Genomic DNA, 144,179 nt, shown 5'->3' on the forward strand with positions numbered 1-144,179 from the left:
AAGGCTGAGGAGAGATGACTTACTTTGCATGATGATTTAGAAAAACAATACAAAATCTAATGAATCTGCACAAAAGAAATGTTAAATCTTAAGATAGTAATGAAAACAATTTATGTTGAAGTTAGTTACTTAGGGAGAGTATATCCCATTTTCATTTTATATAGAATAACTTTTGTCACACCATATGACAATTTTAGGCACGAATGCAACAAATTGGTGAATAAATCAAATTTCAAATACAAAATCTATAAGACCACATTGTGGGAAATGCAAGAGTCAGTATAACACAACTCAATATTTTTTAAAAAAAATAAAAACTTTTTTCAGGCTTATGTCTCCCACCCAGGTCCATAAAACGGACTCTGACTAATTGTGTCGTTACAGGATTCGTTCACAAGAGGTCGTAAGAGGCCATTATATTGTGACAACATTTCAGAGCAATTCTGGTTTTTCACGTCTCACGTTTCATAAGCTTTACTTGTCAGTGTTTGATGTTACAAAGATGTAGAGCCAGTCAGAAATGATGTTAATGAACTCTATTGTTAATAAAATCTCTTCCACTATCCATATGTGTTCCATCCATCCTAACCAGATGTATTCCCCTGCTCTGTTGCCACTCAGATTGAAGCTCATATGTCTTGATTTCACGCTGAATATCAGTAGTGACTCGGTGAGGCGTGTCTCTGCTGAATCACCGCGGTCACGAGGACAGGGCGCTGGCTGAGGAGCTCTGTAAACAAAACCGTTTGAAGGAAAAGACCCGAAAAGGTAATAAACTGGCAAGCTAGGTTTACTGTCAGCTGTAATACAATTAAATTAGGCATGAAACATAAGTTGATAGTATTTTCTTCCCTATTGTGACGTGTATACTTAGCGAACAAGTATAAATGTAGGGAGGGACCACTGATCGATCTCGTGTGAGTGACAGGTTGTCCCGCTCTCGTGCCAGGAGTTGCAAGAGGATTTTTTTTTTAAATACTGAAAAATAATAATAATAATAATAATTTGATATATATATATATAATAAAATGCATTAACAACAATTATCATGAGGGAGGGAAAGGGCCTTTTCACAGATTGTGATGACGCGTTTTAACGGTCATCAGCATCGTAAATCCTGCGAAGTTTCCTATATCTTAATAAAAAAAATAAAAAAATTTGTATGTACATTTATAACACTATAGTTTGTATTATTTTAAATAAAAAAAAACTAGTTAACGCTGCTGTGACTGTGTTAGCGGTTAGCGGCTGTGGGAGTGACATCTCTCTCTTCCGGCTGCCATTATCAATCTCTGTAGCCTATGTTTTTTTTTTTGTTTTTTTTTTTTTGCTCTTTTTGAAAGTTGTGAAAACACTATTGTGGAGTTTTATTTGGCTAATTAAGCAAATGGGAACACACAAAATAATATTTATTTAATGTAGTCTCTCATAGAAGTTTAACACAACTACGACGACTTCCGCTTCTGAGAACCCTGAAAACGTGAAAACAGGTCTATTTTGATTAAAGACAACGAGGACACATGAATTTAAAAAAAATAAAAATAAAAATAACGATGTGCACGGATAAAACATTTATATACTGCAATATTTATAAATATAAAAAAATACAAGAATCAACAGTTTTGATTTCATGGTGACTATAAATAGTAGCCTAGTCCAAGCATCATGTTACTGTTTTCAGTATTTAAATAATATATTACACACATTAACTAACTTTCTCATACACAACGTGCCTTCTAAACACCCATTCGTCCAATCAGAGAGTGTATCAATCCGCGCACATGGCTTTGTCCTACTGGACCGCATTCTAATAAGCGAGCCTACGCGGAGGGATATTAGAGGGACTACACCCAGAGTGCCGTACAGCCGGGACTCTTTACTGCTCAAACTCACATTAGAGAAGGGGGCGTGCAGGACAGGACGGGACTCTCTCTCTCACACAAATATACGGTAACCGCAAACTGAGACCGCACAAGACTGTCAGTCCCGTCTTTTCAGAGCAAGTGTCGTGTGGGAGCGTTTGAAACCAGAAGGCGAACATGTCGTGGCAGAGCTACGTGGATAACCTGATGTCGGATGGCAGCTGCCAGGACTCCGCCATTGTTGGGTGCAACTCAGACTCAAAATACGTGTGGGCAGCGCAGGAGGGGGGGACGTTCATAAACATCACGGTAAATAAGTGTTATTAACGCAACAGCTCTCTTTCTGCTGCATATGTAACGTTAAGTCATTGACTGAAAACTGTGGCTGTGTTTCAGTCTGCCTCCCCAGACAGGGCTCGCAACGTGCCTCTAAACTGCTGTTTAGCTGGAGTAACACGCATAATATAATATAATATAACACGCATCAGACGCGATTTATTTTACATCGCGTAGAATAACGTGCGATTTTAACGAGTTGGGTTAAAAACGCGCCGAAATAAACCGTGTAGGGCCTAGAGTGGGAATGAAAGCTAACACACTGGCTGGACAAACGCAAATTGAACACCAGATGTTTAATTTGGAGATAATTTTCCACTAAGTATGAGTTTTTTGTGTGCGTTTTATTAATTTTTTTAATTTAGGCTAAATCCTGTCACTATATCATCGAGGTTAAATGGATCTCTTCGTCGAAAAAACGCGAAATACAGGACAAAAACCGAGTGTCGCGCGTTAGAAGTTAAGGTTGAGGCGGTTTGAAGTTCAAAGAAATGCGTTTTGCAGTCATAAAGAGGGAGGTGGTGTTAGTGCAAACAGGCCGATCAGCTCCTAAGATCACCAGACTGCGTGTTCATGCACTTGTGTACGGGAACACACGGGTCATTCAGCGGCGGAATGTGCGTAAAGTCCTTCGTGAATCCGGGATCCTCGCAGTACCTGCCAGTCCAAGATGGCGCTCAATAAACGGGTGTTAATTCATCTAATAACAGGCTTATTTACACACCGTCCTATGCTTTCCCCAGCGTAATGGACCGCATTCAGTGGCTGCTTATAAGGTTAAAATATGTAAAGATTCGTTTTACATTGGTTAAAGGGATCGCCCAAAAATAAATAAATAAATCTTTTAAATCAATATCTTACTCTCATGCCGTTCCAGACATGTAAGGCTCGCTTTCTTCTGCACAATTCATTATAATATAGTTTGTTGAATGTTGGTAACCAAACAGTTTAGGTGGCCATTGACTTTCATTGAATGGATGCTACAGAAATGTATCAGAATAACATCTTTTATCCTCCACAGAAGAAAGCCAGTCATACAGGTTTGGAACAACATGGTGAATGATTGATGCCATGATTTTCACTTTGGGTTAACTATAGTATGCAATAACAGATAGATGTATGTGTGTGTGTATAGGCCTATATATATATTTCACTCACTCACTCACTCATTCAGATTCAGATCTTTTGCGGGCTTCATTAAATTTTAATAGAGCTGTTTTACTCCAGATGCCTTCAAATGAGCCACCAAAGATGATCATAACCGATGTCTATCGCATATTGAAATCTAAAAGTTTTATTTTTCTTCTTATCACTAATATTCGGATATTAATACCCTGATAGCACAAGTACATCTAGGAGATGTCTATTTGATGTCTGCATTTACATCTGCAAGATGTAGGCCTATTTTTTTTTTTTTTTTTTTTTTTTTTGAGTGTTTGCTCATCAGGAATGGGACATTTCCTATTGTAAGGTGTCTCATCATAGACATTTAGAATATGTCTTTAAGATGTTTAAGATTTGTAAGACATTTAACAGGTGTTTTTACAAAGCAGATGCTTTCCAGATTAACAGATCTTTATCAGACATCTTGCTGACGTACCTGTGCTATCTGGGTATGGAATGAAATGGCGATAATGAAAAGAACGAGCTAGGCTGGCTGATTACCTTAAAAGTCCATTTATATCGCCGTCATTTCCTAAGTAGCTGTTAACACGTTCTCTGGCAAGCGGATGCGACGAGACCTGTTTTCCCGTTTGTTCATGTGATGTTTGGCGTAAAGACTTTTGCAGGGTTCCTATGGTCATTGAATACCTGGAAATGTTAGTGAATTTTAAAACTGATTTGAAGGTTTGGATCATTTCAGAATCAGTTGTTTTCTTGTTAGGCTCGGTTCTGAAACATTTCTTCCTCTAGAAATTGCTCTTGGTGAGTAATTCTAACAAGAACTGTGAAGATGGCGAAAAAAACCTTCAAAGACTAGAAAAGTCATGGGAATTCAATGGTTAGCCTATAAGGTGAAGGAATCCTTATACTGACAGTTTTAATGGGTTTTCACTATGGAATGAGATTGGAAAAGTTGTTGAATGCTTAATTTTATCTTTCTTCCTTTGTAATAATTCAGTAAGGTGAAAGTTTGAGGCTCAAATGAATCAAGTTGTGGTTGTGAGGCGTCTCCATCCCAAAATTGAGTCACCTCATGTTGCTCCAAACCTGTATGACTTCTTCCGTTAGAGCTTGACGGCCTCAGGCTGTCACGCGGGTTGGGAATGGCATTCGGAGTGGATTTTGCTGCTTAGTTTCCTGTGTTGCTGGCCAAGTATGAGTTTAAAAAGGCTTCTTAAAGTTAAAGTTAGTCCAGACTGTGTCTACTGCCATACCAGCGCTTCCGAACCTACTGGAAATAACATCAGCTGGCTGATTCTCACCGAAGAGTTGCTGCTTTTAGTGGTTTGGCCTCGGGGGAAAAAGGCTCGGTAGATTCGTAGTGAGCCAGAACAAAAACAAAAGCTGCTTTGATGTGTGATGAACGAACGACAATGAAACCAATAAGAAAACTGCACGTTCAGACTTGATCTGTCAGCATTTGACAAATAAAACCAATGTTTAATGTGATTAATGCATTCCAGTTTGAGGGTTAGGCAGAATGCTTCCCAGATTTGTCGAGTAGAAGTTCCTTTTAAGGAACAAATAACCTCCGTTCAGCTGCGCTTTCATCACACTCCAGAAATATCCTTTTAAATGTTCAGAGAACTCTAGAAATAAACATCTATCCAAAATTAATGATCAAAATAGAGCATATGAGTAGTTTGTCATTTGTTGGACGACCAATAGTCAAAATTGACTAGCTGTTGGGTTAGTCTGCATGACTAGTTAAGCAAAGGTGCGGTCACGTAAACGGGTGTTCAGCAAGTTTTCAAGGTCAAAATCAAGTCATTTTAAAAGGAATCCACGTGATTGGGAATTTCGCCCTTGGGAAAAATATTTTCCCACGCAGATTTCGCAACTGCTTCAAGTTGGTCACGCAAATTCACTGTGCTTCATGCATCGCTACACCATTGACAATAGGGGTGGAATGGTACATGTATTCGCATTGAACCAAATCGGTACGGGCGTCACGGTTCGGTGCATGAATTTACACGGAGAATACACGGTATAAAAATAAATAAAACTCGCGTGCAAATTAATTAATGTAACGCGGAACTACTGTTAGATACACGGGTTCTTTAGGGACACCTAATATGTAGCTCCGCCTTAAGATAGGTTTGTTTATACTTTCGCCTGCCTCCGCAGCGCGAGCCTCCGCTGGCCGCGTGTGCGCCTCCCCAAATGGACGAGGCATTTATACTTCGCGCTCGCTGGTGTATATTCTTTGAAACGACAGGGTGCAACTCGGTGTAATTGTCCTCTAAACCAACAGCAATCAGCGGTGAGAAGTAAGGTACACTCATGAATGTTTATTTTAGTAAAACAACACTTTAGTACACCCAAAACCACACTACAAAAGAATTGTGTAAGCAGTAAACCAGATTATTCCTTGTGACATTAGAAAAAAAAATGGATATGAGAACATAACCTACAACTAAATTAACGTTATCTTGCATAATTTCTAAACATTTTTATTTAGTTTTGTGAACCTTTTTATAAAACATGGCCATTTATTTTTATTTAAAGGGCTTATGGCTGCTATTGTAGGCTCATTTTGTTAATGTAAGCAACTAATTTAGATGCAAGAACTGGGTGCCGGTGCTGTGAGATGTACATGCTCGGCCAGATTCGGCTCGAAGTCGTGCGTCTTCGGATGCGCAGCCGTGCGCGCTAAAAAGCCGTACACTGCCACGCGAAATGTGGCCTTGCGCACCCAACGCGCACGACCGCCCACACTGCAATGACGACATTTTTGCCGCGCACCCTCGTGCGTCCGCACATAAATAAGAGATGCTTTATTTCCAGTTTTATAGCTGATTGTCTTATTTTGTTTACATCTTACTTTTCACACTTCAGGGCAGGCTGTTGCAGCTAGCTCAGGGGAGAGACTGTATGACACTAGGTGGTACAGCCTGAGACATGCACAATAAAAAAAATTGCCTTCTGCATTTTTGTTTTGCTTTTCCCTCCATTGTACCGAACTCGTACCGAACCGTGATGTCTGAACCGAGGTATGAACCGAACCGTGACTTCTGTGTACCGTTCCACCCCTAATTGACAATGGGCCTTTTTGCCTGCAAAATTTTGGTAATGTGAACGCACCGTAACTCTTTCCCCGCCAGTGTTTTTGAGGAAAGTTGCCAGTCAGTGCCAGCATTTAAGCTTTTCACAATTTCATGGCCCCCAGAATATTTAGTTGTATGAATATCTGAACATGCGATATATAAAAAGAAAGAACAAAGCCTCTGCTTTTAAACAAAAAACCTTCATGCATTCCTTTCTTTCTTTTTTTTTAATCCACACTTGAATGTTGGTAAGTTTCATAAAGCAACATTTTGATCAGGAGATTCAGTGCTCTTTCAGAAGATGCGTAATAGCGCCACCTACAGTATAACAGGGAAAACACGGATCGCCGTAAAATTCCGTCAATGGCGGGGAAAGAGTTAATATGAGGTACATATTATTTTAAGAACAAATGATTGTTGCGACGGAAGCGAATCAATCAAAACTAACTTTAGCTGGAAAATAACTTTATTAAAGAACCGCTATAAAGCCAAAACAATCTCTGTTACCTTAAATTATAAGTTTATCTCTGTAAAGCTGCTTTGAAACAATCTACATTGTTAAAAGCACTATATAAATGAAGATGACTTGACATATTAGCCGTGACGTACGAAACAGTCGGTCATTCTTTAAAGAAGGCGCGGTGTGTTTGGACAGAAGACGAGACCGAGTTCTTCGTTAAACTCATAAAAGACAGAAGTACTATGGGAATGCTGGATTCAAAACAACGAAGAAATGCCATGGTTTATCAAGACCTTGAAGCAGATAAACAACCTCATGTGAGCCGCTCACAAGTATAAGGGGCTTAACTTGCCAATGATGCTTTGTATACACGCCTACGTCTCCTTCCATTAAAGATAATGGATAGTGCGGTGGCTGCGATATATACGTAAATCTACTAGCATCCGCTGCCTTGATTTTTGGAGTGACTTGTCGCGAGAGGAAAAAACATCGGTTAATAGAAACGCCGTCATTATGCAATAATTTTTTTAGCGACATTTAGAAAATATCGCAAAAGTTTTGCGCAAATCTGTACAATTTTGTGTAGGGCTCAACGATTAATCGCACTTTACATGTAATCGCACTTAAATCGAGATGGCTTATCGCAATTTTAAAATCGCAAAGGCTGCGATTCTTTTCTTTTTATGCGCAGCTAGTCATTGATGTACGGCTCTGTAAACGCTGCTCACTCTGAAAGCACTGTGAGTTTGAGTCACTTATAATGTGCATTTGAAAAAGCAACACGCGTCAAACATCTTTCCAAAACATGAGAAGCATTTATGAACCTCTTGTCCATCAACAGACAACATTTAAAGTGTAAGTTGCAGGTTAAATTTTTTACGAAGTAATGCAATGTGTTTATTAAACATAAAGATAAGAACCGCCCACCATTGTTTTTTATACCAAAAATGCTGATATAATATGAAAAGTTGGCACTTTTAACAGTGGATTTAACCGCTCCCGCTCCCTTCCACTAGATGGGGCGTGACGTCATAAGAGGAACTCACTAGTAGAGTTACCGTACGCTAGCAGCTATAGATGCCTCACATAACTACAGAAAAGTTGGTTGTATGTTTTATTTGATAAAAAAAATTATGGATAAAATAACTCCATTGTAAACATACTCGTGTGTGCTGACTTCAAGGGGACCGTGATCGTGCCTGAAATGATAATAAGCTATTCGCAAAACAAACGGGTTCAGGCACGTCAGATCAGCCGGTCGCAGGTCGAGCTGCTCCACTAAACTAAACGCGTTCACCTCACGGCAGCACATACTCTCCACTGCTGATAGCCCACACAAACACAGTGATGGGGACATCGATCTCTCTTTTTCTTTTCTGACAATAAACATCGCTAATTAAATCGTGAGAAATTGATAACGCGTGGATTGAGGAAGGGTATTACATGACGTTTGAGGCGTCGATGAGACTAGCGATTGATGCCTGTGCAGTGTGTGCATCTCTAACGTTACAGCTCTGATTTGGACTGACTTACTGTAAGTAAATAATGTCTTCAGTCGTTGTCCCTCCTTGCTATTCTACATGACGGCAATATTTTGAAAAGACTTGCTTGTTCCGTTATATTATCCGGGTTAAGTTTGCACCAGGCTAGACTAGCTCTAACGTAGCTAACGTTACTCACCGCGGCACCTGGCTAACCCTCCACTAATTCTCCTCACACCAAGCATTAATAACTCTTTGAGTGCCATGGCTCCCCTCTCTCACGCCTGACCGGTTAAAAATTGTAGGGCTGTGGTCCATAAAGAATTTGATGGTTTCCCACATCCTCAGTCGTTCTCCAAATAGCCATAATACAGTAAGAATCTAGCGGAGTATGGGTTGCGAGTTCCTCTTATGACGTCATCACCCAGTAACTGAAAAAACACGCTACCTTTGAAGAAACCCCAATAAATGTTATTTTAACGCATTTTAAGACAGAAATAATTAAATATATACATATAGAGCACTTTAATTTACACATTAATTGGCTGTTGTGGTTAACCTGCAACTTACACTTTAATAACATGCATTTACTCCAAACTCACTTCATAACGACAGTGGAGCTCCTCCTTCTTGTGAGACGATGTGCCTTCTTACACAGAATAAGGCAGTCGTGTATTTATAAGTCATGTTTAATCCAAGCGTTTCAATCTTCTGTTTATTCAGATACAGCGATAGGGATTTCCTGGAATGATGCTGGAATTTAAATGAGTATCTGTCAACGCGATCTGCGTTTCGTGTAGGGGTGTGACGGTTAGTATATAACCGTGAGACCGACGGTTATAGTTGAACACCGTCATTAGAACTCTATAACCGCCAAAACCGTGTTTATTAAAATATTTTTACAAACATTTTTTATCATAGAGAATGTTTAAATACTAATTAAAAACAAATGTTAACAGTCTGTGTCATTAATGGTCTACGTCGTTTCCAACTGTATTTGATTATTTGCCAAGTACCCCTTGACCGACCGCCAATCATTTGAGATAGAAATAAAAGCTATGATATAGCCTAGTGATGTGCCATCATTATGAGATTTATTAAACAAATGAAAAACATTTGCAATAATAAACATTAGCAATGAACATTTGCAATCGGGAGACATGGTTTTTACCACTTAATGAAGTTTTGTTTTGTAAATCGTCAGACATGATTTTTACCACTTCATTAAGTTTTGCTTTTTAGAAAGCCTTTCTTTAAAGCGAATTTCGTTTTGTACAAATTGTATCTTAATATTAATAAATGTTTCATCAACCAATAAATAAATTTATTTTAATAAATAAAAGCAAATATAGGAGACAATATAATAACCGTGACATCGAGGCTCCGGTGCGCCGCGTTCACTTGCATTGCATTGTGAAGTTGAACTAGAGCACATCTCATCGTAAATGAATGAAACTCAGCGTAGGCCTATGCCTCATACATTAGCATTAAATATCTTTGCTGCATCATTTCTAGAACAGACAAGGGCTTTCTTGCGGCTCATCAGCAGAGCATTGCATCGTCCATTGACCGCAAAACAAGCGGATGGCGGGCGGGTGCGGCTTTGAAATCTGGTCAAAAAACATTGGTGCGGATGATGAGTTTTGTGATGCGGTTGCGGATGAAATAATACCCCATCCGCGTATCTCTATTGATAACAACATTGAACACTACACAAATATTAATTTTATTCAAAATAAGTTGTCCTATAACAGACGAATGTCCCCCCCCCCCCCGGAACGACGGTTATGTTACGAACCGTCACATTTGACTCACGTCATAACCGTCATCACCAATTCTGAAACCGGCACACCCCTAGTTTCGTGTGAAGGCGATAAAAGGTTCCCCTCACATATTTCGTTCATTGGTCGCGCAAATTCACCACACTGACCAACAGAAAACGGCTTGTTTTAAAATGACTTTGGTGTGAGCGGTGCTTCATGCATTTCACAAATGTGACGCCTCATAAAATCTAAATTGAGTTGTCCGGCAGATGTCAACAATTGTGTCCCGGCCTGTTGCACAATAACAGCGAGTGTCATTAACTGACCAGCCCACCATACTGACTTACAGAGGCTTTAGTGTAAAACTGCATAATGAACTTCTGACACAGTCTGAATGATTCATTGATGTCAAGTGTAAAGTTGATTATCTGCATGGATCTTTCCAATATTCATCTACCTGCCTTCCTGCATTTGTTGATTTGCATTTGGCTGATCATTAATCCACAATAAAATGTGAAAAACCAGACAAGAAGATGCAGTTCTGCAATTAATATTGTGGTGTTTTCTTTCTAACATCAGCCAACAGAAATCGACGTCCTCGTAGGGAAAGACCGAGAAAGTTTCTTCACCCACGGCCTGACCTTAGGTTCAAAGAAGTGCTCGGTCATCCGAGACAGTCTCCATGTCGACAGCGACTGGACGATGGACATCAGGACGAAGAGTCAAGGAGGAGAGCCAACATACAACATTACTGTCGGTAAAGCTGCCAAAGGTACTAGTCCTTTCTTATATTCTTTCACAATTACCTTTCATAAAACATAAAACACAAAATTCATAAAACCTCTATGTATGTTTGTTTTCAATGGTAGATATAGATGTCAGCCTTTCCTCAATATGAAATCATGCATTTTAACTGTTGCAAATACTATATTTCATATGTAGGGGCTCTTTTAATAAGTGAAAATAAAGTTTTTAAATGGTTTGAAATAGTTTTAAGAGCTTAACGGGAGACAAAATGCCATTTAAAGTCTTTAGAATTTGGTGTTGCAAAGTAACGGCAGGAGTTTGGGGGAATAAAGCAAATCTAAAAGTAGCATTTCATTGACTAGCTAGTCATTTCACACGGTTGATCAGGAGACTTGAGCTCAAGTGTTGAGGAAGTGTCTGAGACCTGTTGAGGTACATTCCCTCTCGTTTGCATGCGTTTCTGCTAATCTCACACACCTCTTGGGTCTTTTGCACTTGAAAAATGTGAACGGATTTCCTGTTTTCTGAAAATAATAATGTTCCTTCATGAATCAGTCTTTCATATACCTCATGGCATGCATTGAGGACAGGAACTAAACCTGCTTTCCTGCCTTTGATTTCACATGCTTGCATTTAAGTGTTCAAATGAATAAGTTAAATGTTTGGTCATTACTGGACCGACAGGCCTAATCGAAATGGTAACACTATAATAGCTTTCATTACATCACAGTGCTGTGAAATGCTTGATTCACATTAATAAGGTGTTGAAGTTTCTTCACCACCAAAGGATAGTATAAAAATGGCCAAGATGTGCAAAAGTAGAAAGTGCTTATTGAAGTAGTTTCATTTAAGTGTTGTAAGGATGAAAAACATATGAGATAAAAACATGTAAATCTTAAGATGTGGAGATCGTGGTATAAGTGGGATAATTGATAATAAGTTAATGCCATATTACCACCTCGGAAGTACATTAATTTTTAATAATTGATCAAATTAATAAAATAATTGAATAATAACTTAGCGGCCCGTCGTCAATCATTACTTCAGTTACTCACACTCTCTCTCTCTCTCTCTCTCTCTCTCTCTCCTTTCTTTTTCTTTCTTTCTTTCTTTCTTTCTCTCTCTCTCTCTCTCTCTCTCTCTCTCTCTCTCTCACTCTCTCTCTCTTTCTCTCACTCTCTCTTTCTTTCTCTCTTTCTTACTCTCTCTTTCACTCTCTCTTTCTCACTCTCTTTCTCACTCTCTCTTTCTCACTCTCTTTCTCACTCTCTTTCTCTCTCTCTTTCTCACTCTCTCTTTCTCACTTTCTCTTTCTCACTCTCTTTCTCTCTCACTCTTTCTCTCTCTCACTCTTTCTCTCTTTCTCACTCTTTCTCTCACTCTTACTCTCTCACTCATACACTCACTCTTTCTCTCTCACTCTTACTCTCTCACTCTTACTCTCTCACTCTTACTCTCTCACTCTTACTCTCTCACTCTTACTCTCTCTCTTACTCTCTTACACTCACTCTCTCATTCTTTCTCTCTCACTCTTTCTCACTCTTTCTCTCTCACTCTTACTCTGTCTTACACTCACTCTCTTTCTCTCTCTCTCTCTTACTCTCTTACACTCATTCTTTCTCTTTCTCTCTCACTTTTTCTCTCTTTCTCTCTCTCACTCTTACTCACTCACTCTTACTCTCTCTTACTCTCACTCTTTTGTATCCTCGAACAAAGCTTTATTTTTCAAACGATCAGTGCCACAAACCTCGCTGAGTTTGGGAGATGTTAATGAGAGTTATTAAAAGGTGTTGCCAGTTGTATCTAAATAAAGGCATTTCCTCTAGCCTGCAATCTTTCACTCTGCATGCCTCCTGTTATCTTGATCTCTGCTTTTTATTCTGTCCTATCTCAGCTTGTTGATCTTGGTTTGGCTTTTTTTCTCCGGGGCTGGGATTTCCCTGTCCTCTTAACTTCCTTTCTCTGTCTTTCTCTTTCAGTCTTGGTTCTTGTAATGGGCAAAGAAGGGGTCCACGGAGGCGGCTTGAATAAGAAGGCATATTCAATGGCAAAATACTTGAGAGATTCAGGGTTTTAGCTTCTTTCTTTTTATTTCTTGATCAAGTAGTGAAATTTAGGGAGGGAAAAAAAAACAAGTCACCCACATTCCCAAAATAAGCTGTGAAGATTACCCCCCCCCCCCCCCCCCCCCCCTCATCATTGAAACGCATTTAAAGTTTTTGGACATCATAATGGCAAGGAAGGGTAATGAATCTTGTGTCAACAATTGCATCCCTTTTTTGAGTTGGGAAAGTTGTTTCTTTTTTTCCCCCCCGCCCCTCAAGTTTGTTGATTTTTGTTCTTGTTTTTTTTTTCCTGTGTACTCCAGCATTGGTTATAGTCATGGGCAAGGAAGGTACCCATGGAGGGCTGCTCAACAAGAAAGCGTATCAAATGGCTGAATACCTGAGGAAATCTGGATATTAAGACACCCGCCCACCTATAGCTGCTCATTCCTACCAACACTAACCTTTCTTTTCTAGGAGAGATTTGCTTAATCATTTATTTGTTTTCAACTCTAATTTCTTTTTGTTCTACCCAAACCCATCCTTTCCCCAATCACTTTATAACCCCATCCCATGTATTTCCATTTATTGTGTTCGTTCCCATTTTGGAACTACGTTCCATTGCTAAACATGATGCATTCAAGACAAAATGTAAGTGTCTCATTTCTGCTTATTCATGAAACAAAAACAAACATTTTGGGTGTTTAGTTTGTTACCAAGGGCTTGAGCTAAACTCAAATTCCCTTTCCTGGATCAAATCCGGGAAAGGTCGACTGTATGCATATCTTTGAATGGGCCTTAGTCAGGATGGGCGGCATTTTTAATTTGACACCAATTTTTTATTAGCGCCAAATTAAATGTGCCGTCTGCGCTAACAAATGTCCATTTCTTTAAGTTTTCCTCAACCCAAAGTTTGTCGTCATTGACGCCTCAACTCAACCTGTAGATGCGACACTTCCTGAATGACAGATTCATATTCTTTCCCTTTGTCGCACCAACATTCATGGAGTGGGAGGTCGAGCTCTTAAATAGTTGGTAGTGCAGTCATTTTTGGGCTTAAGTAGCATTTTCTCCCATCAAAACCCCATATTGAATGTTCATGGACATTCCGTCATTGCACTTGTTTTGCTAGCTTATGTAATATATATATTTTTTATTTTCAAGACGACTGCCATTTGAGACAGTGGGTATCCCGGTGTAAGCGCTTGGAGTATACAGTTTGAATTCTTTCATTTGGACCAATTTTCGTCATTGCTTGGGTTATTTACACCAACAAAACACTAGCGTCTGGTCACAAATAAGACTTCGGTCTTGTTTTGCCAGCTCTTTCAGCACTTGAATTGAATTTAACCCATGAATGAATTGTCATGACTGTGGGATAAATTGCCTTCGAGTCATGTCTGTCCAAATGTATAACACTCCAATCATAATGTGTATTCTGTGCCATAATGTAGAGCGAATCTGTTGCTATTGATTCAGACAGCTTCCCAAATGATTCTATCAGTTCTTGGTTCAGGGGTTTTTAGTATCTACAGAAGTTCTGGCCTTGTGGGATATTTGTACAGGTTCAAAACCTCTTGACTATTGTTCATTTCTTGTTTCCCTGTACTTTTTTCATACATCTTGGATACAGTCTGACATGTCTGATTTCATATGCATAAACCAAGAAATGCCATAAATTAATCTCACCACCTTGTTTACAGACAAATTAAATAAATCTATTCCAACCAAATTACTTGTCTGTTTCTTTTGCTTGCATGTTATTTTTAAAGGGGTCATTTTCATGTGGAATCTGTTTTTCTCAAAGTTATAGTAGATAAACTAAAATATGCTTTGTTTGTACAAAAATTGGAAAATGTTAATGGAAAACAAATTTGTTGTTTTATTGCACAAAAAAGTCTTATTTTTGCACAAAAATTGAAAAGTTGGGCTTTTTTTGTCTCATTTTCCCCCATTTTGTTGATTGTTGCATTAAAACAGAATTGGAAACTTTCTACTAGGCAATATTGAAGAAAAATGTATGGAAGCTTGTTTCCGCCACAGAGTGAAAAATAAAAAAGGTAATTGCGACTTTTTAATCTCACAATTCTGACTTTTTATCTCAGAATTACGTGATATAAAGTCGCAATTGCAGGTTATAAAGTCAGAATTGCGTGATATAAAGTCGCAATTGTGTCAAGTCAAAATTGCGTGATGGTCACAATTGCATGTTATCAAGTCAGAATTATGAGATATAAACTCGCAATTGCGAGAAATATAGCCTACTTGAAATTCTGACTTTATAATACGCAATTGGGAGATATAAAGTTAGAATTGCATGATATAAAGTCGCAATTGCGTGTTATAAAGTCAGAATTGTGAGATTAGAGAAAAGTCTATTTTTTTTCTTTAGAATTGGACTATATCTCAATTGTGAGTTTATATCTCAATTCTGAGAAAAGATGTCAGAATTGTGAGATATAAACTTGCAGTTATGTGTTATAAAGTCAGAATTGCGTGATATAAAGTCGCAATTGCGAGAAAGTCAATTTATAACTTTAAGACTTTATTTCACGCAATTCTGACTTTATAACTCGCAATTCTGAGAAATAGTCGCAATTATCTTTTAAAATGTTTTATTCTGTGGCGGAAACAAGCTTCCATGTAGCTTCAAATGTGATATTTGATATGCGATACAATAATGCTTTGAGTGTGTAAAGTAAATTTAAATTACATTCAAATATAACTAAAAACTGAAAATGATATTCTTTTTGTGAGAAAAAAGCTTCCCTATAACCTTTAAAAGTTTTACTGTAGCATTACATAAAGTGTCATTTTAACGTCTAGGGTTTCAGGTAGGCCTACATTAGCTTTATTTAACAACCGAAAATGTAGTAATCAAATGTAAAAACAAAACACTGCTTAGTCTTCACAGTATGAATTACATATACACTGATTCTTATCATAAAGCTGTAAGTTATCCAGTCAAGAGTAGTGAGTGATTTTGTTGTCTGATTAACATTAAGCACACGTACGGACTCAGGTTTCTTAGGCCGCTGTCACCTTACAATCGGCACAAATCCAAGATACTGTTACACGTGTGCTTTCTCTTTGTGAATACTCACCAAGATGGCCTTTTTGACATTGTGTGTGTGTGTATATGGATAAGCTGCGGAGCTGAGTTCAGGATCAAGCGCTGTCCGAGTGGTGACTTTCCGTGCTAATTGCATTTAATAACATTAAGCATAAGTCACACGTATGTAACGGTCTACTCTGTTGATCTAAAACTTGGACTTATGTAATCTTTAAAGTTTTAAAATCACTGTTATCGTAAGGCATGGCAATCTGTAGATTTGCAAAAATTTTATATATTGTGTAGCCATACTTTACCATACCTTCAGCCGTTGTTAAAAAAGTGTTAATAGGGCAACATTTCATTATTTATCTGGTATAAGAATTTGAGGAAATCTTTTTCCCCCTAAAGAAAAAGTGTAAATTACCAAACTCAGATTTTTCACACACACAAAAAGGAGATCATAAGCTAAAAGGCGATTAGGGTTTATTGCACACAAATGGAAAATATTCATGAGAAGTTTTATTGCACAAAACATTTCTCTGAGGACCTTTTTTTTTTTTTTTTTGCACACGAAAATATAAAACGGTTATAAAAAACCTAAACTATTTCCCCCTTATAGGTTCACTTATGTTTATATAGCTTTTTTTTTTTACTTAAAACCATGTGCCACTTTCCAAAATGATGGATGAGAAACTGAGACGAAAACAGCAAAAGGTGTAGTATTTTATTCATGAAGAGAAATGAATATAGACTACTTATAAACAAGGGTGAGCAGAAAGATATATTTACAGTAAAGCAACATTAAAAGGCAAACGGACATTGGTAACGGTTCAAAAAACGGTGATCAAAAACCTCCAACTCCTACTTACCCAACTTATTTCCTACGTACAGTACATAAATGATGTTAGACTACACTTCGAGTGACTGATATTTAGAGCGGCTCCACTGTTAATGATCGAACTAAAAGTGTGACATCAGTGTCAGTACAAGTTCAATAATAAAGTCTCATGGTGTCGTATAAAACATGCAGTTGTTCGCGGTCGGGTACACGTCTGAGATGAGTTTGGCGTTCGGTCAGCAAGCACAAATCACATTCCCAGAGGTGACGCTCATCTGCGGAGGTTGGCAAAAATGTGCGTGATAAATTTCGTAGGATCTTGTGTGTGGGGGGGGGGGGGGGGATCGTGATTTGTAGAAAATTTCGCTGTATAGTATCGCTGTATGTTAAACTCCGAACGATAAATTGTAAGTGATGGTGAAACGTATTGGAATCTCTATTAAGAGTCCGAGTCGTGATTGGCTAACGCTTAAGCGTCGGCCTCCATGTTGTCGGGACGCCCCTGTTGCAGCTGTACGACGACCGTTTCCACGGTGACCTCCTCGTCGCTGTCGGTGGTGTCGCTGTGCTCGTCGTAGTCCGACGACTCCACTTCGCGCTGGGATGGCGAGCCGGACATGGTGCCGAAGGAATGGGCGCTGGTGGAGGCCAGGGATCGCAGCAGGGGCGTGTTTTCCGAAGCTTCGTTCTCCTCGCCTCCGCTGTCCCCGGAGTCGGACTCGGACTCGGAGTCGCCGTCGGACGGCACCACTTTCTGCTTGCACACCGGACACGTCTTCTTGGTTTTGGTCAGCCACGGGTCAACACACTTGCAGTGATAGGCTGATAATTGGTGCAGAGAGAATTAATGCGAGAGATCCTGACAAACGTGATCTATATTATGTGTATCAACATTTGAAGCCTTCCAACAAAGTTATGAACAACACCCGTTCTCGTCTCAGGTCAACTTTGATGATCTTTTTTTGATCCACTTCAAATGTTGACTACTGTAATTTGAATTAAAATGAATCTTAAAGGGATAGTTCTCCCTAAAATGAAAATTAAGAATTTACTCACCCTGGTGTTGTTCTAATGCCGTATAATAACGTCCTTCTTTCTTTTTCGGACCACAAAAGGAGATTTTTATTAAAGATGTCCCGCTCGCACTCATAATGGCAGTGAATAGTGACCAGCATCAAGCTTTTTAAGAAAGACGCAGAAGTATCACCCAATGATCCCATGCAAGTGTTCTGGGGGTTTATGATAAGTATGCCATTATACCTCAAACAAATTAAAATGTAATCCATTATTTAATGAAAATCCTGACCCTGTGCTGAGACTTTATTAGCGCTCGAGTTCACTCCGACTCGCCCAGAAAAACACACGTTATGAGGAATCAATGCATCTTCTCTGAGGTGAATATATCCGTGGTGTTCGTCGTGACAAGAAGTTATCGCGTTCGCATCTGTCATCAGACAAACGTTCCAGTCCGGTGATATGTGACTCAGTGAAGGAACTACACGGGGGATTTCTAGGCATTGTATTTCACGTCACATATTTGTTAGTCTTGATTTCTCACAACTTGTGTGTTTTTCTGGACCAGCAACGAGAACGTTTCTGAGCCAAATGAAGAGAAAGATGTGTTCTGGTGACTGGCGTGTTTATTGAACCAATCAGATAAGAGTAAATTAAGAGCCAGCGAGAAGCTCATGTGATTGGCTACATGAAGAAGGTGGACCCGCCCTCCTCTTCGCGCTTGCAAAACTCAGTGAGTGAGAGAATCGTGACAAAACGTACACGCAACTGTACAAATCGGGTTATTTCGTGAACTTTGTTGCCCCATGCACACAACAAGCCATTTAGACATTTGCAACAGTTTATTTTTTTTTACACAAACGCAATTAAGTACGTTAATCGGTACGTCCCACGGTTTTGACGTCTCGGTTCGGTTCATTTAGGTGGGGTGGGGGGTTTAGAAAGCTAAAATTGCTTCTTTTCTTTTTTTTTAACAGTGCTTTAATTAACAAATTGTGTCCTTGTCTTTAAATTAATTTTAAGTAACAAGTAAACGATTCGCAAGGATAAAAAAAAATTATCTGCTAATGCTGTAAACTATATAGGAGCCCTTGCCTGCACATTACTATAACATTAAAGCTTAACAACAGAGCCTAGACTTTTAGCCTAAATTCAGTTGCTATTTATTTTTAGATATAATAATAATCAACACTCAAGTAACAAATTGTATGAAAACATGTAAACTGCACATAAAGCAGTTTCTACATTAACATATGTTTTTACTCTAATTTATTATTGAAATATAATCATTTACACAGTTGCTGTCATTTTCATGACAGATATTTTAAACATACATTAAATAATCAAGATGTCATTAACAGGTTAAGTAAAATATAATATATAGGCTAATATAGTGCATTTATTTAGTGAAAGAGTTCATTTCCTTAGCAAACCAACAAGCTGTGGACACTGAATGACTTGCCTGAGGTAAATAAAGCTATGTGAAAAACTAAGCGTTTTATTGACGTATTTCCGCTGTTGAAACACTGACTTAGCGATTACACGAGTTATGATGCCTTTCAGTAAGTATACTGTATCTTTCAACATACCTTCAGGTGTCCATTCATGTTTATTCTTTAACTGGGGAAGAGAATCGCGTTTACTCGCGCTCCGCGCTGCCGCTTGAAATGAGGAGCTATAGCCTACGGTGATCTGTCACGCCACATCAAAGAGCGCCAAAACGACATTTAATGTTTGAATTTCGTGATCAAATAGACAGAATTTGAAAGATTACACATTGCTTATTATCGAAAGTAACAAAACACTGAGCTTATTGCGATTAAATGTGGTTAATGGTGGTTAGGCAACAACGCTGTATTCGTTGTGTACACATAAGACATGAGGTCCAATGGGGGCGGGGCGGGCGTGTTCGGTACGCCATGAGAGTATCGCGATTCGTATCGTGGGTGGTGTATCGCGGTTTTTCGGTTCGGTTCGAATATCGTTACACCCCTAATGAATTACACTTACGAATAACAGTAAAATGTTGCAAAAAAATGTTTCTTACACTTGAAAGGCGATTTACACCTTTACAAATCTTCTCTTGCGCATGCAAATTTAATTTACGCTTGCAATCTTATGTACACTTTCACAAAACTTACCCTGCGCATGCAATTCCTTATGAAGCAAATGGATTGCTGCGATTCATCAAAACAATGAATGTGCACGTCCCGCAGAGAAGCCCAACGGCCAAGATCAGGAATTTCATTGAATAATACATTAAATTTCGGTTTGTTTTTCACCAAACCCTATCAATAAACCCCCTGAACACTTGGAATATAAGTGTCGCATGGCATCATTCTGTGATACTTTTGCGTCTTTATTAAAATGCTCGAAAATGCCATTATATGGGGCATTATTTAAAAATTCTCCTTTTATGGTCCGTAAAAGAAAGAACGACCCAATGCATTAGATTAGAACAACACCAGGGTGAGTAAATCATGACTGAATCTTCATTTTAGGGAGAACAATCTCTTTAAAACTGAATATAACCTACAGTGTACCGTAAGTGTGTGTATATAAACTTTGATTAAATTTCATTTATGAGTTTTTCTAATTATTATTCTGAACTTGAATGTCCTGAGTCACATTTTCAGCGAATGCTCTGTGGCAACTCCATCGATTTTACCACAAAAAAAATTACAAATAATTTAGTTAACTAATAATTTGGGTCATAGAAACAAACAAAAAGCAGACACTGTTGATCGAGCTGAACTTGCATTGAATCCAGAACATTCCTTTAGCTGATATTAGGCTGTGAAGTCCTTCCCAAACTGCATTATTAGCTGATCAAGCAGCTGAAACTCACCGTGTGAGCAGGGCAGGACCCGAAGCTTCTCGCCCTCTTCATACTCATCCAAACAAATGGCACAAACATCATAGGAGTCACCTAGAAGACATTAAGAGACAGCTAACTGTAGATATTCATCTTTTACATTTTTCTATAATAAAACACAACATAAAAATGTGCAATATTTTAGACTGTAATGCACATTTTCACACCGAATCTCCAAATTAATGTAGAAACAACAAAGATGGTATACATTAAATATTTGATACAAGTTCAGAGAACTGCTACTGATGTCTTTATTCTTCTCAGTTTCTAGTGATGAAATGAGTAATTATAGCCATTCAACTTTGTAGTATATTTGAATGCCACCATTTTATAGGCTTTTTAATTTAAGTTGACTAAAAATAAAAATCACAAACTCAAGTGCCACATTTATATACATAGTTATAGTATATAGTGATGAATGAGAGCTGTCAGTCACCAATTTTTTCACACATTTCACAACTACTATTTAAAACGTTTGGTATCAATATTATTATGAGGATCGATCCTCTAGATGCAAAAGTATCGCAAGTATTTACACTTTTCCCCGGCGTGCGGGACACAAACACGTCATTGACGGGATCAAAGTTAACGGCTTATTTTTGACAGCCGTAATTAATAAATTGCAATGATGTTTTACCTAATTTCACATCAATATCTCGACTAAATGGGTTTCTGATCTGCACGCTTGTGGTCGCAGCGTTTCCTTTCAGATCCTGTGTCCTGGATCAAGGAAAACATTCCAGTCTCAATAAGTCCAGGAATTTGTCCTGCCCTCCCTGTGAATTCCTCTGCCTTTTTTTCACTTTTCTTTCCACCAATGAAGGAGCCACTCTGCCGATGGCCGGTGTTTACAGAAGCAGTAAACGAACACATTTTCTCGCGGTCTCTCAGACCAGCATGTCTGTGTGTGACCGTATATGGATACGCTTATATCTGTCACTGCAGGCTTTATTTGTGCTCACTGCTCTGGGGTTTGCTGAAGAGTTTACAGTGAAAGCTGGAGTGTAGGAACAGGTTTGGATGCTACAGATATTCACAGTTTAAAACTGAAACATCTGAACACTTTGTGAGGCGAATGACCTTGCAGAGCACATTCTTCATTCGTTCACAGCTGAGGTTTGTGATTTAGGATAAAGCCTCCTACAACTGGGTTACCCAGAACAGTGTTCGAAAGCCATTTTATAATAGTTGATTGCTGGGCAACATATCCAATATTCATGATATACTGGCGCTGACTTGAAAATGAACCAACATTGATTTGAATTTGCATATTTATAAGACATATTCAATATTTGTGATGTATATTTGCACTAATCTGTCTCTAGTCCACTTTCAACCTCTTCTGTCCTGGTTTCTTTGATGGGCGGGTCTATGGGCGGGTAAATGTATGTGTTTTTTTCAGATCTTTCGATCTAATGAACGAAATAAGCTCAAGCAATTTGGTAACACACCGGAGACGAGGGAAAAACACACAGCAGTAGCTTTCGTTTCTGCTTTCTGAGATTAAGCCGAATGTGGTAAGTGTGTGTTAGAAATGATGTGATTGGTACATTTTTCATCTTAAAACCAAATTTGAAGACAAAGTTTAAACTTTAAAATGAAAATTATACCATGATTTACTCACCCTCAACCCATCCTAGGTGTATAACTATCTTCCAGACGAACAAAATCTGAGTTATTATTAAGTAATATCCTGGCTCTTCTCAGCTTTATGATGGGAGTGAATAGAGCCTGAGATTTTGAAGCTCAAAAAAGTGCATCCATCCATCATAAAAGTAAATCCATACGCCTCCAGAGGGTTAATAAAGGCCCTCTGAAGCACAGCCGTGCGTTTTTGTATGAAATATTTTGTATCCATGTTTTATAAGCTAAAATATCTGGCTTCCAGTAGACGGCCATACGCGAGTCTTGTTCCGGCGGAAGAGTGACCTCTGACCCGACGCATGACAAGTGACCTCTGACCCGACGCATGACGTAGGGTGTAGACTATACTCCTACACCATACTGCGTCGGCGTAGCTATTATAGCTATTTAAGTTAAAAATATGGATATTTTTCATACAAAAATGTTTACACGACAAAAGGAATCCGGTGAATGCGTTTCCAACTACCTCTGGAAGTGGTTGAAAGTGGAAAAGCTCAAAACGTTTTAGACCCTGTTTACACCTGTATTTAGTACTGTCCTCTTGTGATCCGATCAACCAAAACACATTTTAATAGCAGGTGTAAACAGGGCCTTTGTTACACTGGAATGGTGAGACAGCTACAGATTCTCAAGGTCTGAAATCCCCGAGCCGTCTTGATCGGCACGCTCTGCTGGTGGAGTGTGTTTTCCGAGAGTGTGTGTTTCCGGTGCCTGTTGGTGGAGTCTGTGGTCCAGCTGCACGGTCACACGACAGGACACACACACTGGGTCAATGAGGCGGAGACTGATGAATCAGCACTGCAGCGGATGAAGGAAACCAGCGCGTCAGCAGAGGAGGAGGAAACGAGGGTAAAACGTGCGTTTATCTGTGTGATGGGGGTAAGATGTGTCAGTGGGTTAATCTAGCTGACTGAAGGGATGTACCCATATATTTAGAGAGGACTCTAAATCCATATACATGATTTTGGGTAAGTTGCGCCAGTGGATCAACAAACGGCTTCTCATCTAAATGCTGAAATTGTTAATGTTTTGAATATTACATATTCTCCTGGCTGGTTTATGAAAATGTAAACAATGTGCTCATTTAGTACTGTGAACATTTTCTTTCTGCAGAAAATACCTATACATTCGAATACGTGTAATTCCCTACTATATATAGTAGGTAAAAGACAAGAGAGCAGTGCGTCCAAATTCACAGTATTGATAAAACAGAAGGAGAAAAGTACCCGGATGACCAACTTCATCCGGCGAGATTCTGAAGTGCGCATTCAATGGCCACTTTACTATCCCATCAGGCCACGGGGGAGGATTTATGAATGCGTAACTGATGCTGGTGGGTCACATGACAACAAGAACATCACGGCTTTCATTCATACTCTAGAACTTTAGTTGTGTCCCAATGACACACTATGCACTTATACACTATGAACTCGAGTCTGAAGCCCCTCCCCCTGTCCAACATTACACAACCTGTAAATATTGAGTAATTGGTTCAGCTTTCCTTAGGTCTCCAACTAGCGCCACAATGAATACGTTATATACTATGCTAATAAAATATGTTATAAGGACAAAACGCTTTTCTCAATTAAGGGGGTGTTGTAATATACGGGTATCGACGATAATTAGGATATTTAAAAAATGAAATGCCGATATCATGTTAATACACTCCAACATTGTTGGTGGCGCTATTGTGCTTTAATGCTGGTAGACAACCATCAAAAAACTTTAAAAAAACAACAACAGCGTGTGTAGCTATTACTGCCGCAAAACATCATGTCAGAAGAGATGAGACTACCTGTATCTGAAAAAATAGCTATAAACTAAAATTATAGTAATTAAATTATAGTAATTAAATCAAAATTTAGTTAGAAGAAGTTAGAAGAACAGCGAAGTCCATGGGCCCTGTTTTAACGATCTGAAACGCAAGTATCAAACGCGAAACGCAAGTAACTTTGTGGGCGGGTCTCGGGCGCTGTTGCTATTATACCGGCGGGATAAATGACTCTTGCGCCTGACGCAAATCTAAAATGGGTTAGTCTGAAGAAGCTTCATTACTCATAGGTGTGGTTTGGGCGTAACGTGAAATAAACCAATCAGAGCGACATCTCACATTCCCTTTAAGAGCAGGCGCGCTTGTTCCATGGCGGATTGCTATTATAACAGCGGATTTGCCAGGAGCGGTTCACAGCCGAGGAGACCGACGTTCTCGTCAGGGCCGTAAAAGAGAGAGAAGTGACATTGGGGATGGAGAAACACACCCAAATTAGCTTTAGTTAAACAGGCGTATAATAATTTGGGTAAATGTGTAAACTAGATTTATGCCTATTTTTTCACATCTTCATGGACACCACAATGATTTCCCTCGTGTGTTAATATTGTTCCTTGTAATAATGTATGATTTGCAAAAATGAAACCTGCTGCTTCTGTGTAGATGAGAGAATCAAGTGTATGTGCGTTGTGCACACGCTACATTGATTATGGCCAAGCATGCACCCTTAAAATAGCATGAATAACATGTGCAACGCGCCACTGACTTTAGACGAGGTTTCTCCTGGTCAGTGGCGGAATTGTTTTCTGAAACTGCAAAATAGCACCAGGGAACGTTTGCGCCAGAACACGCCTCCTCTTTGCACTGAACCGCCCCCGGGAGCGCAAGTTCATTCCCTAATTTACCGACGTGCGTCTGTGGAGGGAAAAGTCCGCTGTGCGCGGGTGCAAAATAGGAATGATACATGCGTCGGTGTACAAAGTCAATTGCGCTGGGTGAAAGTTAGGGCCTCATGTCACTGGCGAACATTACTTTTTTCAGAACGATTTTTTCCATCTGATTAATTATGAAAACATTGAGAACCAATAAGAATCCATCCAGAGTTTATAGAGCTTGAGCATTTAAAGCGACAGACGACAAAACTGCGGCACGTGCTTATAATAAACAGAATGATATCTTTTATTGGTGTGGACTCTAATCATTATAGTTATCGTTCTTGGTGTGAACAGGTCTTTAGTCCGCTCAGTCTGCAGAAAAGTTAAAAGTTATTTTGCAAGCTTTTGAACAGCTTTGGTTACAAACTCTCTCTCCGCCTCCTTACACTCGTAATGTGATTCATTGGCCAAAAAAGAGAGTAGTTGAAACATCTTTGTTTTAGACAAGTTGCCTCCCTCATATCCATATATTTTGCATAAAAAGAAAACAAAGCCTGACTAACTTTAAGCATGCGTCCAGTTGGCATGTACTCATTATGTGGTAGATAAATGATCCACATGACATCTGGTAAACAGATGAAATGGAAACAATTTCAAGTGACCTTCACACTGATATGACTCTCATTCGCTCTGAGTATCTGAAGCGTAAACGACTGGCTTCACGAAATCTCACACACACCTTTCATCTAAAGGAGGATCCTGTAACCTAGATCCCTTATACTCAACAGCAATCAGTGAAAGTGACGCCTGACACCTTCTCGAGGAGGAACGTCTGCAGAATGATACTGAACGCATTATGAGCGAGCTGAACAGGATGCTCATTCATCCAGACACACACACAGTCAATGGTCACGGTGTTGATGTGGTTGTAAAAAGGATTGATGATTCACTGAGGTGGGAGGGGAATGCCACACTTCACCCACATTCGTCACGTGCCACCAATGCCAGGCTGTCCGACCCGCACGGAAAATGCTGACGGGCCAGCAACATCAAAACACAGAGGCTAAAAGTTATATTTTGACAGTAAAGACATCATTAAAGTAATCCATGTGACTCCAGTGGTTAACCTCAGTTTTATAAAGGGACACGAGTGCTTTGTTAGCGCAAAGAAACAATTTAAGTTGTAAAATGCACATCAGAGATTAATATTTTGTAAATAAAGTGGTAAATTGTGTTTTTTTTTGCGCTAACAAAGCACTCGTGTCCCTTTTATAAAATTGAGGTTAACCACTGGAGTCACATGGATTACTTTAATGATGTCTCACTACCTTTCTAGGGTTTGAAAGTGGTAGTTGTGTAGACTGTCAATGGAGGGACAGAATTAAAATATCTTCTTTTGTGTTTTGAAGATGAACAAAGGTCTTACGGGTTTGGAACGACATGAGGGAGAGTAATTAAAGGAACACGCCGACTTTTTGGGACTTTAGCTTATTCACCGTATCCCTCAGAGTTAGATGAGTCCATACTTACCCTTCTCATCTCCGTGCGTGCCGTAACTCTGTCTGACGCACCCACCGCTAGCCTAGCTTAGCACAAAGACTGGAGGTAAATGGCTCCAGCTAGCATACTGCTCCCAATAAGTGACAAAATAACACCAACATTTTCCTATTTACATGTTGTGATTTGTATAGTCAGAGCGTGTACGAATAACAAGGTCACATGAGACACAACCATCTACTAACCGTATACATATCACTACGCAGAAGTAGCAGTGCTTCGCCTTCTGAGAATATAGTTCCCAGTATGTATACGGTTAGAAGATGGCTGTGTCTCATGTGACCTTGTTATTTGTACACGCTGTGACTATACAAATCACAACATGTAAATAGGAAAATGTTGGTGTTATTTTGTCACTTATTGTGAGCAGTATGCTAGCTGGAGCCATTTACCTCCAGTCTTTGTGCTAAGCTAGGCTAGCAGTGGGTGCGTCAGACAGAGTTACGCCACGCACGGAGATGAGAAGGGTGTGTATGGACTTATCTAACTCTGGGGGATACGGTGAATAAGCTAAAGTCCCAAAAAGTCAGAGTGTTCCTTTAATGACAGATCTTTCATTTTTGGGTGAACTAACCCTTTAATATACACAATAAGAACATAAAAACACTGCATTTTCCAACCAGACAGCCATTTTAAATCAACTTGATTGGGGTCTCTGACATTTAATAAAAGAAAAATGTATTATCTCAATATTTTTTTAAATAATATTTATTTTGGAATGTATGTCTTGGCTTTGAAATGACTTTGGAAGGGAATTTTTCAATATTTCCAGAGGAACTACAAATTAATTGTAGCTGAATTAATTTCAAAATGGACAGTTTAAAAGAACTGATTTACTGACATGTATTTCTTCAATGAAGTTTAAATCAGATTTCAGTCCTGTATTTTTGTACGAGACATTTTATGTATTTGACCTCTGAACCGCAGTGCATTCTCAGTGCTTGATCCTATTTAATACATGTCTTACCTTTCTTAAACTTGTGAATGGGGAGCTTCTTCAGCTGGTCCTTGCGTAAGCGACTTCTCCTGGCTCTATGTCTGTCCTGTACGAACTTTGTGATCTGAGATTAAAAGGACGTAAATATGTCAGTCAAAACTAATACATTCAGTTGTTTTTATTACACACAATCGCGACTCACCATGAAAACTACAATGAGGATGAGGCAGATTCCAACGATGATGAGGAAGGGGATCAGGTAGTACTCCAGAGGCAAACTGAAGTCCGGCATGAGAATCACATGACCACTGAAAACACAAAGCAAGACTGTGTGTGTGAGACATTGCTTTTAAACAAGAAGTTGATCCTGTATATATATATCTATCAACCTTTCAATTTTTTTTTCAGAGAATATGAGAAAATTTGATGTTAGTAATGCTAGTTTGGCAACTATTTTGTGAATATTTTATATTTGCAGACTGTTCCTCGTGTCATATGACTGGTGGAGTGCCACCGCAGCAGATGTTTCTGTTAAGTAAGCATCAGAACAGTGAAGTATTCAGTAGTGAAATCTGAGCCCTCACCCTTTCTCATAGATGTAATCCTCTTTGAGAGAGTTGGCCGCTTCTTCACCAATAAACACTGAAGGAATGTCGATCTGCTTCAGAATATCCACTGCAAAACAACATAAACATACAGATGTCCATTAAGACAGTAAACTCCACCAGATCTTATTCTGATTCAGTCTGATTCTTTAAACAAACCCTTGTAAACTTGGGAGTGTGTTTTAAAATTTTACAAGTCAATTTTGATTTGATCTCCACTTTAAAGGGACAGATCACTTCAAATAAATAAATGAACAAATGAGAATTTTCTTCGGCCCTCCTCCTCCTCCCCAGCACCACCTGTCTAGATCTGCTCAAGATCAATCCATGATTGAAATATGGTAATAATTCAGTAACATTATAAAGTTATGAATTATAATGTTCAGTAACATTATATACATTAGTGTTTGTTACATTATACATTAGTCACGATACTGCAATTTCTAATACGATAACTTGAAAAATGTCGATTTTCAATAACATGGGGAAAACTAAACTGCCATATAGATATTTTTATTATTATCTCATAATTTTTTGATAATTTAGGTAATTTTGTTGCAATAGCTTACACACAGCACATGGAGGCTTTAATATGAAACTTTACATTTACAACAAAAAAAAGCCAAGTAAACAGTCAATAATAAAAAATAGCAAATGATAACACAAATAAATACAATAGAATAAAGAGACAAATTAAATGAACATGGCTTTAGGTTTTTCAGGTGGGTCTAACAGTAGTATTCAGGTAAGAAATACAACAGAAAGTAATCAAATGCAAAACACTGGATAGTCTTCATTATAAAAAATTAAATACAGCGTAACGCCAGAGCCCGTCTACAGAGAGCCTGGCCACTCCCTATTAAGTGCTATTGTACCGAATTGTGGTTGTAGTTCCACCAGAGTTCCACTGGGGGCGATCACCCATGAGTGCAGACTGAATGGGAGTCTATGGCGCTAGACGGCTAAATGTGTCTCTTTCACCCGATTGCCGTCGAGAAATCTCAGGTTTGATTGTAGATTTTGCAAGTTCAACATGGGTTATAGATCGAAAGTTGAATGAACGAGTACTTATGTCCTTTCGATTTCTTACAGGTTGAGTTGTTGTTGCCCATAACACGCTAGCATTCTGCTAATGAACGCTGATTGGTCAGTGAAGGACTGATTACGACCAGAGATACCGCTTGATGGCATAGTGTGTGTGTGTGTGTGAGAGTGTGTGTGTGTATTTTCGACGTGGTCTTTTAAAACAACAAAACAAAAACTCTTCTAGTACGTGTATTTACCTGTGTCAGTGCGAAAGCACCAAAGTGACTGAAGGATTGCCATAAAGCAGTATCTCTGGTCGTACGATGTGTATGAACATTTTAAAAGACTTTTTAAAGCAAATAAGTGACTCTAAAAAATCTAACACCCAGCAATGTGTAATTTCTTTGCATCTCCTTTCGAATACAACATTCAAATTACTAGACAAAAAATTATATCCTGAGAAAAGTGGATTTTGAGGGGTATTTCGCCATAGACCTCCATTCATTCTGCACTCGTCCTGTGAGCGCCCCCATGTGGAGCCAGAGTGGAACTGCAACCCGTTCAGAAGCCGGAAGTTTACTGAGAGTGGAACTTCTCCCCTTATTAGACATTCTCCGGTAATGCTTACAATTAAAGTTACAAAAGTCAAGAGCACCAAGTGATTTTCTCTTTGTTTTGTTCTTTGATTAACATTAATGACAGACAGCAGCAAGTTTATTAGGCTGCCGTCACTTTAAGAGCTTATACACGGATCCAATATACTGTTACACAACATGCGTTTTCTTTATCAACTATTTCCTCTCCAAAACTGACTGTGTTTACCTGAACACTCATCAAGATGAGCATTTTAACATCATTTTGAGTCTATTTGATCGGTTAAGCCATGGAAATGAACTCAATGTGGTTCTCGCGAGCTGTTTGAGAGGCTTTATTTGAGCGCTACATATATCAGTGGTGCACGCACTTTTGGTGTGAGCGCAAAACCAACGGGAATGACTAACATTATGTGCAATAAGAGATTCAGGACCTGTAACACCAACGACTATTTAACCGGAGAGAATGAGACGAGCGAGTGAGAGGAGGCGGGTGCGTGTATTAGTATCACTAATTTACATATATAAAAATGAGATATTTTGCAGCTGTCTTAGTTGATATAATGAAAGTCAATGGGGTCCAAAGTTGTTTTGATACAACATTACGGCGAGTAAATGATGAAGGTGAACTATTCCTTCAAGAGCGCTGAAGGCCGGTTCCTCCAGTTTGGCCTTCATGGCTTCGTCCTGAACGGCATCTCGACTCGGTCAGAATTCATAAATACAGCAGCGGTTATTATCAGCACAGAGGCTGGGGTTTGTGAATCACAGCATTGTCCCGCAGCAGAACACACGAGCTGTGTCTCCGCTACATGTTTTATGCATTCGTGTGCAGGAACTTACGATCATTGGATCCCATGCTGATTAAGTCATCAGAGTCCACATTGTGGACAATCGCCGCCTTGTAGCCGGCCTTCTGCGCATGGAGGACCTGAAGGAGGACGGGGATGAAGACAGAAGCATTGTGTTCAGACAAGCACAGGCGTCACACGCACACACGGCTCTCGCATGACACATGTATGGCCTGGTTCAGTGAGCTTGACGGTCAGAGAAGATTGGTGCAGGAGAGATTAACAAACTTGCTTTTGTCAGAGACATTTCAGCTCTGCCTGATTTTCTCTTGTTTTTGGTATGATGAATTTTAACAGCCTTATTTTCCATCTAGGCTGTGCGAGCCTAAGCACAGTTAATGGTTTAGTTCACCCAACAGTGAAAAATTATCCCATAATTTACTCACCCTCAATCCTAGGTGTGTATGACTTTCTTCTTTCAGCCAAACATTATCGGAGGTATATTAAGTAATATCCTGTCTCTTCTAAGCTTTATAATGGGAGTGAATGGTACCTGAGATTTGAAGCCCAAAAAAGCGCATCCATCCATCATAAAAGTAATCCATACGCCTCCAGGGGGTTAATAAAGGCCTTCTGAAGCACAGCCATGCATTTTTGTAAGAAAAATATCCGTATTCATAACTTTATAAACTATAATCACTGGCTTCCGGTAACGCCCGTACGCGAGTCTAGTCCCGGTGGAAGAGTGACCTGACCCGACCAAGCGTGCCGCACAAGCCCTGAAAAGTGAAGCCAAAACGTCTCGATCGCCCCCCGGTGACTGGTCCTAGTATAGGTCATAAGCCCCGCCTCCCCGTGTTATTCAACGGGACGTGAGACCAACTAAACAATTAAATTACACTTCAAATATCTTTCTTCCAAAGGCAGACGCGCAGGTCTGGTCCCGAGATCGCTACTGCACAGACTTAAGTTCCAAGATGTCAGCGCCATAGAGCTGGTAAGTCCCGCCCCTTCCGCTAACCCCACTGGACCTCTAGGTTGAAAAATCGTCAATGCAAGTGAATGGGAGAAAATTATTACTTTCTGGTCCCGTTTGAATTGTGCCATGAATGTGAACATATGTTGTCTGTGAATTTTTAATATAATTTTTCATGTTACGAGTTTGACAGTATATGGTATGATTCTTCGGCTAGCAGTTGTGGAAAAGACATAACGAGAAAGACTACATGTCGCCTATGTGACGTCACCCCATAAAGTTGACTTACCCGTGGTTTTCACCAACTTCAACGATTTTGTCCTCTCCCTGAAAGAAGGCGGTGAAGTGCACCAAAGACACAGCCATGTTTAGCGGGATCCGTGAGCTAGTGTCCGTGTGCTAGTGGTGGTGACGTTTCAAACGCGTCGAGAGTTGTAGTCCACAAAGTGCTCTCACACAAAGTCTAACCGTATCAAACTTCTACACGCTAAATTGTATCATTCTTTACACGAAAAGTTATATAAAAAATTTACAGACAACATATGTTCACATTCATGGCACAATTCAAACGGGACCAGAAAGTAATTATTTTCTCCCATTCACTTGCATTGACGATTTTTCAACCTAGAGGTCCAGTGGGGTTAGCGGAAGGGGCGGGACTTACCAGCTCTATTACGGGACACTGGCGGCTTCAGTTCTCACCAATGGAAAAGAGCGAAGGGGCGTCGTCCATCTTTTTTTTACAGTCTATGGACCCGACGCATGACCTCTGACGCTACTCCTACATCTCCACTCCGTCATGCATTGGGTCAGAGGTCATCCGTCACGCGTCGGATCGTGTCGGAGGTCACGCGTCGGGTCAGGTCACTCGTCACGTCAGAGGTCACTCGTCACGCATCGGGTCAGAGGTCACTCATGCGTCGGGTCAGAGGTCACTCGTCGTGCGTCGGAGGTCACTCGTCACGTCAGAGGTCACTCGTCACGCATCGGGTCAGAGGTCACTCATGCGTGGGGTCAGAGGTCACTCGTCATGCGTCGGAGGTCACTCGTCATGCGTCGGAGGTCACTCGTCGGGTCAGAGGTCACTCGTCACGTCAGAGGTCACTCGTCACGTCAGAGGTCACTCGTCACTTCAGAGGTCACTCGTCACGCATCGGGTCAGAGGTCACTCGTCACGCGTCGGGTCAGAGGTCACTCGTCATGTGTCGGGTCAGAGGTCACTCGTCATGTGTTGGAGGTCACGCGTCGGGTCAGAGGTCACTCGTCGGGTCAGAGGTCACTCGTCATGTGTCGGGTCAGAGGTCACTCGTCATGTGTTGGAGGTCACGCGTCGGGTCAGAGGTCACTCGTCATGTGTTGGAGGTCACGCGTCGGGTCAGAGGTCACTCGTCATGTGTTGGAGGTCACGCGTCGGGTCAGAGGTCACTCGTCATGTGTTGGAGGTCACGCGTCGGGTCAGAGGTCACTCGTCATGTGTTGGAGGTCACGCGTCGGGTCAGAGGTCACTCGTCATGTGTCGGGTCAGAGGTCACTCGTCATGTGTTGGAGGTCACTCGTCACGCATCGGGTCAGAGGTCACTCGTCATGCGTCGGGTCAGATGTCACTCGTCGTGCGTCGGAGGTCACTCGTCACGTCAGAGGTCACTCGTCACGCATCGGGTCAGAGGTCACTCATGCGTGGGGTCAGAGGTCACTCGTCATGCGTCGGAGGTCACTCGTCATGCGTCGGAGGTCACTCGTCGGGTCGGAGGTCACTCGTCACGTCAGAGGTCACTCGTCACGTCAGAGGTCACTCGTCACTTCAGAGGTCACTCGTCACGCATCGGGTCAGAGGTCACTCGTCGGGTCAGAGGTCACTCGTCATGTGTCGGGTCAGAGGTCACTCGTCATGTGTTGGAGGTCACGCGTCGGGTCAGAGGTCACTCGTCATGTGTTGGAGGTCACGCGTCGGGTCAGAGGTCACTCGTCATGTGTCGGGTCAGAGGTCACTCGTCATGTGTTGGAGGTCACTCGTCACGCATCGGGTCAGAGGTCACTCGTCATGCGTCGGGTCAGATGTCACTCGTCGTGCGTCGGAGGTCACTCGTCACGTCAGAGGTCACTCGTCACGCATCGGGTCAGAGGTCACTCATGCGTGGGGTCAGAGGTCACTCGTCATGCGTCGGAGGTCACTCGTCATGCGTCGGAGGTCACTCGTCGGGTCGGAGGTCACTCGTCACGTCAGAGGTCACTCGTCACGTCAGAGGTCACTCGTCACTTCAGAGGTCACTCGTCACGCATCGGGTCAGAGGTCACTCGTCGGGTCAGAGGTCACTCGTCATGTGTCGGGTCAGAGGTCACTCGTCATGTGTTGGAGGTCACGCGTCGGGTCAGAGGTCACTCGTCATGTGTTGGAGGTCACGCGTCGGGTCAGAGGTCACTCGTCATGTGTCGGGTCAGAGGTCACTCGTCATGTGTTGGAGGTCACTCGTCACGCATCGGGTCAGAGGTCACTCGTCATGTGTCAGGTCAGAGGTCACTTGTCATGCGTCGGGTCAGAGGTCACTCGTCGTGCGTCGGAGGTCACTCGTCACGTCAGAGGTCACTCGTCACGCATCGGGTCAGAGGTCACTCGTCACGCATCGGGTCAGAGGTCACTCATGCGTGGGGTCAGAGGTCACTCGTCATGCGTCGGGTCATGATCAAAAACGCACGGCTGTGCTTCAGAAGGCCTGTATTATCCCTCTGGAGGCGTATGGATTACTTTTATGATGGATGGATGTGCTTTTTTGGGCTTCCAAATATCTTCTACCATTCACTCCCATTATAAAGCTTGGAAGAGCCAGGATATTACTTAATATATATACCTCCGATTGTGTTCGGCTGAAAGAAGAAAGTCATATACACCTAGGATTGAGGGTGAGTAAATCATGGGATCATTTTGATTTTGACTTGAACTATCCCTTTAACTGCCCGACAGCGGCCACTAATGGCAGAACTAAGAACTGCACGACTGGTCACTTTCAAAGGCAAAACAACCAATATTACAGCCTAAATCTCTGCAAAATATATGCCAGTGTAGTATAACTGTGTTTTATAAAGTCTGTGCTCTTCGCAGCGAGTCAGATTCTGGCAGCGCTGCATCAGTGATTAGTGAATGTTTGCGCAGACAGAGATAAGAGCATTCAAGACATTCCTCGGAAATGAAAATCTATCACACTCATGTCACGTGAAGGTCGGAGATATAATATCAGGAGCATCGAGTGGACAAACCATTTTAATGGACTGAATTAGAAAAATATTAAGATGTCAAACTTGAATGCTTTTTTACTTTTATTTTACCTCTCTCTCTCTCTCTGTCTCTGTCTCTCTCTCTGCACATTATAAAGCTAAACAAATTCCACAGCGCTGTATATGATTAACCTGTCCAACGGTTTACTGTGGTACTGGAGAAATAGTTTGAGCTATATGCAACAGGCGTAACGTTTGGAAGTTGTCCAAAGACCTGCAGGTGAACAGAAACTGTCGGCAGACCCTCTTGAAGTCTTTGCATATTATTTGCCAACAGCATGAAAAGTGTGCGCACTGAGGCACGTCTTGAAGAGCGGGGGAGGAGGATTTTGCATTTATGAGCGCATTTGCATACTTGGAATGTTTCTTTATTACCCTCATTTGTATTTTTAGCAGCAGTAGTACGACATTTGTAGTACAAGTTGTAAAAAACAAAAATTTGAAAAATCTTTTTTTTTTTAAATACACAAACATTTTATAATTTATAATAGTTTATAATGTATTTAAAACAAAAAGAAAAAAAAATATATATCATCATTTGAGACAATGATGTCAGCAATATATATAAAAATTATTAAAGAAATATAATTATAACAAACACAACATTTAAAATGTTTAATTCATGAAGATATAATTTATAAAATGTATTAAGAAATTAATATATACAATATATTATATATATATATTTATTTATTATTATTTTTAAATGTCACTATAAAAATGAAATGTTTAACTGTATAAAAAATAAACATTATAAATGTAAAAAAAATATATTTTAATTATAATTTATAAAAAAAATTATAATGACTGAAATAATGAATAATTTATAAAAAAAATATATATAACTTTAAACATCTGGCACACATTGTGTCAAATGATGAGCGATCAGTCAAAACTGGCACAATGCCACATTAGAATTAATAATATAAATATAAAATTTGTATTCATGTTGGTTTCGAAATATTTTCATACAATTTACAACAGAAAGATTTCATGTGAAAAATGTCATGTGGTGTAACCATTAAAAAGCAATAACACCTTTTCCTTACACTTTGAAAAGATGAGAGTGTAAAATTATTAAAACATCTTTCAATGTAAAACGTTTTTTTTTTAATTATATATAATATTTTTCATGATATATATATATAGACTGTTAGCATGAAATCAGCATTGTTATTCTTAACTAAAACCAAAACTATTAAAAATCATTTCAGTAATTGAAATATTAGATGAAAAACTTAGAAATAAGTTCTAATTGAAATAAGTTCAAGTACTAAAATGACAATCTAAAACTGAGATAAAAACAATTAAAGCTAAATAGAAATGTTTAAAAAAAATGACAAAAGCACAAATAAATAGCTAATTCAAAATATTAATTAATATGATAACACTTTACAATATGGTTCTATTAGCTAAACTAAAAATGAAAAGTACTTCTAAAGCATTTTATAATCTTAGTTTGTTCATTTCACCATGTACTAATACATAATTAACCTCAAAAGTTGTACCTGCTAATATTATATTACATTATATAATCATTATAATGTGTATTCCCTAATATTACACTTGCATAATTACATGCAACAAACCCTAAACCAAAGCCTATAATAAGTGGGTCAATGACGTGACGGGTCATTTTTTTTTGTCCAAAGGCCTTAATAATAATAAAAAACCAAATATATAACATCCAAAGTATGTAACTAGTACAACTTGATCTCTTTTACTGAACCCAAAAGGTTTTAATTATATTTTACTACATATAAAGGTATTTTAAAGATTTTGAAGTGTCATTCGGTAAAACCGATATAGTAAATATTTAAATGGAATAATATTGTTTTTAATAACTAAAGGAACTACAATAATACAAATATAAAGCAGATAAGGCTCTTTTTTTACATTTCCTCTTTTCTCCTTTCCCTGTGCAATGTTTTACTTGAATATGTTGGAGTGTTTAGAGTAGTCCAATAAATGATTACATTTATGAGATCAGTGATAATTCTGTGGTACACACTATATACTACCTCAACATCAGTGTCAAATCAGTTTTTAACTTTCAAATCAGTGGTTAGACCGAATGACTTTTTTGTAAAAAATCTTGTAAATGACAAAAAACAGTGTTAATTGTTTGTACAAATAACTAAGTAAACTAAAAAATGGTTTCAAATATAGTTATATCTCCATTCTATTTGTTTACACTTTTAAAAACCTTATTCGTCAATGACCCGAGTACATGTAGTTAATTATCATCACTCAGTCCAAAATAAAGTGTAAGTAAGATAAAGAAAAGCATGAAATGAAGTGGATGATGACTCAAGTAAGGAAGTTATAGTACAATGACTCTGTGAACGATTCCCAGGTTTTCAGAGAGAATTGTGGGGGAATTGTGTGTTATTATGGGTCTCCACAGCTCATACTGACGGTGATCCCGCACCTTGATGTCGAAGTTGCAGTCGAAGCGCCTGATGAGCACGATGAAGGCGCTGGAGAGGTTGTCCCTCAGGGGAGGAGGCTCGATCGGCACGCAGCCGTTCTCGGGACGGGCACCAATCAGGAAACCCTGCGGACCACATCAAACCAGACTGTGTCAGCTCAAGAACCACCACCGGATCCCCACAGCACCCTCTGCTGACACACACACACCACAGCACCAGCTCTGCAACATTACACTCTTATCAGTTCACACACTTCCAAACATGTTACATGACTCAGTTCTTGTTCGGCCAGCGGGACGCCTCCTGTTTCTGAGGAATGGGTTATTGGGCCATGAGGAGTGAGGCACATGACTGAGGACCAGGAGAAGTAGGCCACGAAAACACTCCACAACACAAGACGTCTCAACACATGAAAGACACCATTCACACATTACGCTCTCACTACACATCACAGGCTATCAGCTGATTTAATGATGTCACTTCCTTCATTTGGTCATGAACTGCTGTTGTCTAACAGGAAAAGAAGAAAAGAAAAGTACAGTCCTGCATGCACATACTACGCAATTATTACAGTAATTATAATAACTGGGTAATAACTATGTTATTAACCTTGAATCTAGCCCTAAACATAACCTTCTGCAGTTACCAGAGCTTTCTCGGAGTTCACGTACTGTAAAGTAAAGTGCAGACAATAATTTAATTACACTGATAAATGTTAAATCTTTAGCCATTTCTAATTTAAAATATCAACTTTTCAGATTGTACATTATAATTATGCCTAAATTCACTTAAAACAACTCATTTTAGGTTTTTTTTGTTTTGTTTATTTAGACAAAATATGGATTTTAATAATCAGCCATAATTATTATTAAATGATTATATTAAAAGAAAAAAGTCATATTTATTTTTCACAACTTATAATTTGTGATGTTTGATTGTTTGTTTAGACAATTTTAATAATTAGCCATAACATAATTATTATATTAAATATTTATTAATAAAATTAATTATATTAAATGATTAAAAATGAATATCTATTTTTCATGCTTTAATTTTATTGTTGTGATGCCTAAACTTGTTCAAAACATTTGATGTTAATATTTTATTTTTAACTTAATTAGACAAAATAGTATGGCATTTAAACAATCACTATAACAATTTTTATAATTAAATACGTATTAAATTAATTATATTAATTTTTAAAAAAGTATATACATTTTTCATACTTTATATTTCAATGTTGCGATGCCGAAATTCCCTCGTTTAAAACGTTTTCACTTTTTATTTTTTAGACAAAATAAAAGTTTGAATGATCTGCAATAAACAACTATATTATAATAAACAACTATATTAACTGCATATTAATTAAAACATTATATTAACTAATGAAAGATGAATATCAATTGTTCATGCTTTTAACTTTAAAATGATAATGTTTAAATTATTAGATTTTCCCCCTTCAAATGTCGAGAAAAAGTGAGAAAAACAATTTACGGTAAATGTTTATATATATATATATATATATATATATATATATATATATATATATATATATATATATATATATATATATATATATATATATATATATACTATAATATGGATTTTTTTTTAATTAGCCATAATGTAATTGTTTATATTAAATAATTACATGAAATACTTCATGAATTATAATAAATTGTAGTAATTTTAGGCTTCATTGTAAATGTATTTTAAATGTATTTATGAACAGACAAAATATCATTTTAATATCAGCCATTTATTGTTATCAACCAAAGGATAATTATGCCATAATTTAATTAGTATTTTAAAATAGTTATTTAATTATGTTCAATAATCATCAGCTGGAATTGTAAAATGAGTGCATTTCTAAAAAAATAAAATAAAACATGCTATGATAGATATATATATTTTATTTTATTTATTTTTTTTTGGGGGGGGGGGGGGGATGTCTAAGTTTTATAAATATTTATCATATTTACTTTTTATTTAAATTCAGGTATTTTGCAAATATTGAAGACAATTTTTCATCATTTTAGTTTTAGTAAACGATACCCAGCACATGTTCCACTGCAGAAAAGGCCCTAAAGCTGCAGATGTGGAGCCGCTGCCGTGAGGCCGAATATATTCAGAGCCAAGCCACTTCTCCAAACACAAGACAGCAACAGTAACGGCCACAGAACGGGCTTTCAGGAAGTGGTCGAACACTACTTCCTGTTGCACGGGCGGCTCTCTGGGTTCATAACGCCACAGGTTTGTGGCGGCTCCAGCGTGACTGACCAGCTCATGACTAGATTAGCATGTTCCCATAACAGGATTTTCCCAACAGGATTAACTCCCAACTCAATATTTAGACAAAACAGACGACGATAAGTATATTACGCTGTGTCCACCTGAACAGGTCAAAGGTGAACTCTGTTGCTTAGAAACTACTGTTAAAAAAGGTGGTTGTCGACCTCTAAAAAAACTAAACCAAATCACTGGAATGGGGAAGTGGCACAGATGTGAAGTAATGTGATTTCTGACGGTTTTCACCAGCATGTCATGGGGTTTGGTGTCGCTCACATCAACATGTCATGGGGTTTGGTGTCGCTCACATCAACATGTCATGTGGTTTGGTGTCGCTCACATCAGCGAATCAGGAACAGAAAACGACTGCACATGTGAGCAGATTAGTAGGTCAATGACAGCATCAAATATCATACTTAAATCATATTTACTGTTGCTCTGCAAGCTCTTGAGAGCAAAAACCAGTTATTTCAATGGGAAATGGCACAATGAAGAATTTTTGCACTGGGTTCAAATGTGCCGAACTTTGACATGTAAATACCGACACGTGGCGGAGCGGGTGCGGGCGGAGATCCGTAACCTAGCAACAGAGCTATATCACACACTACATGAAAGGTAATACCCGAAAAAGCATAACAGGGGTGCTTTAAAACACGTCTCATCGATGTCTGGTGTCTTATTACAGTGTTTCCTTAAGATCGGCCAGTCAATCGGGCAACCGATTGTGGAAACGGGAAGGTATGCACGTCTTCTCTGATGGCGTTTCTGCTCTGAGGTGATCGACTCTGCGGATGAGAGTGTGAGCGCAGCGGTTCTGGGTCAGTCATCTCCACTCCTCACGGGACAGGGTCAGTGCCGACACCAGACTCACTGCATCACCAGCTCTGAGGTCTCAGGGGGGTCAGGTCAAAAGATCTGTTTTTAAATGCTAGCCCCCTTCTCCACATCTCAGAAACACCCTCTCCTCGCATGCACATCTGGCTCGGGCTGTCATGATCACTGACAGTGTGAACTTAATATTCATCTGATCAAACACTCAATGGACTGTTTTTAAACAAATATTGGACAAATACACTTTCTTCAGGTTTTTTTTTGATGAATAAAGTTGCATTATAATTGTCGTTACTGTTACTTTTGATCAATTTTATGCATCCTTGTGGAGTAAAAATTGATTTACCCCAAACTTTTGAATGACACACACACATATACATACATACACTGTAAAAAATTGAATGATCAATGATCAACAACACGTTTTTACATTGCTTTAACACATCAAAATAAGTTAAGCAATTTTCAACTTAATTTATACAAGATTTAACTCAATTTTAATGTAATATAAGTTGAAATGACTTGAACATCCAAGTTGATTGTACTTAAAAATTTGAGGCAGCAACTTTATATATATATATATATATACATTAGTGGTGGGCATAGATTAATTTTTTTAATCTAGATTAATCTCACTGTAATCTTGGAATTAATCTAGATTAAAATGGCTCATTTGAATTCTGCCGAAGGCATTCAGAATATGTGTGCTACCCAAATAATGACTAAAGGGCAGGTGTTTCTTAAATACAAAGTGACATTTAAAAGAACTTGTGAAGAAATGCCAGAGATTTTTTTTATTATTATTAAAACTAACATAATAAAGTAGAATTATTATTTTTATTTTTTTACTTTGATGAGCATATAAAACAAAACAGCCCCTTGGAAAAAATGAAATGTAGCCTAATATTGTAGTTATAAACAAAGGTCTATTTTTAGTTCAGATTAACATTTGAGGGCAGCAATTTTATTCATAATGTCAAAATAAAACCAACGTAATGTTACTTGAAAGCATTAGCCTACTATTCCTGCCAAACTTCCATGGTTGCAGTTAGTGTTACTGCAGTAAATCCATGGTAAATGTTGCAGATCTGTGGACACCGGATAGTTCATTCATGGCTTCCACGCACTGTTTGATCCGTTAATAACGGAGAAATGTGAATGTTTCTCACTAGATCTCACAGCGATGTTATTACTTAAGTAGCGAATTCAAATGATTTATTTACTTAGATCGGCTCGCGCTGCTTTGGTCCAAACTGATAAACAACGGTCCGTCAACCACACAATAACGAGTAGCTCAGTTTCGTTCCGCTTGCATTACGTTTGCCATCTGATGTCGGACAATGTTGTGGTCGCGCCAGCGCCACATTATGAGCCTACATTTGAAATAACGAAATTTTGGTCGGCAGGAAAAATGGTCCAACAAACCGTTCGGTTTGAAAATGCGTACCGAACACCGAACCGAACCTGCGCTAAAATATCAAGGTGAAAGTCATCATAGCTTGCGCAGTATAGACCCAGCTCCCAACCCAACTTTGAGAATAGATTAACGGCGATATTTTTTTTATCGCCCGATAAGAGTCTCACGTTAACGCCGATAACGGCCCACCACTAATATATATAAATAATATCTATCTATCTATATATATATATATATATATATATATATATATATATATATATAAAGCATGGATTAGCATTTGCACGTGAACTTTTTTTAATATTTTAATTACATAAAACAATATTTATAATTGTGTTTAAGGTGATCTGACCAATGATGACCATATTTCTGAATAGTATGCAAATATTAAAATAAAGGGGGAATTTCTATATGTAATTAAAACTTCCTCATGTGGATGACAACACTGTAACACATTTAACTGCAGTTGATAAAATATTTACAAAAGCAGGCAATTATGTAATAATCACATCATGCCTACATCAGTCATGTGTAACCTCAGCATTTTTAATAAACCATACACTCCAACAGTGAATTAAAAAATTAAACAGTGAAGAATGTAATCAAGCTGCAGTCACATAACAGCAGATCATAAATGTATGATCACGATAAACTCACCTTCAGTCCTTCACTGGGCAGCCTGTAGCCAAACCGGGCCGGGAGGTCATCAAAGTTCTCCGTTTTATTGTCGAACGAATACTGAAAAACAAATGCAACCATTAATTATTGTCCGGCAACCGTGTGTTTAACTGTCGCAGGACGAGTGTTAGAGACGTACAGCTGATATGTCAGCCTCCACAGGCAGGAGATTGAGGAAGGCGAATATCTGAACCGTGAAAATGGTGTAGATCTGAGTGGCAGAGAGCATCAGCATCCCCAAAGAGAGCAGCATCTTCAGATCCGCTTCAGTTACACCTGCAAACACACAGAACCGATACATCACACGTCAACAGGAAGTCCCCTTCAAAACCATTTCCTGTTTCTGAGGGCCAATTCCACCCTGTTTGTCCGTTCACAGGAAACGGATGGAAAAAATCCAGTATATTGGACATTTTTAAGAGCCTTCTAGAAAACTGGGCACTGATGAAACAATCCTTATAATGTAATGAACTATTAGCAATTTGCTTGCAAAAAAATTATAATAATATTATAAACAGGGCTTGACATTAATAACACACGCCAAATGTGGGTGTATCCAGCCCCTTCTAATAGCCACTTTGGCGCGTTGAATAATATATAAATTTTTCACTTGTAGTCTTTTAAAAAGGCACCTGAAATAATAAACAAAGTGCCATGAAGTATTGTCAAATATAGATTTTTCAAATATCAATACTGAAATATCCAATACTCACTCATACACGATACCAGCTGCTCTCTCATGAATCTCTCCGACAGCGAGACACACATAAACCCGCCTCCCCTCACTCACTCGTTTCATTTTCTCCGGATGAATATTGTTGCTGTTACAGGGCTTTAATTTCGGCGAGGGATTGCTCGTATTGTGCATAATTCATACTCTTTCTGCAGATTTTGAGCTCACACCCAAAGTGCGCGCGCATAAAGCTGCCTCTCAGCACAACATTTAACTCTTTTTCAGCAGCTTAAGCAGTGAAATACACACAAAATAATGTCAAAATGCCGGTCTTGGCGAGTAATCATGTAAACACAGTTGTGTTTTAGATGAACATAAAGAGTTGAGAAAGAAAACGCATGTGTAACAGTATAATGGATCCGTGCGTCAGGTCTTAAAGTGACAGCAGCCTAATATTCCTTCCGCAAAATTATGCGATAATATTAAAAATATCTATATGAGAGTTTTTCCCCATGTTATCGATGTCAAAATCGTGGCCAGTGAAAATGAAGGGTGGCTAATAACTAGCAACAGTGAGCTAAACAAAAAACTAATGTCAAGCCCTGATTATAAATGTAACGTTACATATTTTTTGAGAAAGTTTCTTTTGGCCACATTTGCAGGTACAGGGCTAATGATAAACAGCCAAACCTTGACCCTTGTCGATTTCTTGCTCAACAATGGTGTGAATGTAAGGCTGAACTACCAAAACAAATCGATAACGCCATTTGTTGTCACAATCACAGGTAATCAACGCCTATAGCAGACCACCCACTCCTATTTATCGCTGAAAACAGCAATAGTAGCACATGTACTAAACTGTGTTAAAACTAATGATAAACTAATAATACAATTAAAATTGTAATATAATACGGGTATTAAAATGAGCTGGCCATCAAAGGGTGCGGGGCAAAACAGCTTATGTCATCTATAATTGTACTTTAGTACCTTTCATTTTTAGTAATTACTGCAAACAAAAATACAGTTCATTGTACATTTTTTAGACTACAGATAAACAGACTTTTGAAGAAAAAACAAGTTTATTTAACCTTAAATAAACCCTTTTACGACATCCATTTATCTCTTGTATAGTTTTAAATGATCTACTTTACTCATCTGATCATGCAAAAACTATCTTTTTATTCTCCAAACAGCATATTGTACAAACATCGGGCTGCAAAAAATAAATGTTAAATCAAACTAGCTCGAACTGACTTGTAATGTCGCAAACCACACTGGTCTGTGATTGCATTAGCACGCTGGCTAACACACTTTAGCTTAACGATCTACTTTAAATCTAACGTTACATCACATTACCAAAGTCTGCACGTCAAGATGCCTTTATAAAACACTTCGATGTTCACACTGACACGCAAAAGGGGAAAATGATTAAACAGAGCCGCAAATAACCCGAACGACGCGACTGTGCCTCTATCTGCAAAGAGAAAGAGAAAATAAATAAAACTAGAGGATAAAGCAGCGACTTACCATTACATTAGATTGTGCGCTTTGGTCCTGGTATATAATAAAACCCCAATGACATTACAGCTGAGAGAAATGATAGGCTTTAAACTGCTTCGTACGAGCTCATATGGTCGGCAGGCCAGACTGAATGTCAACAGTGATCCAAAAACACACTCACACACACACTTACACACACTCCTGCTGAACGACACACAGCGTCCTCTAGCGCAGGGACGTGTGTATTCAATTTACATATTAAAACTAGTGTATGAAATGGCAAATGTAAATTATATAATTGAATTTTCATTTTCATTTTGCACCAAACGGTTCACAAATGTAATGGAAAATGTCCATTCAAATACAGAAATACATTGTCATTTTGCATATTACATTTCAAATTGAATATTGCTACCCATATGCTTCCATACTGACCCGAGATGGTCTTGTTATTACTGGGAGACAGTGCTGGGGGTTACTCGTTACAAGTTACGTAATCAGATTACTTTTTCAAGTAACTAGTAAAGTAACGCATTACTTTTCCAGTTTACAACAAATAGCCTATATAAGTTACTTGTTCAAATAAGTAATGGTAGTTATTGACTGACAGCTCTCCTGTCCCCATGTTGAGAGAAATAAAGCGAGGTGTGTGTGTGTGTGTGCTGTGTAAACATGATGCTTTTTTAGTTCTAGACTAAATGTGAACATGCATTTGCTCATCTCACTTGCACGAAAACATTCAGTATTCCTCAAAATGAATAAAAACAGTAAAATGCAAAACGCAAAACTTTTATAATTAACTATATTAAATTACACAAATATGTATGTAACCTCACTTTATTAACCAATGTCTTTGCTGCTGACCTTAATTCAACCATACTAATGAGCAAAAATTATTTTAGAAATTAGATTTAGAAATAAGAGTGTTGAACTTCTGTAATGCAGAATATCAGCAGCTGAAAGGCTAGTTTGAGTGGCGCCCTCTACTGTACAGGAGTGAATATGCATTTCCTTCAGCCTGAGGCTTATTGTTCATTTCACCTTTGATTGAAAGGGCCTTTACGTTTGCCCAAAATATAACTTTTTTTGTTGTTATTAAAAAACAATCAAGCAAGCCCAGCCCTGGTGAGAAAAAGTAACGCAGAAGTAATGTAACGCATTACTTTTCATAAAAAGTAAAAAAAAATATATATATATAAAAAAAGTACTTAGTGAATTTGGACACTAAGTGCATAGTTTGTGCTTTTTAATAATTATTTGAAACTTAGCAAACAACTGGCAGCTCCAGTAGGCGAGCGCGGGGCACAATGTAACACGGGGCTAGTTGTAACACACTTGTTTTAAATACCGTACTTCCACACATGCTAGCATGACGAAACTTGGTGTATTTACTAGTTGCCATATCAGCACTATATAGAGAAAAAATTGCACCGAATTTTTTTTTTTTTTGTAAGATATCCATAGACATTTATTAAACCATAGCAAAAGTAAATTTCTTAATTTTTCATCTCAATTTTTTGTGTTTATTTAAAATTAGACAAATCTGATATTGTTTTAATCTCCAAGATGTTATTTAACAGTTGAGATAGTTCTTTAATGCTTCTCTAACTAGCAGAAGACGCTAGCCGCGTTTAAATCCCAGTTGTGCAGGCGGGGCATGTTGTCACGCTGCGTTACAATGTGCCCCTATTAGAAATATGATATTATATTCTATACTTTTATTAATTCTATTGAGAAAACATGAGAAAAAGGTGAATAAAGACTGAGAGTCAATGCTCAGAAATTACTAATTATTTATTTGTTTTGAACTATAGCTGTGTTTTCCTGTGTTCGTAGTCAAAACTCAAAAATGAGTTTATATTTAATTATTAAAAAATGCCATTATTTTATATGAAAAAGTTAATAATTGTATTTTATTGAGAATATATTTTAGTTTGTCTTGTATGTTTGTTTGATAAGATCAGATAGCATTTTAATCTGTCATATGGTCATGTTACAATGTACCCCACCTATGGGGCATGTTGTCACATTTCACTTCCATTCTTTCGGGGTATATCAAGAAATACTGTATTAATAAAACAAAACCACATAATGTACTAGACATGTGTGAAATTAATGTGGGGAAAAATAAATACTCTGAACCATAAGTAGATTTACACAAACTGAGAAAGTCAAAAAGCGTTACTTTGTGCCCCGCTCTCCCCTAGTAAGATGAAAAGATTTATCTTGAACTCTGTCATTGAAACTATGTATAAAACTCAATTAAACAGGTTAATAATCAATTAAAAAGGGATTTATACCTGTATGGTATGACACTGTACCCACATTGGACCAGCGGTTTGGAAAATGGATGATTGGGCTGTGAGCGCCATCTTCTGGTCACACGCGGGAATTCATTCAGCGCGACCCTCACAGTGCATTATGGGTATTCTCTAGCTGTTGAGCGTATATCGTTGTACATTCCTTATTGCAGTGCATTGTGGGATTTAATGAGTGCACTTGATAATGTCCACTATGGTTTCGAACACCATTACAAATGGCCGTCCACTCAAATAGTGCCCCATTCAAGGGTATAGGAGTGATTTCGGACACAGCCATTGCTATAGAAATGAACGAGAAGTGCCTTGAACTGGATCAAACCTGTTGTGCAATTGTCTGACTTCTCTAATAAAACAGCATTTTTTTCAGTGTAAACTCAAAAAACAGCTCAATCCAAAACAATGTTTAAGAGCGTAGTGAAGCGGAGCCTCTCCTCCATTGACATCCATTAAAAAAACAGACTCTTGTCTCCTTCCCTAGTAATGTATTTTAATGTATTAATTTATTTTAATAATTTTTGTTTAGATTAAACAATTTACTTTTTAGAGTTTTACTCTGAATTTTTCCCACGGCTTCTGGAACAAGAATAAATGAAGGGCGGTGCTTGATTTTATTTCCATGGGGAATTGATTTGATGGTTGTGGTTTGCTATTGGTGGATCTCGTGTGATTGACAGGTTGCCCCGCCCTCGCGCCAGTAAACGCATCATCAGCGAAGACATGCAAAGAGGAAGTTGTTTTGATTCAAGATTAATAAGCACATAAATTAAAAAAAATAAGAGCTGCACAGATAAATAATTTATATTATAATATATACTGCAATATTCCATAAAAATATCTGAGAGAAAAAAAAAAAATTGTCCATTTTGATTTCATGGTGACTTTAATGAACATTCAGCCTCAGAGGACCTCGAGTAAAGAAGGACCCGAAACCTAAATAAGGTTTTTTGAAACCATCATGAAACTGTGACGTGAATGAAAGCCACAATCACAAAGTTCTGCATACTCACCTCTGAGAGTATATTAATAACTTATGATGGAAATATACTAAATTTTACATTTCTAACCCACTTTAGTGTAAAAAAATGTGTTCGCATACAAATGCTAACCGTAGTCAAGTGCATTTTGGGATACAGAATTCAAATTCTGCTTAATATATTTAGCGTTAAAGTCGCATACTCCTTACAATATACTTACTGCAGAAATAACAAGATGCTATTCGCTGCGTTGCCAAGGTTTAAATATATTTTATGGCTTTTTTATCATTTTATTTTGCTGTCGTTTACAAGTGTTATTGTTGTGGTTGATATTATGTGCTTTAATATTATGCTTATTTTTCTGTATGTTCCCATTTTCTGCAATTATATATATATATATATATATATATATATATATATATATATATATATATATATATATATATATATATATAATATGGCTGCATCAGACAGACGTGAAAGAAGTTGATGAAAACATAACACTATTTTAAAATCCACGATCCAGTGTCAAGCTTTTGTAAAATTATTCTCAAATCTTTCTTTTATTACAAAAGAAAGCGCTATACATAATTACAGCATTTCTTTTACAACAAGTATGCTTTAGTGGTTAAAATAGAGTTCACTTTCACCTTTTGTACTGTCAACTTAAATTTTAATCAAATTAATAAATTTTACTCATCATGTAATACAAAAACAAACCAACAAACAACCTAATAAACCAAACCTAATTCTTCAGAAAATGGCACTGTAGAAGATAATCAACAGAATAAAGCAAACGTTTCATCCACAACTGGTTACGTTTCGCTAAAGGAAAGGGGGAAAAAAGAAACAAGATGCCCGTGCTTCACATTTAAACTAATATATACAGTCCACTGAATATATCCAGGGTGCAGAAACATTTTAATTTCATACGCAGCCATACGAGCTACTTAAAGTAGGAAATCAGATTATGTACAATGAGGGCCATATACAGGTGGTACATTCAACACTTTCCTCTAGTGTTCACACAATTTCACAAGATAACAGCCGATAAAAACACCATCAAACACCCAGGTCATATTTCACTCAAAAAAAAAAATTAAATAAAAGTACTTTGCATACAGTAAAAAAAAAAAAAAAAAAAATATTATTGTGAAAATGTCATGATAAGTGTACTTTTCCAAAATATGATTATTACCAAGTGCAATATATATAAAAATAATAATAATTAAAAGCTGTTCAACAAATACTCAGACAATGCCTAAACACATTATAATTTAACATCTCACTGATTTATTATGTCGTTGCATCAGAAATGAGCAAAAATGTGGTTAATCGTCATGGAAATGTCAAAAAATGTGTTTTTCTTCCCTTCTGGTTGTGAAGTGAAATATGACCTGGCAAGTTCTTGAAGAGATTCACTCAAAAACATCATAATGGAAATCAACAACTCAAGAAATGTTCCCCCTGGATTTAAAACGCGTTAATACTGAATAAAACAAACACTTTTGTTCTGGCCGCTTTATAAATCCCACACGCTTTTCCTCCCATTCTTTCTTCAGTTTACACTGGTCAAAAAAACAAAATCACACACAACAACAGTCAACATGTGCTCGGGTCCACAAACCGAAAATCCACGGAGAGAAGAGAAACCGTCAGTCCTGAAACTCTCGGTATTGCCGTGGTCCACTTAAATCCGTTAAGCAGTGCGAGAAAACAAGGCTTTTTACGCTCCACGCTCGCAGTGTGTGTGGAAGAAGAGACCCGTGGACGCCCGCCAATGCCAATGCCGCTTTAAAAATCTGCAGAGAAAGACCAGACGCATATACAAGCAGACATCGTCGAGATATACAGCCCTTTGGACGTTTCAAGAAACCAAATCAAATATTTGGAAGAAGAAAAAAAAATAAACAATTAAGAGTATGGTGATAAAAAAAAAAAAAAATCACATACAATATTAATATGTGGGTGCACGTATAAACAGTTAAACTACATTGTATTTAATTTAAGCAAATTCAGTGAAAATAACAGTTGTTTTGAACAAAACTTGTACCTAATAGCAGATCCATCACATATTTTATTATTTGGGTGAACTAAATAAGCCGTGAAGCAGCGCGAGTGCGTCTATTCCCCTGTGATTCTGCAGCACCAGCGTTTACGGTACGTTGTCATGCAGAGCAAACGTGAGTCAGTGTTTTTCTGTTACAGCATCATCAACAAGTGGCTAAAGCTTGAGTTTGCCTGAAGCCTTGAAGCAGAAAAGTGGACGTCTGACAGCTAGACTCGTCCAGCCATCCACAGGTACAGTATCGTTTGGCACAGCATCACAACAAGCCATCTTTACTACTGATCATGTGTAGATCCAAATTATAGCAGCATATTCAAATAATCGGATCGGTCTGAGACATCGTAAAACTGCTAATTGAGGAACAAAGGCCATTCAGGATGTGATGAGGGCGGAAAATTATATTTGTTTTAGACATGATGTTTAAGAAATGGTGTACTACAGTGGTATTCAAACTGTAGACAGTGAGTGTCGATGGCAGTGCAAGAGTGTCCAGCATTGTTTTCAAGGCAAGTTTACTCATTATTTCACCCTCATGTCTTTCCAAACCTGCCGATTCATGATGCTTATAATCATTTAGGCTGTTTAGCTCAAACTAAATTTGACAAAGAAAATTGCCAGTCACCATTTAATTAAATGGAGAGAAGGTCTGACACGGCAAAATAAGTGTTAAAAAGGTTTGAAATGACATGAAGTTTGGAAAAAGATTTGGTGAAGCATTCCTTAATGACGCACGAACAGCCATTAAACCCACACCGAACTTCCTTCACAACAAAAACTCTTTTTTTTTTTTTTTTTTAGCTCAAAAGATCTTAAAAGCGATCTTAAAAATGAATGATAAATCAGATCAGATGAGGCGTTCCCAAAAGAAAGAAAGATTCAACTGAAGATACTTCAACTGTGGTACCGCGAACAGGCTTGAATCTTTACTGAAAGTGAACATGATCGTGTCCCACTGTCCGACATCAGAGTCTTTCGGCAAAAAGGTGAACACCCAGCAGTGATAGTGCAGACGTCTCTATGAAATACTGACGTGAAGTTGCGTGTCGGTGTATAAATGTGAACCAAAAATGATCTGTTATCTCACTACCTACCAAAATGAGTCCATGAGGAGACGCAATCCTCCTTCAAACGTCCTGTTACACCTCAGTACTCCTGTATGTATGGGTTTATGAACCCCACGGCACGCAGCAAGGCAGTAATAAATACAATGGCAGTCTGATTGCATGGCATGAGTGATCCCTGGAATATCAGTGAGTGAACAGTCACACTGGCCTCAGTCTCCTTTGGGATTGTCCATGTTAACCACCCGCAGCTCCGTGAGCGTGGCGCCGCTGCTACCCGTGGGCTGCTGGTTTATCAACATCTGGAACAGCAGAGACACAACTGTGAGAGGAGCCCAATGACGGCATGGTCTTACGCATCTTCATCATAAGATATATGAATAACACTTTCCTGGCTGTCAATCATACTATTATCTACAACTGTGCTTCAGTGTTTACAGTGGTTACAGTGTTTTGAGAAAAGTCAAAACAAAATTGTTTTGAAAAAAATAATGTTTCATGTTATGAGAATGCCAAAACATTACAAGAATAATGGTGCAATGTTTGGAAAATAAAGGCATTTTGTTACAAGAATTAAAGTGTTTTGAGAACAATCTTGTAACATTACAGGAACAAAGGCATTATGTTACGAGAATAAAGACGTAACATTACAAAAATAAAGGCATGTTATGGGAATAAAATCATAACACAATATGCACAATAATAATGGCATTGTGTTACAAGAATAAAAGCGTAACATTACGAGAATAAAGGCATAATGTTGCGAAAATATAAAAATGTAACAAGAATAAAGACATAATGTTACGGGAATAAAGGTATAATGTTACGGGAATAAAGGCATAATGTTACGAGAATAAAGGCATAATGTTACGGGAATAAAGGCATAATGTTATGAGAATAAAGGCATAATGTTACGAGAATAAAGGCATAATGTTACGAGAATAAAGGCATAACGTTACGGGAATAAAGCCATAATGTTACGAGAATAAAGGCATAATGTTACGGGAATAAAGGCATAATGTTATGAGAATAAAGGCATAATGTTACGAGAATAAAGGCATAATGTTACGAGAATAAAGGCATAATGTTACGAGAATAAAGGCATAACGTTACGGGAATAAAGCCATAATGTTACGAGAATAAAGGCATAATGTTACGGGAATAAAGGCATAATGTTACGGGAATAAAGGCATAATGTTACGAGAATAAAGGCATAATGTTACGAGAATAAAGGCATAATGTTACGGGAATAAAGGCATAATGTTACGAGAATAAAGGCATAATGTTACGGGAATAAAGCCATAATGTTACGAGAATAAAGGCATAATGTTACGGGAATAAAGGCATAATGTTACGAGAATAAAGCCATAATGTTACGGGAATAAAGGCATAATGTTACGGGAATAAAGGCATAATGTTACGGGAATAAAGGCATAATGTTACGGGAATAAAGGCATAATGTTACGAGAATAAAGGCATAATGTTACGGGAATAAAGGCATAATGTTACGGGAATAAAGGCATAATGTTACGGGAATAAAGGCATAATGTTACGGGAATAAAGGCATAATGTTACGAGAATAAAGGCATAATGTTACGGGAATAAAGGTATAATGTTAAGAGAATAAAGGCATAATGTTACGGGAATAAAGGCATAATGTTACGGGAATAAAGGCATAATGTTACGGGAATAAAGGTATAATGTTAAGAGAATAAAGGCATAATGTTACGAGAATGTTACGAGAATAAAGGCATAATGTTACGAGAATAAAGGCATAATGTTACGAGAATAAAGGCATAATGTTACGAGAATAAAGGCATAATGTTACAAGAACAAAAACGTAACATGACAAGAAAAAAGCCATAACATTATAAGATAAAGAATCATAACATTACAAGAACAAAGTCATAAATGCTACGAGAACAAAGGTAAATGGTAAATGGACTGCATTTATATAGCGCTTTCACAGACCTATGGCCACCAAAGCGCTTTACATTGCCTCACATTCACCCATTCACTCACTCATTCATACACCGACGGCGGTGTCAGCCATGCAAGGCGTAATGTTACAAGAAAAAAAATTTAACATGACAAGAATAAAGGCATAATGTTACGAAAATATAAAAATATAACATTACAATAAAGGCATGTTACAAAAACAACATTACAAGAAAAAAATCATAATATTATGAGATAAAAAAATCATAACATTACAAGAAAAAAGTCATAAATTCTATGAGAACAAAGGCATGTTACAAGAAAAAAATTCACAATAAAGGCATTATATTATGAGCAAAAAGGCATTGAGTTACAAGAATAAAACAGTAACTGTCATAACATTATGCCTTTACTCTTGGAATGTAATGTTTTGTTTTCATGTAACAATGAATAAAGGCTTAATATTGTGAAGTATAAACATTGCAAAAAAAAAAAAACTACAATATTACGTGATTCAAGAAAAAAAATCTTATTTTGTATTAGCTAGAATGTTTCAGAGGCTCCTTTGACATACAAAACCCAATAAACGTTTTGATGCAATGCAGTACAAGTAAAATTATACAGCGAACAAAAGTTTCATGTAAAGAAATGCTCACGGGTTTAATATATTACCGAATGAAGCGGAACGGCTGAAACTGGGATCTGTACAGTTCCTGGAGGTCCAGTGAGAAACATCTGAGGAACTGCACCTAAACACCACCAACAAACAACACAAACACAATAAAAACACTTTTTATTAACAGTTAATGGAAGTTTTCCATACTTAGAAGTTTTCCAGATCGATATCTTTTCATTATGCCAATTCCAACGAGACATTAATACACCGATGCGCACATGCATCTGTCCGACTGACCTGAGTCTTGGGCTTGCGTGTGGGACACGTGCATCGCAGTGTGCGACTGTGGGAAGGTATTGAGCACAGTCAGACCCCCGTCGGCTAGGCCAGAGGTGGATGTAGCATACATGAGGTGCGCTCCAGGGTACATCATGTGACCCGCCACTGAAGAAGGCACTGAGGACGTGACTATGGTAGCAGTGTGGCTCACTGTGGGGGTGCAGAAGAGACACAGATGATGTGTGACTGATTGACAGTATGGAGTCAGAGAGCAGTGAGGAGGCTGTTGCAGTGAGTACCGGCGGAGCTGCTGGAGGTCTGGCTGATCTCGGGACTGCTGTCACTGCTTTGAGGACTGGGGTGAACCTGGATGGCCTGCAACTGTTGAGGCATCGCACCACCTGACACACAACAGCAGAAAACACACACACACACGGTGCACTTTTAATACCAGCCATAGTTATATACATGAATGAACTGCACACCCGGCAACTAAAACTATTTAAAATAGAAACAGAAAAAAAAGCAAATATTACATGAAAAATGTAACCTAAAATTGTATATATATATATAAAAATCAATAAATAAATGTAGAAATAGTGCCTCACCGACTGACTGAAATTAAATAAGTTAAGCTGAAGTACTAAAATCATTCAAACTAAAACTTATAAACTACCCAGCAAGCAATTGTGTGTTTAAAAGACATCTAATAGCCGTCCATACACAGCCCAGGCGTCTAGGCTAAAACAAAGCAAAACTTGGGCCGTCATAGACATATAAACCAAAGCCCAAGAATAGACTAGTCATCAATTAGATAACGAAATGCAATGAGTGAAGAAATGAACACAAACACCTTGTATTCACGGTTTACTTTGCTTACATGATGGAATCTCGTACATCTCGCAAGTTATTTTGGCAAAAACGACATTCAAACTCAAGGTTATTTTGACTAGAAGTGGGTCACTCATAGCCGGACTTTATCAGGTCTATAGTAAACCTAGACCCTACGGCTATTGCTTGCTGGGTAACAAGTTATAATATAACCTATATGTAACATAAAAATAAATTAAAGCTAAATAGAAATATTTTAAAAATAAATAAAAAATGACAAGCATATACTAAAATAACACTGACACGCAGTCTCACGTGTCGATAACATGTTGCTTTAAAATGCAGTATTTTAATGGTTTATTGCTAAATTATATGAATGTATATTGGTGATGTACTGTTTGTGAGTAAAATGAAATAAAACAAATGTCACATACGTCAGACTCGTTCCATTTAACTTAATGCTTTGAAGAATCCCTTATTTTTTGCATTAGTTGTGTTACTTGCAATGCCACCACTATAAGAAAATAATTTAAGAAAGCTGTAGCATGCAAATCCAACGCACATTTGCAGCCCCCACAGTGAGTCGAGTTTCCCTCCATACACACACACACACACAGAGAGAGAGAGTCTGAGACACACTGACCTGTAAGCGAGACAGCGGCCGGCAGGCGGAAGAGCGTGGCCTGAGCAGCGGGTTGTGTGTGTGCGGGGACAGCGGAGGAGGAGGAGGTGCTGGTGCTAGTCATGGCGTGGCTGTTTTGCGTCTGTGGACACTGTATGGCCAGAGAGTGTGTCTGCAGCTGACTGAGAGGAATAGTGTGTGTGCCGGGCGGGAGAGAAGCGCCTGCGGGACACACAGCGACACCCTCAGCAAGCCACGCAGAACTCGCACGTTCAAGGCCTAGTCACAGCAAGCATGGGCTCCAATTCACTTCCAAATTCAACACATTTCTTTAATATTTAAAGGTGTTAACGGGAATGTTATGCTGCAAAATGATAACTTGCTAAGGATTAAACATGACAAAGCCCAAAAACGGGGAATTAATCGGCATAACCGCAATTATTTTTTAGTCAATTAATCGTCAACCAAATTTTATAATCGTGACAGGCCTAATCAGAGAACAAACGTCTGGTACGGCGAATGAGTTTGAACAGATTCACAGTGCTGGGTTTATCATCTCGGGATATTAAAATAAGCATATTTCAATAAACCTCTTGATGCTCTCTGAAACGAGCGAGTCAGATCTTGTAATTATCAGTGTATAATCTTAGTCTTTGATGTAAATGTTTGATTTGTGGGTCAATAATGAACAAGAATGTTTACGATCCAAGTTTAAAATTCTTAGTTTAAAATGTAATATTTATATTTATGTTGGTTTCATATGGTTTTATATTATGTTAAAAAAAAGTAATGTGGTGTGACCATCAAGCAAAAGTACAATTTTCCTTGCACTTTTACTGGATGTGTGAGTGCGCACGTATTGATTATTAATTAGATTTTTTTTTTTAAATTCAGCTTTCAGTATTCTTTTTAAATATTACGACACTGTATTGCCTTCAAAACCATCAAACATTAAGCCTTAAAACTTCTTCAAACTTTCTGTTCAGGCTTTCTCAAGTTAACTTCAAAGTTTGTCTTATGATATTTAATACTTTAATATCATTAGGTTTTGAGTCGCCGCACCACATGACATTTTTACAACCGAACTACCCTTGCCTTGTCATAAAAAGGTCAAATTATCTGATATTGTAAGGGTCTATGATATATGTCCATGACACTTTTTCAAGCTGTTTGCACCACATGACTGATTTGGCTAAGGTTTTTATTTTTTTTAAATAGCAATATTTTCCAAGAAAAAAAATAACAAGATTATGCCAACCTACTTAAGGAGGTTTTAAAAGTTTTACTGAAATTTTTAATCTATCTAAAACTTTCATTTTAATTACATAATTTATTTAAATAAATAAAAGCATGCACACACACACAGAGAGATCAAAATAACTTTAAAAACATCAACCCGCTACGCACACCTTGGCAATAGAATCGCCATTGGCTAGTAAATATTGTGGGTTACTTGCCAAACTGATATAATATTTTTTTATTTTTATATATATATATATATATATATATATATATATATATATATATATATATATATATATATTTTATATATATATATATATATATATATATATATATATATATATATATATATATATGCGTCAAACACAGGTGCGCTGAGCTGAATTTGAAATACTAGTACAGATCGCTTGACGGAGAGCGAAACTCTCAAGCGCTCAGTCAGTGTTCAGCGAGTGAAAATATATCTATGCTAAACTTATACTTGGCATCTAACACACACACCGGCGAGTAAAATCTACGAATTTATCAGCCAATGGCTAACGACTGACATTATTTAGTCGCCCAGAGTGAAATTTACTCGCAATGTAGAGGGTTGAACATAGAAACTTCCTGAATTGAATTAATGATTTTTGAATCAATACATCTGGATAAACGTTAATTTCATATAAATTGTCTAAATATGTTACGATTTGTTTGTTGCATCGCTCTTGATGTGAATAGGCCTTTACACAGACGAAACCAGTTGGAAGCAGAATTCAAAGTGAGCAGGCATGCAAGCAAGCCAATAAGATCATGTGCATTAAAACACGACAATGTCATGCAAGCTGATGCAATGCATCATGCAACCCATCTGGAAAGTCATATAAGAGTTAATCTGGACTAATCTGTAAAAGGAAGAAGTAAAACAAAGGCACGACTGAACGCAGGCCCGCACCTGGCATGAGTGTGAATCCTCCGGGCAGCTGCATCACGCCCGCGGGAGAGCTTTTGAGCACGGTGCCGTTCGCACTGGACACGCTCTGAGCGCTCATGGGCCAACAGGTGGTGCCGGACAGCGAGGGGACGCTGCTGTGAGTGTGTGTGTGTGTGTGCATGGCCACCGAGGAGGAGGAGGGAGAGGAAGACGCCGAGGACTGTGTGGTCGTGCTGTTGGTGCCTCCAGGTAAAGTGGCAGAGGTGAACGTGGGCTTCATCATTTCCTGCAACGACAAAGCCAGAAATTAAAAGATTTTAAGGAGCACAAATTTAGAGGTACAATCAATAGTCTTTTTTTTTTTTGTGTGTGTGTGTGTGTCACATTGCAACATAGATATGCTCAAATCGGCATTTATTTGTTTATAAAAATAAGACTGATAGTAGTGCTAAAGGGCATTAGATAACTTCCCTGATAAACTTTTAATATTTAACATTAATACGTTTAATATTTGAAGTTAACTTGACAAGTGGCAAATTTGTGTGTGTGTAATCTGTGTGTGTGTGTATATATATATATATATATATATATACACAAACACACACACACACATTTAAAATCATTAATGCATAACAGATAAATAGTGAATAAATTGGAAAAAGTATGAATCAAACTAACATTTGTAACTATTTGAATGCATTTTACTTAATTATACTGTACATGATGCATTATATAATAAATATACTCAAAATATTCAAAAATATATTATATAATGTTAACAGCATTCTATGAGTGAAGTCTTTGCTCATGGATAATTATGTTTGAGTAATTATCCAAACTGTTTTGTGACAAAAAGCAGAACCATTTATACATTACATAATGTAATAATAACGCCTATTTGTCAAATAACACTTCACAAATGAAAGGTACTTCATCTTTTTGTTATTATCTGGAACGCATTTATTTGAAACTCGATGGACACACACCAAATTATAGGACTATTCATAACTAAATGAATGAGAAGTCTGGGATCACTTTCATAATACAGGGTTCATACAGATCCTGTAAAAAGAAATGCCAGGACTTTTCAAGCACTGCTTTTTTGGTTTTCAAGGACTACAATCCGAGATCTCACTTATCAAACAATATCTTTAGTATTTTTAAAACTCAAATGACAGATATAAGGTATCCAAAATACAACTTGCAACGTATTTAATAATATTGATTAAATACAAAGTTTATAATGGCTATTATTGTTCAACAAATAATAGTTTATATTATAATGTTGCCGTACTTCGTATTATCAGATTTTGCGTGAAATATTGTATTTTTTGTTTTTGTTTTTCGAAAAAATATATTAAGTAAAGCACTTTTTAAGTACCTCTTCATAAATATGGCTGTTTTCAAGGGTTTTCCATGACTTAGCCTAAATGTCAAAAAGTCAAATTCAAGCACCTTGTACGAACCCTGATAATATGAACGAAAACATCTAAAACTTTCTATAAAAAAAAACAAAGATAATCTTTTGTGGTCCACAGAAGAAAGACGACATAATCATAACATTAATGTCATGTCACAGAGTTTTCCTGTGGTGGACCAGGAGTGATTGATCGCAGCAGAGCCTGTCGTGTGATAAAGGCAATTGTGTCACGGCTATCCTGAGAACGGCAGCTGCCTTCGCAGGAAAACAGGTGTCCACACAGCGAGAGAGAGAGAGAGCGCTGCTATTTCAGGCAGCTCTCAACAAAACCCACCGAACGGGGACGACGGATCCGGCAGCCTGTGAGCTGGAAAACATTTTCTCTTCGCCATCAAAAGAAGGGTACAAGAAAATACATCAAACTGAGCTTGACTGAGAGCTAGAGCAGATCTGACCTGCATTTAGACAATCGATAAACCATCAACGTTTTACGATTCTTGATACCAATTTTGATACAACAGCAAAAATGAATATGAAGTAGCCTAAGCGTTGTTAAACATTCAAATAGAATCAAATTGGTACAGGAATATTATCAAGAAGCCTTTTCTATTAAAGGATAACTGTCGCCAAAATGCAACATAGGGTCTTTTTGTTAATCTACCCGAGTCAAACTTTCATTTAAAAGCATAATTAGGATGGAAACGCCACTTTTAAGTTTGACCGTATTTTCATTTTAGGTTAAATGCCTTGTGAATGGGAGTGATTGGGGCACGACTATGATAGCATCAAAAATCACTATTTTTAAAACACTAAGAAGGCTCGACACAACATGAAACTGTGCTCTCAGTGTCACCAGGGGCTCTACACATGAACTCCAGCATTGAGAACAGTGTGTGTGTACACAGAGTTTACTAAAGAGAAAGGTTTTGTACGACTCACTTTATCAGTTCGTGTTTCCGGTGGCTGGAATTTTGTCAGTCAAAAGTAGTCGATCTCCGAATGCAATGTTATGAACTTCATATGAGGAAATGTAATTTCAATGAAAAGCATGATAACTTAGTAAAATTATCCGTGAATTTACATGGAAACAAGCTTTAGGAGCTTTCCATCTTTACTCTCCTCATGTTACGTTGCATTCGGAGTCGTAATTACGACTTGGGAAGTAGGAAATTTGTTAACGTTAGATATTGTTTGGATGTATGGCTATTGATAGCTAGCTAAATCAATGCTAAAAATGCTTTAAGTTTGACAGTAACTGATCAAGTTTAATTCACATTAAACTAGTTATCTTGCTAAAGCGTGCTTATTCTTAAGGTTGGCTGCATTAACGGTTTATTGTTTGGTTTTCTCCCTCTTCACATTATTGTTATAGCCTCTGCCCCCGTTGATCCTGGCATGAGGAGACCATCGAGTGTCAATCCGTTCACACTGGCAAAGAAAAAAGAGGAAAAATGATGGAGGAAAGGCGAGATGAGTGCCACAGGTTTGCTGCCTTCTCCTACAGTGGAGGTGTGCAAGCTGTAAATGGGGTTGTTGTAACTTTACTGGTACGGTTGTTGGCCAGGTGTCTAGGTCATCTCTTAAGTTAGCATAGATAATGTTTTTGACCTTTCATAGTAAGCAACAATGATAAAACAAGGCTATTTTTATGTTTTGTGTTCTGGTGATGTCAACTATAGGGAGATGATAAGGGCCTTAAACCCCAGATATCAGTTTTCAAGCATCATCTACATTTTCTACAGCTGGGGACATTATCAGTCAGAAGCGGGCTTGAACATACTGACTCGAAACGGTTCATTTTGCACTAAAACTAGGCTATTTGAACTTGGTTAAATCTATTTGCACTGTTTTATTGTGCAAGTTACATTTTGTTCCTTTGTGCTTTTTTTGTTCCTTTGTGCATTAGCTCAGGAGATGAGTCTTTTAGTCTGTAAAATAACACAACAAACTGGAAAAATAAAACCAAAGTTTTTTTTTAGACAACCTAACCAAAAAATCCTGCCCAAACTGTGACAAAGGAAATGATCTTGTATATATTTGTGAGCAAAAACCCCTCAAATTATCTGCTAAAAGCATTGATTTTATGTGTAAGGAGGATCCCATTCCCATGACGACTTTTCAAAATGAGCTTGTCATCAGCTCAACAAGTTGAGGACCTGCTTTAAGCAATATTTTAAACAGAGGTTTGGTTTTCTAATTCTGCATGCTCACTCACTACTTGCCCTAAATCAGTAGAGAAAAGGGGGGGATATGTCATCCAAATTTGAAAACAGCTGCAGCTTATGCGGAATGTGATCAGCCATGAGCCAAGAAAGTGTACTGGGAAAACCAGACTATATAAGGACATGTAGACAGCATCTAATCCTTATCAATGAGAGTTGGACATTGTGAATAATAGACGCTGCTATGCAAAGACGTGCTCGGGGTGACGCAAATGTTCTTAAATATGGGCAAAACTGGCATTTGCATGATAAATACTGATAGTAGAAAAGGGGTTTTGGGTGAAAGTTCTTTCAACATTAAAATGAGCTATTGTAGTCTGGAAAAATGAGACCTACCAAGGTCAAGAAACACAGGAATGGGAAAAGGTTTCCACTTAAAGTGAAACTCAAATGATGGACCAAGCTATGGAACTATAAAGGATGATTCGTCTTTAGATCAGTGTTAATTTCGTTAACGAATAATTTTCGTCATTATTTTCATCAACGACATTTTTTCACAGACGAAAACGAGACGATAACTAAATAAAAACTAGTTTTGAATGACAAAAACTATGACGAAAATCTATTGACATTTTCGTCAACGAATAAAAACTAGACGAAAATGTTAGATAGTGACGATTTGGGAAGCGGTCCAGTCTGATGTCCTGCATTTGTGGTAGATGCGCACAATTGTACTGTGACGTGATCTACCCAGCGGCACACGAGTTGGCATGCGCTGCATGTCTCATAAAACGTTAAAACATGTAAACGTCTGGGAGAATGAGTAGAGCAGACATGAAGATCTGAATAAGAGTGACGACGCAAAAAAAGAGCTATATTCGGTACGGTTTTCTGTGCGCACACACCCGACCCGAAGCGTGCAGCCATTCACATAGACACCTATACAGCACGCGAGGACTACAGAATTGAGCTCTCTTTCCTGTCTGAATGGACAAATACACACAAATATTATGTCTAAATGTCCGTTTTGGAGAGTATTCACGTAAATTATGTCGGTTATGTCTTAAAAAGTTGTGAGTGTATCTATGTGCATGTCATTGGACATGAACCGATGTCTTAAAGTGACAGTGAGTAATAAACCTAATGCGGTCTGTGTCCTTAATATTGATCAAGCAACAAAAGAAAAAGAGAAAAGCATTCACTGCTCATTAATAGCTTTAATAAGGATTAATTATATTTAATTCATACAAATAAATATGTCTGCTTGAAAGAACAAAGAATGATGTATGCAAGTAGTTATAAAGAATTCATATATCATTCATTGAAAAAAAAGACTGTGTTCTACTTTAGGAAAAGTGGTTTTATTTCATTTTAAGATATTTTTTAAGTTACAGTAGTTAAATCTGTATCTGTATTGCACGTTCAAACTTTAAAATCATTCATATTAGCAGGTTAATATATGTTTTCTCCGGGAGTATATGGGTTTGGAAATTTTTGAGAAATTCTAAATAAATGCATTTAAATTGAAACCCATTATATTTTAGTCGACTAAGTCTACTGTAGATTTAGTCGACTAAAATCTTATTGTATTTCGTCGACTAAAACTAGACTAAAACTAAAACAATTCAGATGACTAAAATATGACTAAAACTAAATGGCATTTTAGTCAAAAGACTATGACTAAAACTAAATCAAAATTTGCTGTCAAAATTAACACTGCTTTAGATTCGATTTCAGTCAACTAATCCATCAACCAACTAGTCTGAGACTAATCTAGACTAAACTAGATTAATGAGGTCAACTAGAAGGTTTTAGATTTTTTAAACTTCAGATTGGATCTGTTGCGCCACGCATCCCGAATCAAGTTTTCTACCAACTTTCAAAACATCCAGCTATTGTGAATAAACAACAAGTGTCTAGTCTGCGCAGTTTGTTGAGTAGTGCGTCCTGATCATTCTTAAGATGATGCATCAAATGAACACGTTAACTTTTAATACCAACTTTCACGTTTCTACCAACTACTACATTTTCAAGATCTCAAGACCCATTGTGCTCCATCCATTCTTGCCATCGTGAACAGAAAAATGCATCCTAAGTGAACAGCGCTTACATCTAGACTGTGTCTTGTGAACAACAAGTCTAAACAAGTGTAATTTTACAGAACCTACTTTTGACCACCTAGTCGATTAGACAACTCGCTGACTAGTAGACTGAAAATACGTGGTAGAAACTCTGTACCTTTGGCTCTGTGAGACCATCGGCCTCTGAGACCTGGTAGGTGAGATCCGTCTCCTCGAACCCCGTGGCACTCATCCGCTGGTCTGTCGAAGGGTCGGTACGGGGTGGAGAATCAGGGGAGTTGAGGCAGGTCTGGATGAGGGCTTTACCCGTCTCACTGGTGATCATGGGCTGAAGTTTCCGCGTGGCAAATGTGTAGACGTGGCCCGTCTCGCTGGCAACCAAGAGCAAAACTTGCGTCCCCGTTAAGGTGGACAGTTCGTAAGCCTGGAAATTGAGAAGAAAGCAAGATAACAATAAGATCTTCTAATCTAAAGTGACGTTTACTTCACCAGTGGACACTAACTGGGGTAAACTCATGTTTTTTAGCCTCAACTCTGATTGAGTGGACAGCAATGATGATAAACATCACAAATGTTGTGAAGTAAATGCGCCAAATAAATTCAAATGCGCTTGTGTGACACAATTATTTGTGATTCTTGAGGTAAGAAACAACGAAAAGAAGGACGAGAGGTGATGACAGCAGCCCAAGCAAAAGAGATAAAAGAACTGGTAAGAAGGGATTAACTGCAGCTAATAAGTTAGTCACTAGAGAACCTACTGCAGGTTGTCGTTACACTGCAAACTAGGCCGGTTCTCAAGTTATGCAAATGCATTAACAAAGTCTACCGCAGTGGTAACCTGATCAGTCATCTGGCCTATTTCTGCTGAGACAGGAATGAATGACAATTGAGGGGCCAATGACAAATGAGTCAGAACAGATGAGGAAACTAGCTTCAACTGAGACACAGAAGACATCAGAAAGTGATATGATATGATAGTGTGATATAGATATAAACAGTGGTAAACTAGTGTCAGTATAGAGCTATAGAACTAGTACTGGTAAAGTAGAAGGCTATAAATACAGAACTAGCATGTTAACTAGTATTGGCATAGTACTTGTAACAGTATAGTTTAACACCAGTGTTAGTGAACTACATCAACATGGCACTGGTGTCTGTTAGGTACTGGTGTAAGTATAGTGGTTTGGCACTACTAGCCGTACAGTAGTCAACATTTGAAGTGAATCAAAAAAAGTTAATCAAAGTTGACCTGAGACCAGAACGGGTATTGTTAAAAATTCATGTATAACTTTGCTGAAAGGTTTTGATCCACTTCAAGTGTTGACTACTGTAGTATGAGTACAGTACTAACACTAATATAGTGGTATAGGATTAGTAAAGGTATCAGCATAGCTTGAGTATCAGTATAGTTAGTAATGCACAATCAGTAAATGTATATAGTGCTAGTAATGGTACAGTACTAACATCTGTAAATATAGCAACAATAATGGAGCAATAACAACATTAACATGTTGATAAAGTCCTAACAGTTGTACATAACTAGTGTATGGTGTTATAGCACTAAGTAGTATAGTACTAGCATGTTAAGTCGTATTGGTATATTACTTGTTACAGTATAGTCTTACACCAGTGGTATAGTATTACTATGAACACAGTGGTATGGTACTAGTATTCGTGAAGTACTGGTAAAAGTACAGTACTAGTTTACGTATAGTTTTAAGGCACAAGTAATGGTATAATTATAGTTTGAGTTATCGGTATATCGATTCAAAGCTAGTAAAGCTATAATACTAGTATGAGTGGTGGTACTGGAATTGGTAGAGTATTAGCAATAGCAAACTGAATTCAGTTGTTACAGCTCTAATAATGGTGTGGTACTAGTATGGTTCAATAGCTCCATCAAAATACACTATCAATGGTACAAACCTAGTGTGAGTGATATAGAGATAGTATCAGTATAATAGTACATTAATAGTACATGTATGGAAACTTTACTAGTATCAATAAATGGCAAATAAAAAAAAAATATCGGTTCCAGTTTAAGTTTGAGTAATAGTATAGCAGAAGTCACTATCATTATAGTGGATGCTGATAGTATGTTACAATGCTAGAGATAGTACAAGTATTAATACAGAATTAATACATTACAAGGATATAATTAAATAGTATAATGGTACTAGTATCAGTGCTGTGCTGTTATAAGTTGATATAGCACTAGTAGTGATATAGTACTAGCAACAGTAGTACTAGTATTTCTACAGTATTAGAATCAGTATAATGATATTAATACTAGTATTCCTACAGTATTAGAATCAGTATAGTAATATTAATACTAGTAGTGTATCAGTATATTAGTACAGCACCAGTAGTAGTGGTAGTACCAGCATTAGCATAGTGGTTTAGCACTAGTATTGGTGTCGTACATGTTCAGGTTGAACGTACCTTCTTCATAATGCCAGTCTTTCTCTTGCTGAAGGTCGTGTATCTCCTCAGCTTGTTGTCAATAAACTCCATCTTAATTTTAACCCGTCCTCGCGTTTTCTTGCCGGGTTTTGCACCCGCCACCCCGCTAGCAACTCCTCCATACCCCGCCGACAGTGCAGCGATCGCTCCCGAGGATCCCCCGACCTCCATCTCGCTCCTCTCCCGCTTCACTCCTCTCCTGTCCAGCACGGGACTCTCTTCATCATCCCCGGAGTCCGAGTCTCCATCAGAGCCGCTCAGCACTGCCTCGACCGACGGCCTGTCGTCGTATCTGCCCCCATCGGGCAGGTTTATGGAGGAGTTCACCGCCCCTAAAGCCCCAGATGTGCTGCCCACCTGTAGATGGGTCAAGCCTGTGCCGTTACCTGAGCGTCCAGCCCCCCTGGCCTTCCCGTTTCCCCCCAACATCTCCGAAACCCCGACCCGCTAGCAGCACCACTGCAGTCTGCGGTAGATGTAACTTACGTTAACAGTTAGCAGATCTCTTCACTTGATAGCGAACTTAACGTTACCCTGCATATGCTAGGCTAAGAAACATTAGCTCAAATAAGCACACAACTCGGACTAAACGAGAGCTATCCTTAGTTTAATTCCTGTATGAAAGTCGTCTTGTAAACTACAAAAACAAACCTTTCAAAACTAACCCTTTACGACCATCGTACAAAGTTTACAACGTATAGTTTCCGCCTACAGTCCATCAATCAAACCTCAACTGAACTTACGCCACATTTGGAAACGACGAATCGCGACCACGCAATGTACCTCCGCGAACAGAACTAGTTACCAACAGCAACGTCGATATCACGCTTGATATTTCACGTCGAACACGTGAATTACGATATTTTGGTTGTATAGCGATTTTAATGTTTTTTGGGAGAGTGTAAAGGATGATTCCGCGCTTAGTTAGGGAATTTAACTCACGAGGACGTTCACCCAAAGATCTACTTTCCTCCATATAAAGCGAGTCGATGTTTCCTTATATGGTGATGGCTGTCCATGTATGGTGAGTCACAGTGCTGCGCTGCGATTGGCTACGCAAACCGCTCCGACTTTGTGATTGGTTCAAATCTGATTTGGCCGACTGAAAGGGCTTACGTCATACACGGCGAACTGGCTGTTCTTGGACCTTAGACCTGAACATTAATATTACCGACATTTCTGGCGGCAAATGTGTGATAAGGTAAATCAAAATTACTTTACTGTCTTTTAAAACAAAAACTGCTTTGTGAGACTGACCTGTCAGATTTCAGCTCTGTGGGAGCTGTGTAAATGATGCGATACTCCGCATAACCAGCAGATGAAGCTGTTACATTAATTATTGGTTTAAAGTTACACTAAACTCAGGCTTTTAGCGTCTCACGCATTTAATTTGCTTACAACTAAAACATTTTTTTTACACGTTTATCAGTCTTCCATTTTAGACCTTGTAAAGCACCTTTTTGCTCTGACAATTACAGTGTTATTGTTTTTATGATAGGCATGCTAGCTGGTTGCAAACAATAGTTTAACTTAAGAAAATCTTGTGAAATATCACCCTTACAAGCAATATTTTAAAGGTTTTGCATTGGGGCCCTGTAAATACAAACATTTTACACCAATATTACTAAAGTAGTATAGCCTTGTGCAAAACAGGGCACGTTTTGACCCACCAAACCTCATGTTTCTCACATAAAACCACCAGAACGATGACTACCTAATAATATATTATCATTATTCAATGACAATAAGTTAGCCATAGTTAGAAAATGACTTTATATTCTACTTTAATGCTTTTCGAATTTTCTTTTAACTATCCACAGATTTTTTTTGTGTGTAGACACTCAACATTTACTTCATAGCCCACTTTTTCTTTTTTATACACTGAAATCTAAGCAAAGACATGCAGTTCATGTATGACTTACATGCTTTCTGTAAATGAGTTGGCTTTCAGTGTGTAAATATTCTTACAGGAACTGCTCAACTATTGTCATGACAACATCACATAGTTATATATTCCCATCTGCAACCGCAGGAGGTAATAACTGCAGATGAATCTTGGTGGTCCTCTTAAACTGTTCCAGTAATATACCAAACTGACCCATGCATGTTATGCAATACTAGCAAAAGATTTTTCAGCATGAGCATTTTCTTTTCTGGTTTGTTTTGACACAGATGTATAGATTTTTTTTTGTTGTTGTTGAATTTTTTAACATGAAGCAAACGAATGAATAAGCATATAAAAAATGACACAATTGTTACTGAATTTATTTTTATTTCCAAAATCTTTGCAGCCGAATAAATGGCACAAAGGCTAAGAATGAGTAAAAAAAAAAAAAAAGTGCAACTTGAGAACATACTGAAAATACAGAAACATAAACGATAGGTGCAAATCCAATTCATTTTAGTTAGTTAGACAATTACAAAGACCTTTGTTGTCCTCGCTGAGCAGAAACAACAGGTCCACACCAATTTAGATAAAAGCAAAAAATGATCTCAATAAGAGAAAAACAGGGAGCATTCACCATGCGTGAATCAAAATAATGCATGTTTGATCATAAGAAAACAGATAAGGATTTGCAGGCATCCATATTACATTACAATACTTAGTCAGATCACTATGGAGCCAACATAAAGATTGTTTGCCAGAATAGTTTCATACACCGTGGTGGTGCGCGACCCATTCCGGCCTCACCCACGACCACGTCTCTGGGGGTGCTGGGTGTGACGCAACGCTTTAAGTAAACGCTTTAAGTGTTTGTCACAGAACATCGACACGAAACACTGCAGAAGATCAAACGCTGCTCTGGCAGCCGTACAGACATGTTAGGCAACAGTTCCATTGCTTATGCGACCCTAAACCCTTGCCAGCAATTTCCTGAAAACATCACTTCTGTTTCCAAAACATTATTGCCTTATTCTCATAGGATAGGAGGTCATTCCTGCAGTATTTGCAAGGCGGAGGACACATTCACAGATTTCCATTAGCTAAGGATGCCATTAGATTACGACACAAACTGTTCCACCTAACTATATGCAGTTCTGTTTGCCTTATCCGCATGTTCCACCTATAAAACACTTTTTTTTCCCCCCAGCTAAAGTCAAATCTAGTAAGGAATCTATAAGCACTTTTTGATAATTACATTCTGATTTGACTTATTCCATGTACAAGGAATGTAAAGCTTTGATTTATTGATAGATTAAAAGGTTGGTTTACTCAAAAATGATTGTTACTCGTCTGCATGCCGTTCCAGACTCGTATGATTTACTTTCCTCTGAGGAACGCAAAAGGAGAAGTTTAGTAGAATGTTCATGCTGCTCTTTTCCATACAGTAATCGCGAACGGGGACGTAAATTACACAAAAAAAAAAAAAAAAAACACAATAAAAGAAGAGCATATGACTTGTGCACTATATTGTAAGTCTTTAGCTTGGGGGCTCGAGCACCCACGGGGAAAACACAAGATATTCCTCCTCCACCGTAACCAATCACCAAATCGATTGAGATTCGGGAACCTCTCTGATTGGTGGATCTCACATCGGGTCCCGACAGGTCATAATACACACAATTCTACCGTTATATTTAACATTACAGCATAACAACCTGTCACAAAAGCTTGTGCTTTCTGTTTTTTTCCACGATAATAAATTGCATTTTAAGTAATTAACTCCAAAATCATCAGGTCTATCAGCAAGAGAGCGACCCGTGACAACACTCATGGAAAGAATATGTGGTTTTGTTTGGTTGGTTAGATGCATTTGTTGTTTCTCTTCGTGAGACACAAATAACTTTAGTGTAATGAATTCATCAAGCGCACCGTCGCACGGAAAAAAAGACCTCATGCCTATTCTTGAAAAACACCACGTATAATTGAGTATTAAGCAACGAGCATGTTAGCATTTTTAAGGGTCATTTGTTGCGTATGTGTGTTTCTCACGGAAACGGAGGTGAATAGAGATGTTTATATATGGTTGTTAATGTATTTGCACTTGGGGTTTCGGAGCGTGGACACCCACCGGTAGAAACATAAATTGGCGCCTGGGTTTTGAAGCCATATGATAGTTTTGTGTCAGTAAGGGGTCCATTCACATGGAATGTGTTTTTGTATTCCTCTGTTACTTTTCCGTTGTTCTTCTATGTAAACATGTGCTACCTATATTGATGTCTTTGGCCATTGAGCTCACGTCGTGTGTCTTTTAAACATGACCCTGCGCTCTAAAAATGCAGAACTGAAGTTAAAATAAGTTCAACAACGTTGGTTTTTCCCCCCCATTCCATTGCCCACGTATTGCATTTTTGCAATGTGTGAATGGCCCCAAACAGGCCAAAAGTAATGGTTGGTAAATGCTGCATTTGACATAACGAACTGTGACACCGAGAGATTTGAGAGCTGTGGTGGAGGGAACAATTTCAGTGTATAACCTACATTTTGGTCTTTTCAGAAGACTTGCAATATAGCTGAGCTTTTATGGTGTGTTTTGTTATTTTTTGGAGCTCCACAGCTTCTGTCCCCCATTGACGTTTAATGTATGGAAACAAGCACATGGGGCATTCTGCTAAACTTCACCTTATATGCTCTGTAGAAGAAAGAAAGTCAAAAAGTAAGTAGGCCTAAATGATGACATACTTTTCATTCTTGGGTGAACTATTCCTTTAAAAGACTGACATGGATCCATGCAGCAGAAAATCCTCTTACTATCAAGACAAAGAGTAACCTATAAGTGCTTTTCAGAATGAAACTTGAGCAACCGTGTTTTTTTTTTTTTTTTCCTGTTATCCAGCTGTGTTGTTTTTCAGATATTTCTTGGTCTTCATGTCACCCTCTCAGACCTTGTCTTTCATTTTTCAAAGTACAAATTACTTGAAAGCTTCAATAAACCAGACAGCCTACTTTTTATGATTAGTAAATCAATTCCTGTTTGAAACCCAGTAAATATGCAACTATCTAGACCAGTGGTTCTCAGCTGGTTTTGCTTCGGGGGCCCACGTTTTACACGGACTCAATACAGTACCATGAAATGTATTATACAAAAGATTTATCATATAAAGATAAACATTCCAATATTAATGAATCTATTAATTGATTTAGAATTGGTTTCCATCTATGATCCATTTTTGGGTTGCAACCAACCAGTTAAGAACCACTGATCAAGGCCAGGTGACCATGCTGTGTTGAACATTTTAAACATAGTAAGCTGCAGTACAAACATAAAACCAAGGTGCTGATTCAGTCAAACTAGATGATTTAGAAAGGGTATGGACCCACTATAATAGTGAGCCTCAGCAGTGAGCTGGAACGGTAGCTCAAGGCATTACTCTGGGTGACCATCTCCAGATCCACAACATGTTCTCTAGGTCCAGTCAACGGTTTGGTCATTACCAACATGGCACTTACATTACTGGAGCGCTGAAAGACAAAGAGAAAGACAATCACTAGAGAGACTACACCACAAGCAAATGTTATTACTCAAAGAGACCCATTTTATTTTGAATATAACTGTTTTTTATTTATATTGTTCTTGACAAAAAATGCGACTATAAGTAATCTGATGTTGTGGAGTGCTAGATTTTGCACTGATCTTCAACCCTGTAACATTCAACCACACAACATTTTAAATGTAACAGGGTTGCTCCTAAACCTGTTTTGGAGTGTAATATGGGTTCAAAGTGAGATAAGTAATCTCTTATAGTCTCTATCATTTTTATTTTTCTTATGTAATGTCATCAACCCCAATTATTGTTCAACCCTGTTATGGGAAAATAACAGTGATCGGTTTTTACAGAAAAAAAATTCTTGTCAAAAAACACAAGTTTTGCAGTGCTAGAAGAATAGGTCGTTATTAGACCTTTTTGCACTGATCAACCCCAAAACATTTTAAATGTAACAGGGTTGGCACTAAACTGGTTTTGGAAGTGAAATGTCATGGGATCAAAGTGAGGTAAGTATCTCTAACAGTCTTCATCAGTTAAAAAAAAAAAAAAAATTGTTTATAGTTATGTTGTCAACCTCAATTGTTCAACTCAGGTATGGAAAAATAACAGTGATCTTTTTTTTTTTTTTTTTACAGAAACAAATTCTCAGCAAAAAGAGCAAGAATACTGGCTAAATGTTGTGCATTGTTAGCCATTATTAGACCTTTTTGCACTGATCTTCAACCCTGTAACAATCACCCTGAACGAATTTTAAATGTAGCAGGGTTGGCGGCTGGCGCAGAACCTGTTTTGGTTCAAACAGAGGGAAGTATCTCTTACAGTCTTTATATGTTTTTGTTTTGTTTACAGTAATATTTTCAAGCACAATTGTTCAACTCTGTTATGTAAAATAATCTAAGTCTTTTACAGAAAAAAGACCATTAATAGACCTTTTTGCACTGGTCTTCAACCCTGTAACATTCAAAACAAAACACATCTTGGTGCTAAACCTGGTTTGGAAAATGAATGTCATGAGTTCTGGTTCAAACTGGTAAATATCTCTTACAGTCTCTACAAGTTTTTATGATTATGTTTATAGTTATATTGTCAAGCTCAGTTGTTCAACTCTGTTATGAAAAATAATAGTGAGAGTCTTTTACAGAAATAATTATTAGACCTTTTGCACTGATCTTCAACCCTATAACATTCAACCACACAACATTTTAAATGTAACAGGGTTGCTCCTAAACCTGTTTTGGAGTGTCATGGGTTCAAAGTGAGGTAAGCATCTCTTACAGTCTCTATCAAATTTTGTTTTAATGTAATGTCATCAACCCCAATTATTGTTCAACCCTGTTATGTGAAAATAACAGTGATCTGTTTTTACAGAAAAAAAATTCTTGGCAAAAAGCACAAGTAGACTGACTAAATAATCTGAAGTTTTAGACCTTTTTGCACTGATCTTCAATCCTGTAACATTCAGCCCTAAAACATTTTTGTTTTGGGGTTGGCACTAAACAGGGTTGGCACTAAACTGGTTTTGGAAGTGAAATGTAATGGGATCAAAGTGAGGTAAGTATCTCTAACAGTCTTCATCATTTTTTTTTTTTTTTTTTATATTGTTTATAGTTATGTTGTCAACCACAATTGTTCAACTCTGTTATGGAAAAATAACAGTGATCTTTTCTTTTCTTTTTTTACAGAAACAAATTCTCAGCAAAAAGAGCAAGAATACTGACTAAATGTTGTGCATTGTTAGCCATTATTAGACCTTTTTGCACTGATCTTCAACCCTGTAACAATCAACCTGAACGCATTTTAAATGTAGCAGGGTTGGCACTGAACCTGTTTTGGAAAATGAATGTCATCAGTTCAAACAGAGGGAAGTATCTCTTACAGTCTTTATATGTTTTTGCTTTGTTTACAGTAATATTTTCAAGCTCAATTGTTCAACTCTGTTATGTAAAATAAAATAATCTAAGTCTTTTACAGAAAAAAGGCCATTAATAGACCTTTTTGCACTGGTCTTCAACCCTGTAACATTCAAAACAAAACACATCTTGGTGCTAAAGCTGGTTTGGAAAATGAATGTCATGAGTTCTGGTTCAAACTGGTAAATATCTCTTACAGTCTCTACAAGTTTTTTTGTTTATGTTTATAGTTATATTGTCAAGCTCAGTTGTTCAACTCTGTTATGAAAAATAATAGTGAGTCTTTTACAGAAAAAAATTATTAGACATTTTGCACTGATCTTCAACCATGTAAGTTCAACCTCAAAAAAAGTCAAACGTAACAGGGTTGACTTAAGACCTGTTTTGACAGAGAAATGCCATGAATTTAAATAGGAAACTATCATTTTATTATGTATGAAAGGCTGTAATCACTGATTTAGGATTGGGGTAACTGTTTAAAAAATCTTCCACTGAAAAAATTGTCACGTCTTACCCTCAGGTAGAATTCTCCTCCCTCATTGCCGGATTTGATCGTGAAAGTGTTTACCATATTGGGGTAGACACTGGTAGCTTGAATCTGGAAGATATCCGCAGGCACTGAGCGATCAGAAAAGATGCTCATGTACTTGTAGACAATGACAGGCGGCAGTCCCCGGCAAACATTTGGCGACTGGCACCGACAGCGACTGTTGGTAGAGAGTTAAATGGTTAAAAAAAAAAAAATTTTTTATTGCAACACAGCATGATTTTATTAGGACTTTTGACACACCCTTCTCCTGTTTTCACGTATGGCTCACGGCAGGGGTTTCTGGGATAGCAACGGAATCCTCCGTAGTAATTCCAACACATTTCATCTTCTCTGCAGTTGTGTGCTGCTTCACACTCATTTACATCTATTAACAGGGTGGAAAAGGTCAATGAGCAACTTCAGAAGCCACATCAGGAGCCCTGAACTAAACAAACGGGAATATACCTTGGCACATCCGCGTCCCTTGGAGCTGGTATCCCTCAGGACACACACAACTGTATCCTCCAGGTTGATTCACACATTGGAACTGGCACATGTAGTTTGAGAAATCACACTCATCGATGTCTGGAAAACACAAGTATATTGCTAATTACAGCGTAACATTCCTGGATGTTTTCAATTGAATGTCTCTGGACCACATCTCCATAAAAAAAATATTTAAAAAAATTACTACACTACACTAACATATGACAACCAGAAAGTGTCCACATACTTTTTGTCTTGATTTGAAATAATATATGGATAGTTTTGTAATTTTTAACTTTAAGTCCCATTCTCACCAGGGATGATAACTATAATGATAATGATAAGCTATAAAGTGAAATCACTTCAAGAAGGGTTTTTTTTTTTTTTGTTTTTTTTTTTTCAGCTGATGAGGAATAAAATCATTGACAGCCAATCAGAATGCAGGTGACAAAACTGCAGTGCACATGGTTTAATATTTTTCCATCAATGTATTTTTTATATAATATTTCAGTGCCAAGTAGGTTGTTATATCAACAATATCTAAGACAATTTTAAATAGCCTGTCATAACTTAATCTCATTTAAATGGCTATTTCACACATGACATTATATACCCACAAATATTCAATATCATAAGGATAACATGCTAACAGGTTACCCTCTTAAGCTAACGTATCCTTCCGTTTGCAAGCTGGCAATGTGCAAGTTAGTAGAAGTAATAGCAAACCTACACTGAATTCTGTGTTTGATATTGTAATACCTATATTTCTTTATGTATAATCACATAATACTCAATTGTCCAAAGGTCATTAAAATCATTAAGATATGATATATATACATGGGGGAAAATACATTGTGCAATGTTATTGGCATTGAAATACTGTTTGATTGTGAATGTGTTGATCTGATTGGCTACAACAGGATAGTGTCGATGTTAGCAACTCCCTCATGCTAAGAAACTGTGAGATTCACCTCAACTATATTAATCGAATGTCAGTCGGACGTTTGTTAGCATATTGCTGTGAATGCTTTACTTATTTGTTTCATACACTTAGGGAAGAGTTGTAATTGTTGTCTTTGTTACTAGGTTAAAAAATATCCAGGAATAGCATGCAATTAAAACAAAAATTGAAAGGCTATACTTCAAGTGTAAAAAATACTTTAAAAAATAACCTTGGCAGGAGACGGAGTCTGAAGCCAGTTCGTATCCGACTTCACATTGGCAGAGGTAAGAGCCAATCAGATTGTAGCACTGATGTTGGCAGGGGTTTGAAGTGAGACATTCATTCACATCTGTAAAAAGAAAAAAAAAAAGTGGAAAGCAATTGAACATTAATGGCAAATGATAAAAATCAAAAATGCAAGTGCATGAGTAATAAACAAAATAACTGCTGGCCTGTTAATGCAATTCACTGCCCATTTAATTCAGTTCCTCAAATATAACACTAATAACACCACTTATTTAAAACAACAGGTAGCATAATCCAAAACACACATCTTTTCTGCACTCCTAATCATTCTTTGGTATGTCTGGCGAGATTTCCAGCTTAGTTCTGGAGCGCAGAGAGTGTCCTTTCACAGTGTGGGGGCCATCATGGGTGGTCTGCGCTTATCTGCCAGGTTTGGTCAAGTAACTATATACAAAGGCCCAAGAATAGCCCAGTTTTCTGTGATTCATATACAGGCTATTGGATGTGCAACACATGTGAGTGCAAAACCTCCTTATCCAAACGAAAGGACATTCAGGGAGATTCCTCCTAGTGATCTATTTGAAGCATTAATGTGAGAATAATGTCAACGCACAGATCCGAAGCCTCTCGGGGGGCCTCTCGTCGACTGTTTCCAAAGCTTTTACTGACCAGCGTTTGGGCCTTTTCAGGGGGTTCAGCACTGCTGATAGCCAAACTGGCCGATGCACACTGGAAAAAATGAGGTGCAAGACCTCGCAGGCGAGAGTTCAGACAAAAAGCTTGCAGTTTTCTCGCCCACCTTTTTGAGAGAGGCACACCTGGAGTCTGTGATCACCCACATGATGTGATTTAATTCCAACAAACCGGTGTCAGATTCCAAAGGAATCGCTGCCAAGGCACTTCTGAAAGAGACTGGCCGAAAATATGTAAACATCGAAGGAAGGCCGACTCTCTTTGCGGGAAGAGGCCCAAGCTAATTGTTGACTCATTTTAATAGGCTGTGAGATGCATGTCCTGACCTATACTTCCTCAAACAACTCCACACAACCTGTTAGCTGTTTGATTACAGAAAGAACCAGTTATAATACAATGGTTGGTGCACTAGTCTTGGAGACTAAGTCATGTTTAAAGGTACCAGGTTGATGCAGTGATCACTTCTGATAAAAAAACTTCTCACTGGATTAGTTTGTAAGGTTAGTGTCATTATGTATATGTATATATATATATATAATTTTTTTTCACATAATTCAGGTTGAAAAATGTCATGCGGTTTTGGTCCCCAAAAATATAATTAAAATGGATTCATTAATAAATAAATACTTTTTTACTTTAAAAAATCTTGTGAAAATAATGATTACGATGTGTATGATCAAATGAATTCAAGGTATAAGGAAAATATATTATTACTTTTTGACGTCACCACATGACATTTAAATAGAAACTTTTCTTGAAACTGGTATAAAAGCTAATGTTTTGCTCTTAAATAGTATGATCCACCAGCAAGACCAAAAACCAAACCAATGCTAACCAGTATAAACCAACTCTGACCAGATGCTGATTTCTCCTGAACTCTTCAGCGGGAGTGGGATTAGCTATCAAGAAATACAGCAAATGGAATCCGTGCAGTATGTTATAAAATGATTTAAGATTGGGAAACAAATGTATTACTCTTTTGGGATGAAATGTTAGTTGGCATGTCTTTGCAATTCATGTCTTTCAGTCTCATCTTGAATGGTTTATGCAACCTAAATTGTTTGCTTCTAGCACAGGGATTCTGCATGCTCTAACACGACTGAGCCATCTATCAAGTTGGGAAAGAAAAACATCATTAGCACACACACACAAAAATTGTTTTATCCACCAGATAGAAGAAGACAGACCCAGAGGAAGCAGATTTCTGGCAGTGCATCCTCTGAACAGATACAACAACATCCCAAATAGTGACACAATGACTTCCCAAGGGGTCAGTGTTTGGCTTGTTAGCATGGTCTGGTTAGATTTCAAGTGCTGCGAACTTATTAGTTATAGGCTAATGAGCTACTTTACATTTCACTAATAACTTTGGAGCTGTGTGGGACAGAATACGTTTTCTCTTAATTTTAAAAACTTTTTCAAACACATCCTATGCCATAAAATTTGGAGTTTATCATCTAATAGACAAAAATATATTTTGCATGAGTAAAACGCAAAGTATATCTCATTTATACACTTTCAACTCCTTCTTGCGGACGTTGTGTGATGCAATTTTCATAACCAGCCATTGTGTTTTCCAATACAGTGTTTTCATTGTATTCCAATGAAATTCCAAAGCAATTTTCCATTGTATCAGCCAATTTTCTGTACCATAGACTGTAAAAAAAGATGGACAATGCCCCTTCGCTCTCTTCCACTGGTGAGAAGTGAAGCCGCCAGTGTCCCGATATGGCGCTGACATCTCAGGGCCTGAGTCTGCGCAGTAGCGATCTAATTTAGATTTTTTTTAATTAATTATAGAAATTTAGATATTAAATATTTAGCTCCAATCTCCTCAGTCCTTCGAAGATCCTGAAAAAAAGTATGTTGGTGCTTAAGTGACTACTTCGCTCAGAGAACCTGTCAATCATGATGTCAATCATGGGAGACTGGGCCTCCCAATCATGGGTTTATGACCTATACTAGGACCAGTCCCCGGGGGGCGATCGAGACGCTTTGGCTTCACTTTTCAGGGCTTGTGCGGCACGCATCTGTACCATGTTGCCACCTTCATGTGATGTATGCTGCCAGCTGTGTCACTTCCCTGCCATTCACAACTCCTCTCCCGTTCTATATAGTATTGGAAGTACATGGTTTCGAACAAATCAACAGGAATAAACAGCAGCCAATCAAATTTAAGCAGCCATTTGAAATGAACTTTTAATTTAAAGTAAAATTTTAATCCGTTCATTGTGAAATTTGGTATACATGTGCAGGGTGTCCACAAGAATCTATGTACCAATTTTTGTGAGAATTGGACACAGGGTGCCACTGTAATACATTTTTGCTCCGTATGGCAGAAATATTTTTTGGGGAATTTTATCTAATTTAAGGAATCCTTCTTTTTTCCAAAATGCGTAGACACTTAAAAATAAAGGTTCCAAAAGAGGTTTTCACAGCAAATGCCATAGAAGAACCATTTTTGTCTTGGCGTCGAGAACATTCTAATAATCAAAAGAACCTTTTCCACATAAAGAACCTTTTGTGGAATGGGAAGGTTCCATGGAAGTTAAAGGTTCTTGATTAAACCATTGATGCCAATAAAGAGCAAGTGTATACGTGTTTCGCCCAATATAGTGCAATGTCCAGACCAAAAAAAATTGGGTGCACAAACACCAGGACAACATTTTGAAATTTAACACCAAACTATTTTACGATCTTTAAACTCCATAATCACAACAATAACCTGCAAATAACCAAGTAGACACAGCTATTGCTCACCTCTGCAGTAGTTCTGAGAGTCTGGCATGAAACCGACACCACACTGGATTGTATGTGTTGCGCTTTGAATGACTCTGGAGTATTCGCCCCTGTAATTGGGGGCTATCCCGTGCTGAACATCTCCTCTTTCCACTGGTGGGGCAGTAGTGGGCTCTTCCTCGCCGTTACTGACGATTATCTGAGCGTTGTGGGGTAAGCAGAGGTATCCACCAAAATGGTTGACGCATTTCATGCCCCCTTTGCAGGCGTCCTGCACTGTCTTGCATTCATCTATATCTATTTGTACAAAGACACATGATTAACATGATTAGGTATCATGGTTTAACATTAATGCTTGTACTATTAAGACATCTGATTGAGGGGAAAAGAGTTGCGTTACCTTTACAGATTTGTTTATCAAAGTCAAATTCATAACCTTCAGTGCACTGCAAAAGAAAAGAAAATGTGTAAGAGGCAAGAGATCATAAATATGGGTTCATAATTAATGATAAAAATTGGTTTTAGCAAGATACCAAAAACTGATGGCTGATTAAAAATTCACCTGTGACTATTTATTTACACATACAGATTATCTATCTATCTATCTATCTATCTATCTATCTATCTATCTATCTATCTATCCATCCATCCATCCATCCATCCATCCATCCATCCATCCATCCATCCATCCATCCATCCATCCATCCATCCATCCATCCATCCATCCATCCATCCATCCATCCATCCATTCATCCATCCATGCATAAACCAAACACAAAACAACATACATATACAGATTACTGATGTGAAATTTATGTTTATGTCTATCTATCTCTCTTGCTCCCTTTTTTTGTCATCTGAATAATCTGCACAGCTGATTTGGCACATGTTTTATGCCAGATGCCCTTCCTGCCACAACCCAGCACTGATCTAAATTTTTTAAAATAAATAAATACACATAAAACACAAAACAAAACAAAAATACAGCTGGAAGCAGCAATTAAGTGGCCCAGCACGAAAAAAGTCATGATGAATTATCCACGCAACAATGAGTAATTGAAGACATTTTTAGATTATTTACCAAATGCAATCATTTGATTTAATTGCTTATCACTTTTGACCAGTAGGTGGCGCTGAGGTGACAATAGCTCAGTTTAAATGGACGATTTTTGTTTCAATTGAAACGAAATCACTCCAATTGATGAATTCGAACATAGTTTTAATATAAACACTAAATAAAGTGATGGGGTTGATGTGCGCATTTAGTGTTTACACATAGCCTACTATCGAATGGATTAGAAAAGTTTTAAACCACCCCTTACAGTCCGAATGAAATTTTGATTTGGCCATTTTCAGATTTGGCCACTTCATTCCACCTGACGGGGTTACATGTGACTTTTTTATACCAACTGTGCTACTAGTCCGATTACAAACGGGTTATTAGGGCCCATGTAAACGCAGCTACTAAATGATCTGAAGATGCTCTGAGCCTATTCAAAAAGGCGGACAACAAGTTCGACCGAACATGGCATAATTGTTATCATTGTTCTTGGTATGACTCAAAGAATAGCTAAAATTATTCAAAAGCTATCATTTTGACCAGAAGGTGGCGATGTTCCAAAATGTACCTTCAGTGCATGGTGCCGACGACCCACACTGAGTTTCATAATGATACGCTAATGTGTTCATAAAATACAGCATTTTGCAATACAATTAAAAATGGCCACCACCCAAAATGGTCAATATGGGATCAATTGGGTATCATTCGACTCGGTATGCAGCACTGAATCCAAAGAGATACGTTTCTGAGCAAACCGTTCAGAAGTTATAAACACAAATAGGCATTTTTCATATCTCCTGACCCAGCGCTGTGCCAGAACGCTGCATGTAGCCTCTGGTCATGCTTGTGAATACATGTACCAAGACTCATCCCGATAAAGTGTTGCAGAGATATGGCCTCACGTTTATTTTGACGTGCTTTTGTCGAATTCAAAATACTAAACACCATCATGGTGACACACATGACACTCAAGTAATGCAATAAACAGTAATTTGACAACATTAGATGTAACATAAAACCCTAATGTACATAACTGATACAAAAAAACTTAGAAGAAACAGTTAGCTTATTTCAACGAAATACATCAAATGTGAAGTGTCATGCAGGGAATTATGGGAATGCCAATTTATGGTTCAGTGGTACAACGACTTCCAAAAACTGTTAATTCAACAGTATTTACTTTTCTGTGAAATTACATTAAATGTAAGGTTAGATCTATTACATTTATTCACTGTATTACTGTTAATTAACAGGTTTTTACTGTCGTATTTATACAGTCATTTACTGTTAAAATTTACCGATATTTTTAGGACGAGTTCGAAAAGGTAGGTTTTTCCGTAAAATTCAAAATGGAAATATTTTCATGCCGGAAAATCAAATAATTTTGTGCCAAGAAATCAGAGTTTTTGTCTCTTGCCCGTACGGTTCAAAGGTTATTAGCATAAACATATTTGGACAGTTGGTGGCGCTAGAGGGATTGAGTTAGAGACTCCAAATTTGGTATGGTGACAGTTCAGACTGTCCTCTATCTGTGTGCCAAATTTCATAACTTTCCCGCAAGCGGTTCTATGGGATACCATGGAAGAAGAAGGAAGAATAATGATGAGAACACTAACGGAAACAATAGCATACACACCTTGACACATAAAAACAAAGCAAAACACAAATTAAGCAGCTGTTATGTGTTTTGGACTACTTGCCATGTATGTGACAGGCTCCTGGGCTTCGGCTTCCTGAGACACCGCAAAGCGGACGGCAACACTCAAACACAAGCAGATCCCGAGCATTGTGACCTGCAAGACAGGGGGAAAAACATGATCACATTTTCATTAATCACCATCATGCGCCTTCAAACGCATCTGCACCGTTTCCACCGAAACCCCAATTACATTTCATCCGTGCTGCAAAGGTCACATTGTTTCGTTTGAATACAACTGCTGTTGACGCTGGCTCAGTCCTGCAGAAACTTGGCAGAGTCCTCCACAAAACAACAGTGTGCCCGTTCACCCACTTCATAAAAGTAATTATGCCATGGCACATTTTTAAAAGTAACACATTGTCCTTGTGCAAACCACCATATCCGGCATATCTGAGAGTCGACCGAGGCATCAGATCTCATTTCAACACTGTGGGAAATGTTCTTGACAAATTCACTCTTGTAATGTTGAATTTAATGGGTTTCCCCGAGGATGCGGATCTCTGAAGCTCGTTCTGAACCTCCCAGATTGTGTCAGAAAGAAACAGTTCAAATAAAACACAAGCAACAGTAAATCTACAGTACAAGGCTATTACAGCGATTTCAAAAGTAGTGCAACCGAAGGCATGTACCAACTAGTACTTAGACACCATATTTATCTGACAAAGCCCTCAAGCAACCTCCAGTTGAAATTGTTGTTTTCTGTTCAGGAAAACCTCCTATTCGTGTAATCATGCTTTCTTTTGTTTCCGTGAAGACCTGCAGAAGTCCATTCCCATTCAAAAGTACTTGTGTAATATAACTAGATACTTTGTTATAGCGCAGTTGTTCAATGTGAAGCACTAAACTCGTAGTTATTTTGCAAACCGTTACTATATCAATCAAAATGATGTAAAAGTCAAGTCATAGAGTTTATAATGCAATGCAAAAACAATATACCTTAGACAATAGGATTGTCCCCATCTTCCCAGCAGTCCTAAGTGTGTGTGTGTGTGTGTGTGTGTGTGGAGTGAGAAGAGATGCTTACCGTGTGTGATTTATCCCTCTGTGAGTTGAGGAGCGCTGGAGTGTCTCACACACGAGGTGCCTGCGATCATGTTCTTATAAGAGGCAGGTTTTTCTCACAAGCCTTTTCAAATTATGTTTTTTCTCACTGCTACATTCTTGTTGGGATATAATGGTAGTGGATGTGGCTCCACCTACTGCTAAACGCTCAGACCTACAGTAACACATCTACAGACGCAGATACAGCAGCTCAGAGAAGGGAGAGGAGCGTCTTGCTGAGGAAGAACTATGATGTGATCTTAAATGCTCATTTACCTGCATCATAAACGTGAACGAAATATATCAGTTGATAATCAAAATAAAATAACTTTTGATTTATTCATTCAATTCCGTTTTCTCTAAGAACGTCTATAATTAAGTCCGTTTATGAAGAGGAAAGTCTATACCGATAATCAAGAATTATATTATGATCATGTATATTATACCATGATCATTTATATGTATCATCAAAATCTATTAAATTAATATGATTTAATCTATAAAATAACTGTTGATTTAATGTTTTCTTCTAAGAAAGCTGTTTTTAATTGTTTTAGTTAAAATCTAAAATTAATAAAAAATAGTCTGTCTATGAAGGGAAAAGTCTTACCAATAATCAAGAATTATATTATGATCTTAAATATAGGCTAATAAATATCTATTCAATTAAATATATAATTTAATCTATAAATTAAATAGCTGTTTCTAAGAAAGCTGTATTCATATGTATTTTTAATAAAAATCTATATAATTAATTAAACATTCAAATTAAATGAAAGATTTATTTTCATCATTTTATTTTTCATGCTACCAAGGTTTTAGAAATAAAATCTGCTTTTCAAATCCTTTAGCCTACTGAAGTATGATGGTGTTACAGATGTACATTTTGGACCGAACCGCTCGCTTCATATGGATTAGTTTTACGATCTCTTTATGAACTTTTTATTAAAGCGTCAAAGTGGTAGTTGCGCAGACTGTCAATGGAGGGACAAAAGCTCTCAGATTTCATCAAAAATATCTTCATTTGTGTTGCGAAGATGAACGAAAGTCTGACGGGTTTGGGACGACATGAGGGAGAGTAATTAATGACAATTTTTCATTTTTTTGGTGAACTATCCCTTTAAATATCTCTATAAATCCATAAAAGATTGTTGAAGTCGTTTCATAAAAATGATTTGGGTTTTTTTTTTCCCTCCCATTTCTAAGACTTTATTTTATTGATTTGGGAATTTATTTATTTTCATAAAATGTACAATGTTTTAAAACGTTACAACATCGTTGTCACTTACATGTCGATGTCTGTCTGAGCTGTCGACCGAAAGAGCCGTTGACATGATGACTAGCAGATTACACGATACCTATAATTGACCTTTATTTTTAACAATAATAATCAATTGACTCATTTAATTTGAATTATAATGTATATATTATAAATTACAACGCGTCTATTTATCATTTCAGTAAGCGAGCCCCGGACGTGACGTCAACACATGGGCCGGGTTTCGGCTCCCACCGGAAGTCACCCGAGCGAAATCACTGGTTAGCTTCAAGAGTGATGGGACAGCTACAGTAATTCATTTACTCGGGTATGAACATTTTATTGAATTTAGTTATTTAAACTAATATATTCCGATTAAAAACCCCACCTAAAATTAACCGCTGGAATGTTATTTATGTATTGTGTTATAAACACAAGCTAAGGGAGTCAAGCAGTTTAGCTTTGATTCGTAGCATGACCATCCCATATGGAGACTATAGTGAATTATCATTTAATAATATTCATCTTGAATAACTGCATGCCTGTTTGCAAGTGATTGTATTTGAACTGCCAAACGTGTCCCTTTAATCAGTATTATAATGCCTGGAAGCTACATGCTAAAGCTAAACTGTCAAAACATGCATGTAAACAAACTGACAGCATCAGTTTCAAAACATCATGAGTTGTTTCAAACTTCAAGGGAAGATATGTGTTATCTTTGATATTTGCTGTGACAGCTTGATTGTCATATTGATGTGTTTGTGTAGTTGCAGTTGTAAGTATGGCTCAGACTGAGAAGAAAGCAGGACTTCTGAGGAGAACCTCCTCCTCTAAGAAGCCGCTGAAGGAGAAGGTGGTGCTCATGTATGAGGAGATATTTGCGGTGAGCTTTCATTTGAATCTTCCGAATTATGTTTTTAATACAATCTAAAAAAAGAATGAAAAACAAAAGTCTGTCTATGAAGGGAAGACGAAAGTCTTGGCGATAATCAATTCGATTAAATTTAATCCAGTCGATTAAATTAAATCTATAATTTAATCTATAACATTAATAACTGTTTCTAAGAATGCTGTTTTTATGTTTTTAATATAATATATAATTATTAAAATATAAATAAAAGAGTGTTTATGAAGGAAAAGAGAAAAATTATTAAGAAAAAAAAGTCAAAAAATTAGAATTGATCCTTATCATAAAATATATTAAATTAAAATATATAATTTATCCTGTACAATAAAATGATCGTTGGCTTATTTATGTTTCTTAACACCGTGTTTTTTTGTAAGAATGCTGTTTTTAATATTATCAATAACATAAAAGTTTGTTTATGAAAGGAAGATGAAAGTCTTACCATTAATCAAGAATTATATTATTATCTTAAATGCTACGATTATTTATCCTTATCATTTTCTGAACACAAGAAAGCTTTTTTTCTAAAATATATTTTTAATGAAATCTGAAATTAATCAAATTAAAAAGAGTGTCTATGAAACGGAAGAGGGACAAATCTATCAAATAAATAATTGTATAGATTAAATCTATGAAATACAATAACTTTTTCTAAGAAAACTTTTGATATATTTATAATAAAATCTGTAATTAATAGAAATAGAAATAAATAATGCAATAAATTATAAAAAAGAGACATGTTTTATTTTATTTTCAGTGCTTGCGTTTGCATGTACTTACAAGGTTTTAGAAAAAAAAATCTGCTTTTGAAATCCTTTAAACAGTGTGAAATTATTACAAATGATTCATTTCTTACCAAATGTAATATTGTAGGTTGTAAACACAGTTTTTGCTCTTTCCCATCAGAAAGAAGACCCTACCAAGAACAACCCTCGTTTCTGGGATGAGCTCTTTCTGATGAAGGTCACTGGTCACACAGACGTGTTTGCTCTAGACTGATGTAACACCGTTTTATGAATAAGCGGACGATATGGGTGATGTGTGTGTATCTGCTTTGTCCAGGTGAATCTGGAGTATCTGGAAGGGAAGTTGGAGTCTCTGGATGGGGATGAAGTCATGAAAGTCAAAGACAACATCAACAGTTTGTTCCATCACTGTGTTCAAGCCCTGAGCGAAGAGCACCAGATCAAAGTAGTCAATGCACTCCAGGTAAAATCAGTGCTCATTAATGAAGGAGTTCAATCATTCATCCCCCCATATATATACACTCACCTAAAGGATTATTAGGAACACCTGTTCAATTTCTCATTAATGCAATTATCTAATCAACCAATCACATGGCAGTTGCTTCAATGCATTTAGGGGTGTGGTCCTGGTCAAGACAATCTCCTGAACTCCAAACTGAATGTCAGAATGGGAAAGAAAGGTGATTTAAGCAATTTTGAGCGTGGCATGGTTGTTGGTGCCAGACGGGCCGGTCTGAGTATTTCACAATCTGCTCAGTTACTGGGATTTTCATGCACAACCATTTCTAGGGTTTACAAAGAATGGTGTGAAAAGGGAAAAACATCCAGTATGCGGCAGTCCTGTGGGCGAAAATGCCTTGTTGATGCTAGAGGTCAGAGGAGAATGGGCCGACTGATTCAAGCTGATAGAAGAGCAACTTTGACTGAAATAACCACTCGTTACAACCGAGGTATGCAGCAAAGCATTTGTGAAGCCACAACACGCACAACCTTGAGGCGGATGGGCTACAACAGCAGAAGACCCCACCGGGTACCACTCATCTCCACTACAAATAGGAAAAAGAGGCTACAATTTGCACGAGCTCACCAAAATTGGACAGTTGAAGACTGGAAAAATGTTGCCTGGTCTGATGAGTCTCGATTTCTGTTGAGACATTCAGATGGTAGAGTCAGAATTTGGCGTAAACAGAATGAGAACATGGATCCATCATGCCTTGTTACCACTGTGCAGGCTGGTGGTGGTGGTGTAATGGTGTGGGGGATGTTTTCTTGGCACACTTTAGGCCCCTTAGTGCCAATTGGCCATCGTTTAAATGCCACGGCCTACCTGAGCATTGTTTCTGACCATGTCCATCCCTTTATGACCACCATGTACCCATCCTCTGATGGCTACTTCCAGCAGGATAATGCACCATGTCACAAAGCTCGAATCATTTCAAATTGGTTTCTTGAACATGACAATGAGTTCACTGTACTAAAATGGCCCCCACAGTCACCAGATCTCAACCCAATAGAGCATCTTTCGGATGTGGTGGAACGGGAGCTTCGTGCCCTGGATGTGCATCCCACAAATCTCCATCAACTGCAAGATGCTATCCTATCAATATGGGCCAACATTTCTAAAGAATGCTTTCAGCACCTTGTTGAATCAATGCCACGTAGAATTAAGGCAGTTCTGAAGGCGAAAGGGGGTCAAACACAGTATTAGTATGGTGTTCCTAATAATCCTTTAGGTGAGTGTGTGTGTGTATATATATATATATATATATATATATATATATATATATATATATATATATATATATATATATATATATATCGAGTAATGGAAAGAAAATAAGTTCATATTCATTTTTAATTAACACAATACTAATGTTTTAACTTAGGAAGAGTTCAGAAATCAATATTTGGTGGAATAACCCTGATTTTCAATCACAGCTTTCATGCTTTTCATGTTTTCGGCTTTGTTTGATGGCTTGTGACCATCCATAAAATGAATATGAACTTATTTTCTTTCCATTATTCAAGGTTATTATTCTTTTTCTGCAAAAAATGACAATATTTTTATTTGGAATTTGGGAGAAATGTTGTCAGTAGTTTATAGAATAAAACACAAATGTAAATTTTACCCAAACACATACCTATAAATAGTAAAACCAGAGTTTTACTGAAACTGATAATTTTGCAGTAGTCTCTTAATTTTTTCCAGAGCTATATATATATATATATATATGTATCATTAAGAAAATGAGGCGTATTTTGGGGATCATTTAAATATTTTGTATATATATTATTTATGTCACTTGTTTTTTGTTTTTTTTGCCCCAATACACTGTATTTTAAAAATGCCATTCTCATTACAAACGTAATGATATATTATTTAAATGGTACTTATTCATTATGGTAGTGTTTGTTGTACTGATTTTACGTTGTTCTTTTGTGATTTTTATTTATAGTATTGAGAATTTAATATCGAATAAGGATCACCATTGAGAATAATAGGAATAACTAACAAACTCGAAAGATAAACATCTATACACATCATTTTGCATTTATGATAATGATAATTAAGTGTGCTTAATTATCATAAACGTATTAATGGTGCTAAAAATACACTACCGTTCAAATGTTTGGGGTCAGTAAGATTTCTATTTTCCTGAAAGAAATACTTTCATTCATCAAGCATGCATTAAATCAAAAGTGACAGTAAAGACATTTATAATATTGCATACAATTTCTATTTCAAAGAAATGCTATTGATCAAATAATTTTTTTCAACATTTATAATAATAATAAATGTTTCTTGATCATCATATTAGATTTCTGAAGGATCATGTGACACTGAAGAGTAATGATGCTGAAAATTCAGCTTTGATCACAGGAATAAATTGCATTTTAGTTATTTTAAATTGTAATAACTTTTCACAATATTACTGTTTTTACTGTATTTTTATTAAATAAATGCAGCCTTGGTGAACATAAGATACTTTTTTCAAAACATTACGACATCGACAAAATATAAATTTTTCTTTAGATTTTTAGGTTTAAACTTGACCTGTTGGAAACATAAAACTGTGTAGTTGTGAAATCAGCTTTTGTGTTTGGAGACACACCTTGCATTCGTTTACTTACTGAACACATCATCGAGACACAATGTAACAGTTGCCTTTAACCTAAAGATCTGAATGAGAACGACTACAAATCGAATCCTCTTTCTCTCCGCTTCTTCAGACTCTCTGTGCGCTCTTTAGAGGAGTTCACCAAAAGAACAAATCAGCCACAGGCTTCGACATCATAAACATGCTGATGGGCTTTGACAAAGCAGAGCTCAGGATGAAGGTCAGTGGTTTGTCCCACACACACATGATCTGCAGCTTTGAGTTTAAGTTTAAGTTGTGATGTGATTGTCCACACAGGAGCTAATGGAGAGCCTGGACAGTCTGCTGTGTGGCGACGGATCAGAGAGTCTGAAGAGTCTGTGTCTAAAACTGCTGCTGTGTCTGGTCACTGTAAGAGCCACACATTCATGCTCCTTGTACAAAACCTGCTCGCTTTCGTTCTCTCACTTACAGAAAATCATGTATACGCACACCTCAGCTGGGAAAAGCAAGCAAAACGGTCCTTTTACAATGGAAGTCAATGGGGGAAAGGCATTGGACCAAAAATAAGTGTTAAAATACACAAAGTTTCAAAAGGATAGCAAAAATTATATATGTTCATTGTTCACATGAGACTAGTGTGATATAATATCCTTTTTTCTGCTTTGAACCCCTCTGCTATACTTTCCCCAAAGGCTTTCAGTTGTAAGTGCATTACTGGAAACTGTGGGGTTTTTATAATCAGTAGGCACGTTTCCATTACAGATTTGCGATTTTATTTTTCTAAATGTCGACAAAAAACTATTGCGAAATGACGGCGTTTCCATCAACCGATGTTATGCGACTAAAAACTTAATTTTTTCCTCTCGCTATAAGTAAAGTCATTCCAAAAATCATGGCAACGGGCGTTGGTAGGTTTATGTACTAATCCCAGCCACTGCACTAGCCATTATTATTAATCGAAGGAGATGTATGTGTGTTTTCCAAGCATTAATGGTAAGGAAAGACCCTTATTATACTTGAGAGCGGCACATATGAGGTGTTTCTGGGTGTTTCTCCCTCATATCTGCTTCGAGGTCTTGATTGTGGCATTTATTTGAGGTTTAGAATCCAGTATTCCTGTAATTCTTTCGTCTTTTATAAATTTAATAAAGAACTCTGTCTCATATTCTGTCCAAACACACCGCGTCGTCTACGTCAGGTGACCCGTAAATGTGCAAAAACTGTTTCCATTGCAGTTTTGCGAAATATTTCTTTTTCGAATTGCCTGAAAAACCACCTCATGCGAGCGTAAAAACTTTTTTGCGATAAATGCGAGTGTTTGCGAAATTGACGTGTTTCCATTGAGCGTATTTTCAATTCGCAATTTCATTTTGCGTAATTTGAAGGGTAATGGAAACGCGGCTAGTGACTCTAACTCTCATTAGATCATTAGTAGACTTAGGTTAGGATTCGGGTTAGTAGAATAAGTTACTTATATTCAGTAGAATGTCTAAAGTAAAGAATCGAAATGTGTTAGCAGTGTAACTAAGTAATGTAATTAGTTACATTTTACGGAGTAACTCTTTACTTTTAGAAGTATCTTATGTGTTTTTTTGTCTTTCAGGTCACAGATAATATTAGTCAGAACACCATACTGGAGTATGTGATGATCAACAGTATATTTGAGGCCATTCTGCAGGTAAATCTGCGATTGCTTGCGTTACGTTTGCCGTAATTTCTCAGTGTTAATAGTGCACCGTTTTCCATCTCATCCGCCTCTTTGTGTCCAGATTCTGTCTGACGTTTCCAGTCGATCTCAGCATGGCTACGATGCAGTGGTGCTTTTAGCTCTACTGGTCAACTACAGGAAGTATGAGGTGAATGCACACAGGACACTTTCAAAATTCACTATTTGTAAAAGCACAATAAATACCCAAGTGTTTTAGCACTAAATATCTGAAGCACTGATTGTAATATTTCTGTGAGACTCATTGTTTCCTCTGTTATATGTAGTCTGTGAATCCGTACATCGTCAAACTGTCCATAGTGGATGACGAGCCGACCCTTGATGTGAGTGATTAGGGAGATTCTTTAAATTCAAGATGGTTATTGAGTCTTTGTAATGTAGAGATCTAATGTAATCGATCTTTTCACAGGGCATGGGAATGGTCATCCACCACGCACTTACAGACTACAATAGGTAACTGTAAAAAATGATATTATCAATAAGTTATGGCAACATGTGTTTTTTTACATTGCTTTAACACATCAAAATAAGTAAACTTTTTATGTTATACAAGATACAAGTCAGTTTAATGTAATTTAAGTTGATTGTACTCAATTTAAGGCAGCAACTTTTTTTTTACAGCAAGTAACATGCAATGCAATCTGTTATTTTGTTTTTAGGAAACATTTATATGAACGATTTCATGTATTCTATCCCATATCCACAGGCAATATAAAGACAAAGAAGAAGAAAACCAGGGAGGGTTTTTCTCTACCCTAACCAGCATGGTATAAACCTTTTCTGTCATTTACTCATGTCTTTCCAAACCCGTTTGACTTTTGCTTTGTTTTTGGGGAACACTAAAGGAGATATTTTGCAGAATGTTCTTGCTGCTATTTTTTCCCATTCAATGAAAGTGACTTTGCAACTACAGTTTTATTATAACTCTTCTTTGGTCTACAGGTGGGCAGTATGTTCATCGCTGACGCAGACGAGAAGCTGTCAGTGCAGTAAGTAAAAACTAAAGCACCTTTAAAAATTTAGTTAAGTAGTACTTTTTAAAGGGATGGTTCGGAGAAAATGTCAACCTAGGGTCCTTTGCACCATAACCTCGAGCCAAACACCCCCCCAGAAGCCTTTTCCCCTTGGTCGAACATTATTAAAGTTAGAGCTTATTTAGAGATATCAGCCGAATGGCTTAGTGCAGCGCTAATGGATCCAAGGCTGTATCTCGTAAATTACCCCACTAATAATGCCCAGAATGGTACCAAACTACTACAGTACAAATAGGTTCTGTACTCATAAAACGAGGCATTGGAAAGTTTGTAAGTACATCAGGTTTGTAAGTACATAAATAACACTTGCCTGATGGTCCTGGCCCGTAAAAGTCCTGGCAGTTTTTTGGTATATCCCAAAAAAATCCTTATTTTTTCCGAAGTGTTGACAACGTAGTGTTAACTAATAATTGTTTAGTTACCAACTAAAATATTAGTGCATTCCTGGAACTGGGCATGGTTACACTACATCCTTATGCATCGCTTTCTGCTTGGACTTTTACGGGCTTTTCCCAAATCACTGAAGTGACGTCGATGTCCGGGTTAGCGGTAGCATGAGCCGTCAGGCAATGCTATTTAAATAAACTCCTGATGTACTTACAAACTTTCCAATGCCTCGTTTTATGAGTACAGAACCTATTTGTACTACTGTAGAAGTTTGGTACCATTCTGGGCATTATTAGTGGGGTAATTTACGAGATACATCCTTGGATCCATTAGTGCCTGCACTAAGCCATTCGGCTGATATCTCTAAATAAGCTCTAACTTTAATAATGTTCAACCAATGGAAAAAAGCAAGGGGGAGGGGGAGGGGGAGGAGGGGGAGGGGGAGGAGGGGGGGGGGGGCTCGAGGTCATGGAGCAAAGGACCCTAGGTTGAAATTACTCCGAACCATCCCTTTAACTGGTGATCACAAGGAAAATAGTACCTAAATTGCAATTATTTTTCAAATACACCCCCATTCAAAAGTTTGGCGTCAGTAGGATTTTTTTTAATGGGACACAACACACACAGTTTCTGCCAATCTCATGTTAATCTTCAGTACCTATAGAGTAGTTTTGCATCCTTTGTATCTCCAAAGAGTCTTTATTTTTTTGGCCATGTTTAGCATGTGAATCCAACTCTTTAACAGTGTAAATAAGTCGGAATGCATGAAATGGCATTAGACATCCCCTTTAATGTGTTTGAAGGAATCTCTTATGCACAGCAAGGCTGCAGTTATGATGAAAAATCTTTCCCTTCTTGTATTACATCAAATGCTCCACGTGTCTGATGACTTTATTGTCCTTTAGGACTAACGAAGCCATCCTGCTCGCTCTGTATGAGGCCGTACATCTCAACAGAAACTTCATCACTGTTCTCGCGCAGGTCAGCACTACTCAGTGACAGTGTATTGTTCATTACTGTCTTTTATGCATTGGCGTTATTTTACACTTGCATGTATACATTAATAGGCCTATGCTATATATTAAGAGGTCGTGGATTATTTTCAACAGAGTCATCCAGAGATTGACATGTCAGCAACCCCCGCTGCTCCGGTCCCAGCCTCTCCCACAACCCCGCTGGGCACGACACCGCCCTCTCTGGACAGTGAGTTCTGTGAGATCTCATTTACTCACCCTCATGTCAAAACCAAACGACCTTCTTTCTTCTGCAGAACTCGAAAGTAGTAGTCATGATGCACCATATTTGAATTGAACATGAACACAAATTAGATTTAAGATTTACTATGCTCTGATTGGTCAGATGGTCCAGTCTGCTCTGATTGGTCTACTCTGCTCTGATTGGTCAGATGGCTCAGTCTGTCTTTATTGGTCTACTCTACTCTGATTGGTCAGACTTCCCAGTCTGTTGTGATTGGTCTACTCTGCTCTGATTGGTCAGATGGCTCAGTCTGTTGTGATTGGTTGACTCTGCTCTGATTGGTCAGACTGCCCAGTCTGTTGTGATTGGTCTACTCTGCTCTGATTGGTCAGACGGCCCAGTCTGTTGTGATTGGTTGACTCTGCTCTGATTGGTCAGACTGCCCAGTCTGTTGTGATTGGTCTACTCTGCTCTGATTGGTCAGATGGTTCAGTCTGTTGTGATTGGTCTACTCTGCTCTGATTGGTCAGATGGCTCAGTCTGTCTTTATTGGTTAACTCTGCTCTGATTGGTCAGACGGCCCAGTCTGTTGTGATTGGTCTACTCTGCTCTGATTGGTCAGATGGCCCAGTCTGTTGTGATTGGTCTACTCTGCTCTGATTGGTCAGATGGCCCAGTCTGTTGTGATTGGTCTACTCTGCTCTGATTGGTCAGATGGCTCAGTCTGTCTTTATTGGTTAACTCTGCTCTGATTGGTCAGACGGCCCAGTCTGTTGTGATTGGTCTACTCTGCTCTGATTGGTCAGATGACCCAGTCTGTTGTGATTGGTCTACTCTGCTCTGATTGGTCAGATGGCCCAGTCTGTTGTGATTGGTCTACTCTGCTCTGATTGGTCAGATGGCCCAGTCTGTTGTGATTGGTCTACTCTGCTCTGATTGGTCACAGGGTTCGTACGTTTTGAAAAAACCTGGAAAAGTTATGGAATTTGAAAAATGCAAATTCCAGGCCTGGAAAGGTTTTGGAAAAATAAAAAGACCCAGAAAGTTTTGGAAAAGTCATGGATTTTTTTTTTTTTTTTAACACAGCATAATATGGGATTAATACAAAAACTGTTTAATAAAAAAATATTTCGCGTTGTCTTAACGTCCTTATTTCGGGCGGCATAACGTTCAGTTCACTTCCGATTCACATGTTGCTGAGGCGAAGTCGGTGCTGACAGAAATTTGAAAAGAGGATTGCTGCTCTGGCCGCATGTGAAACGATCAAGCGGGAAGGAAGTCGACCGGAAGTTGAAGTCGGCCGGGTGCCGCCATCTTGAGCGGAACTTCACTTGCGTTAGCAATCCCATTGACTTCCATTCATTTTGGCGTCACTTTGACAGCGAATAACTTTACATCTGAGGCGTTTGAAGACTCCATTTGTCCATTTTTTATTTCTAAAGAAACACGACAATGTATAAAATGCTCCATTACCTTGTAGCTTATGTTATGGCCCCGTAGAAGCAGTTTTTGTAAAAATAGGCTAACGATTGCGTCATAACCAAGCGACTCTTTGTCGCACATTAGAGAGATTACCGTATGGACAGGAGGAGAAGCTCGCTGGCAATCGGGGGGACGTAGAGGCAAAATGACAATATAATTAATCAGAATACCTAGCAAAAGTTGATCCTGCTCCATGCTCATGGACAATTCCTACTCACACTCTCCGTCTCTGCAAGTTTCGGAAGGGAATGATTCAGATTTCTCTTGGCACAGCTACTAGAAGACAGACGTGTTGCTCACGTGGTCCGTGTAACGCTTTGCTCGGTTTGAGTCTGCGCGTCAGGAAAGGAAGTGCTAAGAAATCGCTAAAAATGGGCTTCACTTGTCTCAATTGAGTTCCAATGGGGTCGCTGTGTCCATTTCTTTTACTGTCTATGGAAACGATACGCAGAATATTAGCCTACGTCTGTCTCCTGCACGCGAGAGGAGAGAAGAAAACGAGTAAATGTCAGTTCAATTGTGAGTTCATTCTATATGTTCTTAGGAGTGTGTGCGATATTGTCTATGAACTATGATGATATTGTAATCATTGTTTTAACTATGTACGAGGCACTGCGAGTGCGAGCTGACATCGCGTTTGTCTCTCATGCTTGCTTTCACTGCGTGATGTGTCAGTGCAGTTATAGATGTCATGTCCCCAAATGAGTTTTTGTCTTATATTTATATCATATTATGTTGTTATATTAGAATATCACATGAGCAAGAGTGCCGTTTTCCTTTGCACAATTGCAAATGTGCTATTTATTTTATACAACAGTTAAATTAACAATAAAGTTAACATTGCGAGTTACTTTTTGGACACAATATTGTCAATTTTCACTTTATATCGCCGACGAGAATTTCATAATAAAGTCGTAGTCCAACAGACATCGATGATTTATTTATTTATTTAATGAAATCCGCGTTTTGAACGAATCATTTTAACGATTCAATGAACAATCACTTGTTTTTCTGAATGAATCAGCTGTTTGAACGAATCGGTTGAATAAATGACTCCAATAACTCGCTTAATAAGACGGTGACTTGCCGCCACCTACTGGTGGTTTTAGTTTCATGTTTAAAGTATCCTTTAATTAAAAAGTTAAAATTATAAATCATTTAAATATTGAATAGCTTTATTTATGCAATTGTAAATGAAGTATAAATATAGGCTAATGCCAGTTTTGATGCCGCTTCTGTGTCACCTCTGCACTGCAAGGATGGATTTTAATTTAATGATTTAATTTGACATTAGTACTGTGTTATTCTAATATAATTTAATTTGAATGTTAGAATTTGACATAAAAGGTGATGCATACCTCTAAATACGTTTAGAAAAAATGTCCATATATAGGTGAAAATGCCCCTGGAAATCAGTTTACGGTGGCAAATTTTGCCCCTTAATAAAAATGTTAATTTCAGTCACTGCTGTGAACTGACCACTGCATAGAATATAAAAAATATGAATATCTTCGTGAGTCTGCTGTCAACAACAGGCCTAAACCGGCCAGGATACCAGTACAAAAACACAATCAGTAAAATATCATCTAGGCTAATTATTATCAACAAAATTTTGAAAATATCGAGACATATTTTTGTCAATATTGCGCACCCCTAATGTACGGTATTAATTTTGAGGGTAAATTTTAACACAAATTTTTATTCTTATAATGTCGACTGACATTTTCAGGAATACATAGTCATGGAAATGTGCCGAAAAGTCATGGAAAAGTCATGGAAAAGTATTGGTTAAAATGTGTATGAACCCTGTGGTCAGATGGCCCAGTCTGTTGTGATTGGCCTACTCTGCTCTGATTGGTCAGACGGCTCAGTCTGTTGTGATTGGTCTACTCTGCTCTGATTGGTCAGATGACCCAGTCTGTTGTGATTGGTCTACTCTGCTCTGATTGGTCAGATGGCCCAGTCTGTTGTGATTGGTCTACTCTGCTCTGATTGGTCAGATGGCCCAGTCTGTTGTGATTGGTCTACTCTGCTCTGATTGGTCAGACGGCCCAGTCTGTTGTGATTGGTCTACTCTGCTCTGATTGGTCAGATGGCCCAGTCTGTTGTGATTGGCCTACTCTGCTCTGATTGGTCAGATGGCTCAGTCTGTTGTGATTGGTTGACTCTGCTCTGATTGGTCAGACGGCTCAGTCTGTTGTGATTGGCCTACTCTGCTCTGATTGGTCAGATGGCCCAGTCTGTTGTGATTGGTCTACTCTGCTCTGATTGGTCAGATGGCCCAGTCTGTTGTGATTGGTCTACTCTGCTCTGATTGGTCAGATGGCCCAGTCTGTTGTGATTGGTCTATTCTGCTACGAAAGCTACGCTGGTTAATGCAGGAAGTAAGACTGTAATTACTGACGACTTGTTTCAGGCAGTTCAGAGTCGGTTCTTTGTTTTGGGAGACAATAGACCTTAGTCAGGGTAGTGCCATATTTAATTTTGTTCAGTCGATTGTACTTTTAACAACATACCCATTGTTCACCTGATGAAACGTCTTCAGAAGACAAACTTCACAAAACAGTTTTAAAAAGTTGTGAGTTGTGAAAATGGCATAATCTAGGACCTTTATACATCTATCCCTCACAGCCTCGTTTTCATCTGTGTTAAAGGAGAACTCCGGTCAATTTTAACATTGAGCTCATTTTTTGGTAAATTTGGAGTGCTGTCAATACAGAGAACAACGACAAAAATCGGTGTTGCCTACACCGTGTTATCCTCTTTTTAAAATTTGCACCCTGTTGACTTCAATGGGGCAATATTTAAACCTGCTTTTAGCCTCTTTACATCCTTTATGTGTCATTACAAGTGCACAGGTCATGTGAGTGATTCCTTCAGAGTGAACACGGGTGAATCTGACTGCAGTAGATGTGAAAAATATGTATAAAAATTATGTTATTTAAGCCAGCGCACATACCTGTGTTTACATCCTGTTTTCGGTTGAAGTCCAAAGTAGTCGATTGTCGAGTTCACGCGCATAGGTTTAGTTACCTATGATCACGCGCGTGAACTCGGCAATCGACTACTTTGGACTTCAACCGAAAACAGGATGTAAATACAGGTATGTGCGCTGGCTTAAATAACATAATTTTTATACATATTTTTCACATCTACTGCAGTCAGATTCACTCGTGTTCACTCTGAAGGAATCACTCACATGACCTGTGCACTTGTAAGGACACATCAAGGATGTAAAGAGGCTAAAAGCAGGTTTAAAACTTGCCCCATTGAAGTCAACAGGGTGCAAATTTTAAAAAGAGGATAACACGGTGTAGGCAACACCAATTTTTGTCGTTGTTCTCTGTACTGACAGCACTCCAAATTGACAAAAAAAATGAGCTCAATGTTAAAATTGACCGGAGTTCTCCTTTAACTTCAATATGGCGTCTAACCTGACTAAGGTCTATAACTTCTTTTATCTGCACTTTGATCTTTGAAACTTTTGCAGACCTTTACATTCACAAACAGTTTCATTACACAATACATGAAAAGTCATATCCGAAAAAGCATGCATTGCTTCATATTACTTTCAGTGGCTGTTATATAATAAAACAAACCACTATTAAATGGTCATAGCAGTAACCAGTAGGAAGGTCTGTTTGAATAATAAAATGCTTTGAGCTTTTTAAATAAATGTTGACCCTATGAATGGTGCCTTCAGTCTGTGTTATATAGTAGAGCAGCACCACACTTCCTTAAACTAACGCCACGCTTACATTTGCCTCTAAATCACGTGTCACTTATGCTGCTTTTCGCAATGCATCCTTTTGAAAACTTGATTTCCATTAGCTGTATGAAATATTAAATCCACTCAGATCTGGCAGACTGAAAATCCCATGGTGCTTGTGGCGTATTCTCATGCCTGAATGGGCCAACAGAGCTCAATTATCTATAATCATGATGGCACTGATTACTTGGTTGGTCTAAAAAAATGCACTATATAATTAGGCTACCTTATCTTAGTTAAGGACCATTCACACCAAGGACAATAACTCAAGCATTTAAAGTGTCAGACGACAAAACTGCAACACACACAAATAAACAGATTGTTGTACCCTGGTGTCTGTGCTGATATTGTTATTAATATCATTACTATTGTAATAGTTAGGGTTCTTCTTATTATTATTATTATTCCGCTCTGAAAGTCTATGGCAGCCCATGGAACCGTATGGTAAAAAGTTATGAAATTTGGCACAATGATAGAGGAGAGTCAGAACATTGACCACAGCAATTTTGGAGTCTCTAACTCAATTTCTCTAGCGCCACCAACTGGTCAAAAATGATATGCAATTTATTCATATTGCATGTGATTTGTATTTGTGATTTTTTTTTTTTTTTTTTTTAGCCATTTTGACTAAAATAATCTAAAAATGTCTTTAATTATTGTTACAGTGTAATTCTGAATCTCCAAGCTATGCTTGCATGTCCCTTTTGTGCTTGTTCCCGATAATATCTGCTCGCAGATATATTTTTTGTTGTTATCGTTATAGTCTTGCTACATACTCTAAAATGTGGACTTTCTAATTAATACTATATACTTTTTTAATTAATACTTTTAGTGTGTAGTAGAAATGCACAAATTGGGGCGAATGATCATTCTCAGAAATGATTCACCATTCTTTCATTCTCTCTTGGCAGTGATGAATAATCCTGAGCTTCCTCTGGACCCGAACTTGCAGACAAGTAATCTTCTTATAACGTTCCTGAAATATTCCTCCATCATAATGCAGGACACCAAAGGCAAGATATCACTTTTCCTGTACTCAACGTTTTCCAAAAGCCTAGTGAGCTTCCTTGCTGCCTACAGCCTACCTAGGCAGCGTCCAATCTCAAATGGAACTGGTAGACTCGGCTAACTATTGATTTCAATGGAGTTTGTTGTTAGCATGTTGCTAAGCTAATGACATGATACTCTTATAAGCATAAAAACAAAAAGTACACACACTTTTTGATAAAATAGTACATTTTTAATTGGTATTTGATTAATTATATGTATTACCTTATATCTATTACCAGCATTTTTCTTGCTGCTTCCACCATTTTTGATTTTGGAGCTTGTTGCAATGCATTATGGGATTGCATTCTTTGCAAAGGATACATGCAGTTTTGCATTTGGCCGAAAGAATGTGTCATAGAAGGCAACATAACTCTACCTACTATCTACTTTTTTGGAACAGCTTCTGAGTTAACGCACTTAATGCCTTTAAATGCTGCCCACATAGGGAGCTCACTAGATTTTGGAACGGAGCCATTTATTTATCTTATTTTTAGACCATGATTATGCACAGCTTACAATAGTTTTTCTCTGTATATTCTCAGATGAACACAGACTCAACAGTGCCCGACTGTGCCTCATCATTCTGACCTGTATAGCTGAGGTATGTTTCTTTATTTTTTGTGTGTGTGTGTAAACGATTCTCTCCTTTGACCGCTTTTCCTCTCGCTATCTGTTTAATAGGACCAGTATGCCGATGCCTTTCTCCACGATGATAACATGAACTTCAGGGTCAACTTGCACAGAATGGTAAGAGTCTCATTTCCCAGGTCTGTAAATGGCAGAATCCAAATACAGCAACGATGTTTCTGGCATACAAAACAGCCAACTGCCTGACCCCATGTTACATCCAATCCATTATTAAATGGTACGTCCCAGCCTCACTGCTGCGGTAAATCCACTTAAAAAGCTGAAAAAACAGCCCACCTGTGCAGTCTAACTCTTATACTTTTGACTGAAATCAACCTTGTCCAAGTCAAAAATGTAAAAATAAATAAATAAATGAAGGCCATACATTGAAAGTCAATGCTGTTTGGACTGGTTGAAGTCAAATCTTAAATATACCGGTCTCTTACTGATATCACGTGTGTTTCAGCCCATGAGACACCGGAAGAAAGCCGCGGATAAGAACGTCCCCTCCCGACCTTTAGTGTGTGCGGTTCTGGGTGAGTCGAGTGTTCAGAACCAGGGATTTCTTTTGTGAATGATTTTATGATTATATGTGTAATTTTGTGAACGTTTATATGAGTATTCCTTGTCTTTGCAGATCTGATGGTCGAGTTCATTGTTACTCATATGATGAAGGAATTTCCTATGGATCTCTATGTGTGAGTTTCTATTTAGGGGTGTAACGGTTAGTATATAACCGTGAGACCGACGGTTAGAGTTGAACACCGCCATTAGATCTCTATAACCGCCAAAACCGTGTTAAAATATTTTTTACTAACATTTTTTATCATAGAGAATGTTTAAACACTAATTAAAAACAATTGTTAACAGTCTGTGTCATTAATGGTCTACGTCGTTTCCAACTGTATTTGATTCTTTGCCAAGTACCAACGCAAGTTTTGTTTTGTAAATCGTCAGACATGATTTTTACCACTTCATTAAGTTTTGCTTTGTAGAAAACCTTTCTTTAGGTTAGACAATATAATAACCGTGACATTGAGGCGCCAGCGCGCCGCGTTCACTTCCATTGCATTGTTAAAAGCCTTTCTTTAAAGCGAATTTCGTTTTGTACAAATTGTATCTTAATTTTAATAAATGTTTCATCAACCAATTGCATGTATTTAATAAATAAAAAGCAAATGACAATATAATAACCGTGACATGGAGGCGCCGTGCGCCGCGTTCACTTGCATTGCATTGTGAACTAGAGCGCATCTCATCGTAAATGAATGAAACTCAGCGTAGGCCTCATACATTAGCATTAAATATCTGCTGCATCCTTTCTGGAACAGACAAGGGCTTTCTTGTGGCTCGCATCAGCAGAGCATTGCATCGTCCATAGACCGCAAAACAATCAGCGGGTGGGTGCGGCTTTGAAATCCGTGATCCGTGTATCTCTATCGATAACAACATTGAATACTACACAAATTTTTTTTTTTTTTTTTTTAATTTAGGCGATCAAATAGCTAATCGTCTGCTCGTTTTTTCAAACTAAGTTGTCCTATAACAGACTAACGTCGCAACGCCCCCCCCCCCCCCCCCCGACGACGGTTATGTTACGAACCGTCACATTTGACTCACGTCATAACCATCATCACCAATTTCTGAAACCGGCACACCCCTTTTTCTATATAATATGTTCTGTATGTGTGTGCGTTTCTATGGGAGTGAGAGCTGGAGAAAGAGAGCGTAGATAAAGAAACGTAATTTTGTTGGAAAAACATGAACATTTTTTCTTATTTTTATCCCAGTGTTCATTGTCTTTGTGGGTTTTGGTTAATCGTAGGCTGTAAGGACCTTTGAAATAACTCTGAAATTACATTTGGCGATATGGACCCGCCTGGAATTACGTTAGCTGTGCGTTTACTGGAAAATAATTGCACTCCTTAAACCGTTTGTCAGCCAGTCAGAGTCAAGCATTCGGCAGCCCTGTAGGATAAGCTGTTTTAAATACTGCAATGCTTAGGTTAATGTGGATATGGTGAGAATGAATTGTTTTATTTATTTTAGGCGCTGCATTCAAATAATTCACAAACTGATCTGCTACCAGAAAAAGTGCAGAGTCAGACTGCACTACACATGGAGAGACTTCTGGTCAGGTATGATCCTTACTATGCGAACAAAAGGCAGAAGTGTTGAAATTATTATTATTTTTTTTATTTTATTTTTCTGTTCTTTATTTTTTGTTTAGCTTTTTCTTCTTTTATTTTTATGTTATGCCTTTTCTTTGCTTTTGTTTTGTTTACATTTTTAGTTTTTTTTAGTTCTTTTTTACATTGTTTTATTTTTTTGTTTTTTCGTTTATTTTTTGTTTTGTGTTTCGCTTCTGTTGTTGTTTTTTTTACAGTGTTTTTTATTGTTTTTTGTTCATTTATTTTTTTATTTTTTTATTTTTGTTTTTGTTTTTTATTGCTTTTTTGTTCATTTATTTATTTGTTTTTTGTTTTTTAGTGTTTTTTATTGTGTTTTGTGTTCATTTATTTGTTTATTTTTATTTTGTTTTTGTTTTTTTTTAGTGTTTTTTATTGTTTTTTTGTTCATTTATTTATTTTTTGCTTTCTGCATGTGTTTATTTCTACATGGTTTTTATTTATAATAAGAATAATAAATAAAAAACTCTTTGAATATTTCTCTGCAACCCCTTATAATGAGTCTGTTAATGATCATCTAAATCTGTGCTGGCAGTCTGTGTGGGGTCACAGGTCAAAAATAGTCATCGAACCGCTTCAGATGGCTCTGTTGATTTGTGTGTTTCCAGCTCTCATTAACCTTCTGAAGTTCCTGCTGTCTAATGAGACCATCCTTCTGGCAAAGCACAATATCTTCCAGCTGGCTCTTCAGGTAAAACACACTCACTATGAGCGGTACAGATACACTTGGGGTTCACATTTCACACTCTAGGAACGTTTACGTTTTCTCACCTTTCCTGACGTCCTCGTTCTTTCTTTTTTGTAGGTGGTGAACCTCTTTAATATGTTCATCACATATGGAGACACGTTTCTGCCCACCCCCAGCAGTTACGACGAGCTCTATTACGAGATTATACGCATGCATCAGGTGTTCGATAACCTCTACTGCATGGGTAAGTCTCCACTCCAGTCCTGCTGTGTGTGTACATGCTCCTTTTTTCCCATAATCCCTAAAGCACTAACCTGATCTTCATGACGCTTCAGTGCTGAGAGTCTCCACCAACGCTGGCCAGTGGAAGGAGCCCGCTAGTAAAGTTACGCACGCTCTTGTCAACGTCAGGTAAAACCCTTACATTAACATCTTTTGAAATGGACAGGTTTATTGAAACTATCATACTTGGTACATCAGGTGTTTATGGCTCATTATAGTAAGAATTTGAAGCTCATACTTGAGGAGAAAAAACACATCCGCTTTATTCAAACAGAGCAAAAATATGCGATTTGAAGCAAATGCTGATATTTATATGGACAAAACAATATGATGAAATTGTAAAATTACCCCTGAAAGATCTTTTAAAGTCATTATTGTGTTAGATGAGAAAAGCATTGAATTGACATTACATAAAATAGCTTTAGAAAGAAATATTTTGATTCGACAGAATTTATTACACATAAACTTTTAAGGTAACATTTTTTGAAATTACATTTAGGTATAGTCATTAAAATGGCTGATTCATTCAGGAATGAAGCAAGAGAGCATCTTTATGAATGGCTCACTGATTCATCGATTCGTTCAAAACCGCAGATTCATTCACACCAATGTATGTTGATCCAGACACACAACAACTCTGCTCTGGCTTTGTTTGGTATTATTATAGACTGTTATGTCTAAAATGTAACGCATACACTTTTTGTTTATTGAACTGTTGTATAAAATCAATATCTCATTTGCGCTCGTGCAGATATTCAGGGGAAAAACGACACACTTGCTTATGTGATATTGCTAAACTGAGATGAACAAATAAACATTCCTCAAAAGCCTGATAATCATATTTGATAGTCACATTTTGACATAACTTTTCTAACAAATAATGTACGGTTAATTATGTGAAGCAAAGTTGCTTCAGCCCAGTAATTGAAATATTAATAGCATTATGAAAGTTATTCTCACGTTTACTTTATAAAAATCAGTAAAGATTTCACCTCAAAAGGACACGTGAACCACCTGGACGTTTGTGCAATTACACTAAAAGGCCTTTTACTCGCTAAAAACTATAAACTATAAATCAGACGACAGATCGTGTTGATCATTTAGAGGCCATAGAAGTTGCATATCAAATATGACACAGTAGACTGTATAGGGTTCATTTTAAATAGTTTTCATAATAAATATTGAGATGATTTATTTCACTCTTTATTTAAATTAACATAGTTTTTTTAAATATACTACTTTTTGTAATTTGCAAAAATATTATACATTTTTTTTACATTGAAGGACTTTCTATAAAAGCCATAAACATGACTATAAAAGAAAAATTTAGGATAAAGATATTATTGAATATTTAGTCTACTTATATTAATTTGCATACCAGTTACAAGTATGTTATAAAGATGCTGGATGAAATCATGGACTGCTTTAGTTTAAGTCTATGACTAACATTCAGAGCTTTGGTATTGTGTGCGTTTTCGTATTATTTGGTTTGGTTTGGGGCGTAGTGAATAAATTATTGATTTTAGAGTCTGAGGTAATGTGGAAGCGTTCTCTGGGCTTTCAGAGACGTCACCATGTGTTTGTGCCGCACAAAAGAAGTCGACCGTTGTTGTATTTTTAAAGCATACATAATGCAAAGCATTACAGCAGAATATTTGAAAGAACCACACCTTTGAACTTCCATATAACCCTACCTTTTATTCTCACGCAGACATGTGATAGGACAGCTAGTGTGGTGTTTTTCAGTGCAGGTCACATACTCAAGTATATGAAATATATCTCATTTTGCCTGTTTTTCTTTGTTCTTGTACTTTCAGAGCAATTATTAACCATTTCAATCCTAAGATTGAGTCGTACGCTGCTGTGAACCACATCTCGCAGCTCTCAGAAGATCAGGTAACTGAATACATTCACATCAGATTGATGCTCATATACCAAAACTGGAGTAATGATGCTGAAAATTCAGCTTTGATCACAGGAATAAATTACATTTTACAACATTCACATAGACAACAGTTATTACTGTTTTTATTTTTTGTATTTTTAATCAAATAAATGCAGCTTTGGTGAGCATAAGAGTCTTCTTTAAAAAGAGAAAAATAGTGAAATAAATATATTACAATAAATTAAAATAATAATAGATTGTCGACTTGTAATAATACCACATTTTAGATTTTCATTAAATTTGTGCTGGAAATGACGGCGTTGGAAATGAAATAACTAGCTTTTCGTGTATCTAAATACATCCACACTTTATTTATGTGCCTGTGTGCTGTGGCACGGCATCTAGTCATCCTGTGAAATGAGAGAATTGGTGTGGAATCTGAATAGGCTAAAACTCTATATGTGTCTGGATGAAAGCCCTCTTATAGAAGAGCTGTTCGTCACAGGTGTTTGTGGCCACAGGTGTGGCTTAATTACCCTTTGATCTGTTGGGTAATGATGCCATGTGCTGGAAGTGAGGTCAGTTTTACAGATGGTAATGCCAGCTGTCAGTCGCAATCCCAAAATCTCGTCTCTTTTATCTCGCAGTGCCAGATGCTTCCACACGACCTCTATCTACCCTCTCTGGCTCGCTCCGTTTAGTTGAAGTGCATGGGTGTGTGTCTTTCCATCAGCCTGTCCCAGTCAAATTCCAGACCAATCCACTTTAAAATCACTGTTCACAATGTGACTTCAAACTGCCTATAGTTTGGGAAAGCTAGAGTATCTTGCCACAATTACCACAGAAAACTGCTTTGATTTGTCTCTAATTTTGACTAAGACAGCTGTTGGACATGGTGCCATTTGCAAAGGGTCTCTCTGAATATAATGAGAAATTCAATACAAATTTGGGAAATTCAATAAAACTCTTTTTTAATATCTACCAAAAAACTATTTTTTCAGAATAAAATGTCAGAAGTTTTATTTAAAAAAATAATATAATTACATTTTTTATAAAACGTTTGCTAGAATTGGTGTAAAATACCATTACATTTAATTCAATGATTTTATAAATACAGGAATAATTTTTTAAATACAGGAATAAAATGCATACAAATTTTCGTAACATTTGCTTTATGTAAACAAATTAAAACTATTTTAAATGTAAAATTCAACATTTTGAGACTCTAAAATATGCTTACTTGTAGCTGGTCAAATACAGGACAAAACAACAATAAAAAACTTTATCTAGGGCTGTTTGACTGCATTAAAGCTCTAATTCATAATTAATTATACAACCACACAAGCTTTAATGCAGAGTCAAGGAGCTTTAGATAAAGGTTTTTTTGTGTTGTTTTGTCCTGTATTTGACCAGCTACAAGTAAGCAAATGTTTTGTGTTACATTTTATAAGATGAATGCAAATTTTGCAAATTTGTCAAGTTTGCAGATTGAGTTCTTGCTTGGTCAGCTGATATTTAGAGAACAGTGTGACGGAAAGCGCGTGCCATTTGTGGTGGTTCGTGTCTGTATCAGAAGTCATGTGATCATTCCAGTGTGTTCCTGTAGTTCTATTAGACATTAACCACATGTCTTTTGACCATTGTTAGAACATAGATAATATTCCATAGTCTTCCAAGTGGATTTGTGTCGATGCACTGTTTTTGTTTTTTTTGGTAACACTTTACAATAAGGTTCATTAGTTAATGTATTGACTAGCATGAACTAACCATTAACAATATCATTTTCTTACTGTTTGTGTTATTATTTGTTAATGTTAGTTAAAAATACAGTCGTTCATTGTTAGTTCACAGTGCATTAACTAATGTTAAATGCTGTATAAGTGCAGTTCATTATTAGTTCATGCTAACTAATGTAGTAAACTAATGTTAACTAATGAACCTTATTGTAAAGTGTTACCGTTTTTTTACATACTGAGGGGACAGTCGAAATTGTGGTAACCGATACTGTGCATAGAGATGAAGTTGGGTTGAACCTGTAATTTATGTCGTTCTCTGCCCTGTAGGTGCTGGAGGTGGTACGGTCAAACTACGACACACTAACCTTGAAGCTGCAGGACGGTCTGGATCAGTTCGAGCGTTATTCAGAGCAGCCTAGAGAAGCGGGCTTTTTCAAGGAGCTGGTAAGCTTTTGAGTCACTTGGCAAGCTACTTCCTTGCTTTGGTTGTGTTAACTTGTCTGGTACGGTATACAACACTGTATAATCACAGAATAGGAGAGAGAGATCATGCTTTGAAGACTAATACACTATTCTCTCTGTCATCTCTGATGAAATCAGCCGTTTTCTCTACATTAGGGCTGTTTTAGACAGACTGTTCGAAAATATTCACTTACTGGATCCTTGGACTGAAAACTTTCCAGGAGATTACAGTTTAAATGATCTGAAAACATAACATTCGATCTCTTGTCTAAAAACCTGGTTCTTTTCGCTGATTTAATGTATTGATATTATTGAAATTATGAATCAGTAATTTATTTATTTTTACCACTATGTAATGAAATAGTGATGTTAATCGAATTATAAATGTCAATTCATGATATGTAAATATATCACATTCAACATATGTAAAAACCGTATATCACATTCAACAGTGTACATTGTGTCAAGTTATCAGTGCTGGAATTGTAAAGCCGAACATTTTGGTGTCCATTTTAGGAACACTTTTCCTACTTAACTGAGCCCACTTTGCCCTTAGGAACACATTGCTGCGTTAAATTTTAATGTAAAGTGAATTTATGACCACACACACACCTGCCTCAACACTTTTCTTTTCATGGTGACAGGATATCAATTTGTTTTGATGCACAGATGCTGTTTTTCTCTTCTTCTAGGTGCGCTCCATCAGTCTGAACGTGAGGAAGAACGTGTCTCTAAGCACCATGAGTCAGGATCTTCTGCTGAAGGAATTCTCCTCTATATCCTGAATCAACAGCATTTTTGACCTGTGTTTTGGACCTTCATACTGACATTTCTATCACCCTTTACATCTGAGGCTTCTCAATGTTACACCAGATTTTCCAGTGGACAGAACTGGATTTGATCCCCAGACTGTATTATTGATGCTGTGTGTGTTTGGTCGCACTCAGAACAGACTTGTATTGGCTCAACAAAGCAATCAGCTCATCTTTGCACAATGTGTGGTATTTTCTTTTCTTTTCTTCTTTTTTTTTCTCCTTATATTGGTGGTCTGGTGTTGTTTCAGTTGATTAAACTGCATATTCTTCATTGCCTTAGGATAAAACCGATCAAACCATTGTGCTCACACAGACTTGCCACTTATTTTAGTCATTTTCTATATACCGCTTTTGTGTCCAGTCGAGTGAATGCACACAAAATAACCTTGCATGAACCTGAAAAAATGTCTGGGTCATCATTGATATATTTAAAGGAAAGAAAATTATAATTTGCGTTAATAAAATGACATTAAAATTTTTATTAAGATTTGCACTCTGACATATTTTCATGACAATTAAGCTAATTTTCTCAAAATTCTCAGTACCGTAATGCAAAAAGAAAAGAATTCTCATTACGTAATGCAAAAAGAAAAGAATTCTCATTACCGTAATGCAAAAAGAAAAGAATACCCATTACTGTAATGAAAAAAGAAAACAATTCCCATTACCGTAATGCAAAAAGAAAAGAATTCTCATTACGTAATGCAAAAAGAAAAGAATTCCCATTACCGTAATGCAAAAAGAAAACAATTCTCATTACCGTAATGCAAAAAGAAAAGAATACCCATTACCGTAATGAAAAAAGAAAACAATTCCCATTACCGTAATGCAAAAAGAAAAGAATACCCATTACGTAATGTAAAAAGAAAAGAATACCCATTACCGTAATGAAAAAAGAAAACAATTCCCATTACCGTAATGCAAAAAGAAAACAATTCCCATTACCGTAATGCAAAAAGAAAAGAATACCCATTACGTAATGTAAAAAGAAAAGAATTCACATTCCCATACGGCAAAAAGAAAAGAATTCACATTACCGTAATGCAAAAAGAAAAGAATTCCCATTACCGTAATGCAAAAAGAAAAGAATTCTCATTACCGTAATTCGGCAGAATCTTATTCTCATTACCATAATACAGTAATACAAAAAATATATATATAATTAATTAAAACAAATTTAAAACATCATAAATACAGTATAACTCATACTACTATAAATGCATATTTACAATTTAAATTTTTTTTTGTTGTTGTTATGGTAATGAGAATTTGGGTGTGAAATTTGCTTAATTGTCATAATTTCACAATGCAAGAAAATCTTAATGTTCCTAAAACAGATTTAATTTTCATGACATTTAAGCACCTTTCCTATAACCTTTATATATTATTATAATGTGGCAATCTTATTCTCATTGTACCATAATAAAGTAATGATAATTATCCTGCCCTTTTTAAATTTAAAAACACATACTCCCATAATGCAAACTTAAAATTGTACTTTGTAATTTAAATCATATTTATCTTTATTATGGTAATGAGACTCATTTACTTGTCATATTGAAAAAAATCAAATGGGCATTTTTTAAGCAAAATATAATTTTCTTATTCTTTTTAAAATGTGACCCGTGACCGTTTTAATGAGATCCACCCTTGAGTATGAATGCATTAATTTTTTAAAAGACTGACAGTCTCTTAATTTTCTTCTCTCAGTATTCCCCAGTATTGCAAGAAGTTTCAGTGCGCCATCATGAAAACATATGAAGTTGCAGTTTAAAAACAGCTGTATATTGAGTTATATTTCAACACTGAGCAAAAAAAAAAAAAAAGAAACAAATGTATTAATTTCACACACTGGAAAGATAATTTCTGGAAAGATAGTTTGTATGAGACCAGTTCTTAGAGAACTCGCTGTCGGTGTCGCTTTGGATTTAGAACATTCTAGAATCCAAACCAGTTCTAAGTCAGATTTTAAATCAAACCATGGAGGATAACTACATAAAACAGACACGTTTCAACGAAATTCTTTGTAAATTCTTCCTGGGCTTGGTTTCTAAATGAGTATTTGACTTCCTTTGCATTAGTATTATTTATGGGTGTTTGTTTCCTAATTAAATCTCATTTTGTACAACATACACAATGATGGCCAGTGTCTTGGTTTGAGTTTCGGTGAGCACATTGTAGTCTTCTAATAAATAATAAAAAAAATTATTCATTGTCTATATTTTACCTCTAAAAGAAACAGTTAATAAGTTAAACTCCTTTCCATTTAGGATTTATTCCCCGTAACTGCTGAGTTGGAGACATTTGTGTGTGGCAGTGAGATAAAAGAGCTTTTACTTTTTCCTTCAAAGGGCATATGCTATAAAAAGATAACATTATCTGCTTAAATGTAAGTTATGGTGACATTTGAATACATCATGCATTAGCTGGGTGCAATTTGGCTTCAGATTAGGTTCACTTCAGTTAAAAATAATTTGTTAAAGGGGTGGTTGATTATGATTTCACTTTTCTAACTTTAGTTAGTGTGTAATGTTGCTGTTTGAGCATAAACAACATCTGCAAAGTTACAACGCTCAAAGTTCAAAGCAAAGGGAGATATTTGATTTTAAAGAAATTGCTTTTTAAGGACTACAACAAACGGCTGGTTGGGACTCCATGACATTCCTCCAGGGTTAGTGACATCACCAACCCTAAAATTTACATAAACCCCGCCCCTGAACACGATTTATAGATTATCTTGACAGAATATCCTAATCAATGATTAGAAAGATAGTTAACTCCACATCAGCTACATACATTCAAACATAAACAAAAAAGTTTTTGAAATTTTCAGGACACAAGCTGTTGTAGCTCCGCCCCCTGTGCCGGGAGCAGCAGCTCATTTGCATTTAAAGGGACAGACACAAAAAAAGCATTTTTGCTCACCCTTAAAAAGTGACAATTTTAAAGCTATATAAAAATATCTGTGGGGTATTTTGAGCTAAAACTTCACATACACACTCTGGGGACATCAGAGACTTATTTTACATCTTGTGAAAAGAGCATTATACCACCCCTTTAAAGAATCAAGCAATTTTATATAATTAAATTTTTAGGCTATATCACTTTTACAAACATTTTTATATAAAGGTACTGCACGTCAGCACGTGGCTTGTTCATATCTTGTCCTCAGAAGGTGTGCTCACATTCTCCATTGTTTTGCGGGTGAAATCCAGCCATTTCTATAGGAGTCCGTGCGATCGAGAGTTTCGCACAAGGGCGGAAAAGTTACTCATGCAGATTTCACTCGTATTCTCCGAAGTCCCTTTAAAACCAAGCAACAGAATATTGGTCAAAAAGTATGGAAGTTTAAAAAGTAAAATAAAATAAAAAGATGACATTTTGGGGTGAACTATTCTTTTAAAAACAATAACATTTAGAGTTACCTAATTTATGTAATGGCTTATAGCGCAAATTTAACAAAGTTTTTTTTTTTTTTTTCTATGGGGAAAAATGAATGAAAAAATACTTTGGGAACCACTGAAAAAAAATGTGAAACTCCCAATTGTGTGAATTCTTGACTGGATTTCGCCTGCAAAAGTTTGCTAAGCAATGGTAAATTTGACTGCATGCACTCTAATGAAATTACCAGATTTCACTCGCAAAAATTCAAACAATGAATTTTCAACATTGTGACCGCACCTTAATGCACTCTATTGAAATTACTGGATCGTCGCTTGCGAGAACTTCAAACATTTTACCAAACAACAGTAAATGCGACCACAACTTTAGTGCAACATGTTATCTATGGAACACAAAAAAACAAAACAAAAAACGAGAGACTAAATTTTGACGAACCAATGAACATTGATCACAGACTGATCTCTCATTATACCTCATGTCTGGGTGTCTGGTTCAGTTTCTCTCAAGAGTCCCTGTTTGGACGGATTTCCTGAAAAGCTGCTTAGAGACCGTATCCATTGGCTTCGCTAAGGCTGAATTGCATAAAATCAATGTTGATTTTCTTTCTTTGGGCTTATCTTGCCCAACCATATTTCCACTCTTCAATCTCTTTATTTTCTGTCTCTATCTTCATTCTTGCCTTTTGTTTAACCTATTCCTTCTTAAACTTTTTAACTTCCTATTCAGCAATTTATTTTGCAACTGGTCTCTTGAAGGCACATGAATCATATGAGATCTAAACTGTGAAAAATTGCTGTAAAATGTACAGTAACTTACTGGCAATTTTGGTTGCGGGCAAGTCTGTAAATTAACAAGAGTACTGTAAATCATCAACTACAATTATACCGTAAAAACACAGCACCCCTGTAAATGACCCAGATAATCAGAGACTCTACAGAGATGAGATCAGGTCACTACTTATTTATGACATACTGTATTAAATAATGAAGACATCATCAATACATGGCCAACATCACCAGATCATATCTGTCATAGCAAATTTCTCCACACAATTAAAGCAAACAGAGAAAAACTAAAGGGTCAACAGCTAAACTAAAGCAAACACTGATCAGCATAATGGTGATTGCAAACGAGTAAATTCTCAATAAGAACTTCAGTAAACGTATGACAGACATAAAGTCAAACTGGTTAGTATTAAGTGAAGCTGCATGTTGATGTTGAGTTGTTTAATCCTCCTCTGCTGAGATCTAGAGACGTTTAATGACTTTTATCTTCAGATCACACAAGGCTGTGGCTGGAAGTCAGTGGTTTACTGTAAAATCTAACAGTCAAATTCACTAAACGAAAAAAAATATTTCTGTGAACTTAATGATTGATCATGATCATGTTATTTTATGACATATGGAGATATGTGTTTAATGATCTGTTGGGATTGAAAGGGTTTCACCATTGTGCTGAAGAATAAAACCCGTGCTTCAGTCCAGGATGAGCAGAGAAACACTGATGTTATGACCAATTTAAGACAATCAGTTTCCTCAAACGAAATGAGTTAACACAGGTTTTAGTGCATGGTATTATGATTACAGTAACATACTGTAAAGTAGATGACAGTAAAGAACTGTAAAATTTGTAAAAAAAAAAGTTTAGCTGTTTTTACAGTATAATTGCAGTTGATTTACGGCACTCTTGTTAATTTACAGGTTTGCTGGACACCAAAATTGCAACCAGTAAGTTACAGTAAATTTTTTACAGTTGAAAAAACAAATGGCCAACACATAAATGATATATTGTTGAGGGATATTTGCTGATTTCTATAATGCCATCGACACGTTTTAACGTTAAGTCCATGAATTATTTAAAGCATTATATCTAAAATAACTCTATCCCATCATCTAACTTAGATCACATTGTTGCAGTTCTTAAAAAGCTTTTTATTACAACATGTAGGGCCTACAAAGTGCATACTTTGTGCACATCAGAGGAGCATTGACTCAGTATTTTATTATTAGAGCATCTGAAATGCTCATGATCAAGAATCTGTGCTGTCAGCCCACGTCCTTTTCTTTGGTCTCATGTTTTCAGACTTTAAATGGATAAATATAAACCTAATATTATATCAGAAGATGTGCTTACAGATTCATAATCATCCTAACAGTTATATATCCTAACAGCATTATGTCATTAATTTAGCTTTCGGGAGAAGATAAGAGAAATCTTTTTTTGGAGAAGTACGGTTTAAAAATAGTTCAAGACAAAAAAATCATCCTTGCACTACAGGCTCTGGTCTATGAAATATTAAATATGTGCAAAATTTTGAACCACAAAAAATGATTTATTCATATTATTTAGACATTTGGAAGACTCGTTTGAGAAGAAACGGTATTTAGAAGATTCATGCTTAATGCTTTTGATTTGGAATGTGTATACTAAATTATTATTTGCAAAATGCCAAAAAATGCTTTAGATTTGGAAAATGTTACTCCAGAATGCAACATATTTGATTCTGAATGCACACCAATTCTTTGATTTGGAGAAAAAAGATTTGAAATGAGTAAGTATTATTTGGAAAAAGCCAAATAGGCTTATGATTTTAAATGTGTAAAAAATGCTTTTGATTTGGAATGCCCCCAAAAAATCGTTTGATTCAGAATGTGCACAAAATTATTATGTGGAAAACAAACAAAACATGCCTTTGATTCGGAATGTGTAAAAACATATTTTATTCAGAATGTAGAAAAATGCTTTTGATTTGGAATGTGTGCCAAATTATTTAGAAAATGCCACACACAAAAATCTTTAGTCTTTGGAAAATTTCATTCCAGAATGCAACATATTTGATTCTGAATTCACAAATATTATTTTGGAGAACTAGAAAGCATTATTTGTGGAATGCCAAAAGAAGTTTGGTCTTGAATTGCACAGAAATGTTTTTGTGTCAGAACAAATAAAACTCTTTTGATTTGAAACAAAAAATGTATTGATCCAGAAAGAGACAAAATTATTATTCACAAAGAGCCCAAAATACGTTTGCTTTGGAATGTGCCACTGCCGATGCTGGAATGTTTTGGAACGCGCTAAAATGGTTCTGATTTGATTTGGAACGTGCCAGTGATGATGCCCAAACATGCCGTGTGACTCAGGCTTGGAGACACACAGTCCTGATTCACTGAGCAACTTCATTCATATTGCAGTAGGGCAGAGCAGATGGCAGTGAGGCGGTGCAGAGACTCTTTTATAATAACACAGAAGAACTGTCTTTGATAGTACAGTCATAACAGTCTACACATGTTCCGCATGAACGAACCGGATACTGGAGCAAAGTCAACCCTGCGCGCAGCTGACGACCGATGGGAACTTCTAATGGAAATATAACAGCATTATTCACACTCTAAAGCTCTGCATATACATTACCTGGCTTTATTGGCAGGTAATGCAATAGTGTTTCTCTCTCTGACGGGATTGGAGGTATTTTATCTTGAGTTTTATCTTAGCGAAGACGACATGAAGGTGAAATCTAGAGATGAGAGTTTGAACACTACTGGAGAATGCGAAGGGTCCAGCGACCTGCTGACTGGTGAGTGCACTAAACATCACACACCAATGACACGAGACACTAACACGACGACGAACTATTTCTATTTTTGTCAGTTCTCGGATAAAGTTTGCAGACATTATGCCCGACAAACGCTGACTGACATTTTAGTTGATTTGTTTAGGTTTTCACTTTTCAAAAATACTTGCCTGATTAGTAGGCTATCGAATTCGTCAAATTCCTCAAAAAACTGTTAATGTTACAGTTGTTGTGCGAGTGACGCATTTTAATGAGAGATATTGCAGTTTAATGATATTACGCTTCACCGTTTTAATGTTTAAAGGCTGTTTTTGCATAATGCTGCGCTTATCCAGATATGATTTAGATTAGCATAATTTCACTTAACGTTAGTCACTTTCGATTCTAACTGTAAATGACTTATTTAACTTAACAGTGTAATCACGTTTCGTGTTTCATATTTGAAAGAGACTTCCTAAGAGACACTGCAATAGCCGATCTGGTCTGTGACATGCTAAACTCCATCTCAAGCTATGTTAAAAAGCATGAATTATTTTATATGATAATTAATGTATGTCGTTTTTATGACCTCAGTTTTTGCAACACTGCAGTGCAATAAAACTACTTACACTGGTGGTGACCAGTCACAGCATGTGAAATATATATTTAAACTTAAGTTAGCAAGTCTGCCTTGCTATAACTAAACTGCTAACCAGCTAGATAACTTACTAACTAAAAAAATTAGTACTAGCTAACATACTTTACAACTAGCTAATTTTCTGTGAAATCTGCAACAGTAACAAACTTGATAATATATCTACATTCAGTTTTAGATTTGTAAATTTGCAGTAAAATCACTAAATATATATTTAAACTTAAGTTAGCAAGTCTGCCTTGCTAACTAAACTGCTAACCAGATAACTTACTAACTAAACAAATTAGTACTAGCTAACATACTTTACAACTAGCTAATTTTCTGTGAAATTTGCAACAGTAACAAACTTGATAATATATCTACATTCAGTTTTAGATTTGTTAATTTGCAGTAAAATCACTAAATTAACAACCAAACTAACACACTTACCAACTATCTTATTAAACTAATTTGCCAGTCTACCAACTATAGGCTATACTAATACTAATCCCCCAGCAAAGTAGGCTATTAAATAGGTCTAAATAAATCACTCGACCCATTTCATGCTAGTCATATCTCATATCTTGTCACAACAAGGCTTTATGATATCGCTTAAATAATTGATAAAGTATAGTCAGTTATAGTTTAGTCAGAACTCCTCTTTGTCAGTGTCACAGCTGTACCGTTGCCTAAAGTCAATCTATAATGTTAATATAATATTCACTGCAGTGTCTCAATAACTGAGGTCATAAAAACTGACGAACAGATTGTTGTCACGTAGAAAGGTGTCAATAAACGAAGTGTACGCAAGTTGATAAGGAACATTCTCTTCCTCCATAGCAATCGTTGTAGGCTAAGCCAAGTGATTCATTTTTCATTCATTCGTTAAATAAATATGCAACATGGAACTGTGTTTGTGAGATGACAGCTGACGATAACTTCCCGCTACAACCACATGACACCGCTGCTATTCCTCCACTGGAGCTTCCTATTCTAAACATAGGATCCTAAAACCCTAAAGCTGGCCCAGTCAACAATTTGATCTCACAGTGATCTTACCATGAGCTCCCAGGATACGCACGATGTGGTCTCAACGTGAGGTCAGAGTTTGCTAAAAGTGTAACCTCACAGCTCTGTGCTCAAACTGTGAGCTCACCGCGTGAGACCTCTGTGATATCATTGTGTCAAACTCTCATTCTGTTCGTTTAGTGTGAATTCACTGTGATCTAACATTTCTCTATAATATGGAGACAATATGGGAGTAACTGAAATCACTACATAAAAATCAAGATTCATCAATAACTTTCGTACTAGAATTTACTCTAAATTTACGAGAAAATGTTGGAGCAACTGAAATCACACATACACAAAAGTCATGATTAATCGATAACTTTCCTATATGTACAAAAAAATAGGCAAAAATACTCTGGGTGGCCATGTGTTAAGATTACATTTTATACATATATATATATATATGTCATATTAATCTGCCATTTAGACATTATTGCATAATACACTATTTATCAATGTATAAATGTCCTCAATCATTTGGCGAAGCATAGTTTGTTCAGTGTGTTGATGTTCATAACCTGAATGTGGGGAGTGACGCTTGTGCGCATGCGCTGTGTGTTCAGGGTAGTGCTGGTTTTGTTTGTTTTTCCATCCCAGTGCTCTGGAGAACCAGGTGTTTGAAATAATTCACCGAAATGAAGTGACATGAACTCGGTTGATGATAGATATGTACATAAAGCTCAGTGCCAACAGTAACGAATACATTCAATGAAACTGATTTCAGGTCTGATCTGAAAATAAGTTATTTATTTTTTTTTTGACTTTTAGTGATGTTTTATTCATAACTCATTAGCATTGGTTTGTTCCAATGGTCCACTTTAATAACTGTCTGGGTTTGCGCACTCCAGACAGGCTATTGGTGCTCTAATTAGGAATTTTTTGCAGGTTACATCAGTAAGTGCCAAAAAAATTACTGTGTTTATAAGTGAGTCATGATTCATTCAATCATGTCACAAATAGCAGTTGGATAGTACTGTGTGCACCACTGAGTTTATTTAGACAAACACAAATAAGTGCTAATAATAAACAATATATTACTTCTGTTTCACTTACTGTTAATGCGCTGAGCAGCCAAATTGGTTTTCCAGACTTTGACTTGAGGGGGGTTTCCAGTTAAAAGTTCCTACTGGGAACTAGGACTTTCCCACTTTTGAGGACAAATTGGAACACAACTACGATGTTGCATGCTCGGAATTTTATTTCCACCAAATTACAAACTCACAATGTCATGAGTACGGTTCTCTTAAAGTTATAAGATAACCAAGAACATTCCAGTTACATACTACTTATATTCATAATATGACGTAAAGTAACAGCAATGTCATTTGTCTGTAATTTCATTACCATGAAATTAATTTCTTTTAAAATGTTCTGATGATTAGAATTTGAAATTATACGTCAGTCACAAAATTTAAATTCCCCTTAAGAATTTAATTTTTTCTTTTCATCAAAGCTGGAGATACGGATGATAAGCAACTATCTCTGTAAGTGATTCAATCATTCACTCAACCGATTTGCTAAAATTCATTCAGGAACGCCACAGTCCTAACAAACACAGAACGTTCCCCTAACGTTCCCATATGGTTATTTTTTGGAAACCACATAAGAATGACCTGGGAACATACTGGGAATGTTAGGGGAACATTGTCCAAACCTACAGGGAATGTTTTATTTATGTAAAGACAACTTTTCCTGGCTAACCAACAGAGAACATTAGGATGTCTGTTCTGGGAACATTAACATTCCCAGAACATTCTGGGAAAAAATGTTTGCTGTCAACTGTCTGTCACAAATGGTTGCAGTAAGGATGAGTAGATGCAGGAATTAGTTCCAGCAGTAAAATTTTAATAAACAATAAATCAAAAAACCAAACACTCAGGAGATTATTAGCACACAGAACAACCAACTAATATAGACGTAGAACAGACAAATGAACAAGGGAAACTCTGGACTTAAATACACAGAGGTAAACGAGGAAACTTAATGATCAACTGGTGAACTTAATTAGACTAACAGGCAAACACAGGGAAACTAGGGCTGTGTCTGAAATCGCCCCCTATACCCTTAAATAGGGCACTATTTGAGGGGACAGCCATTTGTAGTGGTGTCCGAAACCATAGTGGACGTTAACTCATTCAATCCCACAATGAACCGCAATAACAAGTGTAAAACCAATGTAGGCTTAGCAGCTAGAGAATACCCATGCTGCACTGTGAGAGTCGTGTGCTGAATGAATTCCCGCGTCTCGCCAGGAGAAGGCGCCGCCATACCAAACCGTGCTAGTCCAGCGTAATATCATACAGGTATAAATTTCTTTTTAATTGATTGTTAAATTGTTTAATTACCGTTTATACATGCTAGTTTCCATGACAGAGTTCAGGATAAATCTTTTCATTACTACTGGAGCTGCCAGTTTGCTACGTTTCAATTAATTATTAAACAGCAAGCACAAACTATGCAAAAGCGGCAGCCCTTCCGGCGCACTCAGTGTCCGAATTCACTCACTCGTTTTCATTCACTCCTTCAAGTGGACTTTATTAGTGGAGTAATGTTGGGAATAGTAAATGAGGGTATAGGTCAGGATACATATGGCAGGAAAACAGAAACAGAACCAAATCAAAATACAATGAACAACACAATTCTGACAGTACGCCACCTCCGGAAAGATGCGTCCTCGCACCGTAACAAGAAGTACAGAGGAGGGAGGGTGGGGAGGAGGGGCTGGCAAACGGCAGGACGAGGGACGAGGGAATCTGGTGGAGCCGCGAGGATGATGATCTCTGGTGGAGCCGAGGGAGGGAGGAGCCAAGGCGAAGCTGGAGGAACGAGGGAACCTGGTGGAGCCGCGAGGATGATGGTCTCTGGTGGAGCCGAGGGCCCACAACGTGGAGAGGTGTCAGAGGAGGAGCGGAGGCAGGTCTGAGGAACTGGCTTTTTGAAAAGGAGGCAGGAGAAGGAGGCTGGGCGAGAACAGGAGATTCTGAACTCGTTGGAAACACAGGAGATTTTGAGGTGAATAGGACCAGCGGGTACAGGAGATTAAGGTAAACATCCTCTTCTAAGTCACCACATAAACAGTTTGCAGAGGCCAGCTGCAGCTCACCCTCAGTGGTGGGAGTGTGGGGGGGTCTTCCTCCATTCCCTTGAATTCTACCAGTACTCCCATAACGTCACACGGTGTTGCCAACTCACGCACCTGGTCAAACGTTGTTCGAGGCTCGGGCTCCAGGGTGATGACTGGCTCATGCATCGCGGGATGCTCAAGCTCTCCGTATGCACTGGATCCACAACATATCCACACCCACTCCACAAACTCCACAAAATCTTCCCTTGGACCGTCCACTGGAAGGCGTGCCTTGGACAGCGGTTCGGATAGCGATTCAAGTACGCCAGATTGATAAAGTCCCGGGTATTGTCCTCCAATGGACGGTCCCCTGCTCCAAGCAGAGTTACTGGAAAGCTGGAAAATCCATATTTCAAAACGAAAAAGAAAGAAGAAAAAAACGCTGCAAAAAAATATTCTCAATATTATGTCCAAAATCAAGTTATTTGATATTAACTTTTATTGAACGGTTGTATTAAAGTAATTCCACTCTGTGGTCTGAATATCAGAACAACAACACTCTTGCTTGTGTGATATTGCTTTTATCCATGTGATTGTATGGAAGGTTAGGTATTTCTTAGAATTGTGAGATATAAACTCTCAATTGCAAGTTATAAAGTCAGAATTGTGAGCTGACTTTTTCTCAGAATTGCAAGTTTATATCTTCCAACTCTGACTTCATTATTCGCAATTTGCAAGTTTGAAAGAGAAATTTTCCTGTGCGGATTTCACATTTGATTAAAATATGTTGAACTGTTACTCGAATTCACCATGTTTATCAATATATATAAAACTGCTTGGTTTGGCTTCTGAATAAGCGGTGCTTCATGCATCGCTACACTATGGACCTACTGTACTTTGTCCCGTGAAATTTCACCGAAGTCTCAATTTGTCCCAGTTCTATGGAATTTACACACTGATATCAAAATGCCATGTCCAGCACACTCAAAAGGGTCAAAGAAACAGTGTGTGTTAAATTAAATTCTTCAGATTCAGTGATCCGATTCATTTTTTTAATCAAAGCCAGAGCAGCAAACTGTGCCAACTGACTGTGACTGACTGCCATTTTGCGAATAGCTTTGTGTCCTTGTAATGCAATTGATTTACAAAGCACTTCTGCGTAGCTAAGCAGTTGCCTGTGTTTGCAGGTAACCCTTCCTCAGGCCAGAGGAAAAAGAACATGAAACAGCGCTTCCTCAAGCTCCTGCCCTGCTGTCATGTGGACTCAAACCCAGCTGTCAGGCAAAGCAAGTGACCCACTGTCTGATGCTTTCCTTTCTGTGCATTCTTTCTCCTTGACTGATTAGACATATTTCTCTAACATAAATTCAGTACTGTTTCTGCAGTTTCTGTATGTTTCTTTAATGTTTTCATCTGTTATATAGACAGCATTGAGGAGGATTTTGAGATTGCTACCGTGTGCTACAGGCCGGATAGTGTGGATAAACTGATGGAACTGACCAAGTTCACCAGAGCAGAGCTAAAAGTCCTCTACAGAAGTTTCAAAAATGTAAGAAACGTAATGCCTTTGTAAGGTCCTCTCCAGTTTGGCCTGTTAATAGACCTAACATTAAGGGTGTGTTTACACTTGGCATGTTTGGTTTTATTAAAGCGAACCCTTGTGCGATTGCTCTGTAAGTGCAGTTAATTTGAATAAGTGTGAACGCTGCCTTCCAAACCCTGGTTGCGCATCAAACGAGAGGATCGAGCCCCCTGAAAATCCAGAGGTCTCGCGAGAGCACAAATTGAATTTGCTCAACGAGTTACTCTGGTGTCGAGTAATGATGCTCATTAAATATGCTCTTGTATCCGAGCTGCACCTATCACATCGGGTTATCTGATATAGGCGGGCCAGAGGCGAGCTAAACAGAAGACGACAGCGCTGTGACGTCGCAGTCATTAGTAAACATTGCAAGATGGCTATGGATGAACACCAGTTGTTTTTCCAGGCTATTGAGAAGGTTGGTTTTGGTCTGTTTCTAGACAAACTCTGGTGTGGTTCGACTGAGAGATGAACACTACATGGAGTAAAGACATCTAAACGAACCAAAAACCAGACGTGGTGTCACAAGATGCGACCCTAAAAAGGACAGAATGTTCAAGCATACCTGGTTCTTCTCATCATAGTTCACACATATAACGCACATACAACAAGCGCATTTAGCCCGGCACACAGCATTGTCTCAACACACCCTAAGTTTATACATTTATATACAGCTTTTACAGTTTTTCTGTTGAAGCCATCAGCCCTTATTTTTAAAAATCATGTTTAACAGTGGAATTCATGGTGTGAAACTACATTACCCATGATTCCACCAATCAGAGAGCCAGCAAAATGGTCCAAAAGAGCAAAAGTTAGAATCCATTTGCAGGAAGTTTATTGAAATCACACAGCAGACAAATCCAAATTGAAAAGCGAGATGTAGTCGAAATTACAGAAATTCAGTAACTTGAAAACAATCCAACCAGGCAAACAAAGCAGAAGGGCAATCCAGTTAACGATTTCCAAGGAAACTGGCATGAAGGTCAAAACAATAGACAAGTGGAAAACACTTGGTAAGGCAGTGGAGACTGGCAATACTTTGCAAAGTGCAGTGGCATGAAAATTGCTATTTATACATGTGGCAAACAGGGATTAACCACCAATGAAACAGTCCATGATCAATACTTGGGAGAGGGCCCCCTCTGGTGGCCGGATGAATGGGAGTCAGCCTCAGTAGTTACCGTACAACTCCCATGAAGCACTAAAACTTAAAATATTGTTTTTCTCTATATAATCAATATTTATAAATGAGTCTCCATCGTTTTTAATTTGATTATGCTGTTCGCAATGCTTCATGGGATTGTAGTTCTTTAAAAAAAAAGTGTAGTTCCATTTTCTAAAGCCGTTAAGCACATAGTCTTCTACCTTGTGTCTTTTTCAATCAAAGTTTGCAATGTTGTGATTCACCTTGTAGCTGGTTGGTTCATGCATTGTAATTTGTGAAATCCCTATGGGAGAAATGAATGGAAGAAATACTTTGGGAATCAACGCCACTGAAAAAGTGGGCGGACGCTAATGCACTCTATTAAACAGGCAAAAAGAAAGTTACTGTACCTTTAAGACTATTAAATATATTGTAAATATGTAAATATTCTTTCATTATATTTTTGTTTATGAGTATTTTATTGTGCCTTAGGAATGTCCCACTGGAGCAGTAAATGAAGAGACTTTTAAGTTAATCTTCTCTCACTTTTTTCCTCAAGGAGGTAAGTGAATAAAGCATGAAGGTAATTCAATTGAATTAATTTGTTCCAACACTTTAATTAATCGAATTTAGACCTGGCCTTCATAAATCCCTCTTTTGGTTCTCAAATTAAGTCTAATGTTTTACGCTCAATCTTTTGCAGATTCTAGTGCATACGCACATTTCCTGTTTGAGGCTTTTGATCGGCGCAGGAACGGAGCGGTTAGTTTTGAGGTCAGTTTGCTGTTTATTCATATACTTATACTTATTTGAATTAATTAGAAACCATATAGTAATATACAATTGTTATGTAAAAAGTAACTTCAAGTCAATTACATGGATTTTATGCTTTATTTTAAATTGTTATCTTCTCAAAAATCTGATTATGTAACCAAATCAATAGATGATTTGCTGTTATTATCATAAATATGTTACGTATTTCTCATTGGCTGCAGGACTTTGTGGTTGGCCTGTCCAACATTCTGCGTGGGACCGTCACCGAGAGACTGTGCTGGGCCTTTAGTTTGTATGATCTCAATAAAGATGGCTACATCACTAAAGAGGTATTTTATGTTTTATTTTGATTTATTTTAACCTTTATTTCGGGCATTTAGCCATCCATTGTGAACCCATTACTGTTTTCATTCATTTATTCTGTCTGTTTTAGGAGATGAATGATATTATGAAGTCCATTTATGACCTGATGGGGAAGCATACGCATCCGTATATGAAGGACAGTGCTCCTACAGAACATGTTGAAAGTTTCTTCAAGGTATTTTCAGTGTTACTACTTGATTCTAAAGTAATGTTCCCATAATGTTCGCAAAACAATAAATTAAAACGTTTGCATAACCGAGAAAATACGTTTTTAAAACATTAAAAAAACTGCACATTTTGAACGTTCAGAGAACATCCAGAAATAACTTTTTCATAACTTAATAGGAACGTTAGCAAAACGTTCTTAGAATGTATTTTTGTTAGCTGGGAGTCCATAAATAAAACTAATTATTGTTATTTCATTTATTATTGAATTATTATTATGTCTAATAATAATCTGGCACAATATAGGTCTCTAATTATTGATTGTTTTTTCCTGTTTGCACTCAGAAAATGGATCGCAACAACGATGGCATCGTCACAATAGAGGAATTCCTGGAATCGTGTCAAACGGTATAAGGGCGACACCAAAAACGAATTATGATTTCGATATTTTTTATGCTTTTGGTATTAAATAAAAATGTTGTGAATTTTTGTTGATTGTTAATGTGACTACTCAAAATTAAGTCAAAATTAACATTCCAAAATGCATTTTAAATGAATTAAGCTGATACCTACATGACCTGTAATGATATTTAGTATGTTCTTTGTTTTGTATTTGATCTTTTTACCAATTGTTTTCATTTTTGCTCAGGACGAGGCCATCATGGAGTCCATGCATATGTTGGATCATGTAGTTTAGCTCTGCATGATGATATCTGGGAAATATTCCTGAACAACAGGTTTTGGTCTGTTGTGGCATCTGGTCTGCTTGATGACTTCCTCCATCTTGTATAAAAGACTGACAGTGAACCCCTGAACTGGTGCAATATGAGCATGCCACGTTATTTCACACCCTGAGGATGAAATTATGTCTTTAAAGATCAACTGTTATATGCCACTGTCTTTGCATTTTTTACGTATATTTTTAAATAAAATGTGATTAGATATTTTAAGCCAGTTCAACATAAAATGCACTTAAAATGTGAATCTTTCAGTTTGTAATTTGTCTGTCACTTGTAATTTGTTTAAAGGTGCTCTAAGCGATGTCACACGTTTTTTTTAGGCCGAAACATTTTTTGTCACTTCTAGCAAACATCTCCTCACTATCCGCTAGCTGCCTTTCCTCTGAACACACTGTAATAAAACGCGGTCTCTGTAGACACCACAGGCTCCACAAACGGCAACAAAAACAAACTGGCCCAGCCTGGACCACGAAACATAACAAACAGTGTTCCAGCCAATAACCGACAAGAATAATTTGGGGGTGGGGGGTTAGTGCGCGTGCACACGAAGGGGGGTGTGTGGGGAGTGGAGGAGAGAGAAGCATGAAGGGGGAAGTTAGCTAGAGGAGAGATGTCCTAGACAACGACAACGACTAACGTTAAAATTTTATATTCTTGAGAATGTTGATATGGCCGACACACGACCAAAGAGACGACGCTCCGATGAACAAATAACAAAGATGAGGGAAAGGAGAAGGAACGCGTGAAGTCCCGAATTTACATCGGAAAAGCATACAAAGGTTGGCGAGAACTCGCTTCCAATCGGACATTCAGGCGGCTCTGTTTTTGCTGGACAGGTGCGTAAATCCATACATTTTCTAAATGGTTCATGACTGTTTCAGGAAGCACGGAAGGGAGGGGGAGAGGAGGGGATGAGGAGGAGGGTGGGTCGTTACATATTTCGAACGTCAGCAAGAAGTGACGTCACCCAACATCGCTTAGAGCACCTTTAAGTGCACTAACACTATATATAATGTCACCATTATCTCTCAAGAATGTGTGAAAATCTTATAAGCGCAACCTACAAAAATGATTAATGTCAGATGTTATTTACTCATTTGTGTTGTAATACATTTCTTAAGATTATTGTAAATATATGCACTGCAATTTTCAATTATCAATGGAATTTGACATATGAACTATGCAAAAGTGGGACTGTTGTTGGTTGATTCGCAATGGAGCATTGGTAAAATGTTTTACATTCTCATAAATTCATTTATTTATGAATGATTGTATTTATTTATTCCATTAATGGAGTTTATTTCTGATGATAAGACATTTGAACACAGAAATCGCATTTTACGTTTATATGTTTAAAAAAAAAAAAAAAATTTATTGACCATGCAATCATTTATAGACCATCGTAATATTTTCAGTAGATGATGCATATTTAATGCGATTTTTTTTTTCATGTTTTTGCCAAAATCAGATGTTTAAGCTGTCAGAATGTGTGATGGACCTTTTCAAGTTTGTTTTATTTATTTATTATTTAAAATAAATGTATGATTGCTATGCACAGCAGTGTTGATTGCATTTCTATAAATGCTCACAAAATCCCACTTACAATACTTGCATGATACACCTGAATGTGTCAACATTTTAGCAATAATAAAAAAATAAGAAATATTAATGTATAAATATAAAAATAATATTATAAAATTGTAAAGGGTCACTTTTTATATATTTAAATAACAACCTCCTGGCTGCTACAGAAGACTGTCTTTAGATGGCTGATCCCAGAACTGTTGTGCACACCGCGGACATTTGAACGGACCAATCAGCGCTCAGAAAACCCGCCTGGCTCCAGAGCTCCTCCCACTCTCCCCTCACTGCCCAATCATGATTAAGCGTCGGTTAACGCCTCAGCAGCGGCGGATTCAAACTGAAGATGAAAGATGGCCGCGGAGAAAGACACCGATGTAAATAAACGAGACAGAAGGTAACCAGTATTTATTTACCAAAAAATGTTCGCTTAATATACAAAGTCTGAAAATACAATAAAATATGTAGACTTTTGAATAACTGCTAGGTAGGAGCACTGAGGTAGAAACGTAGTGTCTTATACGAAATGAGTTGTGCCTGTTACAGTACGAAACGCAAATAACACTAAAAATAACATTGGTTCCTGCCACATAACCTGAGTTACTGTAGTTACATATAGAGTTATAGAGATACATATATCGATATAGTCGTAACTTTGAATGGGCATAAACACAAAATGCTATGGTATTCTTTGAAGAGCCGTATACAATCATGCAAATTCCTTTGCAAAACGAATGCGAATGTTTCTGGGTGTGATAGATAGTACCATGGTATTACCATCTGATGAACAATCACTGTACCTTTCACTGCCATCGAAACTAGAATGAACTCAAGTGACACTGACAGTAGGATTCAGACAGACTCTTACATGTTTCTAAGCGTTTTACCATGGTGATGCTTGGTGAAGTCAAATGCCAACTACAGAAAAAGACCAATTATAGAAGAACAACCGATCATTTTATGTTAAAATGACAACAAAATGACATCCTATGCTAAAATACAGTCATTATGGAGTCTTTTGTGTATTAAAACCCTCAGAATCATCATATCGTTAGCCTACTTGCTCTGAAGTCATTTGAAAGTTCAAGCTCTTGATTCTTCATTCAAGGCTTCCTTCCATCACTAGCTTTGCTGAATAAAAGGACAATTTAGGCTATATTATGTTCATTTACAGTTAATGGCCTTCAAAAGAAAAGGAAAAAATCTAGTTTGAAACGCTCATGGCAATTTATACCATTTTGAAGTTCAAATTCATTGTGATGTAAACCATCAAGTAAAAATGATATTTTCCTTACATCTTAAATATATATGAGTGTAAAGAAATTACTTTGAATGAATCGTTTTTAAATATATGTTTCTATTTTAAAAGTTTTGCACAAATATCATTAATTATTAAATCATAAAATTGGATAGCTGCTTTGCACAATGTTTTACATCGCCTTGTTGTATTTAAATTATCAGATAGTATTAATCTCGACTAAAGTTTTCTGTTTTTTCCTGCGTTTTTTTGAAGCACTACGTGACAAATGTTTTCAAATATTAATAAAAAGTAAATATACATATAATTATTTTCCACAACTTTAATGTAAATTATATGGGCCTGTTTTATTATAATATTTACTATCATATTATATACAATTCCAGGTAAACAAACACGTATTAGGCTCACACTGTAAGTGACAGAGTAAAATTGTTAATCACAATTATTTGTATTAGGGATGCACGGTATATCGGCCAACACATTGGTATCTGCCAATATATGTTCATTTTTAATGTTATTGTTATCGGCACTATAAGAACATTTGTCCGTTATAGTAAAGCCGATAAATAATATTTCCTTTTGATTTGCTTGAAATATGATTGAAATCACTTCAAAAAGGAAAGTGTAACATGTGCTGCGCAAGTCTGTCATATCGGCTACATAAAATTATAATGAGAACGTTATAATTGTGTTTGAGACATGGTGAGACTTTTGTTTTTGTAATCAGGCTCTCAAAAATTTAGATAAAAGATTTAGATTTATCAGCCAATATATCGGTTATCGACTTTCAAATATAAAGAGTTATCAGCCAAAATGTTCATATCGGTGCATCCCTAATTTATATTACAATTAATCGTCAGAACAAAATTCATAATTGTGACAGGCCTAGTTGTTGTTTGTTTAAATGACATTTTTAATGTTTTTTGAATAGTTAGGTGAACTATAAAAATGGGCATAATGTCATTAATCATGCTTGTGTGTTCACAGGGGCACGGTGTGCAACGTTGTGAACAGTCATGAGTCAGACACGGACGGCGGTGGAGACGGACGGCCGCCCATCATCTTCAACCCAGACTTCTTCGTGGAGAAGCTGCGCCACGAGCGACCCGAGGCCTTCACCGAGCTGGTGCTGAGCAACATCACGCGCCTCCTCGACCTCCCCGGAGCCGAGTTCTCACAGCTACTGGACGAGGAGCCCAAGACCCCCAACGGCACTGCGGCGGGAGGCTTCTTCCGCTCCTTCAACTTCCTCAAACGCAAAGGTCAGGAGGTTTTGGGGAGTTGTAGCTAGTTTCCTTGTTTAACTTTTTTCCATTTCTGCCTGCATAAATTATTCCTCATGCGTTGGACAAATTGCCCAATATGCCTTTGAGCTCATAATGGAGGCGCCGGTGATTCTTCTGCGGGAAGACTTCAGACTCTATTGACTGAATCTATTGAACAACCTTCAGAGTGAGAATTGGATCATCTGTTTTGGGAAGTTCTCTGATCGCTCCTCAAGTTAGTTTCCTGCCGTCGGCTCCTGCTATTGACCGGCCAGCTCTAGATTCATTACCGGCTAGATTCAATGTGTGACCAACAGTGTTCCCAAATCAAAGGAAGACTCTAGTATAGAAGTAATTCAACAGTTATGACCCTAAATACAATCTTAACCCTTGTGCATCCTTAAAGACATTATTGTCTTTTTCAGTTTTTTCATTCTTATAATTTTGCCTGTGTTATAGCCAACTGCATACATTTTGGCACAAGTGTGTATTTTTATTGGAATTTTACTATTTCACCCTCATTTCCTCTCATAAATCTGTTTTACACTAGGTACACAAAATAGTTCCACTTAGGACCTTAAGGAATAAAATGTCCCCATTGAAAGTGATGCAAAAATTATGCACTCTTATATTAATAGTTAATAGGCCCTCATTCTGTTGGCAAAGCTTCAAAATGGAAACCTTCACTATTTTTTTTTTTACAAGATGGCGTCATTTTCTCAGTTTTGGCTTATAAAACAAATACTCTCTATTTTCCTGTTTTCTTCTTCTGTGTATAATAGAGCCAATTGGATAAATTATGCAGCTATAAGTGTGTAGGTGTGTTGGTATGGATGTCTGAGTGTGGTGTATGTGTGTACTAAAATAATTGTGTGTGTGTGTAATATTTGAGAGAGAATAAAATCTGTTGTACAGCAAATGAAATGACAAATCTTGCTGGCATCTAATGGAAAAAAGTTTGGTTCTGCACCCAAACAAAATCTTTCTAAAAGCTTCTTTTTTTTTTTTTTTTGGATATAAACCTCAGATTTTAAACATGATTTGTTTAGATTTGTGGCTTTGATTTTGTAGCAGTTTTTGAGTTCAGCATGTTTTACTAAATATATATTTTATATTAAAATAATGTTCATAAACTTAAACCTCTTACTTTTTAAACCTCTTCCTCTTTAAAATGAGACCAATATTAAGTCTGTGCTCGAAAGCTTCACAGTTTTGTCCTCTAAGGCCCTCAGAATATTACAGTATATTTTTATTAAATAAAGCCTCGGTAAACAGAAGAGACAGACTTCTTTCAATAACCGTAGTGGACCCTTGACATGAAAAACAACATGATGCATAAATTTGGCATTTTACATAAATAAATACATTACATTTATTTTCAAGGTATATTTAATTTCATAATTCATTAGGTTTATCATTAAATGAGTATTTAACATTTTAAGTGAAAGTATTTCAGGCCTTATTTATGTATGCATTTCATTTTGCTTTTATTATTTATTGCAATATTCAATAATAATAATTTCATTATATATTGAAATCCCTCTGTAATTTATGGAAGCTTGTTTCTGCCACAAAATAAAACATTTTGAAAGATAATTGCGACTTTTTATCTCACAATTGCGAGTTTACATCTCGCAATTCTGACTTTATTTCTCAGAATTGCGAGATATAAAGTCAGAATTGCGAGATATAAACTCGCAATTGCGTGTTATAAAGTCAGAATTGCGTGTTATAAAGTCAGAATTCTGACTTGTTTTCTCGCAATTGCGAGTTTATATCACGCAATTCTGACTTTATAACACATAATTGCGAGTTTATATCTCGCAATTCTGACATCTTTTCTCACAATTGTGAGATATAAAGTCCAATTCTAAGGAAAAAAAAGACGGACTTTTTTTTTTTCACCTCAGAATAGTTCGTATCTCACAATTCTGACTTTATAACACGCTTTTGCGACTTTATATCATGCAATTCTGACTTTATATCTCGCAATTGCGACTTTATTTCTCAGAATTGCGACTTTATATCTCGCAATTGCGACTTTATTTCTCAGAATTGCGACTTTATATCTCACAATTGCGACTTTATATCTCAGAATTGCGACTTTATATCTCGCAATTGCGACTTTATTTCTCAGAATTGCGACTTTATATCTCCCAATTGCGACTTTATTTCTCAGAATTGCGACTTTATATCTCGCAATTGCGACTTTATTTCTCAGAATTGCGACTTTATTTCTCAGAATTGCGACTTTATTTCTCAGAATTGCGACTTTATTTCTCAGAATTGAGACTTTATTTCTCACAATTGCGACTTCATATCTCGCAGTTGCGACTTTATTTCTCAGAATTGCGACTTTATTTCTCACAATTCTGACTTCATATCTCGCAATTGTGAGATAAAAAGTCGCAATTATTATTATTTATTTATTATTCGGTGGCGGAAACAAGCTTCCATAGTAATTGCACTGAAGACAATGCAAATTATTAAAATATTTTCAGGAATATATTTATTTTGTATTAAGCTGACAGCATATTTCCCCCCTTCAGACTAAGTAAAGTTAAGTTTATGAATAGAAACATTTTGATGTCAAATTTATTATTTATTTAGCCGTTTTTACAACAAATAAAGTATAATTTATACATGGAATATTGCCTTCAAAGTGAGCAAGCTAAAAGAACAATGATTGGAGATGTTTATTATTGGAGAGAGGTTTCATTGTAAAAAATCTTTTCTTTGTCTCGCAGATAAAGGTGTTGTGTTTGGCATGCCCCTCACGGAGGAAGGAATAGCCCACATATATCAACTCATCATGTACCTCAGCAAAAGTAAGTCCAGGATATTTAATCAAGAACAATGGTCCGGTCATGTTAGTGAAATTACGCCCCACATTTCTTGCTCTTACTTGAAATTCCTGATTGCGTTGATTCTTGCTTTTCAAAGGATTTGCTTGTGGAGTTACACTGAATAGCAACAAATGTGCGCATAGTTAAATCGCTGCATGTGCAATGTCAAGTAAGGCAAATGAACTCAAACACGCCGTGCTTCAACTTTTTTGCTGCTTGATACAAAAGAAAAACTCGTACGGTTTTAATTTTCCTCGACTGAACTACAAGAGAAGTCTGAAATAACAATTAACTCTGAGACAAAATTGCGATGATTGACATAGCTGGCAACCATAGCAACTTTTTAGGTTTGGATGCTTAATCTATCTAAAGAATACGACATGTAGTCGCCTCCCACAAAAGAGTTTTATTATAAATTAATAAGAATATCTAGCAATTAAGGGAAATAATCGACGTGTCATAATCGTGCAGCCCTAGTTTTTCTTCTTCTATGCTGATGCACTGCCCTACAAAATCATTATTTATTCTTTCTGAATAGAGCTATGTACGTTATTTCCTCTTCTGTCGTTTGTTTACATTTAGTGTTTTTTTTTTTACAATTTTTTTGCTTCATCGGAATGATATGAAATTTGGTAAATGTTTTGGCACTTGCTATGCTATGAAAAAATTAGTCACACTTGTGCTCCTCGCAGTCAAAAACGAGCGCATTGGAAACAAAATCTTACTGAAAGCTAATTATTTTTTGAGATATCATCCTCAAATCTGGAACACAACTTGTTTAGATTTATGGCTTTGGATTTCTCACAGTTTTAGACTAATAAATGTTTTGAAAAATATATATATTTCATATTAAAACTGAAAATAGTATTTTTTTTTTTTTTTGTATTTTTCATAACTATAAAATGAAACTTGTTTAACTTTTTTTTTTTAACTATTCACTTAAGCAATAATCTGCCTTCTTAAAGTGTCTTCTTTGAAAAGAGACCAAACTTAAATCTGTGCTCTAAAAATGTATGACAATTTTCAGGTATATGCTCAAAATGCGAATGCATTATAACTACTGCATAAATATAATTTAGTATCATAAAAATGCTATTGACCCAAAATATAGTACACTCATTTCACTGAAATAAATCATCTGGTGAAATTGTTTTCATATCGCTTATACAGTATATCGCAGAAAATCAAAATATTGCAGTGTCCGTCTTTTCCAATGTCGTGCAGCCCAATAAACTGAGCCGTTCGGGCTGGTTGTTTTCCTGCAGATCTGCACGTCGAGGGTCTCTTCCGGGTCCCTGGGAACAGCCTGAGACAGCAGACGTTGAGGGAGCAGCTCAACGGGGGGGCCGACATTGACTTCGCCTCCGGTGACTTCCATCCCAATGACGTGGCCACGCTCCTCAAAGGCTTTCTGGGAGAACTGCCCGAGCCCCTGCTGACGCAGCGACACCTACACGCTCACCTGAAGATCACAGGTCCGTCCGCTTCCCCAACACCTCACTCACGCTCCCCTCACACTTCCTGACGGAGCTCCATCTGCTCTTCTCTGCAGAGCTGAACCTGTTCGACGAGCGAGGGAATAAGACGAGTGTGCCGGATAAGGAGCGTCAGATCGAGGCGCTGCAGCTGCTCCTGCTCCTGCTGCCCACGGCTAACCGAACGCTCCTCAAGCTCCTGCTGGACCTGCTCTATCACACCGCCAAACAACAGGACAAGAACAAGATGTCTGCGCACAACCTCGCACTCATGTTCGCCCCACACGTCATCTGGCCCAAGAACGTATGGCGTTGGTTTCCTTTATTTAAAGTTGTTAAACGTCCAATCAAACGTCATGTTTCATGTGTTGCTTTCTGCAGATGAATGCCAGTGACCTTCAGGAGAACCTGAAGAAGCTGAACAGCGGCATGGCTTTTCTCATCAAACACTCACAGAAGATCTTTCGGGTACTTCATCCTCTTTTCCAAATGCAGCCTTTTTATCTGATACAATATTATTATTTTTAGTACTATTTATATATCTATTATAGTTTTTGTTCATCATTTGAATGATCCTTTTAATATTTTCACTTTATTTTAATTTGAGTTTTTTTGTTGTTGTTATGTGCTTTTGTCACTTTTATATATATATATATTTTTTTAAATATTTCTATTTAGCTTTAATTTATTTTTATTTTTGTTTATCCATTTTAGTACTTAAGCATAAACATATTTAGTTCAGTTAGTTGCCAAGGAAATATTTAAAATTTTGTTCGTCTGGTTTATTATCGTTAACCAAAACTGTTAAAAACTTTTCTGTAATATTTAATAAATTGAACAACTTGCATTAGAAGTGATGCCGTGGCAATAAGCGCTTCATTGGAAACGCGGTGAATGCGCGACGGTTCTGCTGTGAACTATTTTCGCTGCTGAAATAGAACAAAAACAGCCAATATTGCGTCTAAAATGTAAGTTACTAATTAGGGCTGGGTAAAAAATATCGATTTCTCGATTTTAATCGTTTCTCATTTTTACGAAACAATATCGATTCTTAAATACCAAGAATCGATTAGTCATCCTGTTTTCAGTTGATGAATGAATGGAACATTGTTGCGCGCATCCCATCCAATAAATCGCAATAATCTTTTATTATTTATATGAAACAAAGTCTCAGATTTCAAATTACGTCCATTTTCTTACGAAATTCAAAAACATAATTACCATTTTGGCGCTGTGGCGTGAGATCGCTCCGGCGCAGCTCAGCTCAAGAGAAGCAATGGAAGCAACACTTCCGCCTTAATAATACCAGTTACAGCACGAAATAAACATGAATGAGCATCTGAAAGTGTGTTAAAAGATAGAGTACAACTTATCGAAGTCCGTATCATGTGACATGGAATCGCTCAATCAGTGTTTCAACCGTGCAAAGACGTTAGTAAACAATGTCATGTAACGTCACATTTACCTCAGAAAAAACATATCCAGCGACCATAAACTCGTTAGTCAGCTGGAAAAATTAACTCTAGAGAGGAGCATTTTGTTAAATATATGCACAATGCATGTTTGAATAAATCTGGAAAAAAATTATGACAGCCACCATTTAAATTTTTATATAATTTCAAATAACTTTATTATTATAAAAATAAATAAAAGTGTATTTTAAGTGTTTGTATACAAATCAGTAAATTTTTACCTTCAATATTATAGTAGGCTAATGAAGCTTATAGGCTACAACTAACTCCCAGTTACAATAATAGTTAAGAGATTTGTTTTCCTTGAGAAAATTTGCAATGTATTGTACCTGATATCCAAAATAATCGATATTGAATCGAATCGAAATCGAATCGAATTGCAAGCTTGTGAATCGAAATCGAATCGAATTGTGAAATTTGTGTCAATACCCAGCCCTATTACTAATATTAACTACTTGTTTTTAGAGCGGTCATATGAAAAACGGTCATATGAAATCAGTGTCACATTTTCACTCGTGATGGTATTCAGGAAAACGGCACTCTTGGTCATGTGATGTTGCTTAACTTTATCACATGTTTTAAATGTGAAAACTCCACATTTTGAATGTTTTACCGCAGTACGATAACTGCGTTTCTTTTGGATTAAAAAAATCCACTTGTCCGGGACAAGCGTTAAAGTCGAGCCTTGACTAGTTTAAGTTGAAAAATCTCTTTTTTTCCAGCTTTATTTCAATTCTTGAAGACAATTTTTAACAGGTTTAGTTAGCAAAAAAACCACTGCCGTGACGTTTAAGTGATGTTTATGTGTGAAATGAAACGGGTTTCTGTTGTCTTCTCTCATGTCAAGGCACCAGCGTATCTGCGGGAACACGCCAGACTTCAGTTCGCCAACACCAAAATGATTCACTCCAAGGTTTGTGCCGTTTATGCTCCTCCTAAAGCCAATCTAAGCCCTGATTGAGCCATGGCTGCGTTCACACTGTCAGTCCTATAAATGCACTGGTGTGAGTTCGCTTCTAGACTGCAGTTCAGTCACTCCTGTAAATAAGCGAGCTGTGAGTGAGATGATGTTCGTCTCTCTGGCTGTAGGATGATCTGGAGCTGCTGGCGGTCAGCGTGTCTCCTCTGGTGACGGCGTGTAAGAGGAGCGGAGCACCAGTGGGGTTGGACTCGGAGAACCACACAGAAGAGGCGCTCCGAGAGCTCTATCGACACGTCACCGACAACATGCCACACTCCGCCAAGAAGAAGAAACTCATCCGACAGGTGAGAGCGCACGGCTCCGGCTTCATGCCTTCTGGGAGTGGGTTGATCTGGTTTATTACAAATAGCTAAATTGTGATTTTTATTAGCATTATAGAACGCCTTTGAGGTTGCTTTTATTATTAGTTGTATTATATATATATTATACATTTTTGCTGTAAAAATTTGAATGGTTTTAAAGTCGGTCTCTCTATTTTAATCAGAAATTTTGCATTTATTGAAAAATGTAGGGAATTGTATTTAAAACCATAGCTTATAAATATTGCATGGTATCATATAATTCTAAATGATAAAAATAATTACTGAAAAAAAAAAAAAAAAAAAAAAAAAAAAAAAAATATATATATATATATATATATATATATATATATATATATATATATATTACATTGATTTTCCTGATTTTTTTTTACATTTCAACGCTTCGGTCACTTTTGACCACAAAGGTACCAGATGGGACCCAAAAATGAAGAGGCTCAGAGAGGGACAAATGTATACTTATTTATACTAATAATAATAATATTATAGTAATGGCAGCAGAGCCCTTGAGGTGACTATCAGTTTTATTTTGTTAGTGTACATTTTTGTTTTAGTTATTTTGTGATTTATAAAAAAGAAAGAAATTGTGCCTATTATTATCATTATTATCATTATTAACACTATTAAGATAATAATACGTATTAATATTATACTTATGGCAGCAGATTCCTTGAGATGGCACTTTTTATTCTGTTAGCATGCATTTTTGCAATAATAATTTTAAAACCAAACAATATAATTCATCAATATTATTATTATTATTATTATTATTATTATTAATTATATGTTTGTTTGTTTTTTGAAAAGTAAAGTAGATCATGCTATTATTATAGGACATTTTTTTTTTTTGCTATAAGTAGTGATTTATTTATAATTTGTGATTTATTTGAAAACAAATCATGCTTCTTGTTGTTGATTATTATTATTATGATACTAATAGCAACAGAGGTGTTTTTTCCTGTTATTGTACATTTTTTCATTTATTGTGCATGTTTGAAGAAATGTGTTTTTGATTCTGCTAGCACACGTCTGCTGTGATCTGCTTTCAGCTCGGCAAGCAGTCGACCCCCGTGACTCCTGCCAGTGAGAACACCACTCCGACCAGTAAAAAACACACACGCTCGCGCTCCTTCGGCGGTCTCATCAAGGTCAGATCACTCTCTCCACACACACACACACACCATGTGTTCTCTAACTCAAAGCCATACAAGCTTTGCTAGTTTAAAGGGATTGTACTATAAAGTCACACTGTAACAAACCCACCAATCCAGCGCTTGAAAGAGTGTGTGAGACGGGTGTGTGATGAATGCTGCTGTGTTTAAACGCAGAGGAAGGTTTTGGGGAGCCAGCCTGCGGGGGACAGGAGAGGGCGAGTGACTCCTCCGGGGAAGGAGAACCTCAGCTGTGGGACAGAGAGCTGAGGAGGAGGAGGTGAGCACCTAAACACTGACACTGACTCTCTATTTATTTGGACATTTGGTTTTGTTTTTGTTTTTTTGTTTTTGTTTTTTCCCCAAAATGTTTTATTTATTTATTTACTTGTTTGTTTAGTTGTTTTTGTTTTATTTTTTATTTGTGTTTTGTTTTTCAACAAAACATAAGGTGTGAAATTAGTTCTATTTTCTTTGTTTTATTTCAAAAGTTACATATATTTATTTATTTTTGCTGTATGATTTTTTTCCTTTTTTTTTCTCCTTTTGTTCACGTCTTGTTTGTTTTACTTTTTTACTTATTTTATTTTCTTTTTTCTTTTTCAAAAGATTTTTTTTATTTATTTTTTATTTAAAGTGTAATTTATTTGTATTTGTTTTTTTGTTCTAATTTTTATTTTATTTTTTGCTTTGTTTTAGTGATATTTATATGGAAGCTTGTTTCCGCCACAAAATAAAACATTTTAAAAGATAATTGTGACTTTTTATCTCACAATTGCGAGTTTATATCACGCAATTCTGACTTTATAACACATAATTGCGAGTTTATATCAATGAATTCTGACTTTATATCTCAGAATTGCGACTTTATAACTCAGAATTGCGACTTTATATCTCACAATTCTGACTTCATATATCGCAATTGTGAGAAAAAAAGTCACAATTCATTGATATAAACTCGCAATTATGTGTTATAAAGTCAGAATTGCGTGATATAAAGTCGCAATTATTATTTATTTATTTATTATTCAGTGGCGGAAACAAGCTTCCATATATTTATCCATTTTTGTTTAAATTATTTTTTTTTTAAAGTGTCATTTTTTTTAATTTGCTTTGTTTTTGTTTTATTTCACAAGTGATATTTATTTATTTTGTTTTAATTATTTATTTCACATGTGTGAATTGGTTCTAAAGGTAATATCTATGTAACTGTGTTGTTTTTGTGTGTAGTGTGAATTCAGCCCGAACAGAAGACTTCATCCTAAACAACCAGAGGAGATAGTTTTATCCTAATTATTTTATTTATATTTTTATATTCTGAATTGTTTTAACATACTAAATGTTGGGACTAATTTTCATTTAATGTGACACTTTTTTTCTTCTTTTTTTTTTAATCCGCTGCAGAGTTTTGAACCGTTTCATCAGGTGTGCATGGGTAAACCACTAGTCAGTTACACTGGGAGTTTCCAACTGACCCGTGATAACACTTGCTCTTTGAGCTCATTTATTTGCAGTCTGTATATGTGTAAATATATGTGTGTGTGGAAATGTGTGCTGATATCTGTGCCGTACGGTAATCACACACTCCATGCTGTAATCAAACGTCAAGAGAACGATTGACAACATTTACTCACAAAATTGCATTACTGTTATTTACAGCAACTGGTATTTGTTTACATATATATATATAATTGTCTTAATAACACTGTGAACATTCGAAATATGACATTTTGTGACTGGAACAGGACAACTGTGATTTATTTTAAACCTTTTTTGTTGTAAATCATCAGCAGTTTTCCATGCAATTTGAGGAGATTGATGCATTTTTGTACAATATTTAGTGATTTTTCATAATTCATATGGTGAGAAGTGCACGAAGCAGTCACGTTTCTCAATGAAAAGCTGTTACGTTTTATTCCTGGGGGTTTGTTGCGTGTCAGGGGTCTTTGTGATGTGTTTTTGAAGGTTTGTGTAAGTTAGGAGTGTGGGATTATGGGAAGGATGGTAATTGGGGCTGTGATTTGATCAGCGGGAATGTGCCGTGTGTAAGTTTGCGCTTGGATCTGTGGGAATTAAAGGATGTTGTGGAAGGAATTACTGGTAATGCTGGTTTGGCTTTGATCCTGTCATGTGTTACTCCTCAAAGTGCTGTGATGTCACTTCCTTACATATAGATGTGATAACAGATGTACATTCCCACATTGTAACTGCTGAATTACTCATTTTTATTTGTATTTGCCATTTTAATACACAAATATGGCTTTCCAAAATCTGTATTTTAAGCCTAAAATGTTGCAAAAGAGACAGTTCACCCCAAAATGGAAATTCTGTCATTTATCTATTTCTGGCCCTAATTGACTATACTACTAATTGATATATTATGGAAGTCAATTAGGGCCAGAAACTGTTTTAATTCCCTACATTCTTCAATATCATACAGGTTTTGAACGACTTTAGGGCGAGTAAATGATGACAGAATTTCCATTTTTGGGTGAACTGTCTCTTAAAATGTTTGGAATAACACCGGTAAATAAACTACACAAGCCCATCTTTTAACATGGTACAAGCTGTGTGAAGTTTAATGTAGGGTGCTGATGATGGACGTTTACAAATGTAGAAATTTGAACAACTTTTCACAGTAAGAAGCAGTTCTTAAAGTGTTTTTTAGCGCTCGATGTCTATTTTTATTTTCAGTTTTTGCTTGTAGGTGCCAAAAATGTATCATTTGCATTGTGTAATTGTTAAATGGGATGTTTTGTGTAATTATTGTGTGTGTGTGTGGGGGGGGGGGAGAGATGTGGAAGTTGGGCAGGTTTTGGCATCTACTGAAAAATGTTATGTAACAAACTGGGAAATTCATTGATTTGGCATAAACCACTTCTTCTTTTTTTTACACTTTCAAATTAAAAGGTATATATTTTCCTCTTTTTTGACTTTTTAATGTTACAGTAGTTAAAACTGGAGGATTTTTAAAAAAAATCTATGTGATCTGTGAAACATTTGTTTTTTTGTACGTGATCGGCTGTAATAATGGGTGCTTCTGTATATTTCATTTTTTTTAATTAAAACTTTTACCAGCTGAATTGTAACTTGTTTCGTTTTCTTTTTCTGTACGACTTGATAGATAGATGGATGGATGGATGGATAGATAGATGGATGGATGGATAGATAGATAGATAGATGATAGATGGATAGATAGATAGATAGATGGATGGATGGATAGATAGATATGTGGATAGATGGATGGATAGATAGATAGATATGTGGATAGATGGATGAATAGATAGATAGATAGATAGATAGATAGATAGATAGATAGATAGATAGATAGATAGATAGATAGATAGATAGATAGCAGTTCCAGGGCTCTCCACTAGAGGTCACTGGAGCTCAACTCATAACCGGCACTTGCGCTGCTGACAGAAATATGATTGGATCACGATTGTCGCTTGGTTTGTATTAGTAATCATCACAAATATACCTGAAGTAATTTAAAAAACACAACTAAAAGATTTCCGCTGTCAGAGATAAATGATCAGATTCCCTGAGCGGCGACTGTCCTAAATAAATGCACTCGCTTTGGCAAGCAGTTTGTGGTGAGGTAGGCTATCGGAACAGTTTAGTCATTTTCAACCTTTTCTTTTCATCATCGGTTATTTCCCTTACTGCAGGAGAATTTGAAGATAATTTTCATCAGGTGGAGGCTTAGTTAATATTAATCAAAATGATTTCATACTCGGTCTTTGGTAAACGGGCTTTAACTATCAGGTTTGCTTTCAGAAAAATGTCTGATTTGCTCTATATCGTTAAAAGTAGCCTACATTTTACCAGTTTACTTGTCTAGTTTACTAAATGGTTGATTTATATTTTCATCAAACAATGCAAATAAGACAAGCCTTTATGTAATGTTGAAAGTTTTGTTTGAATATTATAGATATTTCTCGATTGATTACATTTTAAACATTTTAGAAATTGTTTATGTATTAAAGTATAAAATACACTTTATTATTAAGCAAAGTGTCCTGAACATTAATCTAAATGCAAATTTAAAATATGATATTTAAAACATTAATAAAAACTACCAAGAACACTAAAAAAATTGCATTTGTTATGTCTCCACTATCTAAACCTAAACTTTACTATGAAATATAATTAAATCTTTCTAAAATCAAAATTTACTTCATATCCCATCTATGCTTTAAATATGTTTTCCATAAGAAATCAATAATACGTCATATAAAATACGTCTTTAGTCCTGTCCTCAGGTTTCCACTCAGTCCTGTTACCCTGTTAGACATTTTCAACAGGAAGTTGCATCATCTGGATCGTATGCAGGCCATGAGAAGACCAACAGTAAGTCCTCTCATTTTAATTTCTGTATATTTTCTGAAATTGTAACTACGACTGAGAAGGTCAATCTAAACATATTGTCCTGTTACCTAAATTATGCCTTCAATGTTAATTATTTATTTAAAAAAATATTAACTTTAGGTAAGTCACTAGAATTTGCTCAGTGTCCTTATGCTATTAACATGTACGCCATATGGCAATTTGTAATGTATTTGCAATTTTTTTGCGTAGAAACTCAATCCTGTTACTCTCTGTCCTGTTACTCATGAAAATAACAGGACTGATAAAAGTAACAGGAGTGAGTAGAGTCCTCTGGTTTGTTGGTTTAATAGTGTGAATATTACTATTCACTTGATTTTTTTAATTTTACTTTTGAAATTACTGAAGTTGTAGACATTTAGGATTAGTTTTACAATGTGAATACCATACTTAAAGGGAGCCAGTCCACCACTAAGTGACTTAAACTTTTTGCCTTTTTCTTATCTTTTGTAGAAGATGGAGAGAACCGATACTATGCAGTTGCCAGAAACACCCGCCCATGGCATCCTGCAAGGGAAGGAGCTCTCTTCTCCTATCTCTCCTTCTTTCTCTTTCCACCTCCTTTGCTGTGAAGTACTACAAGCACATAGCACATCCCTTCAACACAGAAATCCCATGAACACACATGGTCATGTACACTCTATCTCTCTCTCACACACACACACACACACACACACACACACACATATGCACATACATATGGATGCTCATTCATTCCTGCTACCAATTGTTCATTCCCGTCACCCAGTATTTATTTAAAAAAAAACGCAAAGCCATTTTTTTCATTCATTTTAAAGAAGAACCAAGCCTCAAATTTATCAATTATTTTATAATGTAATTTATTAAACAATTGGATAAATGATGGACCAAACAAAACTGAAAAGAGAACAGTGGTTGAAGAGAACTTTTGTTGTTGTAGTTTTGTTGTTGTTTTTTATAAAAAAAAGAAGTAAAATTTAGTAACAGGAATGAACAATGGGTAATCAGGAATTAATTCATTCCTGATTACACTGTGTTCATTCCTGTTACCTAGTGTTCATTCCTGATTACACTGTGTTCATTCCTGTTACCTAGTGTTCATTCCTGATTACACTGTGTTCATTCTTGTCACACATTGTTCATTCCTGATTACACTGTTCATTCCTGATCACACTGTGTTCATTCCTGTTACCTAGTGTTCATTCCTGATTACACTGTGCTCATTCTTGTCACACATTGCTCATTCCTGATTACACTGTGTTCATTCTTGTCACACATTGTTCATTCCTGATTACACTGTTCATTCCTGTCACCCAATGTTCATTCCTGATTACACTGTGTTCATTCTTGTCACACATTGTTCATTCCTGATTACACTGTGTTCATTCCTGTTACCTAGTGTTCATTCCTGATCACACTGTGTTCATTCTTGTCACACATTGTTCATTCCTGATTACACTGTTCATTCCTGTCACCCAATGTTCATTCCTGATTACACTGTGTTCATTCTTGTCACACATTGTTCATTCCTGATTACACTGTGTTCATTCCTGTTACCTAGTGTTCATTCCTGATTACACTGTGCTCATTCCTGTCACCCAGTGTTCATTCCTGATTACACTGTGTTCATTCTTGTCACACATTGTTCATTCCTGATTACACTGTTCATTCCTGTCACCCAATGTTCATTCCTGATTACACTGTGTTCATTCTTGTCACACATTGTTCATTCCTGATTACACTGTGTTCATTCCTGTTACCTAGTGTTCATTCCTGATCACACTGTGTTCATTCTTGTCACACATTGTTCATTCCTGATTACACTGTTCATTCCTGTCACCCAATGTTCATTCCTGATTACACTGTGTTCATTCTTGTCACACATTGTTCATTCCTGATTACACTGTGTTCATTCCTGTTACCTAGTGTTCATTCCTGATTACACTGTGCTCATTCTTGTCACACATTGCTCATTCCTGATTACACTGTGTTCATTCTTGTCACACATTGTTCATTCCTGATTACACTGTGTTCATTCCTGTTACCTAGTGTTCATTCCTGATTACACTGTGTTCATTCTTGTCACACATTGTTCATTCCTGATTACACTGTGTTCATTCCTGTTACCTAGTGTTCATTCCTGATCACACTGTGTTCATTCCTGTTACCTAGTGTTCATTCCTGATTACACTGTGTTCATTCCTGTTACCTAGTGTTCATTCCTGATTACATTGTGTTCATTCCTGTTACCCAGTGTTCATTCCTGTCACCCAATGTTCATTCCTGATTACACTGTTCATTCCTGATTACACTGTGTTCATTCCTGTTACCCAGTGTTCATTCCTGTTACCCAGTGTTCATTCCTGTTACCCAGTGTTCATTCCTGTTACCCAGTGTTCATTCCTGTCACCCAGTGTTCATTCCTGATTACACTGTTCATTCCTGTCACCCAATGTTCATTCCTGATTATACTGTGTTCATTCTTGTCACACATTGTTCATTCCTGGTTACACTGTGTTCATTCCTGATCACAATGTGTCCATTCCTGTCACCCAGTGTTCATTCCTGATTACACTGTGTTCATTCTTGTCACACATTGTTCTTTCCTGATTACACTGTGTTCATTCCTGTCACCCAATGTTCATTCCTGTCAACCAATGTTCATTCCTGATTACACTGTGTTCATACCTGTCACCCAGTGTACATTCCTGATTACACTGTGTTCATTCTTGTCACACATTGTTCATTCCTGATTACACTGTTCATTCCTGTTACCTAGTGTTCATTCCTGATCACACTGTGTTCATTCCTGTTACCTAGTGTTCATTCCTGATTACACTGTGCTCATTCTTGTCACACATTGTTCATTCCTGATTACACTGTGTTCATTCTTGTCACACATTGTTCATTCCTGATTACACTGTTCATTCCTGTCACCCAATGTTCATTCCTGATTACACTGTGTTCATTCTTGTCACACATTGTTCATTCCTGATTACACTGTGTTCATTCCTGTTACCTAGTGTTCATTCCTGATTACACTGTGTTCATTCCTGTTACCTAGTGTTCATTCCTGATTACACTGTGTTCATTCTTGTCACACATTGTTCATTCCTGATTACACTGTGTTCATTCTTGTCACACATTGTTCATTCCTGATTACACTGTGTTCATTCCTGATTACACTGTGTTCATTCCTGTCACCCAATGTTCATTCCTGATTACACTGTGTTCATTCTTGTCACACATTGTTCATTCCTGATTACACTGTGTTCATTCCTGTTACCTAGTGTTCATTCCTGATAACACTGT

The 144,179-nt window shown here is 37.1% G+C and overlaps 7 protein-coding genes and 1 long non-coding RNA gene across 14 annotated transcripts; 5 read left to right on the top strand and 3 right to left on the bottom strand.

Annotated features, from left to right (window-relative positions):
• The first annotated feature begins 1,797 nt into the window (after positions 1-1,797).
• On the top strand, positions 1,798-14,470 carry pfn2b (profilin 2b). 2 transcript variants are annotated; one of them, XM_079889717.1, is made up of 3 exons: positions 1,798-2,171; positions 10,693-10,885; positions 13,229-14,470. In XM_079889717.1, the coding sequence occupies exons 1-3, from the start codon at positions 2,040-2,042 to the stop codon at positions 13,324-13,326; spliced, it is 423 nt and encodes a 140-aa protein (XP_079745843.1). In that variant the 5' UTR covers positions 1,798-2,039; the 3' UTR covers positions 13,327-14,470. The 2 variants fall into 2 exon arrangements, with proteins under 2 accessions (XP_079745843.1, XP_079745844.1); XM_079889718.1 differs by having other exon boundaries at positions 1,861-2,171; positions 12,840-14,470.
• A 1,957-nt stretch (positions 14,471-16,427) lies between these two features.
• On the bottom strand, positions 16,428-44,776 carry rnf13 (ring finger protein 13). The gene is made up of 10 exons (XM_079890241.1): positions 44,577-44,776; positions 42,516-42,652; positions 42,356-42,436; positions 37,161-37,286; positions 30,536-30,623; positions 28,053-28,143; positions 27,671-27,776; positions 27,499-27,592; positions 20,661-20,741; positions 16,428-17,620 (listed from the first exon to the last, which is right to left on the bottom strand). Exons 2-10 carry the CDS (start codon positions 42,627-42,629, stop codon positions 17,268-17,270), a joined length of 1,134 nt encoding a protein of 377 aa, XP_079746367.1. The 5' UTR covers positions 42,630-42,652; positions 44,577-44,776; the 3' UTR covers positions 16,428-17,267.
• Positions 44,777-48,386: 3,610 nt separating this feature from the next.
• Positions 48,387-66,534, bottom strand: srfa (serum response factor a). Of its 3 annotated transcripts, none has more exons than XM_079889899.1 (8): positions 65,520-66,293; positions 63,235-63,501; positions 57,436-57,700; positions 55,281-55,481; positions 54,106-54,207; positions 53,825-54,016; positions 53,584-53,660; positions 48,387-51,275 (listed from the first exon to the last, which is right to left on the bottom strand). In XM_079889899.1, exons 1-8 carry the CDS (start codon positions 65,967-65,969, stop codon positions 51,186-51,188), a joined length of 1,644 nt encoding a protein of 547 aa, XP_079746025.1. In that variant the 5' UTR covers positions 65,970-66,293; the 3' UTR covers positions 48,387-51,185. The 3 variants fall into 3 exon arrangements, 2 of the variants coding, with proteins under 2 accessions (XP_079746025.1, XP_079746026.1); XR_013823086.1 differs by lacking the exon at positions 55,281-55,481 and having other exon boundaries at positions 48,390-49,646; positions 51,004-51,275; positions 65,520-66,289; XM_079889900.1 differs by lacking the exon at positions 55,281-55,481 and having other exon boundaries at positions 65,520-66,534.
• A 106-nt stretch (positions 66,535-66,640) lies between these two features.
• On the top strand, positions 66,641-74,074 carry LOC307169213. The gene is made up of 6 exons (XR_013823069.1): positions 66,641-66,741; positions 71,606-72,000; positions 72,112-72,230; positions 72,339-72,521; positions 72,653-73,062; positions 73,401-74,074. It is a non-coding gene; the product is annotated as an uncharacterized lncRNA (long non-coding RNA).
• LOC307169212 (EGF-containing fibulin-like extracellular matrix protein 1) lies at positions 70,650-82,432 on the bottom strand. Of its 2 annotated transcripts, none has more exons than XM_079889699.1 (9): positions 82,300-82,432; positions 81,277-81,369; positions 78,917-78,962; positions 78,538-78,813; positions 75,068-75,187; positions 73,875-73,994; positions 73,671-73,794; positions 73,395-73,587; positions 70,650-70,944 (listed from the first exon to the last, which is right to left on the bottom strand). In XM_079889699.1, exons 2-9 carry the CDS (start codon positions 81,361-81,363, stop codon positions 70,783-70,785), a joined length of 1,128 nt encoding a protein of 375 aa, XP_079745825.1. In that variant the 5' UTR covers positions 81,364-81,369; positions 82,300-82,432; the 3' UTR covers positions 70,650-70,782. The 2 variants fall into 2 exon arrangements, with proteins under 2 accessions (XP_079745825.1, XP_079745824.1); XM_079889698.1 differs by having other exon boundaries at positions 82,212-82,306.
• Positions 82,433-83,804: 1,372 nt separating this feature from the next.
• On the top strand, positions 83,805-107,632 carry armh3 (armadillo like helical domain containing 3). The gene is made up of 26 exons (XM_079889697.1): positions 83,805-83,902; positions 84,342-84,457; positions 85,388-85,444; positions 85,544-85,690; positions 88,459-88,566; positions 88,644-88,736; positions 89,932-90,006; positions 90,098-90,184; positions 90,321-90,377; positions 90,464-90,507; positions 90,761-90,821; positions 90,997-91,043; positions 92,381-92,456; positions 92,585-92,678; positions 98,835-98,936; positions 99,516-99,574; positions 99,655-99,720; positions 100,067-100,136; positions 100,238-100,298; positions 101,650-101,738; positions 102,398-102,480; positions 102,595-102,721; positions 102,813-102,888; positions 104,577-104,655; positions 106,708-106,824; positions 107,535-107,632. The coding sequence occupies exons 2-26, from the start codon at positions 84,356-84,358 to the stop codon at positions 107,625-107,627; spliced, it is 2,070 nt and encodes a 689-aa protein (XP_079745823.1). The 5' UTR covers positions 83,805-83,902; positions 84,342-84,355; the 3' UTR covers positions 107,628-107,632.
• A 6,571-nt stretch (positions 107,633-114,203) lies between these two features.
• On the top strand, positions 114,204-125,700 carry kcnip2 (Kv channel interacting protein 2). Of its 3 annotated transcripts, none has more exons than XM_079891463.1 (9): positions 114,204-114,633; positions 120,566-120,664; positions 120,803-120,927; positions 122,597-122,666; positions 122,808-122,878; positions 123,100-123,207; positions 123,312-123,416; positions 123,752-123,814; positions 124,056-125,700. In XM_079891463.1, exons 1-9 carry the CDS (start codon positions 114,561-114,563, stop codon positions 124,101-124,103), a joined length of 762 nt encoding a protein of 253 aa, XP_079747589.1. In that variant the 5' UTR covers positions 114,204-114,560; the 3' UTR covers positions 124,104-125,700. The 3 variants fall into 3 exon arrangements, with proteins under 3 accessions (XP_079747589.1, XP_079747591.1, XP_079747590.1); XM_079891465.1 differs by having other exon boundaries at positions 114,433-114,633; positions 120,566-120,668; positions 120,807-120,927; XM_079891464.1 differs by having other exon boundaries at positions 114,470-114,633; positions 120,581-120,668; positions 120,807-120,927.
• Positions 125,701-126,043: 343 nt separating this feature from the next.
• On the top strand, positions 126,044-139,586 carry arhgap19 (Rho GTPase activating protein 19). The gene is made up of 11 exons (XM_079891508.1): positions 126,044-126,124; positions 127,976-128,250; positions 131,001-131,081; positions 132,365-132,574; positions 132,652-132,878; positions 132,956-133,042; positions 134,894-134,959; positions 135,136-135,312; positions 136,398-136,496; positions 136,677-136,779; positions 137,730-139,586. The coding sequence occupies exons 1-10, from the start codon at positions 126,081-126,083 to the stop codon at positions 136,767-136,769; spliced, it is 1,359 nt and encodes a 452-aa protein (XP_079747634.1). The 5' UTR covers positions 126,044-126,080; the 3' UTR covers positions 136,770-136,779; positions 137,730-139,586.
• Positions 139,587-144,179: the final 4,593 nt, after the last annotated feature.

This window comes from Squalius cephalus, assembly GCF_949319135.1.
Source record: "Squalius cephalus genome assembly, chromosome: 13".
NCBI classification, from domain to species: domain Eukaryota; kingdom Metazoa; phylum Chordata; class Actinopteri; order Cypriniformes; family Leuciscidae; genus Squalius; species Squalius cephalus.

What these genes read in the sequence shown, in the direction of transcription:
- pfn2b (XM_079889717.1), top strand. Translation starts at nt 2,040, where the DNA reads ATGTCGTGGCAGAGCTACGTGGATAACCTGATGTCGGATGGCAGCTGC. An exon ending in GGACGTTCATAAACATCACG is followed by an intron (nt 2,172 to 10,692) that starts GTAAATAAGTGT and finishes TTCTAACATCAG; the next exon opens with CCAACAGAAATCGACGTCCT. An exon ending in TGTCGGTAAAGCTGCCAAAG is followed by an intron (nt 10,886 to 13,228) that starts GTACTAGTCCTT and finishes TGTGTACTCCAG; the next exon opens with CATTGGTTATAGTCATGGGC.
- rnf13 (XM_079890241.1), bottom strand. Translation starts at nt 42,629, where the DNA reads ATGCTGCTCTCTTTGGGGATGCTGATGCTCTCTGCCACTCAGATCTAC. An exon ending in GATTACATCTATGAGAAAGG is followed by an intron (nt 27,777 to 28,052) that starts GTGAGGGCTCAG and finishes TTGTGTTTTCAG; the next exon opens with TGGTCATGTGATTCTCATGC. An exon ending in TCCTCATTGTAGTTTTCATG is followed by an intron (nt 27,593 to 27,670) that starts GTGAGTCGCGAT and finishes TTTTAATCTCAG; the next exon opens with ATCACAAAGTTCGTACAGGA.
- srfa (XM_079889899.1), bottom strand. Translation starts at nt 65,969, where the DNA reads ATGTTGGGGGGAAACGGGAAGGCCAGGGGGGCTGGACGCTCAGGTAAC. An exon ending in CACGCAAGCCCAAGACTCAG is followed by an intron (nt 53,661 to 53,824) that starts GTCAGTCGGACA and finishes GGTGGTGTTTAG; the next exon opens with GTGCAGTTCCTCAGATGTTT. An exon ending in CAGCCGTTCCGCTTCATTCG is followed by an intron (nt 51,276 to 53,583) that starts GTAATATATTAA and finishes CTGCTGTTCCAG; the next exon opens with ATGTTGATAAACCAGCAGCC.
- LOC307169212 (XM_079889698.1), bottom strand. Translation starts at nt 82,235, where the DNA reads ATGGGGACAATCCTATTGTCTAAG. An exon ending in TGATAAACAAATCTGTAAAG is followed by an intron (nt 78,814 to 78,916) that starts GTAACGCAACTC and finishes TTGTACAAATAG; the next exon opens with ATATAGATGAATGCAAGACA. An exon ending in AGACTCCGTCTCCTGCCAAG is followed by an intron (nt 73,995 to 75,067) that starts GTTATTTTTTAA and finishes TGTGTTTTCCAG; the next exon opens with ACATCGATGAGTGTGATTTC.
- armh3 (XM_079889697.1), top strand. Translation starts at nt 84,356, where the DNA reads ATGGCTCAGACTGAGAAGAAAGCAGGACTTCTGAGGAGAACCTCCTCC. An exon ending in TCTCTACCCTAACCAGCATG is followed by an intron (nt 90,822 to 90,996) that starts GTATAAACCTTT and finishes TTTGGTCTACAG; the next exon opens with GTGGGCAGTATGTTCATCGC. An exon ending in GGGTCAACTTGCACAGAATG is followed by an intron (nt 99,721 to 100,066) that starts GTAAGAGTCTCA and finishes CGTGTGTTTCAG; the next exon opens with CCCATGAGACACCGGAAGAA.
- kcnip2 (XM_079891463.1), top strand. Translation starts at nt 114,561, where the DNA reads ATGAAGGTGAAATCTAGAGATGAGAGTTTGAACACTACTGGAGAATGC. An exon ending in ACGGAGCGGTTAGTTTTGAG is followed by an intron (nt 122,879 to 123,099) that starts GTCAGTTTGCTG and finishes CATTGGCTGCAG; the next exon opens with GACTTTGTGGTTGGCCTGTC. An exon ending in ATGTTGAAAGTTTCTTCAAG is followed by an intron (nt 123,417 to 123,751) that starts GTATTTTCAGTG and finishes GTTTGCACTCAG; the next exon opens with AAAATGGATCGCAACAACGA.
- arhgap19 (XM_079891508.1), top strand. Translation starts at nt 126,081, where the DNA reads ATGGCCGCGGAGAAAGACACCGATGTAAATAAACGAGACAGAAG. An exon ending in ACTCACAGAAGATCTTTCGG is followed by an intron (nt 133,043 to 134,893) that starts GTACTTCATCCT and finishes TCTCATGTCAAG; the next exon opens with GCACCAGCGTATCTGCGGGA. An exon ending in AGAAGAAACTCATCCGACAG is followed by an intron (nt 135,313 to 136,397) that starts GTGAGAGCGCAC and finishes ATCTGCTTTCAG; the next exon opens with CTCGGCAAGCAGTCGACCCC.